This window comes from Sardina pilchardus, chromosome 21 (genome assembly GCF_963854185.1).
Source record: "Sardina pilchardus chromosome 21, fSarPil1.1, whole genome shotgun sequence".
NCBI lineage: Eukaryota > Metazoa > Chordata > Actinopteri > Clupeiformes > Clupeidae > Sardina > Sardina pilchardus.
Window position 1 is genome coordinate 23618037 of NC_085014.1, and position 130875 is coordinate 23748911.

Here is a 130875-nt window from a genome sequence, read left to right on the forward strand (position 1 = left end):
TTATAATGAAGCATTGACAATCTTGCACCAGTGCCAGCTAGTTCATACAACTTACTGGATGATATCAAAAGCTCTGATCCATCGTTCTGAACTGAAAAGCCAAGATGTGGACTTGACAGAGAATAGAAATCTCATCTATTCATATCAGCAAGATCTATAAATCAAAAGAAAACGAAAAATGTCATAGACCACTACATTAATCCATACCAAATAAAACATAAAACTGAATAGGTTTTGATGCCCAAACCCGCCATTGTGAGTCCACTTAGCTTTGGATAGAAGCATCTGCTAATAACCAGTCAACATTAACTTTTAACTTTAATTGTAGCAATGTAATGTAGTTTATCTGAGCATTAGAGCAATATATTACACAAAACTGAAAAAAAAATCACTCTTCCACAAATCACCTCTCAACATGGGAGCACACATGGCATTCTGTGCCATTTTCTCCCCGACATAAATCATTTGTAATAATCACTGGCAGCGCGAGGAAATCTGTCGGCCATGTTCATTCTGACACGCATCTGCGCTGATGATTGGCTGTACAAACACACACACACACACACACACACATCCCAGAATAATAACCTCGCACGCGGTCTGCTGCGGTGGTGACGGCTGGCAGCTGCATTCCTCACTCGGCCGGCGTCAGGGCCAGTAAGAGCGATGGCCTGTCAGCCTTCTATCTGAGCCCGCAGTGCAGGACTATTAGTGGGACTGAAGGGCCGCGTCCCAGAAAGACATAAATAATGGTCCAAATGGAGCGGCAACATCCTTACATCCTCAAAGACACATTCGCCGCACCAGCAGCCAAAAAGGGGGGGACGAAATAAATATATAAATTGGGCATGTTCGAAGGAAAAGATGACACACGCAAAAACACACACTCTTCTAGTCTGCTGCAGAAAAAAAAGGATCCTTGACACACACACAAAAACAGCGGTGTTGTATGTTTCTGTGAGCATTAGATTTTATGATGAATGAGATCTCACTTGGATATGCTAACGTAGTCTCAGGTCAGGAAACGGTTTGCACGAGACAGTTACACTCTAACAAAATCACTGTGGGGGGAAAAAAGGTTACGGTAAAAGATCGATAGCGTTTGAAACATGGCAAAGGTCAATTTGTTAACAGCAAAAGCGAGAGTTAACGTGTGTCTTGGTAATTCCTTATCCTTCACACACAGGCAGACTGCGGCCGGATATCTGTTTCTGCCTGGGATGTCCTCCCTCATCACCCAGCCAAGTCTCCCTCTGTGTGTCTCACACACACACACACACACACGCTCACACACAGACACGTACACTCACGCCTCAAAGCAAATTTGTCAGCCTCCGTCTGTCTGAGCACCACACGGATTCACCCAGCACTTTGAAACAGTTGGAGAACCTTGTCAGCGGATGAGAGGGAGAGAGAGCAAAGCGACCTTGTCCTTGACGACCAAGAGAGAGAGAGAGAAAAAAAGACATAACTGATTAGGTGTTCAGCCGAAGCTTAATGCTCAGGCCAAAAAATCCCCCTGCAAATCACGGTTGAGATCAGCCGCCGCCTCCGTCCCTTTCATGTTCGCAGGGCCCAGACATGGGGGAAGAGGGGGGTGTGGGGGTCCTTGAAATATCCATGTTCTGTCCGGGGTTATGCTAGTGAACAGGCTAGCTGTCACTTCAGTCTGTCCATCAAACACACACACATGTACACACATAAATGCTAACGCACTCATGTAACGACTGATATCCACATCATACCCACTGACACATGCACACCACACACACATACACAATACTAACACATACCCACACAAAACACCCAACTCCAACCAAACCCTCACACACATAAACACACAATACACTTGCAGGCTCAGGCACACACACACACACACACACACACACACACACACACACACACACTCTCTCACACACACACACACACACAGGTGCAAGCCCACGATGCCCTCAATCCGAGTTGCGAGTGACATTTCACAATGAATGATCTTTGGGGTGGGGGACGGATGGAATTTCATTTGAGCAATGAAATTACCCAGCAAGGTTAAAGGAAGAAAAACAAACCCAATCAGGCCATTGATTTTCAGACAAAAAGCTGCCTGGTGGTGATCCATTGAGGGCCATAACCAGAGCTCATAAATAAAGGGGCTTACACAGTGGCGAGGGCCCGGCGCCGCGATGCTCTTCCACTAACGGCGAGCGGCTAACAGCAATTCTTCTGCTGTCTTCAACCCCATTAGCTAATATCTTTTCATGTGTTGAATGGGCTGCTCTCACGAGTGCACTCATTACCAGGTTAACTTAAAGCTTCTGCGGCCTGCTAAATCACACGTGTGGCAGAGTTGGATATTTTTTCCCAGTTATTTTTTTCCCCCCTCTGCGCACTCTAATTGGTCATTGAGAGTGACATGGGGGCTGGTAATGCCGTGGTTTCAGTGCTGGTATCGGATGCTGATAACCGTAATGGGGTTGTGACAGCTGATTAAAAAAGGTGAATTGGAGTGTTTCTGGTGACTCAGGTACTTCTGAGTGCAGTCCTTTCTCTCTCTCTCTCTCTCTTTCTGTCTCTCTCGCTTGCTCACTCTCTCTCTTTCCCTCGACTGCTTGAGTCATCATTCTCTCTCCCAAGGCCTGGGCCTACCGGTGCAGCGTACGCAGTCAGACGCTACCTACATTAGCGTTAAACTTCCAAAACACGATCACAAGCTTTCTCGTAAGACATCCACTTCAGCGCCGCTGCCACTACACATCGCGGCACCCGCAATCAAAAGAGACAGACGTACAAAAGACGCTTGAGCACCGCCAACGTCTGATGCCGCCACCAGCGTGCTTGACTGAGCCAGTGAGCGAGCAGTGGGTGCAGAGTTTCAGGTGAGACGGAGGGAAAACGCAGGCACCCATGTTTTTTTTTTGTTTTGTTTTTTTCGGGGAAGACTCTGCATGAGAGGCACATCTCCAGGTGAGAATAGCACATCCCTACAGCCCATTGGCAATAATGTGCCAAAATGGAAATTAGCCTACTTGAATTAAACACGACTGAAGACATCACAATGTGGCACATAGAATTGTGTTTAAAAAAAAAACAAAGAAAAACTCCTGAGTCTTGTTTCAAAGCCATCCTTTTATGTCAGTCAAGACACAGCACATGACAAATCTATGACTACCTGGAGTTAAAATGCTTCTTTTGTCCAAAGCCCGCAAGATTTCCCTGAATAGCTTCTCCTCCCCACCCCAACCACCCTTCTGAGTTCACCATGCAACACGCACAGCATGCAAACGAGGGGAAGAGCGAAAAGTTACCTCAGAAAATTTCCGCGCCCCCCGAGCGAGACGCTCCTGAGAAGAATTGGAAGGTTTTCTCGGGGGCCGCTCGAATCCTGTAAAGCGTTTCACCGAAAGAAATTTCACGCGTCTGCTTCGCAGCCCTGCTGATAATTCTGTTTGAAAAAGCCCCCAGAACGCTGCTGCTAAACAATGCCTTCAGATGAAGAGACGCAGAACATCGCCCCTCGCTGAGCCTGTTAACCACACCAGCACCGCCATCGCCATCCTTCTCACACACTCCCACCACAACCTCTGCAAAGAGCCACGTTTCACATTTCAAAAAACCCAGAGCTACTCCAAAATCTCAAACGAACAAGGCAACAAAAAAAGAAAAAAATCCATTTCCACTTTAAATTTTCAAAAGATTGTTATTTTCCCAGTGGGGGACCTCAAACCACAACTTGCCTGTGTGTGCGCTTGCATTCAAAACAGAACAGTAAGCTTCACTTGCAACCACACCAACAGTAAGGGGTGGTTAATGTAATAACACAGTAGTAGAACGCTAATAAGGTAGTAACAAAGCAAAGGCACCATGGCTCTGACTAGCCGCCGGTCTCTACACTTGCTAGTCGCAGGAGCTTAAAGCCAGGTGGATTCTTAACGACTACAAACTGCTTGGCTGCCTGTGCGCAGGCACTTTTAAAACCTAATGTGAGGGAAAATGAGATTGATCACCAAAAACCATCCCCCCTGCAAGACGAAGTGGCATCTGGCTTTTGGCTCATTGGCTTAACTCATCTCTGGAGATGGGGAGGCTAGCAAGGGGGAGAGGCGCTCCGCTAATGAAGACTGCCTCAGCAGAGCCTTCTCACCAGGAGCGAGAGCAACCATCCCCTCCCTCCCTTCCCACACCCCCCAACAACCCCCCTCCCGACCGAACAGCGGGATGCGAGGATGGGGAGGCAGAGGGTCGACCTCTGGTCAAAGCCCAGATATAGGGAGGCTCCGGGGCAGGTCATTCAATTACAGAGCTGATCTCTCCCTGGAGGCTGGCCCTGGCTAGCCTGCTGCTTCCCATCCGAGGATGTAGGGAGGCGTTTATAAGGGGGGGAAAGTAATAACAAAAGGGAAAGCCTCTAGGAAAAAAAGCAGTAAATGAAGACCACGGCCTCATTCGAGTCTTTTTCTAGCACTTCTGTTTTTGTTTAGTTTTTTTTTGGGATGTGATGGTGGTGGGAGGGGGGGTTGGGCCGAGCGTATTCTCTCTCAGTTTCTCTTTGAACCTCGGAGCCTCTGTGCGGAGCTCTCCTCGTCTCACTCTCCCCGGCCTCAATAACCACCGCACAACAACAACCAAAAAAAAAAAAAAAGAAACAGCAGAATGGGACGACGCTCCCCAGGGCGCGCTCTATCTTTCTTCCTCTCTCTCCCTCTCATTTCCTCCATTTCTTCTTCTCTCCACAGCCCTCCTCCTCTCCTCTTCTTTCAAATAATCATCCCACAGTGCTTATCTCGTCCATTTTACACAGTCGCAGGCACCGCGCCCCCTGTCATGTGTTATCAGCCGACCGGGGGCAGACGTATATGTTAGCGTGCGTTAGTGAGCTAGCGCATTTATGCACAGAGCCATCAGTCCAGACGTTCCGGCAAGGCCCCAAAGTAGAGCCCCCCCTCTCTCTCTCTCTCTCTCCCTCACTCTCTCTCTCTCTCTATCTCTCTTTCTCTATCTTTCTCTCACTCTTCCTCTCTCCATCTCTCTTCCTCCTCTCCACTGAGGGAGGTGAGTAATACAGCAGGCTGGCAGCCCAGGAGGCCTCACTTAGTATGCTGCCCACATCTCACGGCAAACCAGCTTGGGTGTTTAGAGTCTGGACTCAGTGCATGCAGCGTGCATGTGTGTGTGTGTGTGTGTGTGTGTGTGTGTGTGAGTGGAGTTTGTGTGTGAATGCGAAAGCATTTAATTCTGTTCATGTGTGTGTGTGTGTGTGTGTGTGTGTGTGTGTATATAATGACTGTGAGTGAGTTGTGTGCATGTGGGCATTTGACAGAGATGATGGTGACAATCGCACCACAGCTTTGCTTTAATGCACTGCACGTGCCTGGATTTGCCTCATCTACCCCCCCCCCTCTCTCTCTCTCTCTCACTCACACTCCCTCCATACCCCCTCTTTCTCCCCCCTTAAGGCAGCAGGGTCCCTCCAGGCAGCCATGACATTCAAACACTTTTAAGGCCCATTACGGTTACCGGTGGTCACTCACCGTACCACCTACAACGCCTCTGTTCTTACACAGATAATGGCGTTGTAAAGCTCCAAACCAGTGAGCGAGAGAGAGAGAAAGAGAAAGAGGCCATTTCTGTGAGCACAGCGCCAGAGTCATGATCTAAGTGGACATCATGAGAAAAACACAGTCCAGCGCTCCAGCCTGCGCCAGCGCCCGAGGGGGCCTCGGCATGTGGCGTGAGGAGCCAAAGTCCGAGGGGTCAGGGAGGTCGCCGCACTTAATTTTGGAACGCGGGCGATTTATCACGGACGAGTGAGCGAATCAGGACAAGAGATGAGGAGGAGGAGAAGATAGAAGGGGATGAGAAGATAGAGGAGGAGGAAGATGGAGGAGGCGGGAGGGGGGAGGGGGGCGATATGGCGGTGAGGATGATGACAAGCCATCAGGCGCGGCACGGGCACTCGGAGGCTTCCACTGATGCCCGCTGATGGGCCGGACAGGGAGCCCATATTGCCTGATGGAGTCGGGGGTCAAGCAGGTCAAGTGTGAGGGCATCGCGGCTGTCGAGCGTATGGCATGGCAGGGGAGTTTCACAACAGCAAGACAGAAGGATGAGAGAGAGGGAAGAAAGAAAGAAAGAAAGAAAGACCGAAAGAAAGACAGAAAATAAAGAAAGGTACAGTAAAAAAGAAAAAAGGAAAGAAAGAAGAGGGTGACAGAAACATGAAAAAATAAAAAGAGAGCGTGGTAGGAGCTGGAGAGAACATGAGATAAGAGCAGGAAGAGAAGATGTGAGGCAGAAGCATAGAGGGCAAAGACAGAGTAAAGAGGGAGAGGCAGAGAATGGATTGGACAAGATGTACAAAGACCACAAAAGGGCTGAACAAATCCCCTCAAAAAAAGACTATCGTCTGAGACTGACATTTAATAAACAAAGACACAGAGATCAGTGTGAAGATTTCATTCTTCTACAAATGTCTGACTGCATTTTCCACTCAAGCAAACACCCATCTACAGGAACCAAACCACATAAAAGCAGTAATTCATGACTGACTGCACCCATCTGAAAAAGAAATTCCACCACATACTGCGAGAAATCTCTCTACGTGATACTATGGCAAATAGTCTCAGAAAATGTAAACGTACAAATCCATGAATGAAGTCAGTCGGTAAGTTATTCAGTCAGTCCGTTATTTAGAGACGTCTAAGTTGAGTGTCATGGCCCAGTGCACCTGGGTTACATATGAAGCTCAAATAGAGTCAAATAAGAGAAAAATCCCAAGCTTCGCTCCAATTGTAGCTCGGTCAAACAAATAAGCACACTAGATTAGTGTTAGCTTTGCGACTGCATTCAAATATCTCATATTTATACCAACAGTGACTCCGAAGCAATTTCATGCTGTCAGTGTAGTCGAAAGCAGTGTTACATTTAGACCTTGCCAATCAAATGAACACAAGCTGTGAACATATTGAGTTAATCGATTCTGAATTGTTCTTAGGACAAATCCTAATTGATTCCAGCATGAGACTCAGAAAAGAAGTGTGGTGCCCCCTCTAAAGATTAAAGCCATTTCTTTGAAGCTTGTTTGCTTTTCTGAACATGTGAAAAAGCCACAAAGGGAATGAATTTAAAATGCAGCGGATACACATGCTGCTACCATTACATGGGAGGGGGGGGGGGGCAACTTGACATTGAAACAATGACAGTCTAGGAAGCTGGCCACACCAAAGATATTGCAATAATTCTCTCAGAGGGGGAAGACTTAAAATGAAATCCTGTTCTGGTGTTTGTCCATTAATCATATCTGACCAAACATTACAGCTTCTGTTGGAGTGTGTATGGTGCGATGTGAACTGATATAGCATCAATAAATCCTGGCCCCATCTAATTGGCTGAAAGGCGTTCTAATCATATTGTTATTGTTATTGTTGCACTGTGGCCACACAGTAGGTCTGTTTGCTTTTGTTTCCCGCATGAGATGGAACGTTAACGGTCCAAGTCGTTACCAAACTATTTGATTGACAAGCTGTTGCTGGCACGGCTATGAAAGCCTACAACTCTGCACCATTTGTCAGTGACAAGTTGTTTTTGCCAAGTCACCAGCACTATACATTGGCCCGTAATGATAACTGTCACTATAACCATGCCACAGCCACCTGAACCATAACAGTGAATTAATTATCATCTTTGTCTGCCTAATTGTACTATATGTGGCAGCAGTGGGCCTGAGAGAGTGGAGGAAGAAAATATATGTAAAGAAAAAAAGGCAAACGCAAGGTGAAAGAACAGGGAAACAAAGACAAGCTAAAAATGACAAATGAACATCCATTATCTCACACTTGTGGAAATCTTGTTTTGGCCATCAAACACATCTTGCACAAAAACAGCTGCCTCATTCCCAGGATGAAAAAAGGTAATGCTGCCACGGAAGAATAAAACTAATTGGCACCGTAATGAGGTATAAATTTACTGCAGCGAGACCCACAGAGACATGGCGAGCACGAAAGAGCAACGCTCTGAGTTAATTACAGAACAATAACGCAGCAAGAAGCGGCTCCTCTTACCTCTTTCTGCTCTGGCCTCTCACTATCCCTGCCAATTAATTCAGCCTTCAGATCAGTGGGCCCCCAATCACCGCTAACAGGAACTCGCTCTCGCTCTCCCTGTCTCTCTCTCTCTCTCTCTCTCTCACTCTCTCTCTCACTCTCCCCCTCTCTCTCTATCTTTAATGTCACTTTCAGGAGAGAAAATGAACGGCTGTAAATTTGCGGCACATTCCCAATCACCATCCCCTCCTCGCGGCAGCATGGGGGCTCGGCTGTATTCATATTTGATGAGCAGCTATAGCTCAAATCAAAGACTAAAGCTACTGAGGCTGGCAATGAGCTTAGATCACAGTAGAACATGGGGAGTGGGGTGGGTGGGTTGAGGAGGGGGCGGGGGGGGGGGTCTGGGATAGACAGGAGAGTTAATCAAATTGAAGGTAAAAAAAAAAGAGGCTGTTGTGTGATAAGAGAAAGAGAAGAGGGAGAAAATGACAGAAGGATAGATAAGAGAAAAGCGGCCGTGAAGAGGAGAAGAGGAGAGGATGAGGGGATGAGAGGGCTAAAACCAGGCAGAAAGAGGTAGTTGAGGAAGATAGCGAAGCGCACGAGAGTGGCTGGTGGCCACCGCCGCCACCACCACGCCCTCCATCCCGCCAGCCCCCTGCTTCATTCACGTATCCGTGAAATGTCAGCCTTTTCAGCGGCAGCCGAAAATTGAGCAGCAAACTCGTCTTGACCTCAGGCTAGAGGGAGCGAGCGACTCGGAGAGAGAGAGAGGGTTGGGAGAGCGAGAAAGAGGGAGGGAGCGAGAGAACGGAGGAAAAAAAGCCCTGTCATTTCCACACTGCAGAGAGCAAACTAATCTGTGAGGCTTGGCTGAGGTGGGGGTGGATAGGGTGTGGGTGTGTGTGTGTGTGTGTGTGTGTGTGTGGTGGCAGGGGGGTGCGGAGGCAGCAGCTGCCACAGATGAGCAGCTCCTCCTTATTATTTAAAAAAAAAAAGGAAACGTCTCCAACATTTATTTCCGAACGTTAATTTCACTGCGCTATCGGGCCCTGTTTCAGGGGTGAAGGATGAAGGCAGCGCGGGAACAAATTGCTTTCATGTTCGGGAGCGCCTTTCCCACCGGACACCGCTGGAGCGGGGAGCGGCATCCGCTCTAATTAAATTCCCCTGTCGTATTTAAAATGATAAGATGTAATTAGAACATTTTAGTTCCATTTATATATATAAAAAAGACGCACCACTCTTGGGTTTCTCCTTCCCTCCACTCCACCATCCCCCCAAGTTTTGCCATTCTGCTCTTTCCAGAGTTGTGTGTTTTTTTGGTGCAGTGTTTGGGGTGTGGCGCAACGGTGGAGAAAGTTCCGCATGCAATTAGCTAGAATTTGGTGAGTTGCTATAGAGATGACCGTCCTCTTTATTTGGCTGTTGGAAGAACAGGACGAGCGCGCGCACGTGACGAACACCTACCAGTACACCTGCTGTGGGTATTATATGCCATTCATGCAGCACACGGACTGGAGGGAGCACTCGCTCACACATACCTGCACACACACACTAACATTCCACAACACCTACACCTCAGCATCCATCCATCCATCCATCACTTGTCCTGTTGCAGGTTTTCAGAAAATGTATCTTCACAACACCCTCTCTCTCTCTCTCTCTCTCTCTCTCTCTCTCTCTCTCTCTCACACACACACACACACACTCACACACACACACCTGTCACTCTACCACACACACTTTCTGCAGATGGCTGCCCCTATCTCTGCGAAAGCAGCCTGCTTCTCCATCACCTGTGGTGTGAAGTGAGAGAAGAGGGGGAAAAAAAGACAAAAAAAAAATATCTAGAACACAGCCATCCACCTCTCACTTTCTCCCTGCTGCCACACTTCCCCTGTCCTTCATCATGCACTACCCAGCGCTGCAACCCTCCCGCCCTCCTGGCGGCGCGGCCTGGAAGACGTGTGACTCCGCAGGGGGAAACGCTTCTCCAGTCACCTTCAGCCTTACCGCACCGCCCTGACTCTCCAGAGAGAGAGGGAGAGAGAGAGAGAGAGAGAAGGAGATAGAGGGAGGGAAAGAGAGAGAGGGAGGGAAAGAGAGACAGAGAGGGGGGAAAGAGAGAGAGAGAGAGAGAGAGAGAGAGAAAGAGGAGAGTGTGTCAGATGAGATCAATAGAAGTCCCAGACATTAAGGGGCCTCTCCTTTCATTCTCTCTGAATGGTGAGCCGTCCCACCTTTAAAACGCCCACCTTCCACTCCCCCCACGCCACCCCACCCCCCTCTTTCACCTTCAGCCGGGGCAAAAAGGGAGGAAACCATTAGAGACGGCTTCCTTTCTTTTCATTTCTCCCCAGGTTCTGTTCTTTCAGCTCTTTTTTCCCTCTCTCTCTCTCTCTCTCTCTTTCTCTGACTTCCTTCATTTATTCCTTGTCCCACTTGCGAGATGAGAAAGCAGCTGGTGGCTGTCTGGGTTTTTGTGAGCAAAGCAAGAAGGTGAAGGCTCGGGTAAAATGGCCAGGTGAGCTCAGGATATGTCCTATAGTGAAAGGATTATAATCTGAATGGCAGAAGTACGACGAGCTCCTCACATAGACCCGTTTTGCCTTATTTAAATTCACAGTGTCATCCAGAGAGAGAGGGTGGGCAGGTCAGTAAATAAGGAAGTCGGCAGGCAATTAAGCGAACATATAAACAGACCGTCTCAACAAGGACAAACAAAATTGCAAAGGCCTAACGGGTACCTTGGAAACAGGTGGGTGTGTGGGAAAAATGAAAAAAATTAAATTAAATAAAATTGTGCCTGGACACATTTTTTTCAGCTGTCGCTTCCTTACGAAGTAGGATTCATTAGCCAGCACCAGCTCATGAGTTTGTTTTTCAGTGGGCAGAGTAAAGTTATGAAAGTGGGGGAGGTGTGTGTGTGTGTGTGAGAGTTTGTGTGTGTGTGTGTGTGTGTGTGTGCGCGCGCGTGTGAGTGTGTGTCTGAAGTAGATACAGAGGGAAGAGTGGGAATGAAAGGTTGTATTATGAGATAGCCATGCTGCCTAATGGCTCTAGAAATGCCTGCTAATAGATGGCATCTCAATAAAGCCGTTTGCCTGGAGTCTAATGAGCACTCTGTGGGGGGCTGGGTGGGGGGTGGTGCGGGCTGTCTCCATTTGGTTGACATCTGTGTGTGTTTGCTTTGAGTTTCCACGACGCAGGATGGTGAAAAGACACACACACACGGACACAGAGAAATCTGCAATCAGCGCCTGTCATAAATCAGACACAGTGTAGAGTGATAACGAGACACAGGGCTAGGTGAGTGGAATGCAAAATAACACTGGCCAGGGAATGAAGGTAATTACTAAATCCAATTACATGTGTGTGTGTGTGTGTGTGTGTGTGTGTGTGTGTGTGTGTGTGTGTGTATGTGTGAAGTCCAAATGAGTTGGAGAAATGTGCGTGTGTGTGTGTATGTTTGTGTGTGTGTTTGTGTGTGTGTGTGTGTGTGTTTATGTGACAGCATGTCCTTTCACACACAAGCTCTTTACAAGAACATTGCCTCTACACTAACAGTCTGTTATGTGTGGGCGAGGCAATACAGTTCCCAACAACAGAATCCCTCCCTCTCCTGCTAGACTGTTATGTGCACACACACACACACACACACACACACACACACACACACACACACACACACACACACACCTTCACTCCCCATCACACTGCCAAGACCGTGGGCTGTAATATATGCCACCCGGCCATTCAATGATTCTCCTCCACTCGTACTGCTGAGCAGGCCAAATTGTCCCACATTGTTCCCAGCTTAAACAGGCCACAGGGTCTTAAGTCAAACCGGCAAGACAGATTGTTCTGCCGGTATTGTAATCGCTTCACTTCGTTATTTTTCACAGCAGAAAACGAGAGCTTTTCCAATTAGGGGTGCCCGTGTCGCACCGGGCAAGGTGACAGGAGCCGCAAAGTTTTGGGTCGTTTCGCAGCGAGACTGGCCACAACAGGTGGACCACTAATGAGAGAGAGCGCCGTTTGGAAGATACGGATACCAACACTCTTAAGCTGAGCCACGCCATCAGAGTTTCTTACATTTCAGCAGAACTTCTACTCGGGGGCCGAAAGAATATAAAGCAAGCCAGGTAGGTGAGCAGTAGGAGAGTGTCCATACAGTAGGATACTCCAACATCACACCCCTGTGCAGCAGTACACTAAAGATCAGGATCAGCATTAAAGTTCAATATGTTCTCATTGAGTTACGGCAATCGCATTTTTGCCACCTACTTCAAAATCTTGCAACAACTACTGAGCGAATCCATACTCCGGATACAGAATACTTACTCAGGAAAAGGATGTGTCCTCGGGTGATAAAAATCCTGGCTGGCTGGCTGGCTGGCTGAGAGTTCAAGACATGCTCAATCCATCCCTGTAATGACTTATGATATGATTTACACCATTCCTGTAACCTCTTACATCAGCGACTCCCAACAACTATGCAATGTATTCATATGTAGCAGGCATTGAGGTCTGGAGAGAGGGGATGGATTCTCATGTGCTTACTGTGGACCTGGAATCATCCACCTCCAAAAATGGGTCTGCTGTTCCGGAGAACACTATGAGAGCAGATGTAGGTGAGGATGAGACGTTGGGGCGAAGCATTGGGTGAATATGGAGGGGGAGGTTGTATTCGTGACGGAGCAGATAGGTACAAGAGGTGAGGTAGCCGTGGGGTGGGGTGGTGGGGTGGATGAGGGGCGGGGGGGTGGTGTCAGGTCTAATTAGCAAGCAGTGCTGGAGGATCATTACTCAGCCGGCGGGAGATGAAGGTCTGCGCCGGGAGCGGCGGCTTCACCTTAAAGAGATTTACACCCGCGCCGCGTTCCCCCTCCAGCACAGCGACAGGCCCTTTGATAAGGGCAAGCCTCCCCCTGTGCCAGTCTCACGCACACACACACAATAGCATACAATAACACACTAACTAACACATACACTCTCTCTTTCTCGCTCTCACACACACACAGATATGTGTCTACACAAAGGCACAACCACACACACACACACACATGCATTCTAAAAAGAAGCCAAACCTCCAATTATCAGTTCCTATGCATCATCTGGGAAAGCCGGGCCTCAGCGTCAAGTTTTCCTTCTTCCTAAAATGAACAAAAGCCCTGTACAGTCTGTGCTCTCTCTCCCTCCCTCTCTCTCTCACCAAGCATACAAACCCTCCAGTTGACCACCTTTTCTCACATCACCAAAGACAACCACAACCTTCTCCACCCAATCCCACCAACGCATTACACACTCACAACCTCACACACACACAACCTCACACACACACGCACACACACACACACACACACACTAAACAAGATCCTCCTATTCCTGGAGGAGGGCCGATCGAAGCATCCTTCCAGTTAGCCATCGGGGTGGCTGACCTGCTTCCACCACAAGGCCCTCCAGCATCCGCTCAGCATTGACAGCTCTCAGTCAATAACACCGCCACCCCCACCCCACCCCCCTGCACTTGATAACTCGCAACTACCATCCAGCAATTAAAGACCCACCCACACTCTTCCCTGGCTTTTTCCTCGCCACATAATCATTCACGGGTCCTCTTTTTTCATTAAAATGGGGTCGTGGCCGAAAATTCGATGGCGTCGGCGGCGGCAAAAGCTGTGGTCTCTTACTGCATTAGGAGAGTCACGTTAGACAACTCGCCGCAAAAAAAAAAATCAATGCTTGCTCTTATTACATCTCCCCACTTTGTCATGCGGTACAGTTGTCTGTTTTAAGCCGCAACGCCATAATGAGTTAGTCCCTACAGCCGCTTGATTCCTCCTCTTCTTCTTCTTCTGCAGGTTATTATCAGGGAAGATGGGATATTGAGCCCCGATGTTTAATGTATGAAGGCCAAATCTCTGTTTTGACTCGAGCATTAATATCCCAGCTTAGTGTGACAAGACTAAAGACAGCTGAGTGATGTGAACATTGAAAAACGGTGCTTGTTGATGGCTGCTGCTGATGATGACTGCTGCTGCTTGTTTTTACATCTGTGTTTGGACTCTAAATAAGAAGCAAAGCCAACACATGCGAGCACACACACACACACACACACACACACACACTGGTCAGGTCAAGTGCAGGATGAAAATCCTGGTGCATAATTAGTGAGTAATGTGTTGGACGTGGGAGACAGGTGGGCTGAGCGCTGAGTGCAGCGAGGCTGCTGGAGATTTGTGGATCACACAGCTGGGCTGAAGTTTCATATGGAGTGATATGGATGTCTAAACAATCTCATTGCAGACATCTCGATGGAAAACAACAGGCCTTGTCTATAATTAGCTCGTTATAAATTAATTCAACCTCTAGAAACACATGGTATTGTTATTGTCATTGCCACATTATGAAAGACAAACAAAATTGTCTACTACCCATCAAATGAAGAAGTGTCCTTAAATGCTCCATAGACTCCTATGCGAGGCAAGGGTCTGCCTGGGGGGTGGAGGGATGATCACTTGTTCAGTCCCTCCTATGGAGATCCTATGGATATTATTTAAAACTGGAGAGAGAGAGGAAGTGCCCTCCACCCTATTCATCCCAATGGCCAATGCTAGGCTAGCAACTCTATGCAACTTTAACTAATTAGGTGGCATCTTACAGATGTAGACAACGTAGCGTACGGCGGTATGTTGTCGATACAGATTAGTGGATCAGATGGTAATTTCCTGCAGGGAGGATCAGTCGATCCATAATCCAGATGACAATTTGAGGCCATTGGAAATGTGGCATCTAATTGGCTTGTTTGTGAACATGGTGCCAGAAGTGAGCACATGTCGGACGTCAATTTTAAAGGTGGCGGCAGCCAGCTGGGACGCTAACTAGCTGAAGTTATTCCCTCCATCCGTCTGCTGCTGAGACCAAGGCAGGATGGGAAACGTAGTCCTCAGCCTGCTAAAGGGCTCTTCATCAGCCACCACTTCCTGACCCATCTGCTGTGCTGATGTCCAGCTCAGCCTCTGTGATCTACAGTGCCTATAGAAAGTCATCATACCCTTTTGAAATAGTTACTTTTTTTGTCTTACAGCCTGAAATCAAAACCCATTTGTAAAATTTTTTTTTCCAGTCTTATTAACAAATTTAGCTGTACAACATCAAAATAATGAAAAAAAAGTAAACAGTTCTGAAAATTAATAAAAAATGAAAAACTAGAATAACAGGGTTGGAAAAGTCATCATACCCCTGACTTAATACTTTGCAAAGCTTCCTTTTGCTTTCATTACAGCCATCAATCTGTTTGGATATGTCTCTATTATAGCTTTGCACACCTAGATAGGGGAATATTTGCCCAATTTTCCGTACAGAAATGTTAAAATTTAGTCAAATTCTGTAGGGAATGGCGATGGACTGCTCTCTTCAAGTCAATCCACATATTTTCTATAGTATTTAAGTCAGGGCTCTGACTTTGCCACTCAAGGATATTCACCATCCTATCCTTAAGCCACTGCTTTGTTCTTTTGGCAGTATGTTTAGGATTATTGTCGTGTTGGAAGGCGAATGACCTCCCCATCCTCAGCTGTCTAGGAGAGGGACGCAGGTTTTCCTTAAGAATGTGGGTGTACTTGGCAGCATCCATTTTCCCTTCTATCCTGACCAATTGCCCAGTTCCCGCTGAAAAGAAACATCCCCACAACATAATGTTGCCCCCACCATGCTTCACACTAGGTATGGTGTGTTTTGGGTGGTGTACTGTGTTGGTTTTCGCCAAACATTGCGCTTGGAGTTCAGTGCAAAAACACATCTGGAATATTCTGCTACCATGTGGAAAAAGCTTATATGGTCAGATGAGACTAAGATCGAACTTTTTGGAGACTAAGATTGACGTTTTTGGACTGAGCTCCAGGCGCTAACCAAACACAGTATACACACCCAAACACACCCAAAACACACCATACCTACTTTGAAGCATGGTGGGGGCAACATTATGTTTTGGGGATGTTTCTCTTCAGCGGGGACTGGGCAATTGGTCAGGATAGAAGGGAAAATGGATGCTGCCAAGTACACCAAAATTCTTGAGGAAAACCTGCGTCCCTCTCCTAAACAGCTGAGGATGGGGAGGTCATTCGCCTTCCAACACGACAAAAATCCTAAACATACTGCCAAAAGAACAAAGCAGTGGCTTAAGGATAGGATGGTGAATATCCTTGAGTGGCAAAGTCAGAGCCCTGACTTAAATACTATAGAAAATATGTGGATTGACTTGAAGAGAGCAGTCCATCGCCATTCCCTACAGAATTTGACAAAATTTTAACATTTCTGCACGGAAAATTGGGCAAATATTCCCCTATCTAGGTGTGCAAAGCTATAATAGAGACATATCCAAACAGATTGATGGCTGTAATGAAAGCAAAAGGAAGCTTTACAAAGTATTAAGTCAGGGGTATGATGACTTTTCCAACCCTGTTATTCTAGTTTTTCATTTTTTATTAATTTTCAGAACTGTTGACTTTTTTTTCATTATTTTGATGTTGTACAGCTACATTTGTAAATAAAACTGGAAAATATTTTTTTAAAAATGGGTTTTGATTTCAGGCTGTAAGACAAAAAAAAGTAACTATTTCAAAAGGGTATGATAACTTTCTATAGGCACTGTATTTCCCCCCCCCAACCCTGTCCCCCAGTTCTCTGGCCCAAGCCCAGAGCTTGTTTAATAATTCATGCTGCTCACACTCTCTGTAGAGGTGCACGGGCGTCCCCTTAGCAGGCCATCCCCTCGCCCCCTCTCTCGGCCTGGTGGGGCTTCGCGTGCTGGAGAGCTCTGCCACGCACTCACTGGGTCCCCTCGGCCCACACCTGCTCTGCCTCGCCCGGGAGCCCATGGTGACGCGGCTGGCAATGGCATGGCATGCCAGAACACACACACACACACACGCACACACACGGCCGCACACACACGCACACACACGCACGACACACGCATGACACACACACACACGACACACACACACACGACACACACACACACGACACACACACACACACACACACACGACACACACACACACACGACACACACACACACACACACACACACACACACGACACACACACACACACGACACACACACACACACGACACACACACACACACGCGCTGCCCTGAGCATGGTCAGGTCTTTAAGCCTGGCAAGACATGGCCTCGCCTCGCCCCTCAAAGCTCCTCCATTTAAAAAGCGAGGTCTGGTCCACTTTAGGTCCACGGGCCCTGGGAGGCAAAGCCCTGCCAAATCTCTGTGTCCCGTATTAGCAGCATGAAAGGCTGTGGATACGGCCTGACAGCCCGAATTTGGGTGAGAACTTTTGATGTTCCAGAAAAAAACGGGAGCGCACACAGGCAGGCACGATCTGAGCCGAAAGAAAACAGAGGCGAGAGAGGGGGAGAAAAAAAGGGGGGGGGGGGGGGGGGGTGGTTGAGAAGAAGAAAGAGAGACAAAGCTGCACGCTCGAAGACCCAAAACCATGCCTGAAGGAGGAAAGCAACGCTACTCCAGCCGTATTGAGGTCATCATCTCTCTCTCTCTCTCTCTCTCTCTTTCTCTCTCTCTGGTTGCACCTCTTGCCTCCTATTATGGCACAGACGTCTGCTCTGATGATTGCGTCGTCAAGTCTTGACGGAGAGGCAAGCCGAGATCGTATCGGAGGCTCGTCATTTCAGCGGGTTCCATTTGCATTTTAAATGTGACGCAAGGCATCCTTCATTCAGACGAGCGGGGGAGAAGAAAAAAACACACTATGCATAACATGAGGTCTCGTTTGAAAAGCACAAAAGCTACGCACGCTAATGATGCCGGATGGCAACGAGAGGAAACGCTGAGGCCGTCTTAAATCCAATCCGAGGTCGCTGCCGAAGCCAAATATTTTTTTTTCCCCCCCTACATCCCGCCGATCGTTCCAACCTCACACAACCCATCACACCTGTCAGGTGAGGGCCCCTCTGGGAACTGATCAAGGGAGCGCCGGTGCAGCCGCTCACTGTACAGTAAACACTGAATGTGCTCTCCATGTTTGCCTGGTGGCGGGATAATGAATCCAGCGCATACTAAACACTCGTTTAGCATCTCCAACAACTGCATGTAATTTCAATTAATAATGATGATGAACAGCCATTAACAAAGCAGCATGGCGAAATGAATCATCACCGTCTTGATCGAAAAAGAGACCCATTTTGTTGGTGGCTAGAGGAGCTGTGGGGCAACCAAACACACACACAAACACACACACACACACACACACACACACACTAATCCAGTCTGCAGGAGTTTAGAGGCCGAGAGCTGTGAAGGATTCTCATTTGCCAGCTATTTTATGCCAGCGCGGCTCCTGCTCTCCTGTCAGAGCCCTGAGATGGGTAGTGCTAACCTGGGGATAGGTTTAGGCTGCAATTCTCTCGCTAACACCCTGTTTAATTCAATCCCTCTTCCTTATTATCCATTAAATTTGACATTGAATAGAAATGTGCCTTTGGCTCAAATAGGCTTGCCGGGTGTTTTGCAAGAAAGACACATGCAGATACACCTTGGGGGACCATATAGTATTATACAACCAAAATAAAAAAGGAAACATTTGTCAAACAAATAAATAGTGCCCTCCCTGTGAGAAAAAAAATGGAATGCTATTTATTTCCATGGAAATGGGGACATTAAACCTTGAAGAGATAACAAGAGAGAATTACTCAGGAAAGGTTAGACAAGATTGGATAGACAGAGCGATGTGGACATTTCTGAGACTCGCCAGAAGCAGCCAAGGACATTTCCCTCAAAACAGGCTCCAAAATAGTGCACACACGATAGAAGGTAATCCACGGCAATAATTCAGAGTCCTGAGTGAGGATTCCACATAAGAATCATCTCTGAGAGATATCGGAGATGCCACTTGCACTTAGTTGACATTTTTTTTCCGCAAGCAGCACTAGGGAATTTTCCACAACTCTGCTTCCTTGGCACCCGCATGAGTCAGTGTATTTGTTTGGTATTTGGTATTTTCGACTGGCGGGATCGAGCGAGTGCTCGGGGAGAGGCAGAGCGGAGGTCTTACGAGATGAGATTTAAATCCGCCATGAGGTTTGTGCCAGGTTCGCATTCATTCTTTTATTTCTCTCTCCTCCTTCTCTCCGCCTCTCTCTTTTCTTAACGTGACTCACCGCTTTTCTTCACCCAGACGTAGAAACTCGGAGGAGCAGTGCTCTAAAAATAAAAAGGCAGGGTGAGAAATGATTAGCATTTCCTCGCAGACCTTACAGTAGCACAGCTTGGCACCCTGTAACCCGACCAACGCATCTCACTGTATTTGGTGCTTTTTGAACAACAGGAAGGGGGGGGGGGGAAGTCGGAGAATGAGAACAGATGTTAATCCAGAAGGTTCCGCCACAGCTTATCTCAGGTCATCTACGGGTCTCTGGGACACTGAGGAGCTCAGCTGTACAGGGGAGAGGTGAGGACAGAGAGTGTATAGCGGTTCCCATGACCACGCTGCATCTCACATGCCTCTTCTGCACATGTGGAGGACAAGCTTGATTGCCTGTAAGTGTTCTAGAAAGGTCAATGTCATTCCTCCCTAAAAAAAAGATGTGCAAAGGTGAGAAGGAGAAGGTCAAGACTGAGAGATAATAACATGGCTGAACTACCCAGATGAGATTCAGTGGGTGGCTTCTGGCAACCAGGATACACTGCTGTGCTGCTGCTGCACTGTTTGGCAAAGAATATTGACAATTTAGCAAATAAAAAATCCAACAAGAAAGTGAGTCAGAAATAGAGCGAGGGGAGATATAAGAACCTAATTTATCTCCTCTCGTGAGTAGGAACACTCCTCCTGCCTCGCAGGCCAGCACGAATAATGATCACCCTGGACAGAGCAAGTTCCCACTGTTTCCATAGGAACAATCACTAACAACAAACCTACCGCCACTATTCTCAAGTCAAGGCAACCTGACGAGATAGACATCATCATCAAACAAGCCTCAAAGGTAGAAGATGAAGAGACACTTTTGAGAGGGTTAGAGAGAGAGAGAGAGAGATAAACAGACTAAAGGAAGAAGAGGGGGGTAAGAAAATAAGCTTAGGAATTACAGCACTTCCTCTGCCACCTTCCTCATCAGCCCTCATCAGTCAGTCAAGACAAAAGACAAAGATCAGCTCACGCTTCAGACGCACAGAAGATCCGCGCAATTATGAATGGTGAGGAGTCAAAAGGAGAACGAGCAGGTCTCCGCTTCAATAACTCTCAAGGGCCGCGCGTTATAAATGGGCCGCATTAGAGTTAAATTGCTGTTTGAAAAAAGGGCTAGACTACAGAAAAAGCGATTAATATGCGGGCCTCCGTTTTAATAAGAAAGGAATTATGAGTGTAATGATAAAAAATCAAGACAGTACCCCCGGAGACCGGGAGGCAATGGATCTGACGGATGCTGGAATACAGGGTAATCACCTACCCTTCTCAATTACGACAGAACATCTACATGCTGTTCTCCATCCCCCCGAAGATTTCAGTGCATGCTGGCCAGCCCACCGTTAACAACTGACAAAACAGTTATATATATATACATCTTTCTCAGGGTCTCTGGCAGCTCAGTCATAATTAAAGGAGAAATATGCAGTATCGAGAGCGCTCAACAGGTTCAATACGTCCTAATTAAAACGGCCTCCATCCACTCTACACTCTTCTTCCTTCACAAGCGACAGAGAGAGAGTGTGTGAGTGTGAGAGAGAAAGGGGGATGGAGAAAGCGAGAGAGCAATGTATATCCTTCTGCCCATGTGAATAAACGCCATCCATCCATCGTGCGTACGGCGACACCAATCCAAACGGAGCATCTCTCCTCTTAATGAATCCCCCCACCACCACCACCACCACCACCACCTTTCCCCCCCCTCCAATACACCGCATTCCGGCAGCCTGACAAACAGCATGGCAAGCGCAGGCACTAATGGAGCAAGCACTCGCACGTCCCCAAATAAAAGCAGACAGAATTCATTACCGCGCCGGCGGAGTGACCTTTTCAGTTTGATAAATCATAAAGAGCCAGTCGGAGCGGGGGCCCAAGCGCCGCTAGGCCCCGCCGGATGTGTGGGGAAGGCCGGGGCCCTGTGATAAACGATCTCTTTCCCCAGGTCTGGAGCGGTTATCGACCAGGCCAGCACACCGGCACACACAAATACACACGCACACAGAGATACGCTCGCACTCTCTCTCTCTCTCTCTCTCTCACACACACACACACACACACACACACACACACACACACACACACTCACTCACACATGCATGCAGACAACCTAACACACAAAGACATGCTCTCTCTCTCTCGCACACACACACACACACACACACACACACACACACACACACTCTCTCTCTCTCACACACACACTGAATCCAAGCCTGAGAGAGTCCTCCTGTCCATCTTCTCTCCTCCCTGCATATGGCCAGTGGCGAGGGTCCGCTGTTGCTGCTGCTGCTGCTCGAATGTCAGCCGCCACTGACAAAGGCGCAACACTGAGAGACAGCCCTTACCCTGCCATTTAGACATAGAGCCCCTCCAATTGCTACACATCAACCTGAAACCTGTCATACTCATTTGTGCTTTCTCTCTCTCCCTCCTTCTCTCTCTCCTTCTAACTTTATCTCTTTCTCTCTCTCCCCTTCATTCTACCTCATTCATTCTGACTATAAATCTCCTTTGGGGAAGCATTAAAAAAAGAGCTCCCGAAAAGCTCTTCCCTTTTTTTTTCTTGGGGAAAGCAGAAAATGGGCTTTTTTTCTCCCCCTCCACTCCCCCATCGCCCGCCATCCGCCGTCACCACCACCACCACCATTGTTCAGAGGCTGAGTGGCCTGTTGCAGTTAATTTGATCCAGTCAGCCTCTGAATGGAATATTTCAATCACCACCCAAGTAGAACACTGAACTAATGACATACACCACCAACGGGTGGGGAGGAGAGCTTCTTCACTCCACGCAGGCTAATGGATGTTTAAAAATAAACAACAAACCGAGCTACAAAAACCTGGGTTCCTTTAGAAGGCGAGGACCGACACATGCCATGCTATTCACACCGTGCCGCCAAAAATGTCAGCTGGGGAGCCGCAGATGAATAAATCACAACGCGTAATATCTCAATCCGAGCCTGTGATTCGAAGATGGCGAATGTATCACTTTGTCACATCACGCCAGTCAATGAGCTTTAATCATTTGTCTGACAGATGGGCTTTTGAAGACATTTCCCGTAGTCTTGTCTGACATCCAAAAAGCACACTCCACAAGCCTGATCTTCCCATCAGACACATACACACATGTGTACACAAAAAACTTTCAACTTTCAAGAATGCACAGAATTTGTAACCCTGTTTACACAAAGGGACATTGTCAAATTGCCATAAAAATACCCCTCTCTGCCTTCACAAATCAAAATGAAATTGAAGAGAGTGACACAGGAATGAAAAGCAATTACCCTCCATGGGCACCTCTAGTCATCCACCTCAGAGCCTTATGGAATTGCCAGGGCTTTTACAAGAACAGAACATGAACCAGTATGCACACAGGCACACACATACTACGAAGAGCTGGGGGTGGCTTACTTCATAGAGATATAAAGTGGAAAGGTTGTTAGGACAGAGAAGCAAATCAGAACCAGCTCTAAGCAAGAGAAATGCCAATCAACTACAGAATACTCAGCAAGGTAATATATGTGTGTGTGTGTGTGTGTCTGTGTGTCTGTGTATTTAACAGAGATAGAGAGCAAGGGAGAGAGTCTGTACACCTAACGCTACGATGCATTAGCGCAAAACACAACACGAATAGGAAGAGACTTAATTTATTAAATATCACTCATTCCTCACCACAAAACGCACTCAAATAATTTAGCTTTGTTTAATCTTTAATTTGCACCAATCACACTGTTTAAATATTCATCTGTGTTTGCAGACTAATAGGTTGCTGGCGATGCTTCCTGTGAAAGCCATTAGCGAGGCTAAGGCTGGGGCGTCTCCTGCTAAATCCAGAGGCCATTAAGACAAATTAAAAGCAGGCCACTGCGGCAGCCAGCTCCCGTACCCTCGACTCTCTGCAACCCCAATACCGCAAGTGGAGTGACCGAAACCAGTCAAATCAAGGCCCTCGCATTTCCACAGAGGCAAAGCCGCGCTCCACTTGAAGTTCTCTCTGAACTCCAGTTCCCACATAAACTGCATTTAGCATCTGTGGCCTAATCTGTTATGATAGAATTAGGGGATTCGCTTTACTGTGTTTCTGCCTATTACTGACTAATTATTACAATCTGGAGAGAGGGCCAGAGAGACCCTTAGCCTGTGTTAGTGCGAGTGCCAAAAATGAGAAAAAAAAATTGAAACTATTTCTGTGATGCTTTTAGTCTGCATTCTGCATTAGATGTTAGGGGATAATTTCAGTCTGAATGGACACGGTTTTGTGGAAAAAGTGGTGGTGGAGGACGTATTCGCTGGAGAGAGCAGAGGGAGAACGAGGCTAAATAAATATATTTACCCGGCGAGCCGAAGCATTACTCAACCCCCACCGTGTTTGAAAGGCTGACAAAACGCCAGACGAGAAAGGCGCATACGTCAACACGCTCCAGGGTGGCAGGAGAGGGGGGGGGGTGGGAGCACGCCGGTGGCTTACCGCAACTCAAGAGTGCTGCTGTCGCCTGACAGACAAAAGAGCGAACGCCTGCCCTGCTCCGCCACGCACGTCAGTGGGAAGGGGCAGATGGGATATCTCACTCAGAGCACAACAACTCCACAAAATAACACTCGGGCAACAAAAAAAAACAAACATTCAGGGCAATCGGGGAGAAGGCTGTGTTTGCATCATGGTTTCCCTGCCAGATACAAAGAATACATTGAATTACTGCCCTAGTGCTATTCTCATACAGTATGTCAGGGTTGGCCAACAACACCACAGGCGAGTGAAGAAACTTCTATATTTATTGTATGCATAAGAAGCTCCAAAATGTACTCCAAACAGGGGGAGCCAAAGCCCGATGGTGGTGTCAGTGCTCCATACCACAACTGGATCTCGTGCCCAGAGGGGCTCAGGTTCGATTCCAGCCTGCGGCCATTTCCTCAGCCCACTCCCCATCTTCCTCCTACTCATTTCCTGTCTGATCTTCATTATCCCGTCAACAAAGCCTAAACAACAACAAGAACAACAACAAAAAAGCACCAGGAAATTCTCAGCTGCTCCTCTTTTCTTCCTGTCACTCTTTCAAATTATCCATCCATCCTTCTCTTACTTGCTCTCTTTCCATTTCCCCCTTATCTATTACCATCTCCCAGCCTGTCTCTCTGGCTCACCCTGTTTACCTCTGTGCCTCCTCTTCCATCTCCTGTGGTCGGGGGGGGCAGCAGAGCGCTGTCTCCGCCAGCCTCCCTCCATCTCTCCCTCCCTCTCTCTCTCTCTCTCTCCAGCTCCTTTGCAACGAGGCAGCCTCTGGCCAGCCTCCGTAAATAAGCCACATAAACGTGTCACCGCAGACAACTGGCACACACAGCAGCACCATTCAGAGCTAACGGGGGGTGGAGTGAACATGGAGGAGGTGGTGGAGGTGGTGGCAGTGGTGGTGAGTAAGGGGGCAGGGGGACGTCGGTTAGCAGATTTTAAATGATGGCCCCCGTGGTCGCCGCAGACCCAGGTCACCAGCCCCACAGGCGTGTGGATTTATAGAGTTAGCAAATTGCTTTTCTATCCCCATTCCTTCCCCCTCTTTCTTTCTTTCGCCCTCTTTCTGACTCCATCCATCCTCCCCGTATCACACACTGGGAGGCGGTGACAGACAGGGTTAAAGGGCGGCGGACAGGATTGTTTTATGCATTCACTTGTTCCTCTCTGCAGCCTGAGTGAAGGCTTTACACACATCAAGGCCGGAGAGACAGAGGCATGAAGGGAAAAAGAGAGACAGTCGGATGCTCAACGCATGCTCCGCCACCTCTGCGTGGCGAGCAGTGGCCACTGTGTACATCCATCCTTCTGATGCGCCTCTATCCACTCCAGAGGACACAGTCGAGGAGTGGCGCGAGACACTCCTGTTGACTGCCTGCCCGCCGTCAGCCACTGTGACTGTGATGACTGAAGACATGGCTCTGTCTCACATCTCCTGAGGGGGAAACTTCAGTCTGTTTTGACATGACATCTTCTTTTCTTTTTTTTTTTCCCTCTTCTGACTTCTTCCAGAGTATCCACTCCCTCTCCACTGAAAGGCAGGGAGGCAGAAGAAAAATCGTTAAGGTGAAGGGCTCATTTCTGCTACGTTCGTAGCGCGTGTGTTCCGTCACTGCAGCGGTGCGGCTGCGCGTGTGCATTCACACCTGGAATCTCTCTAATGCAGGGGCCGCTGCTCTGCCGCTAACCAACTTTCAATGAATCTTCCACAGGACCACTTCCGACACGCTTGACGCTTGCGTGAAAAACAGGCAGGCGTCACTTCTATTTTCTAGATGACTCACGGTTGCAGCACGGTTTGAGCGGCGCGTCTCATGACAGCAGTGTGAAAGCTCTAACCTGTTCACATGAATGAAATGAAATTGAAAAATAACACTGGACATGTAACACTGCCGAGACACACACACCATGTATCTGGTAAATATGGGGTAAGGGTCACACTGGAGTTGGAGTGCGAAGATCAGGCGGGTGGACAAACTTTTTTGCAGGCTGACTCATGACATTAAGAGCCGCACAGGTGTCTGGAACATTCCGGCACAGTGGGTCGTCTACCTGTTCGTCTGATGGTGAGTAAAATTAGTAAAAGTGCCTGACAAGATTGGATTCCAGCAGAGTAAGCAGGAAGCCAAGAGAATATGTAATGGGCTCCGGAGTGCTTTCAGCCTGCTGGCGAACGCCCACCTCTAGGCACTCATTCAAGAACCTTACCTGAGCAATATCACACAGGAAATGACATTTTCAAAGATTAGGCTACAACACGGGCACTGGGAAAGTAACAAAAATGTAGCCACCTCCTACAGACACATAAACAAACCACCCACACACTCACACAAAAGACACACCACACAGATCTTTCATACAGCTATAATGAATAATACAGATCTTAAACTACAGCTTAGAGTCAGTTTGAGAGACGGGAAACAGAAGTGTGCACAGCAAGAGCTGAGCTCCATTTCTGGGCCACTGAAGCTCCCTGTTCGACATTTCACACGCTCTCAGTCCTGTCAAAACAGGCAAGCTCTCCAAATAACAAAAAAGGCTGCCATTTATCATTAGACGACATTGACAGTGTGGCTCCTTTCTCTCTTAGCTGAGGGCTTTTACAGTAATGAGATTAAGTGGTTGTAAAATATTCATAGAGCATATCTGAGCTGTCTCGGCTAGCTGAGAGTGAGTGAAGGACTTGTGTGGGTATGCTGAAACTACGAGTCTGAGTGACAACTGCACACACCCTCTTGATGCCTAGCCACATGTGACATGACGGATACGAACAGCTAAAAGAATCTCATGCTATGTTAAATGTACAAACACTAATAGAACAAAATAATGTGTTTCATATTTTAAGACACAGTACTTGATGCAACAGTCTTTACACAGAATCACCAGGACCTGAACTCAATCCCCACTTATAAGAAAACTGAACATCATACCCAGTTCCCAGGCCATGGACCCACTTTTCCATCGGTCATGAAATTCCCTTTTCCAGACAGATCTGAGCTCACCGGCTGCTGGAGCTGAGGCGCCACCAGCACCGAGAGGCTGTCGAGGGCTTTAACGAAGATCAAAGGATGTGTCGCACAATGGAGTTTTTAAAGAACCTTCAAACCTGTATTTAAAGGCATTTTCAGTTTATAGACGAGAAAAATCCTTAGGTGAATGTATCACCGTTTCAAAAGAATTTGCGGTGTGTCAACTTGTGTTTCTTAATCTCATTTTACCCCCTGCGCCTGCACGTGAGGTGCTGTGTGGACGGAGGTGCCAATACATGCCAAGGGATGATGGAAGAAAACTCTCAAAATCTAACCAAGTATTGTAGTCCTATGAGTGGGCCAATTCGCACTTTAGCTGAACTTGGAATTGTGTCTCTGCCCATTTCTAAATAAATAGCCTATATCGCTGTTGACAGTCTACCCGAAAAAGCTTGCGTTAGCAGCAAAGACCGTCTTTACGACGCATCCGAAAATTATAGCTTGCTGGACAGCTCCGGAGCAAAACCCTGTGACAAAAAAAATCTGGGGAAAAGCCAGTAGTCATATTTCCATGTCATACCTCTCAGGAGTGCATGCAGGAATCAGTGGCGAATGAAGTGGTGAGTCCTGAATTTACGCCAAAACATAGCCTACTCCTCTGGTTTCATTAGGCTAAATGTAAACGTGTTCGGCCACAACAGCCTGGTTTAAGCAATTGCGTTTAGTATCGCGCGGCATTCTGTGGTAAAATTAAGCATGAAGACCAAACCGGTGAACTGCCATCAACGGTCATGTATGTAGGCTACCTCATTTTAAGAATGTACCAAATTGCTCTCAAGTATAATTAGAAACAACATATGACGTGACAAAATCATGACATAGTTTTCATCAAACATCACGACCACTTGACACTTTTACCACAAAGTCTTACCTTGTTCTTCTCAGACGGAGTATCTCTCCTTTGTAAAACCTCGAAGTGCCATGGAAAATAACTGCTCGCACGACTGAAATAATCTCGAACGAGGAAGGCAAATAAGCGGAAAGTGAGGGGAGACTTGCTCGTTGACGAACATTTCAAACAGCGGCACACTTCTATTCAGGTCTCCAGAGCGCTGCTACGTCGGAGGGTCTCTCACATCAACGTTGACATCAGAAAGGTTTAAGGTGGATCTTCGTGCCATAAGAGATGTTCTTCGGTGGGATGTTCTTAATATTCTTCGTCGGCAATGTACAACGGGCAGAGCCCATCTTTGTTAATAGAAAAATCCTTTGCAATTGCGCAGTTACCTTTAACGACGATTCAATGCCCGGCGTTTCTGTAGTTTAGGAGATATGTGCCAATCATTTGCTGCGTAAACTTAAGGACTCGCCACTGCGTGCCCATCCAGGGCTTGAAGAATATGCCGGTTGCACCCTAGATAGCTTACTACCAGGCACGGCCATCTCATTTAGACACACATTTAAATAATCTAGATTTACATTTAAACTTCATATGTGACACACTGTTTTAATTAGTACACATATTTTGTAATTATATTAGATGACAGCTCTAGGGCTTTGAGAACACGTCGCAAGCTACTGTAAGCATTTGTTAACATACATCTAAAAAATAAAGAAGAAAAAAGCACCCACCCCTTGGTGGCTAGTAGTACAGACGAAATAACTCAAGCAAGAAAAATAAACCAAATGTGCGTGCGAGGGAAGTGGATGTGCAAACCCCACAGATCATCCCTCGTGCACCTGAGTCGTTCTGTTATCTGTTACATTTTTGCACACCGGCAGCACCTTTTCAAGATGGTGTGTTCCTATGAGCCAAGTAATAGTCCAGATGGATCTGTCAATTAGGGTAAAATGCTGTTTTCCAGATGGTTGAGTCAGTGAGTGCAATAGATATTGATGTTTTTCCCCAAAATTGAATTTCAGCACATACATTTTTCAGTAGAACACAAATCCACAATTCACTGAAAGGTTGCAGGGACCCAAGAGGCAAAAGAAAGGAACACACAAAAAAACTTTTTGTTATGGAAAAGAAAGTTTATTGTTATGATGCATACTAACTTGTACAAAAAGCCTTGCATTAATGTTCTTAATTTATGCAAAAAGTTGTGAAGTAGACAAAGTTTGGGCACAAACATGAGTATGACATGACATGAGTAAAGCAGTGGTGAAAAATAATTACACAAACAAAATGCAATATACAAAGCTATTTACATAGACATCTCCTTAAAGAGTCTTTTTATGTCAATGGCATCCCAAAGACACTTGAAATAAATTATGTACAGTTTCATAAAGACCGGTAATGCGTTTTATGCGGGTTGTCGTTCATTCATTCATTTTTTTTAACAAAGGAAGTTTAAAAATATATATAAGTTGAGAGTTGTAAGGTGAGGCAAGGCAACTCTTAAGACACCGCCGTCGATGATGACGCCACCGCTGTCGGCTGGCTGGGCTGCGAGGGTTGGCTGAGAGTCTGGCCGCTGCTCGGCCGCCCATCGCTGTGCCGGGCCGTCGTTGGGTTGATGTTGACCTTAATGAAGTCCCTCAGGCCGTCGAAACCCTGCGTGAAGAGGAACTCCACATACCACTCCCAGTACTTCCCAGCCTGGAGCGAAGGAGAGGGAAGAGAGGCGAGAGACGCGAAATCAGCACTGGTGACTCTGGGACACCTTCGGGGGAATGCTGCAGATTTGAGTGCGAGAAAAGCGCTTCACATATAACGTTTTTAACGAACGCTAGCGGTAATTGAAGAGGGTTACCTTGATGGAGTTCAGGTCCACGTCGGCGCGCTCCGGCCAACACTGATGAAGAGAACATATAAATATTCATCCACTGTCTCCCTCCTACCAGGCTCTCTCTCTCTCTCTCTCTCTCTCGCTCTCTCTCTCACTCACTCACACTCTCTATCTCTCTCTCTACCCCTTCTTCTAAATCTCAGTTGAACACTGCTGGATGTTGCAGCAGCAGGACCAAAAAAAGGTGCCTGTATTATTAAACATGACGAAAAAACTGCAGGGCTCATACGGCGGCATGAATAATAAAATGTGATTCTGTATTAATGGAGCCTTCTATGAAAGATACATGAATACCGCATTCATCTCCATGTCCGGCCTTAAACTTATTAACCAAACGGGCCTCCACCGTGTCTCCTCGGGCACAGAGCACCTCCGGAGATCAAAGCCCCAACTGGGCCACAGCACGACTGAGCGGACTCTGCCGTGAAGAGGCTCCCAGACAGCTGCCATGTTTGACGGCGAGGCGAAGCGAGACTTGACATGTTTACCCTTTCATCTTAACTTCGTCACAGACCATGATTACGATATGCAGCACAAACAGAACTCCCGTGATAAAATACACAGGCACACTGTTAACAAGTTAGTACTCATGTACTACCATGTGGCGTTGTGTGTATAGTTGTGACTTCTACCGGTGCAGTACTCTTTATGAGGACAATATTACAAACAATATACTGTACACAAACATTATGTACAATCCAATACAATAACAAGCAATATATACTGTGCATGTATGTGGTGTTATCCTTTCTGACCTGTTGGTGGAAGTCTATGGCGTAGTTGAGGAAAGCTGGATGGTGGATGAGATCAAAGCTGTTTGAGTGGTCACCCACTTTGGTTCGCTCCAGCAGCGCTTCGCTGACCTGGATGCCCGACCTCGGGCCGAAGCTCTTAGAGTTCCACAGGTGGGCCACCATGGCAACAAGGTAGGAATTGAACTCCTGGTAGACACTCCGGTTGATGTGAATGGACAGCTGCGGAACATGGGGAAAGGGGTCTCTTATACATGAATGCATAAACGAGTAGAGCTCCTCATTCCTCATTGAAATACATGCAAATCTGTACATGTAGTAGGACACGGGCCATAAAACCAAAAAAAAGTGACACTCCTGCCCTTAATCCCTGCTATTACAGCAAGCAGAGCAGATGTAAAACACAGCACATAATTCATGGACAGCAGGGCCCTGGACTCAATGGGTGGCCGGCATAGTGCCTGATAGAGCAGAGCCTCCCCCATGTCAGAATTCTTTATGGGAGTGCGCCTTCATCTAAGTGAGAAAAGTAAGGGACTATAGCAGACGCCCGAGGGGCTTTCATTATGGATTCCTAATGCACAGCTGGGGGGTTCTTTTACAAGTGCATCCTTTAGTGAATTATGCAGCAGCTAAACTTTTTGAAATCACAAAAATAAAAATGAAGGGGAAAGGGGAGATAACCTCTGATTTCTGGGTGAAAAGCTCTTGGATTATACCTCTTTTTGCTTCTTTTGTTGCTCCTTGGCAGATGTCAGATTTTGCCTATACCTGCAAAAACATAAAAAAAAAAAAATGAACATTCAAAAATTGATAACCTTAAAACAACTTTTAATATCTGGTTAGTATAGCTGCTATTCTCAGAAATGTTGTCAGTATACTGTAGTGGATGACGACTGGCATTAGTTTCTGTAACTAAAGTGAGTATAACACAGCAAGCAAGACATTTAAAGAAAATGTCCTCAGGCTTTTTATTAAATAAGGACAGAATAGAAGCATGGCACAACAGTCTCTGCATTTGCTCGCGTTAAGCACACTGTAATAATTAAGGTCTGCACTGTGCACACTATGGCTTAAATGGCAACCGAAGAGCAAAACAATTTGTGCCATTCAGGTCGCTGCTAATGGGCCTTTTAGCAGGGAATATACAATAATTAGTTATGCTTAGTATTCAGTGATACCCTGCCACTTGTAACCCCCATTTCGATCGAGGCAGATTAAAATCATTTTTTGCTTTTCAACTTTGCGATAATGCCGGAGACACAATTTCTCGGCTGGCTTCCGGTGTCAAGTCAAATTAGTGGGACGAGCTAATGAGCCTGCAAATGAGTGTGCGCCATGCTCGGACTCGACGTGCCTGACGGACTACTTCCGCCGCGACCGTGAACCCCGGGGGCAGCGCGTCGGCCCACCAATTTTGTGCGCCCGACTAGTTTGCCTAGAATCCCCCCCGGTACAGCAGTGAGAGTGAGGCGGACGCACTCAGGGGTTATCCGACTCTTGCGCACGCGAGAGAAGCAAACGAGAGAAGCAAAACTGAAACTGGAACAGGTGCACAGTTAAACCATGCATACTACTGCAACAGAAAAGGATCGAGTGGGGTGTCTGTGCCTGTCTGCTGTGTGAGTGTGAGTGTGAGTGTGAGTGTGTGTGTGTGTGTGTGTGTGTGATGTCCGATGTCCGATCGCTACCTGAACATGATGTACCCAAGCCGATCAACGGAGACGGGGTCAGTGGCCAGGAGTGCTGGGTAGAAGACGCCAGGGGGCAACATGACAAACAGGGGCAAGCTGTACTTAAGGAACATGTCGGACACCTGCAGTGAACACAGTCAACGCGTCAGTGACAACAGAGAGGAAATGGGGTGGACTTACAGAGACATGCAGTCACGCACACACGGACACATATAGTGGCGCAGTGGTAGGCATCGCCGCTTTGAATGCAGTCAGTCAGGGTTCAATTCTTGAAAGTCTTTGTTCGCATATTACGATAGAATAAATGCTCTGCTAAATACTCTTGACATACTGTACATGTACAAACATTAAATACAAACTAAATATAAATACACTAAAACAACAACTCCATAGTCTATCTATATAATTAAATATTCCACCTCAAAGTATAGCCAAGATAACTCAACACTTACATCAGAAAGGAATAGATCATTAATCATATCTAAATAGAGGATATCATTGGAGAGTACCGAAGGCTGGCAGTAAGGAGGTGAAATGAGAGAGGTGGGGGTGTGTGGGCGTTACCGTCTCGTAGAAGCCCAGGGCGTGGTGGAGCAGCAGGGTGTGTCCCCGCTCCAGCTGCAGGCCCACCGAGGTCAGGCGGCCCACAAACTGCACCAGCTTCAGCACAGAGTCCAGGAACCCCGACAGACTCAGGCTCCTGGGAGAGGAAGGGAGAGATGGACACGTATGGATATGGATATGGACACACACGGACACACAGACACAGATTTAGGTCGGTCCTACTGAATACCGATTTACACTAAATCGGGAATCGTGCGGTGTAACTTTCTGTACAGAAGGTTAGTGCATCTGGGTAAGACTAGTGCAACATCACTTTTGGCGCTGTTTCAGGTTTTTTTTTTTTTTTTTTTTTTTTTAAATGTCTGAAAGGCCAAACAAACCGATAAGGAGATCTACAGACAAAAGAGACACATTAACACAAATTTGCCATGCCATTACTCATGTGTTAAACAATGCAGACGTGTGTGCTTCTCAGGTTGTTGATATTGCATGACAACATCTCTACAGTGCAGAGTAGGTCAATGCTATCTAGTTTAAAAACAGTGGACAGAAATAACGATGGTGGGTGAGACACATTAACTACAGAATAAACATTTTATTATATTACATGTGCAGGCTATAGTTTAGGCAACAGGTACTGTTGTTGTGTGTATCCACCAAGTGTGTTTGTGCACAGAGAAGCACGTGCAGACTATAGTTAGCCTCTTTCAGGTGATGAGCATAATTGTAGCCTAGCAGTCTTATTCAGCTCTCTGTCTCAGTTTCAGCTGTTCAAGGGGGAGAAAGAACCGCATCATATCAATAGATGGCAGTCTGCTTTGGCAGTGGTGCTTTGGTTTGGCAGGCCTGGGCGAAATTACAGCCTTTTTTGCCATGCCTTAATTGTTCCCCCTGCACGTGAGTAACACCTGGTGAAAATAAGACAGAACACCGCATTCTGTTAAGCAACGCATTAAGAAGGCATATTGTAAAATATAACGTTTTGTTGGGCCAAACTTGGTAGCTCCACCTATCACTTTAATCACCAACTTGTGATAATCGTGGTTGAGAAAACTGGAGCAGCTGCAGTGCAAAACACACTGTACAAGCAAGTTATAACATAAACTGTTGATGTTTCAACACATTACAACTATGGCAATATCAAATAGAGGTCATCAATAAAGTTCATTTAAAACATTTTCCGTTAAGTGCACAGAGTCGGCGTTCGATTTGAGACGACACTTTTCTTAGTTTAAATGTATGCACTCCACGAGTAAGCACACAGTGCACACAGGACAGTGCATTAGCGTGTAGGCTACTGATGAAGTATGCCATTTGTCATTCCAATTAAACTATTCTGATTAAAGATTTCATGCCATCTGTTTACATTCTATTCAGATCAGGTGCTCTCAAGCGCTTTAGAATTTTTGATCGAAAGAGTCGTTGTTGCGTACTTTTCCTTGAGAAGGCACAGCAGTGCAATCCGATTGACCGTATTCATGGCTGTTCAATAGGATTAGTAACGTAATACACCACCTCTTTCCCAATTAAAAATCTGATTGGATTGGCAGTTTCATTCCAATCAGGGTTTATATGCGTAATTTCGATTCCGATTGAGCCGTTATTCCGGTAATCGGAATAGAGGTGTCCATGTAAACCCACCTATCAACTTTGAACCTCCTAACTTAAACATACGCACACTCTCCCACATCCGAGACCTGGTGTTTTCAATACCACACAACCACACAATGCATGCTCACACAGCCACCAAACCCTTGTATGGCTTCAGCCAAGCAGTTCTGCAGCTCATAGCCTATTTCCCCTCTAAGCTTCGGCTTGCCCTCTGATCCACGCATCTTCCTCAAATGCCATGGATGCAGGTCACACAAGATATCAAACCTAAAGCACTGGTGTGCATGTGTGTCTGTGTGTGTGTGTGTGTGTGTGTGTGTGTGTGTGTGTGTGTGTGTGTGTGTGTGTGTGTGTGTGTGTGTACTGTACGTACACATATCTACAGCTTTGAGAACTGTACCCAATAACATGGGGTTAACCGGGGGGAAAAACACTGTCACCAAAACAACTCTGCGGCTGAAAACAAAGTGGCCCTGTGGGGCGGAGGTGTAAATCATCCGCTGCATCAGCCCTGCTGTATCACTACTGCTGCCTTGAACCCGTGGGCTCCGGCTGGTAAACACGACGCCAGAGAGACAGGGGCGGAGAGAGAGAGAGAGAGGGGCAGGCATTTGTGAAGACGGCCGTGGCGGCACACGCGCTGAACTGCTGACCCGGGCCCGTCACGCCTTTCAGCAGAGATATTCATTTCTCCACAAGGAAATCGAAAAGAGAGAAAACAATGGAGAGGGGAGGGGGGCGGGGGGTGGGGAGGGCAGATAGGGGGACAGAGTGAGGATGGGAGGGGGCACGGGGAGAGGGGACACAGAGAGAGAGAGGAACGGAATGAGAGTGAGAGCGTGAGAGTGAGCAAGAGAGGGAAGAACAGAATGAGAACAAGGGAGAGACAGAGAGAGAAATGGAATGAGAGTGAAGAGGGAAAGAGGGGAATGGAATGTGAACGAGAGAGAGAGAGAATAGTGACTTACATGGTGCTGCGGTTGTTGAGACTGATATCCAGCCCCTCCTCCTGGGCACAGACGGAATGCCAGGTCAGCCACTTCCGCAGCATGCTGGTCAGACACTCAATGACACTGCACTGCAAGTGGGAGACAGAAACAAGACAAATGGGAGAGAAAGAAGATGGAGTGACAGAGAGGGCGAGAGAGAGAGAAAGAGCGAGAGGGTGTAGTGGGGATGGATGAGAAGATATTTTGCGCCAAAATAAATGTGTAGATAACAGCAAACAACAGCGTACAGAGAGGGGGGCAAAAGTTCCTCAGACTGTGTTATGACTGGACTCCAGCTAAGAGGTCCTTAATAGGGCCGGCACTATGCAGAAGTGCTCTGCATGAGAATGAATGGCGGGGCTGGGCCAGCCAAGGTTACTGACAGTGTGGAAGGAGGAGAACTGGAGTGGAGAGGGTGAAGAGAAGGAGAGAGAGAGAGACAGATTAAAGAATGGAGGTCGAAAAATGAACTCACCTTGAAGAACACGGAGGAGGTAAAGTACAGCTGCATCAAAGGCTCGAAGAGAGCGTCCTTAATGTCTGCAAAGAAATGTTTAAAAAATGTTAACAAATAACTAACCACAGGCAGGCAGGCGGTAAGGAGGAGGGGAGTGAGTGTGCATGTATGGGGGTGTGTGGGTATGCTTGCGTGTCAACATGGCATGTGATGGGGCGGTTGCACAACATCTGCTTCATTCCAGCTTTAGCTGGGGACCAGGACCACAGATAAACCATGTTTTTGCACAAAGACAATTGTGCATAAAGACATATGCACTAGCACATGTACACAAACATGTTAACACACACACACACAGAGAGAGAGAGAGAGAGAGCACTCACAGGAGCTGGGCACCAGTGGAATGTCGCTGAGCAGCTCCAGTATCTGCGGCCGGTGAAGGAAGCCATCCCACACTTGCAGGAACTTGAAGAGGAAGCCCTCAGTGCTGGAGAAGCCCTCCTGTCAGGACACACACACACACACACACACACACACACACACACACACAAGCATGGATGAGCGGCAGCCTGCCTAACTGCCTAATCAGTTATTCACTAATGTGGCCGCGGATGACGTGCAGGGTGATTCAGACTGACAGGGCTGGTCCACGGGGAGGAGGGGGTCTCAGGTGAGGAGACACAGAGATAAACCCACAGAGTGAGAGAGAGAGAGAGAGAGAGAGAGAGAGGGAGGGAGAGTGAGAGAGAGGGGGGGAGAGAGAGCGAGAGAAGAGCCAAGAGTACTGCCAAGCACACTTTTTCTAGGGCACTTGGCTTGCACAACAACTTCTTGTAAAGAGAGAGAGAAGGCCAAAAGTGCGCTACGGGTCAGCCTCTCTCCGCTGGGGCCATGGCTTCGAGGTAGGTGTTCATGTCGCTGAGATTTGGGGGGAGGCTGTCAGGGGACGTGGCTGTCAGACGTGTGAGACGTGGGGACAAGAGGGGGGGGGGGGGGGTCACTGACCTGGAGGAAGTGTTGTGTGGAGACGAGCATGCTGAGGAAGTGAGAGGCTTCTGCCATGCTCTCCGGGCTACCGTCCGCAGGACCAAACAGGAACTCTGGATCACAAACACAAAAGTATGGAAACGTGCAGATGACTAAAACACGCTAAAAAAAAAAACACTGGCTTTGACGGTCATGAAACTGGTTCCTAAATACAGTAGAGTACAGAGTACAGTAGTACAAAAGGTGACTTTGGACAAGAATTTCTTCAAGGCATTTTCAGCAAGTGTTCTACACTCAATAGACCTGAAACTCAATTAAAAAGTGATTTAAGGGAGCTGGCCACTGGCTACAGTTTTTTAGTGAACTGCTCCCCCTTTCCTTTATAATAGAGCTTTTCCTCTTGAGGCCCGGTCACCTGCTTCTGCCCCTTTTGCTGTTGCCAACGGAACAAAAGCAGGAGAAAAGGAGGAATGTGCCTTACTCTGTTTCATATGGAAAATATTTTGGGAAACTTAAATGGATGTTGACTAATTGACAATCAAATTTAATGATATTATTCATACCGAGCCTTTGGATAAACAGTGTAAGGCCTATAGAGTCAACAGTTCTGTTACTGTTGTACATTGTAGACACTGATACTGAAATACAGCGGACCAGTCTTACTTTGTCGTCTCAAGCACTGGCCCAGGGCGTTCAGGCCAGCATTACAATGGAAGTATTTCACTTTGCTTTATTTTAAAGATGACAGCAATTCAATCTGATTTTTTAAAGCCACACACTTAAAATGAATGAGAGCTCTTAAGGCTGGTGTGAATTACATGGTGCCTTGCTGGAAGCAAATGTTAGCATCATATTCATTCATTATGATGCCAACATTATAAATGCTACACACTCATTATACACATACATATTATTAATGTACAGTAATATAGTTTATTTATTAATGAACGTATATGTGTGTGTGTATATAAAATCATAAGTAATTCTAGTCGTGTCATGTTTCTAATATTTCCTTTTTGTGGCCAGTCCCAACAAGGCTGCAAAGCAGACCTCCATAAAGTGAGTGAGTTAAGAGGCAGTACCTTCGTGCAGCGCGTGGCCCAGCCAGAAGTTGAGGCGGAGGAAGGCCGACTCGTCCTGCACACAGTCCAGGTAGTGCAGCGCCAGCGCCGAGCTGAGCAGGGAGCCCATCTGAGCTGGCAGCTGCAATCCCAAACAAACAAACAAACAAACAAACAAACAAACAAACAAAGCCAAAGTAAACAAACGAGTCGCAACAGAATTAGAAACCTCGAACGAGCCAATCAGAGAGCCGGGAGAGTGTATGGGGAAAAAAAAAGGTGAGAAAAGTCAGTCCGCTGAGAGAAAGCGTGGGGTTTTACGGGTTAGGCTTGGTGGGGGACCGCTGGTGACTGCAGAGCTCTGGGCTCCGAGGCGGCCCGCAGCACGACAGCTCCTCTTTTGCTCATTACACCGAGAAAAAGAGTGGAACTAAAGTGCTCGGTGAGCGCCACGCCGCCCAGAACCAACCCGGAGAGACAGCTCCGCCGGGGAGACGAGCCCGGCGCTCAGCCAAAGTGAACAACAGTGGCGCGCGTACATGATCTCACATTCCACCACAACCCACTGAGCATTGTGTTACACCCATTTATTCAGCACTACGCCATCACAATTCATCATCCTGATGACCACCACACACACACACACACACACACAAACAGACACACACACACACACACACACACACACACACACACACACACACACACACACACACACACACACACACACACACACACACACACACACACACACACACACACACACACACACACACACACACACACACGCATGATTTGCATCATTTTTTTTCTGGCGACTCTCTAACCGTTCGCCAGCCCTAAACAGGCTCTCACTGCTCAAACAGCTGCCCGACAATATGGGTGACGTGTGTTGGGAAATATAAATAAATAATTGTGTGCGGGCGGCAGATTGTCATTGGACATGGGCGAGCCTGCTCATAATTAAGGAGCAAATGCATCAGTCATTACCACAGGAGCAGCGACTGGGGAACGGAAAGGGATGCGGAGTGTGACGGCTAAGAGTGCCTGTGCACGTGCGCTTGTGTGTGTGTGTGTGTGTGGGATGGGGGAAGTGGTGGCGGGGATGAGAATCAATGATCCTTTTGCTGGGGCAGTGTGACGGATTTGTTTTCTGCGCCGTGATTGAGTGCTGTGTGCTTGACTGCTCTGCGTCGCCTCTCCCCCAGTGAGGGCCGCCTACAGCCGCGCCACACACACACAGGCTCGGGTATGAGTGTGCCGTGTGTGTGTTTGCTGAGTGTGTGTGAGTGTGTGTGTGTGTGTGTGTGTGTGTGTGTGTGTGTGTGTGTGTGCGCGCGCATGTGTGTGTGTGTGTGTGTTGTTGTTGTTGGGAGGGGGGTGGGCTGATGCAGAGGCTTGTGACGCGCACTGCCTGAGCCCCGGCTCCAAGGCTGGACTGAAGGAGGGCCGAGGCTGCGGCAGCTGAGGTGGTGGGGAGGGTTTATGTGGCGTGAAGCGGAAAGCGTCCCGCAGCCTTTTAAAAAGACATTCGTCAGCTGCCGCTGCCCGGGTCAGCTAAGCGGGTGCCGGGGTCACTGTTCGAACGAGGCCCTCTGATCGTCGTTTGCGTTGTTTCATTTTCCCAAGACGTGTCACGCGCTTGTTCTAATCACATTTCTAATTAGTCTACTCAGTGATGCATCGCCACGCGGCATAATTGATGTGAGGCCGGATATTAGCTGCCGCTGATGTACTGCGGCTAAATACACGCATCAATTTTACATGAACAAAGTGACGAGATGGGAGTCTCTCGCAGAATCTTTTTTTAGCCACTGGTATGCTCAAAAGTGTCAAACGCACACACGGCACACAAATGGTCCCAGCCGTGGAACAGTGATGCAGCTCCACCTTGTGTTAATGAGGAGGTATTACAACGACATAGAGGCATCAAGTCATGAAGTCATCAATATAATATATGTGTGAGTGTGTGTGAGTGTGTGTGTGTGTGTGTGTGTGTGTGTGTGCGTTTACCTCAATACTGTTCAGGTTATCTAGCAGCTCGTTGAATGAGCTCAGCTGCTGCAGGCACACCCCTCTCCTGCTGTTGGCACCCGAGATCTCCATTGATGGGGTCAAGGCTGGCACCTCCAGGTGATGGAATTTCTGCGCAAGAAACATTGAGTGAGTGAATGAGTATGTGAGTGTGTGTGTGTGTCTGTGTGTGTCTGTGTGTGTGTGTGTGTGTGTGTGTACACACATAAAAGAGGTGAAGGGGAGAGATGAAGAAGGAAATGAAGGCGTCAGCAAGTCTCATTCCCCTCCATCTCTCGCGCCTGGTCCCCTGGATCTTTCCCTTCAGCTTCCCTTCACAGGTCAGAGCCCATCAGCAGCAGGCACTTGGAATTTACACCGCATTCAAGAGACATTAGATGAGCCGCTGAGTTGCAAAACGACTCACTGCGGCTTTTATCAAAATTGCGCTCGAGCTCAACGCCACGCTTGACTGGGCCCGAAAATGACTCGCGCCCGGCCAAAAAAAGTTATCGTCGAAATTACCACAGGACATAAACACGAAAAACTCCTGGCTCATCTTGTTTTTTAAAGCGATATCGCACTTGACTCGTTTATCAAGCGACTTCGGAGGGCCCGTCCACACACTGACGCGAGGAGAAACTTAAAACCCCTGTGGTTACCTGAGACATAGTAGGCAGCGCAGCAGCAGTCTGAATTATTCCATTCCCTTTACTATCTCACACACACACAGGGCTTAAAGCAAGGACATTTTTCTGTGCCTGAAGTTATCTGACATTTTTGAGGACATTTTGTATAATCTGCTTTCAAATCTTAAACGGTCCTGCCCACTTCTGAACACCAGTATCTGAGAACTTTAAGCGCACGCGCACACACACACATACACACATACACACACACACACGCGCGCACACACACACAAGCGCACTCACACACACAGAATATACGACACTTAAGAAGCTGTGAGACTGGAATGAAAGTGCCCGTCATCTCCACATACCCTTTTCCTTGAATTGGACTTCAGCCGCACGCCTAGTCTGAGTTCCATGCTGGGAGCCTCTTTTCCGACGTTCCTCTTCTTCAGCGTAGCGAGCGCAAGCTTCCAAGTGGTGTTGTGGGTTCTGAAGCCAGCCTGCACCAGTACACACAACAGGGGGTCAACAGAATGCACAACTGAGACACATCTTTAATCTTCTGGATAGATCCTGCACATAAACGCTACAACAGTTAAAAAAGATTCTCATTTTCATTAGGAAGAAATTTCGCAAAATCAATGTTTAAGCCGCGGCTAATAGTTGAGAAATGACGATAAGTTGAGGAAATGAATGTATGGCAAAGCCGACAGACCCTCATGCTGGACGGCATGGTGAGAGTGACCATCTCTGGACAGAACACTTTGTAGAGGGCCAGTAGCTGCATAAGGTACGGCTGTTTGCCCTGTTGAGGAAGCAGACAATACAATTCAATTCTCTATCCAGAAAAAATAAAGCGGTTTGCCGAAATAACATAGAAAGAGGCCTGTTTCATTTATGATACACATAGAAACTGTTTTTTATGTCTTACACATATAATGGTTTGTTTGGGAAAAGCGCAAGCATCTCTCCCTTGACATTCTCCCAGGATGCACCTTGTGTGCTAAATTCTTTTATTTATTTATTTTACAAACATTGTTATGTCCCTTTCTTCCTGTGGTTGAAAATAAAAACACATCATTCCACTTTAACAACTACAAAAGTACTGCTAACCTAAAGTGCACCCTGAAAAATCTCTTCATTCAATGCCAAGAGGAAAATCAATAATCATAAAAAAAAAATAAAACACACACACACACACACAATTTAAAAACCAATCTACACCAAAAGGCTGGAATAGATCATTTCAGATTTATTTACCATTCTGGCTTGAATGTCCAACAGCTTTCGAACTCGGAAGGGCTTCACTGAGAGAGACAAAAACAGACGCAGGGTGATAAAGCAGTTAGGGGGTGAGTGGCGACACCATTCAAGAGAAAAGGAATGTATAGATTTGTCATGCTGCGTAGCAAGGCTTGAGTTCACACCAGCTTAATAACACCGACTCTTTACAAAATGCCTCCTATGCTTTGCTGATGACATTAAGTGTGGCTGTAGGCCACAGTGCTTTCAGATCACATCTATCCAGTCTCCAAGAGTATCATGTGGCATGTAGTGGGTGCAACACTAATCTTAACAAGTTAACACCCTGGGAAACCATAAGAGGAAGAAGGGACCAAGACACAATAAATCCATTCCTGGGCCTGAAAGTGCCAACGTGGCTAGGGTAACAAAAAAGCTAAGCAAATTCTCTCTTACCATGTGCTTTTATGGTTAGAAGGTACAACAGGTGGCAGATGAAGGGACACTGTGGGCAGAGGATGGGGAAACAAGAAGCACAATCAAGAACTGCTGTGGACTGAGGAACAAAGCAATTTCCCAAAGGTTTGCTTCAGTGAATCAGACCAGTAAAAGCTATTTGAAATGACTTCCATAGAACACCAGTTCACATGAAATCACTTATGAAAGTCTGTGTGCATTCTAATGAAAAATCCTGTGGCAAATGCTTCATGGAAATGTGAAATCAGAACAAAAAGCTGAAATGTCTAGGTCCGTCACTTTCGCAAAAACATGACAGTTTCTCCTCTGCTCTCTCTTAAGTAATTTCAAATCTCTCAGTGAATAAAATTCAGATTAAATTTAAATACTCAATTTGACAGCCCCAGATATCATACACAGAGATGGCATTTTCGCCATCATCTTACAAGCTAGATTTGATTAGCTCATTATCCAATCTGTATCACCAACTACCTTCCCAAACCTCCCTATTCCCATTAGGCAGCCTTCTCAACCAGAGGTGCATTCAAACTAGCAAAATAGGCAAACGTTTGCAAACAGTTTTCCACTTGCCTCGAGTTCTCCGCAAACATTTGCAATCAATCGCAAACAGTTGAAGGAGGTTGTTATCTGTGTAATCCAGTGGAACTGGACGTGAGAACCACGGAATGTAAATATATTTGCCATTCACCATTGTTTTCCGAATTTGAATGCACCTCAGTTGTGGGCCACACTCATGACTGCCACCGGACTCACCAGATTTTCATCGGTCACAAAGCTGAATATGAAGCCGTAGATGGCCCTTAGGTTGTCCTTACAGTCAATCGTGTCAAACATCGTCAGCACCCAGCGCACGAAAAGCATCTGGAACATGTGAAAACACCAGTCACAACCACCACTAAATTACCTCTTCAAATGCTACATGTTGAGGGTATAAATAAAACCATGCAAAGGAAATGAATTAAAAGTGATCAAAAAATGGAGTCATGCCTGAGAATTACGGTAAATTATTATAAAAATACATATCTCGTCACTATTTGTCAAAAGGTAAAAACATTGCGAGATTACATTATTGATTTACAATCATTCCTCAAACCGTTTTAGGGTGTCCTTTACCTGCATGGATTGGGGCATTTTCTGTGTGCAGAGCCATGAGAACCCTCTGACCACAGCCTCTTGGGGCACTACTGAAGCCGGAACCAGAAACCGCAGCACCCGTGACGATATCGTACTCGCTGCGTAGGGAACATAGTTAGGTCAACTCTGACTGCTGTTGCAGTTATCCATTATCAAGCAATAAACGACATGACCATCTGTTAACTTCTTTGTGTTTCAAGTCAGCTGTACTCTCCATTCTGTCCAACGGCTACAAGCACAATGTTTGGGATTGGGAACAGTTCAGTCTTCTCAAACAGCATTGGCTCATACCAAGTATAAAAACATTTTAACACACCTCTAATCAAATTTAAAGCAGCACTCAACATGATTGGCTCTCGGGATCTCCCAACAGTTGAGAAGCGCAATAATAGGCTAAATAAACTAAATATGCGTCTCTTGCATATAACTCCGATATAATACAGAGTAATGCACCGAAGCTAAACAAACTACATATGCGCCTTTTGCAACAAAGTATGAACAAATTGTTATGTTATGGTCAAAAAACTGTTACGGGTGCCTTTAATTTTGTGTTTCCACTCATGTCCTTCAGAGACCCTTGTCTACCTTGCTTAAATAGTTACATCCACTTATCAAAAACAACAACAACAACAGGACTATTCCCTTTTAACGACACATAAGAGTAGGGAATAGCGAAGGTGTAAGAAGAGTAATTGACATACAACAGAAAATACTTACTCAAGCGCCGGCTCATGGCGAACTCCAGCATGATGGAGACTGCATCTGGAGGAAGCCCCTGAGCCAGGGCTATCCTCTCCACCCGTTCTAAGTGCTCTGTCAATTCATCGTTCCCCATTACAGGCGTGCCCGCTTTAACTGAGACCAAAATCAGACAACAATCACGCTATTAGCAAACACCAGCAGTATTTCTATTCCACAACAATAAGCATATCAGGCAATCTCATGGTGGATAAGTGATTGCAAAAACCTATGTACTGTAACCTGCCCTACAGCAACTGTAGATAAGACAACTGACAGTATTAAGTTGACAATATTTGTGTTACAGCTGAATAATTTCCAGCACATTCATTTCTTAATACAAGATTTTATCAAATTGCAACTTTGGGCCCCTGTGATATACTGAAGAACCAGAGATCCTGTCTCCTTTCCTTCACTCAGACCCAATACCAATTAGGAACACTGTCTTGACTCACTGTTATCAGTGTTAGGATGTTAATAACATCTCCTAATGTGACCCATCGTACATTACAAAAGGTTACCTCCGAGACTGCAAAATACTGAGGAAGATCCATTGTACTACTCTGCCTAGTCTGTCTAAATAAGACAACTCTGAAGAGCTCTATATTCTCTAGGCTCTAGTACAACAGAAATCATGACCAGGGTTGGCTCGGATATTGCGTATTGGGCATCAAATCATGTGCCATGCATGTAAACACATCAAAGGTGCTGTGTTGAGACAGACATGACACTGAGACGTCACGCTAGACAGATGGGCAATGTTGACGTTAGCCCATAGACTAGGCCCATACTCTCGAATACACTGAATTTTATTTTCAAAATAGTGCATTTATGTACTGTACTATGTATAATACAAACATTACCGCAAACGACACTGAAGTTTTTACGATTTTGGTCAGTCTCATACGGGCCCCTGAGAGTTTGCTAACCTGTTTGTTAGCCCGTTAGCTACCGCTAGGTAACTTTACCGTTGATTTAGCCAAGCTTTGTTTACTAAACAAGTTGACGTGTTTGCACCCAGTCGTGTTGTTCAGAAGGCAACTCTTAAATAGCTCAGCAGCAATAACACCAGTCTCCCCGGATGTGAAAAACAAATGTGATACAAACATAAATGTGAAACATTACCTTGGGCGAAGTACTTAAACGCCACCAAAAGGGGGGCCTCCGCCTCACTTTTCCTCTTCGCATTTTCTGCTATACGCAAACTTCTGTTGTTAGAACTACACGTTGACTCATGTTCATCTGAACAATTTGTCGCTTCACCTAACTCAGACAGACTAGATGACTTCGTCATTGTTGATCAAATAAAAAGGTACACATTCAGTTGTTCTTGCTACATTTTCCCATTCTCGACCGAATGAATTCAAACAAATATCAAACCCTTCCCGCGACCGTTTGCGCAGGCGCACTATGGCTCCTAATGGTCACGTGGTTATGTGACGTCAGCTTCGTTAGATCAGAATATTTTGAAGGCAGGGTAGGCTCATTCACCTTTACGTTACAATCAAATATGACTTCATCAGTTAAACCCGAAATACTTATTGAATATGGGCTACAGAAATGTAGCAATTTTGCCAAAATGGCTTTATTGACAATTTGATGCTTCTGTGCATCTCTGCCCTCCCTCCACCAGGGGATGCAAAAGTCTAGCCCTACTATCTGAGGCAGGTAGGCGTATCAGGAGCCACAGACTTTGGTATCTATCAGGACTTACTTACCTGACTTTAAATGAAGCAGAACTAATTTTGGTGGGATAAGTCTTTATTAGGTGCTCATTTCCAAATGGCAATTGTTTTACTGAATGTGGTACAGCAAAGGCATAATATTCTTTACGTATCTTCCAGCATGATATGTTATATGCTGACCTTTTTCAAAAAATAAACATTTTGGGAGATAAATTCGGGGATGAAAAGGGTTCTTAGCTCAACTGAACATACGTTAACATTTTTCAACTTAACATATTCCATTTAAAAACAAATTATTGGCATGGGTTCCTCCTCTTCATGAGTCTGCGGAATGAGAAGGCATTGTTTCTTCATGCATACAAAATAGTATCTCTTACGGAGAGGAATTTTTTAAACACAACATAAAAAAGGAACAAAAAACATGGGACTAAAATCACTACAACTGTACAACAACAATATGATAAATTCAACAAATTTAATCAACTTTAATGATTCAACAACTAAATTAAATAAATAGCCTACTTAAACCTTGGGGAATTAACTAAACTAAAAGAAAACACAGTTTATTATATTATCAGATCATTTACTTATAAAAGCATCAAGTGTAGTCTTTACTGCAAAATTAGTCCTTTCTGCATAACAATACAGTCATACTAATTCTTCAACAGCAGGAGTTATTTCAATTGCATGGCTGTTATGCATCATGACCTTTGATGAGAATCATGACCTTTGATGTGGAACCAAACAACAAACAGAAAACATAGAAAACGAAGATTGAAGATAGATTGATGGTTGCAACGCGTGTCTTCCTTCCCTTCACAGAGCTACATCATATCAAACAGTTGCCACGAGGGTGATTATCAGAGACAACACAGAGGCTATGAGCAGTGTCACTACTGCCTCTTTGATGACCATGGTTGAACAGAACATAAGAGAGCTGATGAGTGTGATAACCGGTCAAGCAGGTTGGCCAGGACGGGGCTTTGGTGAATGGAGATCACTCTGTGGCGACTGTCTTTTGTTTGGACACCAATCTCTTTCATCCAGCATAATAATGTCCTCTCTCTGGCCCCAGCTCGTCTACCGGCCAAGCTAGGGGAGAGAGGCAGGACTAGGAGAGCTTGACTTTGTTCTTTTCCTGGGCGCCAACCTGCGCTTCCCGGCTCTCCTCCCGCTCTGGCCGCTCGTCGCTCTGGCGGGCGATAAGCAGGCGACACGTGAGCAGGATGCCGAACACCAGGGCGTGGGCATAGCGTTTGAGGGGATCCCCCACCAGCTGGTGGAAGAACAGTACAGCCAGCATGACCAGCAGGAGCAGGAAGTTGGCCACGTCCTTGGGTTTCCCTGGAACCAGGGTGAGGACCACACCACAGCTCACTTCCAAGGTGCCGATGATCTTACGCAAAAGCACCGAGCTTACACCAATCTTTTTCAATCCTGGCAAGGCCTTGGCATAACTCTTGTAGGCCCTTTTCTGCAAATCAAACATTGAAAGAGTTAACAATCAGTCAAAACAAGTAAGAACAAGAAGTAATCTATAATGACATATATGCCTACTAGAGTTTGGCTGGAGCCTTTTCTCCAATACTAAGGCTTTCCATTCTTGTCACTTTAAGAAAGTAGGCCTACTGCAAAAATCTAAACAGGCTACAGTAGCGCCATAATTAGGCATGTCTGGTGGGGAGTTGAAACTGGGGGATGGGGCAGCCCTGTCGTTCAAACCAGCCTTTTCAATTTAGTTTAAAACCTTGCAGGTCAGGGAAAACTCATGAGACTTTCACAATTTATGGGCCCAAATAGGCATAGCCTACTCATGCTAATGCAAGAACATGGAGCTCAGATTGTTTCAGTGCTGGATCAAACCAGTCAAATTACATGTGTCAAATACCCCACCAGCTACGAAAAGCTAATACATACCTAAGCTGAAGGAAGCATGGCATGCACATATTACCGGTCTAGCTCAACAGCCGACAGTTCAACATCAGCACCAACCGGCGCACATAGAATTTGCTCGAAAGCGCCGCCATTACCGAAGTAAGAAATTGTTAAAATAGCTAAAGAAATGTAACAATCCTGTCTTTTCCATGCTAATGTGGTAACATGACCACATGTGAAAATCCATTTGAAACGAAATACAAGAAAAATACAATGTATCCCTATTGCATGACCAATGGCTGACAGCACTATTAGCTTTATTGCGTGTGATTGATCAGAGTTTCATTAAATATTAAGGTCGGTAACCCACGCCTCTATGCAGAATCTGAAAACTAATCATTTAGGCGTGTATTTGTATTTTCTAAACGAATTTCACGTTGTGCTACGGGCTATGCAGAAAAGAGCATCACATGGCAATAATGCTCTGGATGAGCGCATGTGAACAATTATGCTATGGGAATAAAAAACGAATGAATGAAAAACAATTGTGTGTGAAGAAAAACGGAAAATAGCTACAAGTATTACCGCAGATGTACAGTAAATCTACCGACAATATTGCTGTGACCCAGGTGCCCCAGATGCCCTCGATGTGGCTATCGCAGGATGCAGCGCGACGACCACTTACCATTTCATTGTACGCATCTTTGCTCAGTCTTGGCGTGAGTTTAATAGTGCCCATGAAAACGAAAAATAGACCCAGTGCAAATGAGAGTGCAACAATGGTTATTGTCCTTGGTGAGGCCATCTTCGGTTAATTTCCCTGCAGAGTCCTACGATCAGAAAATAGGCTATCCGCTGCTGTGTTCGCCTACTGTAACATTAGGTTACCCACAGTGGCCTGTGCAGGAGATACATGTAGGGGGATGGGCTCGCAGCGAATCAAAAATGGCGACGTGCCACTTTATTACAGGGTCCAAGTGTCCTTTGTTTTGAATGCCAGAATCAAGTTAATTGTCAACACAAACACAGGGAATATCGTGCGGACTATTATTCAAGACGTTTTTCTTATTTAAAGTGATTGGCTGCTTATGGTCTATGGATGTTATTTCTGCCATTTATTATGACAAAAGAAACCTAACAGACTATCCCATTGTTTACATGTCACCAGGTCATTCTCAGTGACCTAAATGTTGCCACATGCGATTCACTATCGTATGGGTGAAAATAAATAGATACATATCTAACCAAAACAAATGAGTAATTATTCAGTAACAACAGCATCAGTATACAAAGTTTCATGTTGAAAGAGTGTCACATGAAATTCCAGTTAGAAGTATTTGCAACAAAAAACAAGATGGCAGAAAATATTTAGTTTGTCTTATTTAATTGGGAAAATATGTGATGTCTAGTCAGATATAACATCAGAACTCCACACATCCATCCCTGAAAATCCAGACATGACAAATCCATGTCCTGCAACCGTCACAGTACGTGAAAAAAATAGGCAGCATTCTTCACCTGACAACTAAAACAATGTCAACATCAGATATTTGAAAAATACTTTTTACAAGAGGAATGATTTTAAAAAAAGCAAGAAAGAAATTTGCACCAGCATGAAGAACAGAGTGAAACATAAATATCAGAACTTATCATGAAATAAGCCTATATACTGAAATGCCACTAGATACTTTAAATCATATACAGCAACAACATCATATTGTTTGGTCTTACAAGTACATGTATAACATTTGAAATACATTATACTGACACACTCAAAGCACAACACCAGTCCTTAGAGTTAGCTTCCTTTTTTCAGCGTTGAACTACATTTTCTTTGGTCGCAGGTAGAACATCAGTTGACTGTAAGAATGAATGCAGACATCCTAGGAGACATTTACATGAGATGGACTTATTCAGGGTGAGGTCGCTCCTCGTCACTGGAATGCGCCGTTTCTGATGCCTCTGGGAACAAGTCTCAGATAGGCCTCGTGTCCTCACAAGTAGGTTTGGCTGGCGCTCCTCGGAGAAGCGGCTACTCGAGGATAAGTCACCAAGGAGGATCCAGGGCAAGCTCATAAACCCCTGGACAGCTGTGCGGAGGCCAGCTTACGGGGTCATCACATGGCCGAGGCTCCTGCTAGAGCGGCCGAGTCGTCACCGCTCCAGGCCCTGGTCCTGCTCCCTCTCCCGCTCCCGCTCCCTCTCCTGCTCCTGCTCCCGTTCCTGCTCCTGTCGTTCTTTTAGAGCCAAAATTGCTTTTCTGTAAAGATCTATCCGGAAACAGGGAAAATTGGACACGTTTGGTTTCACAGGTTCTACAGCATGCACATGGGCTGCCCCCATCTGGTCAAGGAGGGAACTGCATCTCTTGGTCTCCTCTTGCTCCATCTCATGACTGTGCAGTGTGTGTGCTTTTTTTCACACTAAGGTGAGACTCAATTTAGGCTCACATTGGCCAATAAAAGTACCTTATCGATGATAGAGGCATCCTGCTGGACCAGACTTTGGGTGCCCACTACTTCTACCACAGTTGGCACAGTTCACAGGACCACGGCTACAACACGTGTACTTACCGAAAGTGGCGGAGAGGTCCACGGGCTGAGTGTATGCTGCTGGCACTTCTGTGTTGATCTTGTTTTTCCGTTTCACCTTGATTGTCTTCACTTTCTTTTTCCTCTCCCCCTTCCCTCCTGCAATGCATGTCACCAGACAAGACATGATGGTGTGCTTTGTAGTCAGTAGGTGACTTACACAAGGAATGCAAGGAGCCACAAAATATGTAGACTTTTACAGTAAGATGGAAGGTAACCATAGTGGTAATGATTCTGTAAAGACACTGTCAGCAACGCTTCACTGTATACCTTTGGAGGGTTTGAAGTCATCGGTGTCGAGTGATTCAGGCAGATCCAAGGTCTCCTCTTTCACTTTTACTTTTCGCTTTTTGCTTCGTTTCCCTGGCAACAGGGCGCTGCTGGCTTTCTCCTTCTCGCTGTTGTGCTCCTGTTCGGCCTCGGCAGCCTCACCTTCATCAACCTCCTCTTCACCGTTCTCATTTTCCTTACTGTTCTTGGAATTCTCCTTCTTTATCTTGCCCTTTCCCTTCTTTTTCTTGAGCTTCTTTTTCAGGGAGTTCTCCTAGAAGATTTCAAAATAAATTGAGTTCAGAAGTTTAATCAGTTTTAGTGTAGGGGCCTAATTAGAGTTGTTTCTGAGCTCTTCAGCTCCATTGATGACTGCCCTCCATGACGAACCACAAAACAATAAACAAGGGTGTCATGGAGAGTGAAGGGTAAGGAAGAAATCATTTATTTACCCTATTCAGAATATCTCGGATAGGCTGCAGTGAGCTGCTTCCTTTTGATTTCTTGGTCTTTTCTTTGCGCAAGTCACTTTTGCTTCCAGGAAGCCTGAACAAGAATGTCAAAAACAAACCAGTATTGTTAAATTAGTTTTATGGTAAGAGAACTAGGTCGACATCTCTTTACTGAACACAAGGTGGCAGTTTTGAGCCATAGGCTACTGCAGAGAAGCGAGGCCCTCACCTCTGTTCTTTGGTCTTGCGGCGTCCTTTCTCTCTTTTCTTTTCTCTCTCGTCCTGCCCGTAGGGTTTCCGTTTGTCGCGTATGATGCGGGCACAGAGCTCGGAGTAGTCGAGGCACACGGCCCGCAGTAGCCAGCGCAAACCTCTTAGCGTCTTCCTGTCTGACCATCTCCTCAGGTCCAGTAAGGCTGAGCACGACTCCTGTGAGACAACACAGAAGGGACGGGGTGGCCCTTCACATCAGTTCACTGTCCAGACTTCGGTATAGTATTTGTACATACTATGCAGACATAACAGGCATAAAAGTAATGCACGATATAAGCTAATCAGTCACCAGTTGTACAACATAAGTATCACGTCCAGATCTCCATGTTTGAGTCAGTGTTGAAGCTGATGCTCAACAGTGGCACTGAGGTCAAAAACAGCTGATACACTGTTTCTACTCCACTGACAGGTGAAGATGGATTGTTGTGGTTAGGGTGTATAGAAACATCGCTTTGGACAAAAGCGTCTGCAAAATACAATGACCATAACCATAACCATAACCTTAGAAGTAGGTTTTTTTACTCACAATGTGACACAAAGACCGGCTTTTGTTGACAAGCTGCTCCAAAGAGAGAATTTCAATCAGCTCACTCCCAAGCATGGAATTCACTTTGTCTTGCTTGTTGGCTAACCTGAAGATTGGTACATGGACAAAAACAATACTATGAGAGACAGGAGTGAACAAGGTCTGTGTCTGTCTGTTAGGAGTCTGTGTCTGTCTGTACCTACAACGCAACATATACATCCAGTTGTATTGTAAATACTGCATACATTTACCTTTACAACAGAGGTATGATGAAGATGCATCATGTCACACACAACTTACATTTTCACTGCTTAACTGGATTATACTATTTACTATACAGACTGGGCTATATACAGTGCAGACATGCAGGTGCATTTGTATATGTCTTGTGTGAGTTGGCTTACACCAGGAAAGGTTTCCCAGCCACCCTGGGCTGCCTCAGGATATCCACCATCTCCTCCTTGACCTCCTTGATCCGGGCCCGGTCACTGGAGTCCACCACGAAAATGAAGCCGTGGGCCTCTCCGTAGTGCGCCGTCCAGGCCTCCCGCTCCTCTGGAGCTCCTCCCATGTCCAGCAGGGTCACCATGAAGTTCTCCACGCGCAGCTCCGTGCGCACGCACCCCTGAGTGGGACCCACCTCCCCCGGGGGCACTGCAGCATGGGAACAGCCATCAGGCAAGCGCAAAAGCCAGCACAGCGCAGAAACAAGACCAGCTGCCACATCATTTATAAACAGGGGCATTTCAAGACATTAGATACTCAATATTTAAACTGATGGTTAAAACTGAACTGATTGGTTACTGCCTACTAGATTGTCTATGCTAAAATATGCCCCTATTCTAAGTAATACGCTTTTAACATGGTAAAGACATCTACTGTACACTGTCATTTAAATATGAATAATATGAAAACTAAACACTAAAAGAAGACTTGAAGTCAATAATTCATTACCTCCCAACATTCCTCTGATTGAGGAGGTTTTCCCTGCATTGTCAAGACCAACCACGAGCACTGTGGCTTTCCTGTTAAAAGAAAATAAAAACAGTGGGCTTATAATATCAGTGTGCCTACCGGCAGCATTGAGAGGCTGCTCGTAAACTCTCAAGGGAATCCTGTGTTCAAGACCGTCATAGTATTAATGAGTCATGGGGATTACTACCATCTAATCCTTCTAATAATAACAAATGGTGACTACACACTCAAGGTATTGCCGCCCTGTGAGGTAATATCCAGCATATGGTGGTCCTGATTATGTTCCCCAGCCAGCACAGAGGATGATTATGTAAACAGGATGAGAGGAATATGACGGTAAAATGAGCAGCTACAAACGGATGAGTACCTCAAGGGTTGCTGGAATTTGGAGACCCAGGTGCAGCAGTTGCCAATCAGGTTGAACATGTTGAGCTGCGGGGAGCAGAGGGGCAACCATCTTCTCCTCAGATCATACCTAAAACAGCACAAACACACAGCATCTCCTCAGATCATACCTACAACCCCACAAACACACAGCGTCTCCTCAGATCATACCTACAACCCCACAAACACACAGCGTCTCCTCAGATCATACCTACAACCCCACAAACACACAGCGTCTCCTCAGATCATACCTACAACAGCACAAACACACAGAGTCTCTCAGGAGGGCTGCATGCCAACTCTGGTCACAGGAGCCAGTATACATTGCTACTAATGGCCAACTAAGCTCATGTTGTCAAGCGTCTAAAAGAGGAGGTGGTGGAGGATTATCATGTTGGAGAATGTTTTCACAAACAAGCAGGTTAAAATACAGATTCTTCTTCTGCATACACTAAACATTTTGAATAGTGCTAAAATAATATTTCGTATATAGATACATAGGTAGGAATAAAATCACATGGCATGAGGAATGTAAACACAGCACATGGCGACACAACATAGCACCAAAGAGAATAATTCTATCAATGATATATTCATTCGATACTCTTTGATAGCACATGGTGAGGGTATCATTATGTTGAGATGTCTTTAACTCAATTCACATCTTACATTAAAATACATTACTAATACTAATTTAAAACAACATCTGAATTTGTCAAGAAAACTTCAAAACATCCCTCAAAACATTTTCCACTCAGAACTGTAAGGAACCACAAGTGCCACTTATCTCCATCTATTCCATCTAAATGTTCTACAGTACATACAGCACCCACTTGAACACATCCCAACCCACACCAACAACAGTCTCTTCTCTTACCGGTAGAAATCATACAGCCTGGGCTCCATAACTCGCAAATGTTCTTCCAACCTAGTACAACCGACAGATACATATCCTGGCATTTTCTATCACCCATCCACGCTTCAGACAGCCTTTTTTCTAAGAGAGTATCCCCTCTACCTTCTGAATCATAGCATCATTTGGGTCACTTGGCACAGCCTCCAGATACGTGTGGTTATAGGATAATGGTGTCTATACCTGTACCACGTGTCACGTTAACAGGTGTGTTTGGGTATGACGGGAGGCTATAGGCTGCGGAGATCACTCAGTCCGTCCCAGCCTTCTGTTCCCAGCATCTGTTTGGAGGTAAGCTCCTCTAGGCTGGTCTGAGAACATTAAAGCATCTCTTTTCCCCCGACCTGAACACAGAATGACCCATTTTGAACTGTTGTCCATGTTCTCAGGCGTGCAGTAATGCAATTACATTTACTCACTGCATGTGTGAGCTTTGGAGTGTCGCCTCCTCGCCATATTTGGGACAGACATAATAATCATACAATTCTCCTTAGTTAGTAAAACCTAGGTTATTTTGTTTACTGTAGATTTATTGAACATTCAAACAAGCATTTTGGGAGTTCTTTGCAGTATAGAGAAACTGCATGTAGCTCGCATAAGGGAGTTGCATGTAAACACAGTAAAGCCTGTGTTAAGCCTCTAGGAAAAACTGCTCGGCAGGTACAGCATGTCTGTGCATCTACGTTTGCAATCAAACAGTGCACCTCTGCATGGATGCATAATTACGATAGTAATTTGAAGTAATATGAAGTAATCTCAGAAGTACTTACAGTAATATGTCTGTGTCCATGTGGCTGTTTGTTTTCTCCACTGTGACATTGTGCCCCTCCAGTAAAGAAAACTCCTCAGGCTCCAATTATGGCAGTAATCCCCTGGTCACCCCATGTGGGAGGTGCCAGGCATGACATGTCAATCACAGCCCCTCAGCCAATCGTGTGATCTGTCTATTTATTCTGGCCACTGCTAGTGATCACCTGGGTGAGATTTATTTCCTGCCGCAGGTTAGCTGACTTGTGACATCGGGTGAGTCACCTGGGCGAGTAGGGCGAGTAGGTGTGGACCTCTGATCAGAAGGTCTGATGGCGATGTGACGAAAAGCCAGCACGACACATGACAACACGCCTCGTCGGTTGCTAGCTAGAGTTGCTAAGAAAGGCAAGAGATTACTCTGCAAGGGAACAGTGGGTTCCAACAACTTCTACATGCAATGTTCTTTATGGTTCTCACACACACACCAGACTGCATGCACTGGGGTGCGTGTGAAGCACATAAAGAACATTGCATGTAGAAAATGTGACCACATTTTGTCATTTGCACATGAGTTTTCAATATTGGTTTAAGGTCACTAAGATAACAAGCTGAATATGAATCTCATGAATTATTCCATGAATGTATAAACTACATAGAAGAAAGGAGGTAATCTTAGTGCAAAATCAGTAGAAGGGCAAATTATTCAGAAATGTATGATGTCTCAATATTTGTATTAAGTTGACAAGTAACATTGGCTAACTGTTTAGAATACCATATTAAAAGTAAAGGCCTGAAAGCAGTAGAAACTAAATTCAACATAATGAACATACCTGTGAATACTGACACAAGTTAGAAAACCTGTCATCAATGATGCAAAATTGCATACCCCAATTGCACAAAGATAATAGGTAATAAAAAGAACTGTGGAACTTTGCCAGGTTTGGACTGGTGGGCTGTGCCTATCCACATGTCTATATTCTTGGGTCAGTTGAAACTATGATAAATGTGTTCTGATCATGGGGTCCAGCATGTTTGGCACAAACCGGCCTGAGGAACCACAGTAATTGGTTCTAAGAGTGTAACGTGGATGTGAGAGTGTGCGTGGTGATATGGGGCTGCATGAGTGAGAAAGTGTTTGATGTTTACCAGAGGCAGCATTAATGCCTGTGGATCACAGCAGAGGTGTACAAGTCTGGCTTCAGCAAGTAAAGGTCCTGCCATGGATTGGTTCTAACTGTGATTACAAGTGATTTCACTAATTAGCTGATCTACCTGACTTAAGACTTGTGCTCGTTAGAATCAGCCAAATAAGTGAATGGTTGGAACTAAAAGGTGGCAGGACTTTAACTTTCTGAAGCCGGACTTTTGCACCTCTGCTGTGGATATACCAAAATCCTGGATGACGATATAGCTCCCAGTCTCTAGTGAAGGAGGAATACATCAGCATGATGGTCAGCCAAAACATACTGTGAAATCAATAGAATTTCTAAAGAAGAAAAATGTGAAAATTATCACCTGGCTTGGCTTGACTTGAATCCAGTTGAACACATTTGGCACTCTAAAGCAACCCTTTCAGACAAAGAGCCAAAGGCACAAAAACATTGGTATCCTCCATACTGAGTCTTGTCATAATAATATAGGCAGTGAAAGGAAATATTGAATAAATAATGTGTTTATCTCAGTAATGGAAGGTGTGCTGACTGGGTTATGTAGTTGTAGCCTATAGTTAGAATAGCTTGGGTACTTTGAAAGGGAACACAAAAATGTAACCCTTTCTAGCCTAAATGATTCCCTGGAGCTGTTCCATAGGATGGATTCAGAATGTGTACATGACTGATTTATTTTACAATTTTGGAACCAATTCACATTTAAGTGATATTGCACAGGGGTGTACCCACTTTAATATATTGCAAACTGCATTGTGTTTTAATGCAATAATGCTGTAATGACTAGTTCCATGATTCCTAATGTTACTATTCACCAGGCTTGTGCAAAATTCAGAATTGAATTGAGAATGACTCCTAAATTCCAATTAAATTCTTGAGTTTGAATTGAATTTGAATTGAGGACAAAAACAGGATGCAGAATTACAATTCGAATTTGAATTAAGGGAAGTAGAATTGAAATTCAATGAAATTCAAATCAATTCATATACATAATATAAGGGTACGCTGCAAATTATTTGATTCTTATCAAGATAAAGAAATAGATTAGAAGTGTTAGATCATTTATATTGTTTGAAGCGTGAATTTCTTACTTTGCGTAAGTGTTCAACTTTACACTATCTTAAATCAAGCACATCTTTTTTTTTGTCTCAAATAGGCATGCAATCTTAAAATGAGGTAAATACTGTTAAAATGAGATCTTTTACATCTCTCCCTCAAATTCTCATCAAAATAAAGCTTGTTTTAAGATTAAGTGACAAGAAAATTTGACTTAATTTAAGATGACATTTAAGATTTAAGATATCATCTTAAAACAGCAGTTTATACTTATAACAACTTATGTAACAACTTTAAATATACGTAATCTTGACTTGTCAGAAGCTTTGGTACTGTGTAGGTTACAGCATTAGTACCTTGTACTCGTCTATCTACCCACGGGGACCCGGTTCGAATCTCACCTGCAGGCATATCTGAATCTCTCCCCAACTCTTACACTCACCTACCTGCTTCCTGTCTATCTTCATTGTCCTATCTGAATAAAGGCAAAAAGTCCAGAAAATATTCTTCCAAAAAAAAAAAGGAATATAATCTGAGGCTGTTTAAATGTAAGTAACCTCATTTTACAACCAGCATTTTATGCTTATATTAAGTATATTTTACTTATGTTGGGGATGTAAAAAATATTTATACTGTAAGTAATCTTAAAAAAAGCAATTTCAGCTTATAATAAGTTCCCAAATACCTCTGTAGACATGCTTATTGCTAGATTTTTTTTAATTCACAAAATCTTGTCAAGTGAAATTATCTTGCTGCATGGACAGAAAATGTCACTTGTTTTGAGTACCTTTTACCTCAGATTTAGTATTTTTATCTTGTTTTTAGACACCCTTTTTTGCAGTGTTTAACAATTAAGTTTCACAAAATGACAGATATGATCTCAACAAACACACAATTTATAATTGAAAACAGTAATCAATTACATTTCCAATGTAATTTTCCCTGAACTGAATGTATGTGAGATTCAACACATTCTTCCTGTTATGTGACATGTGAATTTGTTTTGAATTGCCATGAATTGAATTCCACTTCCTGTCATTCCAATTCCAATTCCAATTCAACTTCCTGTGGGGTGGGGCCAATTCAATTCAAATTCCAACTCATGAATTGAATGGAGGCAAATTCTAAAATTCGGAATTGTGCACAAGTCTGCTATTCACATAAAATTATGATGGCACAATTTTACAATGATAATGTATGCGGCTGTATCCTGTGCTTGCCACTAGAGGGCTGTAAATCCTGCCTTCTTGTGAGGTCATTTTCATTTGGCAAATGATAGACAGTGGATGGGTCATGAGTTTGCTAGCAAATGACCCAACTGGCATTTGTGGGAACTGGCATCCTGCCCAATGGGTCCTTAGGCTGTAAACAGAAAGTAGCCCCTGTCTAAATGTTTATAGCAACAACATACCCGGAAACAGGCCCTCTGCAGCCTCCATATCAAATCATATTAATGCGGTTCCAGTGCTTGTAACTACTCTGCAGGGTGTGATGTCAGCAAATTACCCCCAAGAGTCTATTCCTTTCCTCCTTTCTTTGTCTCTGCCTTTTTCGTCTCTCTGGTTTCATCCCATTAAGTCATTAGAGAAAGATCCAATCAGAGAGTTCTTTTATCTGCTGACTACACTCAGACGGGCCAATCGTCCAGTTGGACTGGACACCACACACATGGCCAGACAGGGATCAGTAACTGGACACCCACTCTTCACTACACTACACTACACACACACACACACACACACACACACACACACACACACACACAGAGACACACACAGACACGCACACATCTGGACACTCAATCTTCACAACACTACACTACTACTACACTACACTACACTACACACACACACACACACACACACACACACACACACACACACATGTCCCTATCTGCTGTTGTATTTTCACTGGCTCTGATCTGATATCAATATAAGCCTATTATTATAATATAAGACAGTCAAACGTTGAATAATACCACATTCCACTTTCTTGCTGTAGTTTGTTTTCTCACATTTCTTCTTCACATTCTGTGTTAAATAAGTGTGGTACTGTGTACCTTTCAAACAAATCACCACAGACACTTCTGTTCATAGCAAATATTGTTCTTTGTGTCCACTTGGCGTGTGTTTTTCTCCAGCGTGTCCTGTTACGGCATACTTTAACCAGATTAAGTCTCAGCCTGCGGGCTGAGCCCATGCCTCCAGGTGGACTGAAGAGCCATCAGTCAGACAGGCTGCCTACGCCGACTCGACTGAGAGAGGTGGAGCTCTTGAGAGACTGGTAGTTTCAGTATGAGTGCACCACCATGAGTGCAGTCTTGATCTCTGTTGGCTTCCTTGAAAGGGAAGTACCTCTCGGTTGTCATGCTGGCAAACCAGCCCACATGACAACATTCTGTTGACATAAAGCAAACAAGAGCCACTCGCCTTGGCCCACCTAAGCTGAACTCTGAAACCATAAATATGAAACTACACTCACTCACTCACTCTGAACTGAGGTGGCGTTGAGGAGAGAAAAGGGGAAACACGAGTGGCCACAATGATTTGCGGCCATTCATTGAAGGCTTCTTGCTGGTCATGTGTTTCACCGTCTCTATTCTACGAGAATGAGAAAACATAGAGTGAACGGAAATACAAGTGGATCATAATAGAATATCTCTGTGTTTATGGACATGAAGTAAATTTGATTTGTTTTGGATAAATAAATACAGATCTATAATGACTGAGATTCACCGCCTTCCTCCTGTAAAAAAATGCCCACTTTAGCTATGTGACAATGCCAGTCCTGAACAGGTCATGCAAAACACTGGGGAGAATAAAAGCTCCTATTTGTATTGGATTAGAATAACAACCACATTCAAACAGAACTAACACAGAACTGAACAGGTGGTGGCCCTAATCTTCCTCCCCATATTCCTCCTGAACCAGTTCATGTTTGCTTTTTCACAGTTGTGCAAACACACAACACTCGATATCTTGAATCAATATAAAAATGGCCGTTTTACATTCTCCCTGGGGAATTTACAGGTCTTGCACGCCCAAGTCTCCTCACTTCTTGAAGAGGAAACAGTGAGTGCAGAGCTAGGGGTAATCAAATGCTAAGTGCTACTCCCAGTGCAATACAAAGGGTTTGGTGGGAGTCAACAGAGAAGCCCTGGATCTCTCTGGCTGACTCACAGTCCAGCCTGACATTGAACCAGAGCCAAGCACAGCAGACGACCTAAAAAGGAATCTGAGGAAGGCAGACCCATCTTTGTGTACAGAGTCGACGTCCTGGGTGAAAACATGGGCCTATAGAAAGTATGTGCTTGAACAATACTTCAGCTTCCTGAAACTGCATATCAAGTAACATTGAGTCAGTGATCCCACTGCAAGGTTTCCTATGAAAACAAATGGGGACGCAAGAAACTGATCATCTCCATAAAGTGGTGTAACAACTGAATTGTCATTTGTAAAGAGGTTTGGGAAGGAGCGGTGGACAACAACACCTATACATTTATGTTCCAGTGTCACTGTCCTGTGTACTTGTATGCCTTAGGAATTTATTAAAAAAAAAAAAAAAAAGTATTCAGAAAAGTCATGGAATTTATTAGAGGCTCAGCCAAAGTAAATTGAGCCATAATAGGTTAGATAAATGTGCCTCTTTGAGCATAGTTTCCAACGTTATATTTATCCATTGGGTGTTTCAAAAAAATGCCTAAATATGGGTAAGGCATTTCAATTCTAAGGCCCTTGACAGTTCTTGATCAAATAAAATAAAAATTGTATAAAATAAGAATATCTCAGTGGGCCTAAACATGATTTTAGGCTTATTAACACAAAGCATTCTCCATCTCCAAATATGATTTATTTTATTTCATTTTTTAGGAAGGGGAATTGTAACAGCTTTTAAGTTTAGTCTTATTTCCCCGCCAGGTCGCTTTAAACAGAGTTTTCAATGAAACCCCTCCTCTGAATAGCATGGCATAAAAATAGATGCAGTGTCTTCTCTGGCACAGCTGTGCGGTGTAGCCTAACCTTCATTGGTTGAATTCACAGGACTCTAGGACCCAACGGATACAGTAAGGCTACAAGCGATCGGTTCGACTTGTCAGTGCATGCAGTGTGTGGAATCGTGGACACACCTGGTTTTGAAGTTTGCCTTACAATTCGCGCCTTGAACGATTCCCTTTTGGACCCTATCAAGAACTTGGTGGAAATGAGTCTTAAAAGCTTACATGGTTTCGTTTTGTGGTCATGTCGAACGCTGTAGACGGACGGCTAACAAGTCGCAATCTTTCACCGGTGCCTGAGCGTACAAGTGAACGCTGCAACTTTTCTGTCATTTTGGAAAGGGCCGACGATGTTTCTGTAGGCTAGTCGGCAACTTCATGTTTGTGTTTACATGCACGATTCATCGAAATTTACGTGGTGGGAAGTGGTTTCATATGATCGTTTAGGTGACGTCATCTTAAAATAAGCGAATGAACAATACCGTATTCTTTTTTGACGCCCCAGCAAGGAATTAATTAAGTTGGCTAACCCACAATGAAAGATACTATGTATCAACCAAACAGTTCAGCCACGGGATCAATCTTTATTTCTAATGTTTCTGAGTGACTTTTTTCAGAAGACCACATTTTGCAACAAAGTATTTAGGGATAGAACGCACCTCTTCATTTCTAGCCTACTCTCGTATTTTTCCACATGATTGAAGAAACAATATCTGACACTGTTTGAAACAGTGGAAACTTTTGAATGACTTCGTCATCCAGCCACATATCGGGAACTCCGTACAGTAGGCTAATGGAGAGGAAAGACACAGTGGCTGACAATGAAATCGTGGAGGTCCAGCCGCAGCAGCACCCCCACCCGGCACTCAAGCCCGAAAACGGAGACGTCGTCTTGGTCATCAACCACAGCCAGGTCCATCCACCCATCAGCGTGATACTTGCCACAGTGCTTTGGTGCGCTGAGATAGTTTGCGCGTCTGTACTCTGCAAGCGATACCATACCACCGACGATGATATCTGGATGGGCTTGACCATCGCCTTCATGCTGGTACCGGCGGTGCTGATTCAGCTGACGCTGACGTTCATTCACAGGGATTTGGGCATGGACAGGCCCCTGGTCCTGTTCATGCACATGCTGATGTTGGGGCCATTGATAAGGTAATTTAGGCACCATGGCACGGGCTTTAATATGGTCTGATACTATTAAAACTATTCTTAAACCACCAGCGAGCTTTATGAATATGAGGCTGCATGTTTCACATGCATGGAGCCTTGCTAACCACAGAGGGTGGAGACCGTTGTCCAAGCCCAGGTCCAATTGCACATTTTAGACAGCATATCTTTGAAGCAGTGTGGATTTTGGGAACTTCAGCATAACCTGATTTTAATATCTCCTTTCGGTTTTCTTTTTCCATTGCAGTCCTTACATGTTTTTGCACCACAACTGTACTCTGGCTTGTCTTGAATAGGCCTTTAGCCTTTAGGGTATGTGGACTAAGGTGCTTGTAAAATGCGCTCAGACTTGTCCCATCTACACAGTGACTCGATTTTCAGGTGGCACTTTCAGGGTGGAGTCAAAAGTTGTAGCCTAGTGCTTACAAGGAGGACCTTGGCTTAACAAGTAGTTGTTTTTAAGTGCATGTATTCAAACAGTCCTAGGGGCACTGGAACCACAGACCTGTTTTGAACTGCTGAGGCTCATACAGTTACATCATCATACAGTTACATGAAGTGTTACTATTTCCTGTAAAGTTCAGCATTCAGGACAAATGCTTCAAGAATCTACAGGTGGAGACTGACCGAAACTCCCCAATACAGAACAGATACAGGCCTCTTATCACACACATGGTGTATCAGGCCTCTGGGTGTAACGTGTTAGTTGCGCTGTATATGAATTTGGCATCATACTGTGAAGCATGTGAATACCTCCCTGCTGCCAGCTCCTCCCACAGTAGTAGTTTCCAGTAGGGATTTGAATACTGCAATCCCAGCTCTCACTGTACGCTGTAATTTTTTCCATTTAAGGCACAGCTGGTTCTGCACTCACCCCCTCAGTAGGATTCCTCATGGCCAGTTCACAGTGTACAGATGTGATCACAGCAGTAGAACAACCAATAAGGGGTACCAGAGAACAGACAAAATCAAATGTAGTGTATTTTATTGTAAAGCAGATTATAGACATTAATGTATCTCATATCCATGTTTTGCAAGTGATGAGGGTCAGTTATATCCATTAGCCTCTGTGTATGTCTATTGCTATGTCTTATAAAGACTTTCCATACGCCTGGAACTATTCATAATGATTTTTCCACCTCTTCCCCATCAGACCACTTACAGTAGGTAGGCAGAAGGTTGCCTTTTGCAGTTCGTAATTCATTGGTGGAACGACGGTGGAAATGATGAGTGGATCCATTACTCTAAGAGGTCCACTGAAGCCCGGCGTTCAGGCAGTCCACTCACTGCGCGTCCACTGTTTGATTAAATCTGCTGAGTAGTCGGAGACTGCCATTAGAGGTCAGGTTTTTAAGAGCATCCAGTGCATTTTGCTTGCACAGATAAAGTACTCTTCTGGCTCGCTACACCCTTCCTCTCCCGGTTCACAGAGCTGTCAAGCGTCGGGGTGAACAGGGAGCCACTGTGAGCCACTGTGAGTCAGTGTGAGCTGGAGTTAAACAGATGGGTCTGTAATTATGTCCACCCACCAGTCAGGAGGCCAAGAGGGACGCCATTCGCTGTACTCCTCTTTAGAAGGAAGCTGCATATCATAACCCAGGCAGAGCTTCCTGTCTCAACCCTGCTGTCAATCTAGGCCTGTAGGGTTGTGGTGGTGACACTGTTGACAAACTATTAGTTTGGTGTTGGCCGCGATAAACATGCAGTGTGTTTTTGCGCCTCCTCATATCAGACAGAAGTGGTTAGAGTGTGCTCATGAAAAAGCAATTACAGAAATGCTCCAGTTTTACATATTAGTTTTAGAGAGACAATGACAGTCTTGTCTTGTCTCCATGTTTTTGTTTTTTTTTGTCAGCTATGATTTGTAACGCCTGTCCAATCCAGTCTGTGTGTCCACAAATGCCAGTCCAGTCCAGTTGAGTGTTTACAGCATGAGAGAGAGCCAGGCCCGGGTCTATATGCTCACAGAGGACTGACACAGCTGTCTGAGATGCTGAGAGCAGGGACCTCCGTAACCATTATTCTGCCCTTCCGCAAACAAAGCATCGGCTCAGAGACGTGCGGCCATCTCAAGATAACCGCTCCTCCGTGCCACAGAGCTGCCTCTGTTGCTGCCACTTCCCACCCGTTACCCGGGTAACGCCAAGGTCCAAGGTTTCGCAAGTGACCATGTATGCTTGCTTGCTCAGCTGCTCATGTTATTTAATTGGCGAAAGGGTTTAGTGTTTTTAGTCTGTAGTTAAGAGTTTTTATCTGAGGTGAATTTTCACACATGTATTGTCAAGCATAGTAACAGGTCAGATTGAAATTCTCCCTCATAGGCCTTATCTCATGTGCCTTGGTTGTGGAATTTGCATTGTTTTGTTTTTCAACATGAGTCAGAGTATATTGAAATGGTCAGTGAAGAACAATCTATATAGGCTACGCTGCTGTTGAAGTTAATACTATAAGTTTGAGACTTGTAAAGTGGATGTAGCTTTTCTGTGTATTTCCCATTCGTTATACACTACTGACAAAATGTCAAGGATGTTCGGTCTTCGGGTGAAATTTCAGGATTAACCTAAAATCCACTATAATCTTTACAGGTCAATTTATGTGGCCTTCTCTAAACCTTTGAATGCACATGTCCAACCGGTACTTTCTGTACTGAAACATTAAATTTCACCCAAAAGCCAGATATCCCTAACTTTTTGTGGTGTATGGTGTATTAGTGTATGGCTGATGTAGATACGATTCATTATACGTTATGTGTGAATTATATCATTATGATCTAGATATCTCAATCTTACTTAATGTTTATGGTGAAATTCACTTCGACATGCCTTGCATACCTTCCAGTGTGGTTTGGATTTGATGCTAAAGTGCACCTGTGGGTGGTTAGTGTGTGTAGGCCTGTGTCTGGCACATACTGTAGGATTGATGTTTTCCAGCAGCACACATTACAGATCACTGCTGTCTCAACTCTTCCTTTCTCTGCCCTGTATTCAAAGATTTCCAGCACATACAGACATGGGCTTAGCTCATTAGATCAAGTTCAAGCATATCAGTTGAAAGGTTGCATACTTTATATCATTTGTAAGAGATAAGTTAATAGGCGTTGTAAAAGATTTTCCAGTTGTAAACACCAGAATCAGAAATCTGGGCTAATTGCGGATACATTTTGGTGAATGTCTTCGAAAGTAAAGAATGTTGAAAAATGACTCACAGTGGATCATCTGACCTGTACAGAGCTGAGTGACTGTATTGTTTGTTGCAATGTCAGCATAGTATGTTGAAGAAGGTTGTTTCACAACAGTTGTCGCCACCAGGAACTTCAGTGTGGCGGTAACAGTTTCACATATGGGATGACTGTTTTGTGTTGTTATGTTTTGGCTGTAGTACAAACCAAATTGTAGAAAAATGAAGTATTGTCTGTCTTCTTCTTTGGTCCGAATGCATTCCCTTTACACCTCTGCAGAAGCATTGTGCACGAATATGAACATCTCACTGACGTCTGTTTTGTGTTTGTTGGGCTGTGTCGTGTTGTGTTGTACTGTAAAATCAGAGCTGTACAGTCTGGTTAATGTGTCACTGCACATGATCAGCCTCTTAAATCTGTATCAGCCAGACGTATAGCCATAAAACTCAACAACTCTACAATCTGATCTCACAAAGTAATAAGGAACTTCTGAAGAAGGAACCAAGGTTTGTGTCATCTGTGTACCAGCACAAATACACACCCTTTGAACCACTTTCTCCCATGAGGTTTCCTGCTGACTTCAGAGACAGTGTTCTTGCTCCATGGCTTTGAGGTCAGGCAGTAGCAGTTAGCCACAAACGCAGCAGGGATTTTTTGTAAGCAAATCTGTTGAGCTTGCTTTGGCATCATCCAAGCTCCAGCTCTTTCCTTCCTTGTTTCGGTTGTATTATACAGCCTTGAGGCAATCATGCTGACACTGACTCAATATACCTGTTTTTGTCATTGCCTATTGGCTAGCTGCAGTCATTGTGTGAGGTTCTTCCCTCTGGAAGAACAGGAAGCATGACTGGCAGGGGGTGGCTTGATTGCCTCTTTCAGTACATCAAATTAGTCTGCTCGGAAAAGATATATTTGGAGCAGAGCAAATGACATCCTACAGTATAATGCTAATGTATTTCAGTCACAGTAATGCTGTTATCGGTGGTCGTGTGGATGAGCTTATAACAGAACTGGGATATGCTGTCAGCTCGTGGCACTGCGGAAAGAAGCTGTGCTAGAGAGAGAGAGCGAGAGAGGGGGAGAGAGAGAGAGAGAGGTTGTTGAACACACCCTTGTCTAGTGTTTCAGTGTGAGTAAGAGGAGAGGCCTGAGAAATGCTGGTATTCATTGCATGCAGATGCCCTCTTGTGGATTAAAATGACACCACGCGTACTTGGGGGACTGACACACTGTGCAGCAGGTTATTTGTTTTGATTGTCATGTTGTAAATCTCACGAAAGATAAAAGAACCCTCTAGTACTGGTCTAGTCGTATCAAGGTCTAAATCAAACAGTTGAACTAACAGAGTTTCTATTTGAATGGCGCAATAAAGCCTACCGTACAAGGGCAGACTTTGACAAGAATCTTTGGAAAAGATTCTTGAAAGATTGTAGTCTTTTAGCTAATGCCCCTCATTCAAGCTTTCCTCAAAAGACTACAATCTTTCAAGAATCTTTCCCAAATCTTGTCAAAGTCTGTCAGTGTTAGATAGGCTTAAGGGGTCCATTAACAACAACCAGTAGCTGACCTCCTTCCCTTTGTGTCCCGGTGTCCGACAGGTGCATCGAGGCGGTGGTGACGTACTGCCGGGCGGGGAGGCAGGAGGAGCCGTACGTGACCATCAGCCGCAAGATGAAGCTGAAGAAGGGCAAGGGGCTGCCCATGGAGTGGGAGATCGGGCACTCGGAGCGCCGGCTGGCCGTCCACCGCAACGCCTTCAAGCGCACGGCCATCATCCAGGCCTTCCTGGGCTCCACGCCACAGCTCACCCTGCAGCTCTACGCCACCATCCAGGAGAAATACGTCTTCCTCTATCCCAGGCGTATGTATCTATGCAGTAGGGCAAGAGATGTTGGGAACAGCACAGCAGGGGGATTAGGAAGGGGCTTTTACTGATGTCTTCCTCTATCCCAGGCGTATGTAATATCTATGCAGTATAGGCAATAGAATGTCTGGATCATGACGGCACAGGGAATTAGGAAGGGACTTTTACTGATGCTGTGTTCACATAGCTCGGTATAGGAAAAGTACTCACAGTTGCATTTATTTTAGGCATGTTGATGTATTACAAATAGGAGCAGTTGCTACAGTAGTTTTTTTTGGAGATCTTTGTCTTTTCTCTTTTGAGTCTCTGTTGACTTATCAAGGTGTGTTTTTACTTTACATTTAGCCTTTTCATCTTTAGTATTCTCTATGTACTGTACCTTCAAAACCCATACAATTATTGTCTGTATTGTAACCTCAGTTCAGACAAGCAAGGTAGACTTAGCTTGCAAACAAAACAAAATGAACCTGTTCACCTTTTGTGTTATTATACACAACAGCTCAGGTGGACATGCTAAATAGAGCGAGTGATGTAACTGTATGTGAGCACAATACAGTATGTGAGTCTGGTAGCGCCAGTATATTTACACAGCATTGTTCTGAATAAACATCTCAATCAATGGACCTACTTCCCACTAGTAGGTCCACAGCTCACGTCTAGGTGGTGATGATCTGACCCACTCTCTTCTCTCCCCTCCTCTCCTCCCCAGTGGTTCTGATGATCATCACGCTCATCTCCATCACCTACGGAGCCCTGGTGTGCAGCGTGCTGGCCATCAACATCAAGTACGACGAGTACAAGGTGCGCGTGCGCGCCCCGGCCTACCTGTGCATGGTGCTGTGGCGCGGGCTGGAGATCGCCACGCGCGTGGTCTCCCTGGTGCTCTTCTGCACGGCGCTCAACGTCTGGATCGTCCCCGTGGGCCTGGCCAACCTGCTCTTCTTCTTCTTCCTGCCCTGGGTGGAGTTCTGGGCGCGGCGGGGCTCGCTGCCCGAGAACGTGGAGAAGGACCTGAGCAAGGTGGGCACGGTGGTGGTGCTGAGCATGGTGACGCTGCTGTACGCCTGCATCAACGTCTTCTGCTGGTCGGCGGTGCAGCTCAACCTGGCCGACCACGACCTGATCGAGAAGAAGCCGCGCTGGAACCGCGTGGCGCTCTACTACGCGGCGCGCTTCGCCGAGAACGTGCTGCTGACGGTGCTCTGGTACCTGTACAAGTCGGACTTCTACGAGTACGTGTGCGCGCCGCTGCTGGTGGTGCAGCTGGTGGTGTGCTACGGCCTGGCCGTCTTCTTCATGCTCCTCTTCTACCAGTTCTGCCACCCGTGCCGACGCCTCTTCCACCACAACGTGGAGGACTTCCTGCGCTGCTTCTGCTGCCGGCGGAGCGAGCCCCGGGCGGAGGACGAGGAGGGGCAGCGGCGGGAACCCTCCTCGGCGAAGGACGACGAGGAGGCCTCTCCACAACCTCTGCTAGTTAAGGACGAGGAGGAGGCCTCTCCACAACCTCTGCTAGTTAAGGACGAGGAGGAGGCCTCTCCACAACCTCTGCTAGAACCTCCTAAGGAATATCCACCAGAGCTAACGGTACAGCTGCCGCCAGAGGAGGAACCTCCAGCTAATGCTCACACTGATCAGATGGGAGATCGGGAAACGGACATAGTCGACGACCTTGTTGACTCAGCCGATCATAACTCAGTGACGGTTGAGACTTGACTGAGGCCATACACTGTATTAGTAGTACACAACACTGAATCTGAGTTACTGTACATGCCATGGTATTTGTGTCGAGGACAATCACCGCTGACTGTTAGTTGAGGTTGTTGGCGATGGTGCAATGCTGCCACCTGCTGGAGTCTTAGAAAGATAGCAATTTGACCTCAGGGAAGGGAGGGGGAGGAAGCCAGACTGATATGGAATTATCTCTCTGGTAGATGATATTATGTAAATACACTTTTACTGAGCTGATCTGTTGTGTCTATATGTCTAACATGGCTTCGTAAACAGCTTGTATTGTTGAGCCGAGCCTGAGTTTGTTTCCGCATTGTTCACATCTGGACGGTGTGTTGGGAGTCAGTTCAGATGGTTGATCCTCATAGTCCAGTGACGGTGGACCACAGGAAATACAGGAATGTTCCAGAGCTGGAGATGCACAAAGGCTCCCTTCACGAACGCTGCATGTGTCGGATACGTCAGTCCAGGTGTGTGGGACAAGAGCCAAGAGTGGCCTTTTCTGGAGGGAATAACCTGGTAATCTGGGGCATCCCCCCCGAGACTACTCCCCTCTCACGCTAATACCAGTGGATAATGCTCCAGTCTCTGAAGCTGGCCTTAGCACCTTGTGTCTGAATGCACTTTGAAGTTCAAATTAACACTGCCAATGATTGTTTCCTTACAGTTCAACACTGAAATTTGTTGTGTGCTTGAGACAATATATGAGAGGGAAAAATATATGTTGGAATGCATGGGACCTACACGTTTACGTTGCCATATTGCCATATTTAATTTGATATTGTGTTATCAGTGGCTTGAAACTGAATAAATATGCAACAGTAGTTTTTTTTTGTATTTGTATATAGGCTATATGTGTGACAATTGCTGATGATCCAACTTATTGGTATTGTATGTGTATATACTTGTAATGATTCACACTGAGCTGATTTTTATTTGGAAGTGCCTTGAAACTGCTTCATGATGTCCTTATGAATGAATGAACAAATAAATAAATAAATTGTTGTTTAACAATGGGCTATTTATTTTAACAAAGTAAAGTAATACAATATTGTGATGACCACATTTCAGTTAAAGGTTTTCTGATGTGATGGGATCATGAGACCCAAATCTCGGTGACATGCAAGGGAGATAGAGGTGGAATTATGATGTAAAACTGTTTCATAATTTACGTGAGGATGATCAGGGGACAAAAGGGTCGTTTAAATGTCACTGGTAAAATGACTTTCATTGTCTATTGTGCTAAGATATGAGAAGAATGGCACGTTTGCACTTGAAAGAACCTTCCTGCATTTCGCAACGCTATTTTCTCCCTATCTGTCTTCCTCGTTCGTTTCGGATCAATCTCTGAACTGACCTGAGGGGTGGAGTCTGGGCAGGACGGCGACAGGTAGCCTATATAAATGCAATGCACCTGTAACCACTAGTCTAAACGCAAACATGGGGAACTGGATTGTTAATCACGGGTTCACTGCCTTCTTATTGGTAAAGATGTAGTCTTTGTTTTGTCGTTTTTCATGAGGGGTTCCATTTATAAACCAATCAAGACCTATTTTTGCTTTATTGTTGTGAGAAAATAAATGTTTTCTATCATTTTTAAATGTCCTAATTATCTTGGTGTTTTCTGCAGTTTATATGGATGGGCATCAACATATTTCTGTTCGTCTGGTTCTATTTCTTTTACGATCTGGGAGATCAGTTCATCTACACAAGACATCTTTTGGGGGTGAGCTGCTTCATCATTAATGATATTGTTTAGAGCTGGAAAATACAATGTTTTGTTAAGTAAAAGGTGAATGAATATATGGCATTTGATTTAAAAGTCTTAGCTATAGCTACTGTCCGGGACGGTTGAATGAGCGGATAGCCTATAAAAATGGCAGACTCGGATATGTTTTTGACATTGATGAACATGTGTTATTTAGCCGTCAGATGTTGTGGCAGATGTCAGATGCTGTAACAAAACATAGTGGTGTAACTTGACGTGGTGTGAGTTTACACACATATGGGTGTAGAGATGGAAAATGATCAGACAATGATTTGAATCGGGGCTGTTGGCGAGCGTGAGTGTATCATTGGTGTGTGCTGCGATTTCAGTCTGCGCTGGCATGGGCTCGTGCTCCTGCTGCTGTGCTCAACTTCAACTGCATGCTCATCCTGCTGCCCGTCTGCCGCAACCTGCTCTCGCTCATACGAGGGACTTTCATGGTGAGTGACTAATTGGTCAAGTGATGAGTGATAGATTGATGGATTGATGGTGTGTGTGTGTGTGTGTGTGTGTGTGTGTGTGTGTGTGTGTGTGTGTTACCTGCTGGCCTACTGTATATCTGAGAAAAGCATTTGTGACAATTGCTCTCCTCTTGCTCTCCTCTTGCACTCGCTGTCTTAGTGCTGTGGGCGAACCATGAGGAAACAGATTGATCATAATCTCAGTTTCCACAAACTCGCCGCTTACATGATCGGTTTAATGACGGGTAAATATTTCATCTATTTTAAATGTACAATTTGAAGTAATTCCCTAGCCTATATTAAACATGTTGTCACTCTTTAGATAAAACGGTTTCTTATTATAGAGCGCCAAAACATTACACATAGACATGTCATGACGCTTTCATTTAGGCTAAAGAGAGCCCAGTAACAGGGGCAAAGAAAAACTCTCTAGTATTGGAGATAGCCTACAGGAAGAAACCTCGGGCAGGTTCCTGACCCATCTGTCTAGACTAGAGTCAGATACGAGCTAATGAGTTAACACGTCACGTGCAACTCCTTCTGAACGGCTTGACTGAAATTCCAAAGAGCTCCAAAATAAGCCAAATATTTACCAAAGGTGAACTCAAACAAAGGTGATTTTCAGACAGGCCCTTTTCAGGAATAAGGCATGTGTTTGAGGAGGATAAAAAAAAAAACACTTAATTAATTGAGTCATCTGTGTTTTTTTTTTTTCTTTTTTAACCCTTTTGTTGTGTACTGACACATTCCTAATATATAGGCTATTAAGAAAGGTTCTTCCTTGTAATGGGTAACTCAGCCAACTCTGCACTATTCAGTCCTAAATCCACTGATAAACATAACTGTAACTCTGCCATTAGAACCACACCACAAAAGCTGAAAGGCATTGCTGTAAGATATGATAAACACTCATGTAACAGCCATTTGTATTTTGTTTGTAGCGGTGCACACTGTTGCACATTTGCTGAATATTGAATGGTACAATGACAGCATCCGGGGGGATTATGATGCTCTGAGCGACGCACTGTCCCGTCTGGAGGACGAGGGCAACACCACCTACCTGAATCCTATTCGATCAAACAACACTGTAAGTTTGGACAAATCAACTTAGTTTCATGCATTATGATTGGCCAGTTCAGTTCAGTGAACTGGTTCAGTGGTTCAGTGGTTCAGCAATTGATCAATACCATGTGCTCTGCTCTGCTCTGCCCTGCCCTCCCCCCACCGCTTCAGACTCCCACTCATTTTGCGTTCACCTCACTGGCTGGGATCACGGGGGTGATCATCACGCTCTCGCTCATTCTCATCATCACCTCCTCCATGGAGGTCATCCGCCGCAGCTACTTTGAGGTCTTCTGGTACACGCACCACCTGTTTGTGGTCTTCTTCATTGGGCTGGTCATCCATGGAGCAGGGTAAGGGTCCAGTCTGTTTTGCTACATAACTGGTAACTGTAGGAAAGTGAAAATGAAAATGTCAGACACATGTTTGTTTGTTTGTTTGTTTGTTTGTTTATATGAAGAATACTGGACATTGAGGTCAAGGTTGATTGAGCTTAGTACATTTGTCCATCCAAATCCCCTTCTTCTCAACTAGAGATACAACTGGTAGTACATCATCAGGCATTTACTTGAGTTTATTTTGACCTGGCTCGTGAAGCATTTCAAACCCTGTTTGATGTGGGTAAGAGGACAAAAAGGAGCAAAAAGGGATGAATATGTCCAAAATAAGTTTGGGAGAGGACAACAAAGGCATAAAGCATTTCTTTAAAATGTTACTGTATGATATAGCATACCAATGACTTATTACTATCAGATGAGAACAAGTGTTTCTGTCTTTTCTGCATGGAGCTGTTTTCAAACAGCTAGCTAAAAGAGACTAAAGCCCATGCTGATGACGACGATGTCAGGGGAGTTAGAATTATAGCTAATGTTGGCAAACCATTAGCCTTTATCTTGGCAACATAAAAAAATATCCATTATTGAAAGTGTTGAGGCTGGAGTATAAAATAAATATAAATCTACTTTCATAAATAAATTATTATGTTCTTCATTTTCTGCAATGTAGCACTTGCCCATTAATGAGGCAAGCTGTCAAAAGTGCACACTCACTTAAGTTAATTGCATTGATACACAACACATAATACAATGACTTCCAAAAATATGTACTGTATTAGCAGGCATAGCTGGTATACCTGCTTTAATCATCGCCTTGCTTCCTCCTCCAGACGGATTGTGCGGAGTCAGCAGACCACAGACCCCCCACATAACACAAGCTTTTGTTTTAGTCGACCTGAGCAATGGGGCACAATTCCTGAGTGCCCGATACCTCAGTTTGCTGGAGGATTTCCACAGGTGAGGCCCAAGACAAGCATGGTCAGAAGTTCAGTTAGGGCCTCGTGTAGACGCTACGTATATAAATGACAGTGTTGTATACAGTACAGCACAATTACCATCCGTCCATAAACAACCAGGTGCTTTTTTCATCTTGTCTAACTGTTTTAACTCATCTCCTACACAGACTTGGATGTGGGTGATTGGGCCCATGTTCCTTTACCTGTGCGAGCGCTTGCTGCGCTTTATTCGCTACATGCAGAAGGTCGAATACAGAAAGGTGAGTGTGTCCTGGAGAGACCCTTACATTTGATTCATTTAGCATCAAAAACGTCTACAGTATGTCTTTTAAAAAGCACAGACACAGGTAGGGTGTTTTCTTTGAGAATCAACCTCTTGACCTTGGTGTTCTGGATAACTTTCTCTTTACATGCACAAGTTATGCATGGTCAGTATCGGTGTCATGAATATGTTAGCATGGTTTACCTGCGTGTTGACGTTATCAGTATGTTTCCTTATCTCTCTCTCTCTCTCTCAGATTGTGATGCGGCCCTCCAAAGTGCTGGAGCTGCAGCTGACGAAGAAAGGCTTCAAGATGGACGTCGGCCAGTACATCTTCCTCAACTGCCCGTCCATCTCGCAGCTGGAGTGGCACCCGTTCACCATGACCTCGGCGCCCGAGGAGGACTTCTTCAGCGTGCACATCCGCTCCGCCGGGGACTGGACGGACAAACTCATCAGCATGGTGCAGGAGCTGCCCGAGGGAGCTCAGGGGCCAAAGTGAGTTTTGTCTCCGATAGGAAACAAACACCTGTCTGGATGTCATTAGGATTCCATATAGATAGATAGATAGATATACTTTGTTAATCCCCAAGGGGAAATTACAGTATAGGATCATGTTTATATGCAGAAACGAAAACATTGTGCCTATCAACAAATGATCTTTCACATGTTCCAGAAGATCTATATTATGGTAAATGTAGACTGCAGTACTTATCATAATGCCTGATTTTTTGGTATAGTCTTTTTTTTTTTACAACCAGGCATCAAATCTGGCAGTGCACCAAGCATAGTGCCATATTTATGCTTCTTGTGGATAGCAAGAAGAATCTAACTATAATACAATACAATACAATACAATGCAATTGACAGGGGGCTTTGAGTCTGTACCAAACATGTATCATCTCCCTCACAGAATGGGTGTGGATGGCCCTTTTGGCACTGCCAGTGAGGACGTGTTTGACTACGAGGTGGCCATGCTGGTTGGGGCCGGGATTGGGGTGACCCCGTTTGCCTCCATCATGAAATCCATCTGGTACAAGTTCAAAGAATCCAACCCCAAGCTGCGCACACGGAAGGTATGTGACTTTGAGCTGGCTGGTGAAAAGGGTCACGGAGTGCTCACAAGCATGTTGTCCAACTGGTGTTTGTGCCAGACACTGCAGCAACGCAAGGTCTTTCTGTTTTGTTTCTTAATGTGTCTGGAATGGTGCTCAGTATTCCATGACATGTTAGGGTGGGTGGCAGACCGTGTTTATAAATAGCCTTTTTGGTGTCTTCTTCCTGGCTGCAGATTTACTTCTACTGGCTGTGCAGGGAGACGCACGCCTTCGAGTGGTTCGCCGACCTCCTGCAGGTGCTGGAGTCGGAGATGGAGGAGAGAGGCATGGCGGACTTCCTCACTTACAAGCTCTTCCTGACAGGCTGGGACAAAAGCCATGTATGTACACATGTACAGTACACACGCTGTTGCTATGCTTTCACACATGTGCTGGCTATGAGACATTTGCACTTGAAACTTCCTGTTCTGGCTGTTTTGAAAAAAAATTGGCAACTTGTCAAAAATGATGTGGTTTATTGCCTTATTGTCACTCGTGGTTTGGCGAGTATCAACAGTTGATGTGCTTAATTTAAACTAGTGTTGCAGTGCTTAATTGCACTGTGTGGTTATACTGATTGATTCACAAAAGGTTTCACATCCGTGCATCATTCCAATGTATTTATAGGCAACGCATGCAATGGTTCATTTTGATGAGGACACAGATATCGTCACCGGACTGAAGCAGAAGACCCACTATGGCAGGCCAAATTGGGACAAAGAATTTGAGCAAGTTCGCAAAGAGAACCCCACGTACGTTTTTCTATACTTTACTCCGTTCTTTCCTGTTGAGCGACCGCATATCTGTAGATCTGAACAAGAGGCCACACTGAATAACGTAATTTCCTGCGTCCTTTCCCTCTCTGCAGTTCCACGGTCGGCCAGTTCCTCTGTGGCCCTGCCGTCTTGGCCAAGGTCTTGGAGAAGAAATGCGTCAAGTACTCAGACGTAGACCCCCGGAAAACAAGGTTTTACTTCAACAAGGAGAACTTCTGAGTGACACTGTGCTGGAAAGATGGACGATGTTTTATAATGTTGTTACTGATGAGCCTGCAGTTCAACTCGCTATTACCAGAGTGATTCTTTAAGGATGGGGGTGGGGTGGGGGGGGCTAGACCCTGTTAATTCTAGTGGTAGTGGCCTACCTATAAGGACAAGACATTCATTTGACAGGTTACACTGTGTGCTGTGCACACAAAGACATCCATTATTGTTTCTAATAAATACTTGATACTTCTGGGTTTGCACTGATGCTACTAGGTTGGAGATTTGTACCCTTATTTGATTGCTGGGTGGCGTTTGTAAACGTGCAACTCGTGTTTTATGCAACACCACACTGTTTCCAGGTAGAGGTCCACGTGGCCAGTGCCAGTAAAGGAAATCTTTTTTTTTTTAAAAAAAGGTTCCGGTTAGCTCAAAGCGCAGGGATCCTTGATCTGTGTAGGACTTCATCTTTCACAGACAAGGAAATGTGGCGTCATGGAAACTACTGTACATCTACACCGTTTTAAAAGTTCTGTTACAGGAATTTCCTCTTGTATAGATGTCTATCAGACTGCTTTTGAGATACTGTCGTCTCATGACTCATCTTTTGAGGCTCTTTATTTAGGTCTGAAAGACAAATACATGTTCAACAAAATACCGTCTCTTGTCATTTCTTGGGGCAAATAACAAAATACAAGACAATGAGGGTGATTTTCTCTTTTTATTGACAAAATGTTTTCCAGATAGCCAAGAACAGTTTCCAGTAACAAAACAATTTTTAATTTGCAAACAGCACGTTTTGGAAGTCTGTCCTTGTACATTACAGCTTAGATGTGAACTCGGATGTTCCTCTTCACAGTCGGAAAACTTAATCTCTTCACACTCCCATCTAAAACCATAAGACTAATATACAAAAAAAACAAACAAACACTACAATAGTACGCCGATGAGAATGTTTATGGAGCCAATCCCAGGAAGTTCACAGGAAGGTCGCCCTGGCTGTTACAAAATGGATTCAACTGCATGACACTCCTGAAATCAAAGACCAAAAATGGACAGTACATTAGGATTACACGACAACTCCTCAAGCTCATAGTCAGAATATCATGACGACAGTACAAACAGGTTTACACAGTGCATGCAAACAATGGTGCGTATAATAACCGAGGCGGAGTGTCACAGATTAGCTGATGACTGAGCCTGCAATTTCACTATTAAAAGGATGGAGTGGTGCAATTCAGAATGCGGTGGATCTGGTCCGACTGCTTCCATCTGCTTTGTGCGTCTCTGTGCACGGGCCTGCATGGGTATTGTTCTTGACTTGCCCTTTTCCAAAGAAAAGGGGGGAGCGCACACGCACAGGTCAGCAGTGGGTGGGAATGTGCATTCACCTCCAGGGCCTTGGGCCTTGAGCAAGCTAGGGATTCCATGGTGTGTGTGTGTGTGTGTGTGTGTGTGTGTACCTTAGGGTGCTCCAGCAGTCTTCTGAATCTGTTCTTTCAGGATGAGGATGCTTTGCCTCTGCTCTGGCGGCAGCATGGCAATCTGTTCTGGGGTCAGCTGCAAAACCTGCATGATCAGGGCGGCCTGGAGAGAACACACACACACACACACACACACACACACACACACACACACACACACACACACACACACACACACACAGAGAGAGAAAGAGAAAGTTATCATACCAGCACTGGGAGAGGCTGTTGTAAAACCTTTTGTGAGTGTCTGTCACACCTCATTAGCAAGTAATAATTGTCTACCGTTTTTCAATTCAGTAAAGGGCAATTCATACAGACATCTAAAGTGACAACTGAGCTATGAAACAGTATTGTCAAAATCACTGTGTCCCAACAAAACTACAATGATTAAAAATGCTGTATGAAAATCTCTCAACATCAATCTTCAAGCACCATCAGCACTGGACAGTTATATAAGTGGAAATTCATAATCAAGCCATTATAGGCTGGGGGAACCTCACTGAGAGCAAAAGAAACACTGGCTGCAGCTCCAGTGACAGTGCAACACAAAGACAGTTACAGAAAAGAAATGCATAGAACAATAAACAAGCAATAACAACATGAAAGAGATTAAAGGATTAAACGAGCAGAAGCAGTGAAATGGTTGCAGAATAAACTTTAAACTGTAAAGGGAGTCGTCCTTGGGGAGAGTGGTAGCGTAGCATTAGCGCTGGCATCCCGTACCACACGCAGGTTTTTTTAAAAAAAAGAAAAGTGAGAATGCAGTTGCACTGGCGCCCCTACCATGAACAGACTCAGTGCCCACGCAGAGGTTCCAGTCTGGCCCCGAGGCCATCTCCCAAACCCTCTCCACATCATCATCTACCTCAAATCCCCGTCATCTCCCCACTATCTGGTCAAGTATAGGCCAGAAATGGGGTGGGCTTCATACCATCACGGGACCCCCTTTCAGACATGCACTGACTGGACTCCAGACCGGATGATCTGGAGGTCATACGGGCAGGCCGTATGTGTGAACGCAAATGTCTGAATTACTTGACTCAGAAATCACCCCGGTTTGACACTAGCGGCCCCATAGTGTCCAGAGTTCACAGGGCTGAGCACAAAAGGTTAAAGGTTAAAACCCAGGTAAAGTGAGGTGGAGTGATGACGTTCCGCGCAAAGCTGATGGTGTCCGTTGAACTGTTTTTATAAGGTTATAAACTAAGATCATAATCCCATTCACAGACTGGCACTATTTTGCAAAGATGAGAAGTTCCCGTGAACATCTATTGTACTGTTCTCTTTTGTGCGTTATGCACATCCACTATGTGAATACAGTTCTATCTACCTAAGATAGCAATCATTGCACTGCCATTTAACCGTAGGCTATGGCCAGATTGTCGTGATGGCCTTTATGTAGACAGGACTTTGGCTACCACTTCAATGAGAATGATAATGTAGGTGCCATGTTAAAAAGAAAAGATGGTCAAGGGGGGGCTTGTGGCACAACTGGTTATAGCGCCAGTTCTCTCTCTCTCGCTTCAAGTCACTCTCTTGACCATCCTGACAGATTGAAGAAAAGATGGTCCTAAAAGGGCAACTTTCGATTCCCAGGACAGTCTTACTGCCGGTGCATCTTGGAGCAAGAAAGATGCTGCCCTTTTAAGGGAAAACAAAATACTTGTTTTCAGACCTGCCTACCGTAATTTCCTGTGTATTAGCTGGATTGTGGGAAAAAAACACAGGACAGTATTCTATGCAAGTTAAAAAATACCATATTAACTGCCACCATGTATTAAAGATGAAGAAATTTAGCAAAAATCAATGTATAAACTGCGGCTAATAGTTGGGAAATGACAGTATTTATCACCATCATTATTGAGCCTATATTGTGTGCCATACCCTGACCATATATTTTGAGTCAACTCTGGGTCCTTCCCTCAGTTTAAACATCCAGAGTATTTACTCCAGACATGAACAAGTCCCACCCGGGTAATGTCTGCGCCCGAGGGTCGTGTTTGAAAACTCCAGTTAGTTTGAGATCCAGACCTTTTTACTCGGGTATTGCCGAGGTCATGTCTAAAAACATCTAGAGGAGGTACTTTCTTTGAAACTGACAAAACAACTACGTTTAAAATCTTTGTTGTGCTTGCTGGATTTCCAAAATGATTCCGAAAGGGATTAATGTGCAACATTTTACAACTTTCACAAGTTCAACTGCACCAGTTAAGTGGTTTGCAGTTGCATTGATGTCAAATCTTGTCAGTCACCTATTTTGACATAAAAAGTGACAAGTACATGACTTGCACTGTAGGCAGAGGTGGACATCCCGGGTTGAGAAAGCAAAAGTCCTGCAGAGTGTCTGATCCAACCATTTAGTAAACTCAAGCTCATCCTAATTAGCAGCCAGGTAGATCAAATAATTAGTGATATCACCAGTTTTAAGTGCACAGGTAGAAAGAATATATGGCAGGACTTTTACTCTCTGGACCCGGGGTGTCCGCCTCTGACTGTAGGGGTACACAATGCAATTAAATTAAATTAATTTAAAAAAATGAATAAATAAAAAAATGAACTGTTATCGCTAGACTAAATCTTAACGAAAGAAATTATCAAATGCTATCAAGAGAATGGTTTTGTGGATTATACTCCTGATGATGTTGATAATCACCACCCTGTTATGAAGACGTTATCAAACACGCTCCTCTGAGATGCGATCAGCTATTCCAGAGGGGTACAGCCATTGCCATCCCGCCTGGTGTTGAACAGCAAATTGTTTGCAAAGCTGATCAAAGCACTAATATAACGCATATCTTGTCCAGCCAGATGGTCCCGTTTCTCAACATACTTTGCTGATAGCATCTCTGTTGGTTGGCAGCCATGCCAGTCAAGTTCATCTAAGGCAAAACAGTCACCATTGTCAGCCATGATAACTGCTCAGGTCATCACGTTTAACCGGTAACCGTTGGTAACAGCTAAGGCTACTCTCTACTACACAACCATAAGAGTCAGGGTCTGATCTACCATTGACTATTTTACAATATCATTCTCTTCAGTTAGATCAGATGACTTCATCCACCTTATTCAGGCCTAATTTTACATCACTGCTGATGGAGTTACTGAAAATGACCCAGAAGGGAAAAGTTCAACAGAACAAAGAAACCCTTACAGTGCATTGTTTTTGTAAGGGCTATTAAAGGAAACATAAAACCAAATAGGGTGAATCATGTTTTTCTTTTGGATGAGTCAGACCTTACTAGGAAAGAGCTTGCCTTTTGAACACAGTTCTGGCTCAGTGAAGGAGAAACAGATATTGTGGCTCAAGCTGATTCATAAACAATCCTAGCCAATCAATCAACCGAATGGAAGACTATATCCTTCTAAAGACCCATTTAGACGGCGTCCTCCATACCTTCTCCTGGTCCTGAGACGAGACTTGGCTTTGGCCAGGACTGAATCCGCCGGATTGAGGAACTCCAGACATGCCAGGGCCCTATTGAAACAAGAACACACACACACAATTTATTTGGCATCTGACATCCTAATGCTGCTAATAGCTCGTGAGTCTATCCAGACCAGCTGTGTTGTACCGGTCTGCTGGGAGGGGGTGCAGTGGCCTGCATAGAGTGAGGCACCTGTCCAGGCATCCCGCTGGACATGGGGACCCTCTGTCCAGCCACGGGGCCCCGTGCGTCCACCGCCCTCGGGTCTCGGCCGCCTGGCATCGGTGCTGAAGGAGAGGAAAGAGAATTGTCCCATCAATTATCGCTACAATGCTGTAACTACTTCCTGTAATGAGACTACTGTAACAATAAATCTAGCAAGATTGCTTCCTGAAATTGAATAGAGGTGACTCAATAACAAATGCCAGTTAACCCTATGAGCCCTAAGCTGTTTTAAGGGCATTTTCACTACCTCTAGTTAGAAGCATTTATCCTGGTCACTGTAAGTGCCATTCCCACATGCTACATATTGGTTTTTTTCAGCAGTCTAGGCTACCCAGATCTGCCACAATATCATGTATAAATACTTGCATTGATTTGATTTAGATTTTTAAATAATACAAATTTCAAAAGCATACTATACAAATTCCTACATTTCGACGTGTATCTCACCACAGCAAGCTTACAGCTCGACATGACTTTCATGGTTGTGTAGACCTGACTGTCCTGAAAATGGCAATATAAGAACCATGGTAGAGGTATACTTTGGGACTGAGTAATTTACAGAAATATGTGGTGTGTGCCTTCCAGAAATAAATGGCCATTTTTATTTAGTGATGAGAAATGACTTTTTGACACTTTTTGCACTCCATATTTGTGACACTAGCTGATCTGACCTGACTTGTTTGCGTGTTAGCGCACATGACGTGCACAGATGATGATTCTCTACAATCTTTTTTACTGCATTGCAATTAACAAAGTAAAGGCAAAAAAGTGCTTATTTGTCAAACAAATTTGGATGCAATATGAGTCTTGAATTGGATACCATACATGAGTTTGCTAGGATCTCAAAATCGTATTATGAACGTGACTTGCCATAGAGAAACACATGATAACGTTGCATTATGAACATAGGCTATTATGCCACACAAAAACATGGGGTAAGTGGAGCTAAATGAAGTTATTATTTTGCTGTCAATTCGTCTGTTTCATGGCCTAGAAGGTTGTATTTGGTATCTGTGGATAGCTCTAGCTCTCCTCTTTCATCTGACATGCGTGCCATATCTTTCTGATGGTGGTTTCATGAGTAAATCAAACGAGAGTAATGGTAGCCGAAGCTATATGACATTATGATTCGTTTGTCACTTCATCTGTTTTTATAACACTAAAGACGCTGTCTTTGGCATCAATGGAAAGCTCTGTTTCTCCTGATATGTGTGTCGTGTCTGTGCGATGCCGGGTGCGTGAGTAATTCAAGCGAGAGTGCTGGATGCCTGGGTGAACGCAGAGCAATATAGACTGTAAATATGATATACTTTGATTTAACTTCATGTTTTTATTTTATTTTCATACTTGATCGTACAGACAAGTGTCTAGTCTCGTTGGAAAGCCCCGGTTCTGCTCTTTTGTGCAGTATTCGTCTCATCTCGCTGTGACAAATAATCGCGGAGCAATGTAACAGAGAAGAATGGGTGTGTTTTTTGACGCACTTTGCGTCCGTCGGGCTCATAGGGTTAAGCTCTGTGTTTAAACATATAATACAATGGCTTACAGCAGGAATGTAACTCCTTGTGCAATATTTCTTAATGAAACACTATGACAAGTCATGACAATGCTGCTTTTTATGTGCTGTGTGTATGTTTGTTTAAGAGTGATCAATCGCAGCAAACTAGGTTGTTCATGAAAAATGCATTTTCATGCTGGGATATAAAATAAGACTGTCGCTGATAATAAATGTCTTCATGCTCCAGAGTCTGATAAAACAAAAAACTAAATGTACCATCAAAATCTAATCTCAATATGTTTATGATTAAGATTAGCAGATCACTCCCAAACTAGAGTAAGGTTGAGGCTGTAGTGTAAACTGACTGGGGCATTGAATGACTAAGAAACTGCAGGCCAAGTAAATAACAAAAACATCTCGTCAGGATTTCACTTTGCTTGGCAAGATTTGACCAATGTCTTATAACCCTAAATGAAACCGTCACTAAACTCAAATGTTTCCTAATATTTAAGACATGACTTACTCTAAATATCTAAATCTTTAATATGGGAGCAGTTTGAAGATGTTCTTCACCATTTCCATATTTAGTGTTTTATATTCGCATGACGCTCTTCAGCCATATCGGTCACAGTATGATCATAATACACTACTCACAAACAGTTAGGGATATCAGGCTTTTGGGTGGAAACGTAATGTTTGGACACGTGGATTCAAAAGTTTAGAGAAGGTCACCTAAAAGTTCACCTGTAAAGGTTATAGTGGATTTTAGGTTCATCCTGAAATTTCATCTGAAAGCCGAATATCCCTGACTTTTTTCGAGTAGTGGACGTTATCGCGAGTTCGATCATTTCACCATACAGAGGATCTATTATCCAGCACCTCATCAGTGTCTCTGAAGCAACACAGTCAAGCTCAACATTCAGTGCATCGTCAGACGCACACAAACCACTACTGATCACAACTCTTGAGCAGCCTCGATGGGCCACCCCTTCCGCGTGATCGTCGTAAGCGTTACCTCTAGCCTCCATGGGTGGGCCTCTCTGGTCCATCATTGGTCCTCTGGGTTCTCCCATCATGCCCCTGGGCTCGTTCATAGGCGGGCCCCTCATGTCGTGCGGCCCGCGCATGTCCGGAGGTCCCATGTGCATGGGCGGGCCCTGGTGCGGCGGCGGCCCCATGAAGCCACGGCTGCGTCGACACACACACACACACACACACATCACACACGAACTCCAGAGTCACTGCACACAAGGGACTGGACCTCCCACCTATATTGAAACTACGATGTCCAACTCACATTCTGACCGTGTTTCTCAGTCATTCAGTCCAGTTGGATTGCTAATTTTTACATAGGGTGGGATTTACAGAGGATGGTGGAGTAGCACTGGCTTTGTTGACGTGTATGTGTATACTGAGGGACAGTCATGTTAAAAGATGACATGGAATGGAAATTGTCGTTGTTGAAGAAGGAGAATTCGGTGCAAGGCCACAAAGCGACCATGAACAGGAAACACAGTTGTCTCCGCTATCATATATGCACAGTAAATCTCGAGACTTCTGACTACTAAAAAAAACTTGCTTATCTCAAGAAATGTGGACTGCAACGCAAATACAGACTGTGACACAAACCATCCTTCAGATCACTGCCGAATTCCACACGTTACGTCATCTCTTCAAGTTGGAGATTCGGGAAGAGGCTGCTGGAGTCTGAAAGTCTGAAAGTATGGGCTGCACTCCATGAAAACAAAACCACGTGGTTGTATTTGTTCATTGAAGAAGTATCTAATTATTCTTTGATGACCATGAGTGGGGCTAGATATCTGCTAAGAGCCATTTCATTTTCTAGCCTAATAATAATGTTATAAATGGGCTTGGAAAATAGCATCTGAGCATGTTTTTCAGAGCTCGAAGTTGCACACCTTCTATGTTAACATCAGAGAACAAGGTAAAGTACTCGATTCATCCATGCTATGTCATCTTTAAATTTCACATAGATCTCCGTTCCTCGAGGTCACAGTGTACTGTAGGTACGGGGGAAAAAACGCTTGAGTTTTTGCAGGCAACAGCTAGGGCAGCCAGGCAGCTACAGTGGGGGCATCTTTAAAAGCATGCCCCCGAGTGCAACACTGTAGCTGCCTGGCTACTCTAGCAGCAACTCAAGCTGGGGAGCACCCACTGTTTTAGGTTACTGTGTACCAACAGTACACGGCAACTGCAAGGAAGATGAGAAATATGCAGAGAAATATGTGAAAAATGACCGGAGTTCTCCTTTAAGTAATCAAGGTGAAACTCAGATATCAAATCTTTTTGATCAGGATTCCACCCCTATAACATCAGGGACTTGTAACCATTGATTTTGGCACAGACAGAGAGAAACTTAGACAGACAGAGAAAAAAAAAAAGAAAAAAGGACCCCCTCTTTCCATTAATTAATTGAAATATTCACATAGCTATGCCTCGGAGACTCTGGATGTGATGCGTGTGCGTGATGGTTGCGGAATGTCAAGATATTCATTTCAGCGCCAAAACGCTCACAGGCGAGCGCATACACCCAGTCTCAGGTGTCGCTGCAAGCCGCTCACGCTAGCCAACGAGAACCCGAGACCCTCCGCGGCCGCCACGCACACGCAGCGCATCCAGAGTGGCCGGGGCGCGTCACGCTACACCTACCTGGGCTCCACCACATCCCCCGTGACATTGAGCAGCGTCCCCCCTCGGGGATCGTTGGGTCCGTCACCCAGCAGGCCCCTGGGGGGAACGCCGGTGGGGCCAGGAGGAGGGACACCACCCCGCATGGGTGCCCGAGGATCGGCCATGGGCACTGCACAGGAGAGAAGAGAGAGGCCTTTCATTAGCGGCTCAATAAAATAAAATAAAAGAATAAATAAACAAATAAACACAAGTTGATGGTGGAAAAGGGCACACACAGGTTTTTTTTCTTCCCCTGCATAGAGAGTTGCGAGGCAGCCACCTCGATCAAATTTTGCGCCGTCTCTGAACCCAAACAAATGTCTAATACTTGTTCTTATGAAAAGCATAATGGCGCTGTATCGCAAGCAGTGTGTTCGAAATTGGCAAAGAGTGTGAGAACGAACGTACTGGATTTCCTTCTTTTGACTCTGCAGAATGAGTCCTGCGCCAAGCAGCTTTAGCAGCTCTTCACACAGGTGTGAGTATCATCACCGTTCCACCCAAGCACACTCGACACATGGAAGGTGCTGGTGGAGGTGAGAATCTGAGCGCCCGTGAGGATCATTTTCACCTACTGTAGATAAAACCCTGATGCATCACTCACCTTGATACACTACTCACAGAAAGTCAGGGATATTCGACTTTTCGGTGAAATTTGATGGCCTTTGTTTCAATAAATTGTTTGAGATGAGGAAATCACCATTGCATGCTTCTACTTAAATGTCCTGCTTTCATGATGTCATACCACTGTAGCTTGAACTTTTAAAATTTTTCATAAATTTCACCCACATTGTTCACCTTTTTGTGAGTAGTGTATATGTTGACCACGTGTGATGCAGAAAACATTCAGTGCAAGAACCCTTTCGCATCTAATGTAGCTATTTGCACGGCCTTATGACGGTGCCATGTGCCATCAGTTGCGGCGTGCAGATTTATGAGAATTCCATCTCAACATTCTCTTCATTGTAAAGGCCAACTATAAAAACACACACATGCTCGTTTGGAGAAGTTTGTTCACCGCTCCATACAACCATGAAACAACAAAACAAAAGGCAAAATATGTGACTGGTAATAACATGAATCCAGTGATTGAAGTTATAAGGATAAACATGTTCCCAAACTACAGACGTTGATACTACAGATGTTAAAGGGGAACCAGTTGACACAAGTAGAACACAGCAAATCACGGCACAGGACACCACACAGCATGACACAGCACGACAAAACAACAAAATCATCATTACAGAAGAAAATAGATTAAGGAGACCAATCAAAAAAAACTTGATTGTTTGATGAGACTACATTAGAAGCCTTTTGCTTTATGACTGTAGCTGACACTTGAAGAATGACAGCTCTGAATAATCTCTCATCATACACACAATGCACCCAGGTATTGGCCCGTGTGTGGGAACACAATAGCCACCTAAGCGGAAACAAAAGATTGACATGACAAATCGTTTCTGTAGCAGCACGTTCTTCGCCTGGCCCGCCTGGATTTCCCAGCGGAATCCACAGTCGAGCCCTCCGCGGCTGCTCACATAACTGGTTCTTAGGCGCACGACTGATACCGCTCAAGTGTGAGAATTCAGTTCTTGAAGCCTGTAACTTGGTAGCGTCAAGAAAGGGTGACCCAAATCAAGATTTACAAAAAAAAAAAAAAGACGGTCCAAGACACCAGTCTAACCAGTTGTCCTGAAAGAGGATATCTCGGTAGATTATCAAGATTGAATACTGAATGAGAACTTCCCACAATATTTCCAAGAACACAATGGAAATAGACAGGTGCGATAACAATGCTACGAGACGCACTGTTATGGAACTGTCAATCATCCCCAAGTCATCAATCGGACTCATTTATTCATCAAGAAGGACTCTGGCCTTTTTGGGTAGAGCTGTGCAGGGGGCCATTGACCGCACATATGCATGTCTGAGAAGAGTAGGTGTCCTGCCTGCCTGCCTGCCTGCGTGCGTCTGTGTTTACGTTTTGATTGGCGGTGGGGACGGGGCCCTGTTGTGTCAGTGATACCTTGGGGCCGCTCTCCGGCAGCCTGGCCGGCTGCTCCCACGGGGGAGTCCTGAAGGCTTCCTGGGCCAGCATTAAAACAGAGAGACAGAGAGAGACAGAGACAGAGAGAGACAGAGAGCTCAGAGGGTGCATTGGCGCCGTCCGACCAGAGAGCAGGGGGGGGGTGGAGGGGGAGGGAGGACTGAGAGTCCGGGGCTAATGGAAAGAGAGCAAGAAAGCGAGAGAGAGGCAGAGACAGAAAGAGAGAGAGAAAGAGAGAGACAGAGATACAGAGAGAGAGAAAGAGAGAAAAAGAGAGACAGAGAAACAGAGAGAAAAAGAGAGAGAGGCAGAGACAGAAAGAGGCAGAGACAGAGAGAGAAAGAAAGAAAGAAAGAAAGAAAGAGAGAGAGAGAGAGAGAGAGAGAGAGAGAGAGAGAGACACTGAGTGAGAGTGAGAGACAGAATGAGGGCGAGCGAGCGAGCGGCCATCATGTTGAGGGCAACTGAGGCGCTCGTCAGTCTGAAGGGCAGGGTCATGTGAGACGGACCAGAAGTACAGCTATGAGGGGACAACGAGCAAGGGACACTGGGGGAAACGCTGCCCTTGGTGGCCGCGCAGGAGGAAGTAATGACGACTGGGGCAAACAGGGAAGGGTGAACATAAAGCACATGCTGCCCTCTAGAGGCCTGAAACATGCCAACCACAAACACATGGGACATGGCAGGAGGGAGGAGAACAGCACAGGAACAGCAGAGATGAAGCACAAGGACATGAGGCTGAATCTGTGCACGGGGAAAACACATCATACAGCACAAACAGAACAACAGGACACAGCTTACGCCTTGTGATCAGGCTGATGAGATCAAGCTCACAACAGGACTCACTGCTCTCCTGTCGTGTGTGTGTGTGTGTGTGTGTGTGTGTGTGTGTGTGTGTGTGTGTGTGTGTGTGTGTGGGTGTGTGTGTGGGTGTGTGTGTGGGTGTGGGTGTGTGGGTGATGTGCAGTACAAGCTGTGGTGTTATGTGATGGTGGACATGTGCGAGAGATGGAAACAAATCAGTACCTTGTCCCCTGTCCATTGGCATAGGGCCACCCTGGGGCATACCCATCTGCGGTTGCATCCCTCCTGTGGAGACAGAGCATCCCCGGTTATGCTAGTGTACATTTTCCTCTTTAGGCGCAGCAGGGAAATGAGGTGTTCATAATATAGGGGCTATAACAGGAAGCTATGTGGTGTGATGGCAACATATCATTGCGTGGATGTACAGCATTCATCTTAGACGATCAATAGCTATTAACGACAGACTTAACCCCTATTCAGACAGGGCTAGCTTTGGAGAGGGAGGTGGTTATCAAAATTTACCACAGGATACCTGCAGGATATCTCTGATATTTATGGCCTATTCACATGGGATAAGATAAATGACAGACTGCTGTTTTGGATGTATCAGCACAGAGCGTTTGATGTGTTTAGTATTTTTTGGCAAACATAATTAAGAGCTGCAAGCACCAGAAAAACTCCATGCTACAGACATTACATTAGCCCAGAGTAAAACTCAATCTGTCCGAGTAGGGCTCAGGTCTGAGCAGCTGTGGGGTGAGTTTACCTGCTGGCCCCACTGGGCCTTGCCCTGGCATGGGTCCTGGCACACCTCCCATCTGGGGAGGCTGCATCATCTGAGGGGCTCCGTTCACGTGCATCCCGGGCTGCAATAGCACACAGAGAGAGAACAGCGACTTAAAGGTACACTATGCAGTTTCAGGTGTTTTTTGCCGACTTTGGCGCTCCCTGTAAAGTCGCGATAAATGTATACTTTACTTTACTTTGCCATTATAAATAGCCTACTTCTCATGGCTTGTTCCCCCTGTACACAATGACAATGCTTTTGTTGTGGAGGCAAAGGACTAACAACAGGCAAAACTATCCTAAGAGCTATATCTGCTGCTGACAAGGTAATGTTTCACAATTCTCGCAAGATGTCTTCAGGTGAGCAATTCTTGAAGTTGCATTGCTGGTTCTCTCTGTAGCGACCCGCTACGGCTATGCTCTATGGCTATGATAGGAAAACGATTCCCCTATTACACGTTTGTTCACCATCAAATTAGCTTTGCAAAGGTTATATTAAGGAGAAAATCTTGCATAGTGCACCTTTAAAGAAGCGGTATGCTCCTCCATGCACATTTGCACATGGTGAAGACTTGCAGAAGAGGAGGTAGAGGAGGGAAGAGTGGTAACGTAGTGGATAAGGAGCTGGGCTAGTGTGCAGTAGCCTGAAAAGTTGTGGGTTCATTTCCTGGCTTCCACTTATGTGCCCTTGAGCAAGGCAAGTTGCTCCGAGGACAATGTAGTCCTTTGCAAATAGAATTGCCATAAGTAAGTCACTTTGGATGCAAAGTGTCTGCTAAACGAATAAATGTAAGAGAGGGAAGAGTATGGTAAGTGTGTGTGTGTGTGTGAGATTGTCAGAGGCGTTAGGAGAAAAGGTATTCTTGGAAGAGTAGGATCTTCAAAAGTTTTTTGAAGACGGAGAGGGACACCCGTGCTCTGTTGGGACTTTGCAGATCATTCAATCATCTGGGGACCATGGATGAAAAAAAGCGTTGCAGGAAGGCATGAGATAACCATAGTCTGCCCTAGGAGTTGAGTGGCATGTTGGGTTAAGTACGGTCTGATTGTAATATATTGAATAGTGCAAAGCGACATGACCAGGCCACAGAGACAAAATTATCCCATTTCTCAATGAATTGCCTTTTCTACACAGCATCTACATTTTAACCAATTTGTTACCATCAATGCATTACTCGCTGACTAAGTTACAATGTAGCTTTACATTAAGTGAAGCGACCATTTGGAGGAGATGAAAATTAGATGTACAAAATGCCTCGTCAGTGGCAGGAGTCATTATTCCTTGTTTGTGCTCATCAAGAAATATAGGACCTCGGAATCATGAGAACGCTGCCCATTCTATCTAATGGAACTTCCTGCAGCATTCCGAGGAGGAGTGTGATAGGAACTTTAAATCACAGGGTATCAACGAGCACTAAAGCAAAGCTATGGAGGTTGTCTTGGAGTAGAGTGTGTGTGGGGGGGGGGGGGGACTCACCATGGGCTGAGGCTGGGAAACAGGGACGTTGGGCAGGGGCAATGGCTGGCTGGTGGCAGGGGCCGCCGCAGCCTGACTGCTGGGAATCAGGGGCTGTACGGGGGCCTGGCGATGCAGCATTTTCTGTCCAGTGAAGAGAGCAAATGGGTTAATGAGCCATCAGCGTTTACCCGATCATCGGACCTGACATATTGTCATATTCTCTGAAGTAACACAATATTAAAACTTACTTGACCCAAAGAGTTAGGACTGAATTAGTGTGGTCAAATTAAGATATCTTTGTGAAATGTGTAACACATCCGTAACATATGCACACACACACACACACACACACACACACACACACACACACACACACACACACACACACACACACACACACACACACACACACACAAACACACACACAAACACACACACAATCACACTTCCACACGTCTGAGTTCTGAGCTCTTTGACACACTTGAATCCATATAAACATAGATCATCATACCAAGGCAATCTCTGGGTCGACGATCCTCATGACCACCTGAGCCTGGAGCAAGGCGTAGGCCAGCTGAGGGTTCTGCAGCAGCATGTTCCGGGCCTCCTGCGGGCTGTTTTGCACGCACAGCTATACCGGCCGCAGGTGGAAAAGGAAAATAATCAGAACAATTTCTTCTAACACAAGGATCTTAATGGCCAAGCTGTGAACCAACACCACAAACAGGGTTAGATAACACATGCCAGGCCTGAAGACAGAAATGCTAAACTCTTAATCTAAAACTATTTGGCTCCAAAAACGTAAAGTATTATGGGATAGAGGACACAAATCAGGACATTTCCAAAGTAACAGCACATGCTATTAGCTGACACAGGGAAAGAAGAAACTGGTAAATGGCGATATGCTTCACAAGGAAGTAGTAATGAATGTGTCATTACACCGGACAATAGCTGCTTTCAGACACGTCCTCAGCAGTGTACGTGGGGCTTTGTCAAATGGAGGTCATTCAGACATATGCCAACATGCTGACATTGTGTGGTCATATGAGTGAACGACACGGACGTACATGAACAGAATCTCTGCATGTTCTTCGCTTCATTCAGACACAAGCTCATTTACATAATGTCAGTCAGAAATACTGGGAGGGGAGTAGTGTAATATCTGGCTAAATTCAGAATTCCAAATAGCCAGTTATTCAGATATACAGCCCAACCACTTGACATCCGCAAAACATGCAGACTTACACCTAGGTCTGAAAGCAGCTAATGTTAGGTCTTTCTGCTCAATATAACCATGTCTTGTCTGATACGCGTTCTATGGCATGATTCAACAAGTGTTCAGATGATCCCTATCTGTGTAAGAAAAGTCAGCCTATTTTGTTTGCATTCTTGCAATAGAGAGGTGAGGGCCTCCTCGACACACCTTCATCTGCTTCATCAGCTCAAACATCTGCTCCGGGGGCAGGCTGGCCACTGCACGACTGATGGACTCTGGGGCCTCCTCTGTGCTGCAGCCGTCGCCGTACGGGGACTCGATGATGGGAGCGCCAGTTCCCAAACCTGCGGTAGACGACACCCAACGACTGAACCTCAAAGGCACAAGCGACTTACTACTCAAAAAAACCCATGTTGGGGTTGCTACTTCAGAAATGTGAATTACAACTATTTCAGAATAATTGATAACGTAAGATACAATTAATAAATACATAGTATTAAAACTTTGTAAGCTGTGGCAAATAAAGATGCAAACCCTTGGTTGTTCAGACTGGACTCAGAACTTTTAACAATACTTGTAAAATTCTCCTTACTGTCCGGTAGTGACTAGCTACCAAGACAATATCCAATGATCCAGGACAAGGAATTGTCAATCATTTCTCATTACCAAAGGGCTTTGTTTGAAGGGGCTTAAGGGGAGAGACCAGAGCTGATTGGTTATTGAGGGTCAAAACAGACAGAATCACAGTCTATAGGTTTAAACACCAAAACAATAACAACATCAAAGACATCATACCGTACCTACACTTGTTTTGAGGTATTTGTTATGTCAATAATTGGTGGACGGCCGTGGTAGACAAAAAAAAAAAGGCGAAAATGACAAACACACATAGAAACTCACTCATACTTTTAAGCTCCTCTTTGTTCTTTTCACTGGCAGCATTATCGACTCGCAGGGCTCTACCACTGAACTCTCTCCCATTCAGGTTCCGCATGGCACTGAGAGCAGTCTCTTGGTCCTGATACTCACAGAAGCCATATCCCTTCGGCTTGCCAGTCTCTCTGTCGTACACTAACCTACCAACATAAAAACGAACTTCATGTGTAAGTCTGACTTGTACTTGTTGCAATGTAGGACTGCATTGCTGCAGCCAGAGAACAGTGACGTAAAATAGTATCTGTTTAGTCCAACAGTAATTTTCACACAAACAGCAGCATTTGATCCTTACCTGAAGCTCACCACCAGTCCCACTTCTGAAAAGATATCCTTCAGTTGTTCTTCTGTGGCCTCATAGGGTATGTTTCCCACTAACAAATCGCAAAGGGATTAGGAAGTCAAGATAGGAGCAGCTTTGATGAGACATCTCTGAGCTGAAACACCTAACCAATGCCATGACTCTGTTCAGAAAGAAGAGTCTAGTGATTGTAATCTCACCTAGAATGTAAAGATCTAACTGTGCGGCTAAAGTCTCGTAACTTTAGCATCACACTCCCATTAGACGAGTCTGCTAAAACGAAACATATTGATACCGTTGACTTTGTCAACAAATGCCAATTTCGCACAGAATGCTGCTAGTTGACGCATTTAATAAGCAGCTATAGTATATTTGATTATAAGTACCATTATACTCAAGTCGAGTAAGTTAGTGTACCGAGTTAGACCAAATAAATATTAGCGTCCTAGCTAGCTAGCAAGACTCTAACAAGAGCGGAACCTTATCTATTTTCCAAATAATAACTTCCAAATAATAGCCTGGAGTGACGATGCCGAATAGGTTCGCATTACAATAATACATACCAAAAACTGAACGCAACGAACGGTCTACTGCAGGATCTCTCGCTGCAGCAGCTGCAGCGGCAGCGGCTAAATTCGCCATGATGAGCAGAAGTAACTTGTCGTTTGAAACGGAAACACTACTTGTTTGAGTGTAACAACATCCGGGTATTCTAATCTGAGCAAATTAAAGGTTCAGAAGGCGATGAATATCTGCCCAGCAGCCAATGCCACCACCACCACTTTATCGGGTCAAGGGCAGTTGGTAAATGTTGGAACGAATTACAAGTTAACCTATTAAACATGAAACTCAGCTCATTTAAAATATGTTCATGATCGTACTGTTGGCTAACATTTCAATTCATGTCGTTTTGGATAAAAGCACAGTCTATGGATAAAAACGTCTGCTCATACCTCTCCACATGGTTTTGCCTTGGTTTTTATCTTTGTCTAACAATGGATTTGGAGAATGGAAGGCTAATGGATTCATGCATCAATGCAGGGAAAGCTACACATTCTGAGCACATTTATTTGAGCAAGGTCTTTTCTCTAAAGGAATTCAAGGCTTCGAGAAGAACAGTGGTCCACTAATGTGCCGTATGCAGAAGTCCGCACCGAGGTTGGAACATCAGTCACCCATGAACAAATAAAACTTGATATAGAAAATATTTCAATCAGACAGCAGATGGCGCCCCATAACAAGGGGATATCGAACAACCGGCTCTGCTCTCTGTTATGTTGGAGTCGGATTTTCGCTTTGAAATCGCTGGCTGTCACTCCCTTACATTTTTTCTGTAGATGGTACAGGGGAAGTTTATGTGACAAATATGTTGTAGGCCTACATGAAAATAGTTATTATTGCTTCCCATGGATGGGTAGCCATATGGCTTTTCAATATGAAGGCTCATAGTGAATTGTTGACAAATGTATATTCTGGTATAGGCCTACTCCACTAATTTTCCCTCTGTGGTTGGTTGCCCTGTCGACTGGTTTGTGAAAATCACCAAAGTTGTGACAAGAAAGCTAGAAGAAAAACCCATGGTTCCACTGGGGCTCGAACCCAGGACCTTCTGCGTGTAAAGCAGACGTGATAACCGCTACACTATGGAACCTTGTGGTCATGCAATGGAAGAATAATAGTATAAATATTTAGTAGTAGAGATTATTGTAATTTACAAATATGTTTATTTTGGTTAGTTAGCGCCATGCCTCGGACATAAAGTAATCAACAAATATAATGTGACGTTGATGGTGATTTCTAAGCCCTCCATACAACATTTTCGACAGCTGCGTAAACAACCGTTAGCCTTGGCTGCAATCTTCAGGTTAACATTGCGTTGTCGATGTTGTGCAGTTAACTGTTTTGTCAAGGCAGACTAGGCTATATAATGACATAGATCGTCGTATTCCCAAAACGCGCTTTGCACGTGTTGAAGCATAATGTGATATAATCTGTAGCATGCCAAGAGTTTTATAGTCTACGACGAATGCAATCACATTACAACCATATCGATGGGCTACACCACTATGGGCTACACCACAGCGTCTGCAGCTAGAAACATTGTGCAGCCTATGGGTGGCATGGAATGTTGACATACAATGTACCGAAGAAATGTGGCACATTCTGATGAGAACAATAAATGTAGCAGAATGTAGCACGCAACTGCATTTGTCATTTCAACGCTGTTTTCAATGTAGCAAGCGCGGCAGAGGACAAGTACCTGAATGAAATTAACTAGGTGAGTTGTTGAAGAGCTTGGCGGGTATATGTTGGGAAGTCAACAGCGCTAGTCTCAAATCAGCGGACTACAGATCGAGGTGTGCACGTGCTGATAACAGTGCACATTATAAAAAAAAATGTGAATAGTGGAGAGATAGCCTTGTCTCACTTTAGCCGTGTTTCTGTGGCCTTATGGACAATGGGTTCTTGGTGCAATAAATGAACATAGGTTGTTAGACCACGCAGTTGTTCTGAACAGAAAAAAAAATCCATAGCCTGCACGTAGCACTATTCAAACAATCTGGAGGTATGTCATGTCAGCCAATATCTTATAGTTTAAATTGAATTATATGCTTTCAGGGGAGGGCCCTAAGCACTCAGATCAGTTATTTAATATTCCAGTCCTGTTTGAATTTAGGAAGAGATGCTCTTGCAAAGATGCTCATTAAACCATCCTTCCATGTGGTGTCACAACATTTATCAGGTAGACTTATTCATAAATTGAAGATCGTGTGTAGGCTAAAGTGGGATGGCTTAGCCTTTAGAGGACCCGCACCTCTTCAGTATGCACGTGAATAGGCCTTCATGGGTTGCAAAGCTTTCCATTTTTAATTTGGCACAAAACAAAGGCATTTCCAAAACAAAAGAGGAAGTGGTAAAACAAAGAGACTTTGAGTCACACTCACATTACAAAGACTGACGGTTACTAGAGCCAAAATAGACACAAATCGATCATGTTACATGATCGTGGCAGAGACTGTAGCTGTAGCCTAGTTCATAGGGCAAGAGTTCCAGCCTGACGACAAGCAGACTTGTAGGCCTACGTGCTAAACAGGGGACACAATCCAGAATGCACTGAAAACGTTGTCATGCACGCATTCATTCTTATGCACCGCCCGGGTTGCATCAGTGTCTGCAGCCCAACTGTTTCAACAATGGGGATTTTAAATGATGTTGTAATGGAAATAACAACAGTGAAATGTTGATCGCATAATGGTTTTCCATTTAAGTTATCAGAACACAATCTATAGCAAGTTTATGATGAACATTGATGAACAAATATTTGCTGCTGTTAACAGGAACGTTTTTATTTGCTCCTCTGTTATTTTAGGCATATGGACAATGGATAGTGCTGATAATTTAGGCTAAGATGCTGGACGCTGAAAAAGATGGTCTTTAAAATGCCTCGTCCATATGGACATGTAATTGGCATAGATTGTTGACACGTTATAGTTTTGAATTACTTCAGTTGTTTTGATGACTGATATTTAAGGGTTTTGTTTTGTGTGATTTCCATTAACAATTTACCCTACACCGAAGCCTGCTTGTGTTCGGACGGCCTCAACCTGCATTTATTCACCTGTAGCCGGGAGTTATCCGGCTTTAGGACCCAGGGTCCGCGATTTTCCTCTCCAGCTGCTGCGGTCTGAAAACTGGCGAAGAGGGAAGATCGAGAGGAGAAACCCAAATTTCATACCGGATTAAATACACTTGAAAACCACACTCTTGCCTGTGCCGAAAGTCACAACTTCGAACTCCCCATCTTGTATTGGTGATTCAAGCTCACTTGGAAATCCAAAGGGAATCCATTTGGGGCGTAAGGTAAGGCGGCGCAATACCATGCGATTACTAATAACAAAGGCGCTACTGGCGAGCGAGGGGGCATTAAAGGGGGCATTGCACAACGCCATGGAGGGCGACTGTCAACTCTCTAAACTTTATACTTTCATACGAGTGTCCTAAACTTCACAGGCTGTTACAGAAATGTGACTTGTTAGGTATAGACGCATTGAAATAGGGGTTACACAATATCCAACAACTATTGAGGGCAGTTCTACTCGAATTTCAGGGTTCCCTAAACGTGTGTCGGAGGTGAACTATATTATTGAGAATTTTAAGACCCAGACGAGAGAAGTAAATACAGCACTGACTGGGAATGAGCTGACTGTGCTTGTTGACTACCGCATGTGACCGTTGATTATTTTCAACGCGTCTGCATCAGACATCGTTGCATCCCACATTCAACCTGTCATCTATAGGTAGGGTACTGGAGAGTAGAATAACGGCAAGGGTTTGGGTGGCTGATCTGCTAGGCTGGGTTAAATACTAACGTGGTCTAATTTGCAATTTCCTTTGCAATTTAAGCTGGCGAATAGTTTTTCTAGACAATTACGAGTTTTCTTAGTGCGTAAATGCAATTCTAACATTGGGTTGGACCAAACGGATTGTGTTGCCTAGATGTGGCTTTCTGGTCGCTTTAGTTTATATAGGCTATTTGGACGTTCTAGGCTGAAACACAGATAAGGCCTTGGTCCATATTATATAGTGTGCTGTACAACTCGGGCTCAGACGCTGGACTTTGTAATGTTCTTATGTATCAGGTTCGTAAGATTAGGCTATATTAAAAAATAGTTTGCTTCAGTCTGCATAACTGAAGTAGCGCCAGCTATTGACTTAAACAAAACGTTCGACAAGTAGCGGGGAGTAGGCTATCCTCGATAATTGGGGAAGCTTCGCGTAGTCGGTCACTGCCGGGATCGCATGCCTCGGTTTGCCTGCCATTTAGCGGTCTCGGGTAAATCTAGTTCCTGCTAACGTTGTGCACGTGAGGTCTGCGGACCAACAAACAGGCGACGGTGCGTTCTCACCTTCAGTTTGAGTCGTAACGTTTGGCCATTTCATTTCGGTGGTTTATGAAAAGACTTGGCAACATTTATGAGGCATGCCAGCCATGCTATCGTTGACAGACAGTCATGAAGTGGATAGTGTATAGTCTAAATAGCCTATTTGTTTAGCCTTTCGTGTCTGTCAAAGGCATCACCAACCTGCCAAGGAGATGAGCTGTACTACTTTACGCTTTCGCTTTATCCAAGTAATTGCATACAAAATCGGTTGTGCACTTAAAAGATCATTCGGATAAATAGGTCATCGTTTGGCAGAATTGTTCATTTTGTCAAAATTATTTCTGCCCTCCAATGTAAGATTTAAAAGTCGAAAAGTTATGTTGTATCTGCCTGTTTGGTATATACCGTTTGTTAGTGACTCTTGCATTCTCAGCTAAATTGGCCTAGGCCTCTTGACCTCCCGCGTCTTCGTCATGTTCTTTCTTGGTGTAAACAGGGTGTCAAGGTGTGTGAAAACTGCCCCTGTGCAGGGAATCTGGTTGCCTTCCCTCCTCAACTCCACTATTCTATCCCGTTTGACCTTGCACATAGGCTGACTGATACTATTTTGTCTGGAATAGAAGGCTTTGCAAAATACAAAAAAGAAAGAAATTAAAATGTATAAGGTTCATTTATAATTTCACAGCTACCTGTAGGCCTACACGGAGCACACGTCCCAATGGGAAAACCTGTGTGCCGTCCTGTTTGTGGTGTTCATTGCTGCGGACTTGTTGTAGACTTTTACCATGTTTGACGACCACATCGGGACTATTCACCACGTAGGCTGATAGGTAGAATGATCTTGGCGCCAGGTGCACACCTATAGGCCTATATCACACACACACACACACACACACACACACACACACACACACACACACACACACACAACGGAAGAAGTCTTTCCACTAATCACAGAAATAGCAACGTTATGTCAAAGTATCATAAATGGACTGTATAAGATGTTTGTACCCATGAAAAGTTGCTTTGCCTTTGGTTTGGACCAGAGCTAACTATGAAGGGGTTGTCCTTGACTTTCCTAGCTTTGTGAGAATTTATGTAGACCTTGGTAACCTTTTGATATGGAGTAGTCTATACACATATACATGCTCTTGGAGACATTAAATCACGAGTTTATGGACAGATGGTTCACTGTTGGGGTGTATGTGTGGTTCAGTGGTTAAAGATCTGATGGTGTGAAAGTAAAAGTGAGGTAGATGTGATACAAACCACTGCCCTGAGGCACGCAGGACCTACAGAGGAGAGAAGAAATGGATTAAGGGAGTGAAGGGCCATTGTTAAGAGAATATGGGGAGGCGACGAGGGGGTTGAATTGTAAACATGAGTTTACAATTCAATTCAAGTTATTATTATTATTATTATTAATAATAATAATAATCATGTAATGGTCAGAAAGTGGTTTCACAATCTATCTCACATATTCTCCTCAAACAGTGGATTTGGACTAAGACTTTTGGCTCATTACAGATTTTCTCATGAAGACCAAAGAAAAAAAAAGACTTCTAAACTCAATTTTGCTGTATAATATACTCACAAACACTGGCTGTCACTCAGGATGTGCACTGGAATTCCCCCTTGACAGTGCTAGTTTAGTTGTCTCTAAGTAGGATCTAGGACTAGGTTTTAAGTGTGATATCTGCTGATATAGGCCTACTGTAGTGCACTGTAATTGACAACATTTTAATTAAGGCCGATTTGCTGCTTGAAGACCCGTTCCTCAACCCTTATTGTAGACCATGTGTGATACTGCATCAGTGTCTTAAATCTGGAATATTGAGTTCTTGTGGGAGAACCTGAGGTATTGAACGTCATCCAGCATTTATGCTAAATGACAGGCCCTGGAAGTGCTTCTAACAGGTCCTTCCATCTCCTGACAAGAACTGTCTTTTGCTTAATTGATCCATCGCTCCATCAATCTGATTAAACAGTTATTGCATACTGTGGTTGTATTCACACAGAAAAAAGTAGCATATTTCTTTCACTCGTTATTGATAGATTGTTCTTCTGAGATCTGAACAGATCTTGAAATGAGATTATGTTTCCAAAAGGATGCTTTGAGAATTACACTTGGGATATTGTTAGAAAGTTACAGTTAAGACCAAATGGGCTCCATTTTCATAATATGGTAACCAAGACAATCTCACATGAACATGGAGGAATGGATGCCAACAGCATTAATCAGTTTAAATAGGTGACAAAAAGTCAGTGATGCAATAGGAAATTCAGAAAGAGTAAATAATGTATGTCTTCATACAAGTCAAACATAGTCTCTTTTTGTGCCGGTTCACATTGGCACTGAGACTTCGACACGAGACTTGAGACTTTGGCATCTGTGACTGAATCTGAATCTAAATATCTCCCTTTGGCACACCTTTACTGTGAACCAGCGTGCTTGACAATCACATTCATAAGCAATACATAATAAATGTAGATAAATGCCACTATAATATAAATTAAATAGTGATGTCACATATAGGCTATGAAGTTGAAATGGATGGACTGCTTCGCTGTTGGTAGCAATGGCAGTGTCAAATCAAAAAGATGCCACTGAAAAGATATAACTCTGAGAAACTTACTATGCAGATAGGACGATTAACAGATATACTAATGATATGAATGCGCATGACCCTTAACCAGCATGGCCTAGAAGCTTATAGCTGCTGTGGTTTGTCTGTATGATTTAAAGGTATGGTATGTTCAACAGCTCTACATTATAAATGTCAAATGACATGCGCTATTATCCAGAGTCACCATAAGAAGAGTTTACTGCTTACACGTGTGTCCAATGAGAGCCTCGAATTATTCATTTGCGTGTTCTTCAAACAATCATGATAATTCCCGCTAAGACATTCGTTTGAGAATTTGCAGTGGGGGTTGCCATGGCTTAATGAATTGGCTGAAGTTTAACAGGCGGTTGCGAGGAATGGTTAGGCCTATTGAAACTTCTCGTCTACTCTTGGGTCATAGGTCCATGCTTGTGAATGAGGTCACGTTAAAAGTCACACAGAAGCCACAATACTACAATAAAGGCATCACTAAACCCCAAAGGGAAAGCAACATGTAGTCAGTTGATGGTGTCAGTGAACACCAGGAGGATTGCTGTAGGGATATTGTCTTAACACTCACAGAGTCCTCGCCTCCGCATGTGGTTAATTACGTTGCAGTGTTTGGACACACCACATCTACCTCCCTAAACTCTTTTAATGTGTGTATGTGTGTATGTGTTTCAGGTTGACCCCGTGGAGAGGTTCACCATACGTTGCGCTTCGCCTATACGTAAAATAGAAGTGTTTGGATAGGCTACTTTGCTGTCTGTGTATCTTAAACTCACGAGGCAATTCGTTAAAATGGGATGGTCTTTCAAATACTATGTGTAATTTCACTTTGCTACTTAGCTAAGCTTTCTCAGTTTAGCGCACCGTTGCGATCCCCTTTCCCCTTGAGCGGCTGGACTGTAGCATTGCATGCTGGTACCTGCAGTCCCTACTCCTCCCTTCTTATAGTTGCCAGAGCTAGGGCGTGTGTGGCGGAATACTACAAATCCCATTTTGAAAATCCTCCATCTGCCCCTCTCTCCCACCAGACCAGAGACAGATACGGTACGGACTGTCTTGACGAAACCCCCCTGGACTTTCAGAACCGAAAACCGACGAGATTAGTGGACTGCAACGGCCAAGATCCAGAAACGCGAAATTCGCACATCTCCTGATATATGCTTATCATCTGTACGCAGGACGAGTGGGTTGGTGGTTGTTTCTGCAATTTGACATCGTTATCTGGCTCGCTAATTACCTTTTGGAATTATTCAGTGTTGTAGACGAAAGAAATAGCTTCTGGTCTCTGTCGTCTGGGTTTTATTATTTTTCTATACAGAGGCACCATGATGTGGGCCGTTTAGAGACTGTCTTACACATTTTTCGTGTCTCACAGTCGGAGACGGCTTGTCTTAACATTGCCCAGCAATGTGTAATGCAGACCGATAGTCGCTTCGGGGAGACTTCGCTGCGCAGGGATCTGAAATTTGTTCGTGTTATTTCAAACATCTAGGCTAAGTAAGGTTGTATGTTGTTCTCCCTGTGTCGCACGCGTTACAGTTGCTAGTTAATAATAAGTTGAGTGCTGCATTGTTGTTAAACATTCTGTTAGTTTTCTAACACTTCATGAGGGAATGAGCACGAGAGGCAGGCAAAGTGCGATGTTTCCTCATGCGGGCGATGTCAACCTCTTGATATTGTCTGACATTCACTCGTCTTTTCCCTACGAGCTTATTATCAGCAAAAGACGTCATAAAAACTGACCGGCCTCGTGTTGTTATTGACGGATTGAAAAGATGGTTATTGGAGTTTGGAATGTTTGCTCAGGGCTATTTAGCGCTGCGTTGATGTTGGCCGACGTTTTGGGGGGAACGTGTCGTGTAGTTTGGCTCATTGTGGTCTTGCGAGTGTGCATCTACGATGTGTTCGATTTGGCAGAGGAAATGCTGTTTGGCAGTCGTCTAGTTGAGATATCTTTAGTGAAACGCAGGAGAACCTATGCATCACACCTTTCCAGTAGATGTGATCACTGCCGAAACAGTGATTATTTACACCACGTTTGACTGACTGAACATTTCGTTTCACCTGAGAACTGGCGTGCCCTCGTATTGTGTGATACGATTGTTCGCCAGCCCGAACGAGCGAGTGGGCTGGTCGGAGTTTGAGCAAAAACATGGTCACGAAAAAGACCATTTATAATCACCCTATTGGCCTACCCTCACGTCGGAATAATTCTTCCTAATATAGACCACTCGTCTGTCGTCGACCGTGACTATGTTTTCTGCATCATCTATCGCAGACTTGTCACTCGGATGCGTCTCCTTTGTGCATATGGGCTTCAGGCTGCGCTGCTGACTGACCGGGAGGGATCGAGCAGCTCCCGTCTAGAGGAAAGCACTTGGGTTTTCTGTATACTCTGGACATGGATAGGTCTTACTTCGGTAGCGTTAACCTCTAGCCAATACTTTCGTATAGAGAAACGAGGACGCTGGTGTAGATAGGTTAGGAACGTATTGACCAATATGATTATAGGATAATCCATTTGATTACCCGAAAAAAGACATTATACATTTCTCAGTGGATCAACTTAACTACCGTACCCGAAGTAGCTGAAGCTGCCGTGCGGTATTAGTTGCATTCTATGGGTTATGCATTAGGTAACCTACACGTCTAATGGTATTCTGCCTAGTTATCACACCGGTCAGTTTGATGAGTATAGTTGCTTTTCCCTCGGCACAGTACATCACGGGAAGACATAATTATGCAGAGGGAATACACGCATACATTCTCTCTCTCTGTCTCTGTCTCTCTCTCTCTCTCACACACACACACACACACACACACACACACTCACACTCTCTCTCACTTCTACACATACCACTTGTGCGGGAGAATGTACATTTTGGGGGCTCTGGGAAAACGTTGCCAAAATTGCCAACTATGGTGTTTCCCTATCAAGAGAGGACGCACGGGCTCTCGCGAACTAATTGCTAGGGCTGGTCATCGTCAGATGCATGTTCCCGCAAAGCCTTTGGGGCACAGATCGCACGCTCTCTTGTATAGTGAATGTTTTTTATTATCGTTCTGCTCGACGATCTTGGTATTTCGTGGTAAATATTGAGATCCTTTTCTAGGCCATTCTGCTTCATATTCTCATATTCCAGTCATCACTCCAGTTATGCTATATGAGCGTGAAACATCACAGCAGTGTGAACTAAATAGTATGTTAGCCCACCTTTATAAACAACCGTGCCTAATTGGCCCTGCAATTAACCCCCCCAAAAGGCGGGGTCTTCCGTGGATGATTTGAGCGGGCTGTAGCGCTTGCTCTCTATCCTGCTCTCTCGCTCGCTCGCTCGCTCGCTCTCGGTCTCTGATTGCCACAATAAAGATGGGTTTTGCTGTTGGTGCTTTGTCAAGAATGTTGTTGCCTGTAGTGGTATCGAAGCAACTACCAAAGTGCTCTTCCTGTATCCCTTCCCTAAAGCTTCTCTGCTCTTAAGTAATCTTCTGCAGTTCGGTAGTTCTGTGAATGAGGCTGTGGCCACTCCTTCCCTCTACATGTGTAGGATGAGCAAGGTCACTGACTGATCACAGATGTAAACCCACCTCCACCCACCTTCCTCCAGTGTTGGCTGTCAGAGGCATGGTCAGGGTCAGACGGCAGAGGCAAAGGGAGAGCACACAAGCAGGGGAGGAACAGAGATTCTTGTCTGGAGTCAAGCTTGAAATTATGTACTGGGACAAGGCTTCTGCCTTGGCTCTGGTTGGGTTGCAGAGGGCTTCACAGGCTTTTTGGTTGACAATTAGTTGTGTTTAAGAGCAACAGATTTTTTTTTAAGAAAAAAAGCAACATGGCTCACCTTATGTTGAAATGAAGCAGTGGCGAAGTCTCTTGTAAGAGAACCGTCACATATGACTTTCTGTTAGGTTGTGGTTGCTTAATCTTTTCTGCTGATTTTTAAAAATCCCTTTTAGTGGTGTTTCAAGTATGTTATGTATAGCCTACAGTAGGCTATATGTGAGGGATATTAAAATGTATTGTAGAAAGATGCTATCTTTGCCTTGGTTCTGCTTCTCTCTAAAGCATATTTCGCACGCAGTCTGTCCATTCCTGTCCTGAAGTGCAACATTTAGGAAATTGTGACATTTATTGTAAGGAACCATCTCTCACTCACAGGAAGTTTGGTAGTCATTGCTGTGAAGCATTGCTTGTTACACTTGGTAGAAATGGAATCCTGCAATGCTTCTGCAATTCAGTAATGCCCCTTCATATTTTTTTGTCAGTATTTTAGCAAACATTCTGTGTAAAGATCCAAGTCTTAAAATGGAAGTGAAAATTGTGGAGAAATTGTGTTTCAGCTATGTGACAGCCATAACAGTGTGTTATCAAAACATAAACAACATATCTTAAGCTCTGGGGTTGTTCCTCACTTTCATGTAGAACTTAATGCTTCTCTGACTTATGTAGGCCTACTTTCTTCACTGGGCAGTAGGCTACTCTTCTCCCTTGGGCATATGGTCAGCCACCCCTATTCATACCCTTGAAGAAAATGTGCAATTTAGTGAATGAAGGAACTAAAGAATGTCAAAAGAAATAGGTCCTTTGGCTAGAAACATTTTTGTTTTGTGTTTGTCCGTACCTCACAACAACATTCTCAGAGTTAATTAATGACATCTTTGAACATGTATATGTATATGATCTAGTCGACAATAGAACACAATGCACTGTGGATGTTTGCCATCCCAATAAAGCAAGAACGATCCAATTATAAACATCTTCCTGCTTTTATGTACTGTCCAGGCTTGTCTCTACTACTTTCAATGTCTCAATGATAATTTTTTTCGGCTGTAGTCTTTGATTTTTCAGCATTATAAATGTATTGTTCAGGATCATTAATGTATTTATCAGGATTATTAATTTATTTTTCAGTGCCTGGCTCTACACGAAGAAGACCTTTCACTTCAGTTTGCACTTGAAGTCTGACCACCCTTGAGGAATGCAGTGTTAAAAGAACGCATATGCAGGTACGTTTATTCACTGGCACACATTTAGCAAGAAGGGTTGTTTTTATCTTCTATTACAAGACCACAGGACCAATTTCCTAAATATATGATTTGTATTAAATTAGTTTTAAATTATCACTGTGCTGTGTAATGGGAAGGATTATTGCTGTAGCATGCTTGGGGCCTTGTAAAAATAGCACTAACTAACATATTATCCATGGGGAAAAAGCAGTAGTTCATCCCGCAGCTCTGTTTATGTCTACAGGTGGATCCCTCTCCAATGAATATAGGGGATGGAGGTACAGTGAGCCGAGAGAGCGGAGCTCCATCCAGAGCATCCGGGACCATGGTGGGCAACCCCCCGCAGACACTTCCCCCTGAGCTCCGAGGAGACGTGCCGCACAGCCAGCAGGGAAAGCTGAGGACCGCCCCCGACTGCAAGACACCGGACGCGTGTTCGGAGGCCACTCACTCCAACTACTGCTCTGACGCCCTTCCCCCGTCCCAGAAGGGCCATCATACTCCGGTTCCGGGCTCCCCGGCCATGAATTCCACTTTACACGAGAGGGCGGAGTGCCACAAGGCCAAGGCCGACGGCAACGCTGGGGTCTACCCTGCTCTCCCGTGGACTGGCGGGAAAAAGGCTGCCGTGGAAGGCCCTGTGAATGCAAGTCATGGGGGAATGGGCTTGAACAAGAATAAGAACTGTGCTCCAGCCCCCTCGGTCATTAGCCTCCCCCCAGGCTTCCAGTGTTCCACGCTGTTCCTCTCCTCCACCAACTTCACCTCCCCACTCTGTAAGATCACCCTGCCTCCGGGCACCGGGCAGATCGCTGCACTGAGAAAGGCCACGGCCAGCCAGTTCCAGAAGGTACCTGAGGGTGCCCAGCAAGCCCCTCAGAGCACCCAGAGCCCAGGCGTGGCTCCTCTGCTGCACACGTACCCATACCACTTCCAAGCGGGGCGAGGCCCTGCGTCCGAAAAGAGACCCTCGACAAAGCTCCGATGCGACGCGTCCAGCAGCAAAAACTCTAAGCTGGGGACAGAGCAAAAGACTCCCGCCGCCTCTGCCGTGTCCCCCAGCATCACCGTCCCAATTCAGCCCCAGCCGCCCTCTTCTGCACCCCCAACGCGCTTCACTATCTCCCCCTCGGCTGCCATCTGTTGCAGCCCTGCACTGGCCAATGTTACCACTCCAAGTAAGTTACTGAACCTCATGGACAAAGGTCCTGCCTACCGCAGTGCTGATAAGACACCATTAGCGTATTTGAAACTGAAGTCTCCATCCACCACAGAGGAGCACGCTGTCGGGTGCTCCGTCGAGGAGAGGGATGTACCTCTGGATCTGTCCTCCAAGTCCAAACGACAGAAGAGCCACGCCAGTGAACTCCAGAGCAACGCTGCACCTGCCACCGAGCATCGCCCAATCGAGGGTAATCAAAAGAATGTCCCAAATACCCTGAAAAGGACCCAGGCCACTGGTTTTGGTTCAGCTCCATATTCCATTTTGCCGGACACCCAGAGAAATGGCTCTAATCCAAAGCCCCCTTCATCCAAGCTGTTCAACCATCAAACACTTGAGCCAGCAACGTCCTGGTCCAAACATTCAACCATCAACACCATACCCGGGACCTATGTTGGTGTTGCTAGTCCAATTCTAGCTTCAACTCTACGCAGCAAAGACGGTAAAGGGGCAGCTTTTGTGGAAGACCTCCAAAGTTTTGCTAAGCAGGAGACCATCTCCATTGTGGACCAAGGGGAGCAACTTTCTTCTCTTGGGAAGGAGCCGCCATTTGCGGCGAAAAGCTCCCAGCACAGCAAAAGCGTTAAACTCCCAAACAGCACTAGCTCCGTTGGAGCACAGGCGTATCCCTCCAAGGACACTCTCCCCTCGGGTCTGTCACCTCCGGCCAACTCGCACCTCCATCGGAAGGGTGCCAGCGGCAAGGCCCCAATCTCGTACCCTCCCGCTGGCATCAAGCCGCTGTGGGAAAAACCTGCTGTGCTCCCTCAGGGGACCTCGGTCCAGCGAAAGGCCGTCCAGGGAAGTCCCAAAACCAAGGCGGCAGCTGGCTGTGAGGGAACCGTGTTCCACCCTCCTCCCAAGCTGGAGGACGAGAAGTGGGGGAAAAATAATAAGTCTCCTCTGTCGAACTTGGAGTCCATAGTCAAGCAGAAGGCCCTGGAGACCACAGCTCTCACTGGTGAGACGTACTGTGGGCTGTCCTCTGTTGGATCCCGGAGAACAGAGATAACAAGCCCTCTCACAGGGTGCCAGAACTCTCCGCTGCAGCCGCCAGCCACTGTTGGAATCCCACCTTTCCGACCAGTAGAGAGGAGGGACTCGAAGCCCGAGAGAACCTCCTTTACAGGGGAGCTAATGCAAACCAGCAAACGCCCAGAGAAACTGCTAGCTGCAGGGCAGAGAGAGAACAGTACGGACAAGCGCGGGAAGTCGGAGGAGAGCAAGGCGAGCAAGGAAAGCGAAGCACCCAGCAAAAAATCCTGGTCGAGCCAATTGTCTAGTGGCGACAGCCAGGGCAGCAGGGAGGAGATGGAGAAAGATGTAGCTGAGAAAAGAACAGGAGAGATTGAGAAAGATGAGAAGTCAGCAGCCCAGAAGGAGCCCTCATCACAAATAAAGGTGGAGGGCATGGCACTGTCCATGCTCCAGGGTCAACCCGCTGCGGAGACAAAGGTGGAGAGGAGAACTAACGGCACCAAAGAAGCCTCCGCTTTCAGTGACAGAGGCACTGTGGGCAAACAGAGGAAGGCCAGTCCGAAAAAGGCAGGGAAGGAGAAAGCAACACCAGAGAGGCCGAAGAAAACCCCTACTAAGAGACCACTGGACAAGGACAGCCCTAATGCAAAGCAAGGGAATATCCTCAAGAAGGTGAGTTCTTGTGGTGCTTGTTACATGTTTCTGCAAGCGTTGTAAACTTGGATGAGTTTTTGCATGTCTTTTCAAGTACAGCTGGATGACTGTAACTACCTGTGTTTGTCATTTTGGTGTTTTCTTAGATAAATTGGATGACTTCAGATAATTGCAATGACTTCAGTTTAAGTTTCTTTTGACTATTGAAAATAGTATTTAAATATTGTTTATTTTAGTTGTTATTTAATCATGTGTATATGTGTACAACATATAAAATGATTCGTGAATGTACATAACAGGGGTATGTATGGCTATGTTTAAATTATTTTATTACCATCGTAACAACATATAAGATGATTTGTAAATGTACATAACAGGGGCATGTATGGCTATGTTTAAATTGATTTATTACCATCGTTGTATAAGAGTTTATTTTGATATAATCATAATACTCAGTGAATTTGGCATGAGAAAGACGCTAAAAGTCTGCAGAAAATTGAAATGTTTTTGAATTTAAAATGTAGGCAGCATTGTGGTTGGCAGTCAAAATAAACGAATGTGTTGAAAGTTGATATATATATACAATACTCTTTGCAAATCTTTGCTTTCTTTTGACACTTTTTCTGTTCTGTACACATGAGAAAAGGAGTAGATTGTTGTTTGAGTGGATTCAGTGAATGTCTAGATCTCCTCATTAAAAGTGTAGGCATAGGTGTGCATCCACCTGCTGTAGCCTCTCTTTGCGTGCTTGTGTTGCTGCCACAGAGGAAGGTGCCGCCCGCAGTACCAGACCAGGGCCAGGAGAAGGAGGCGTCCACCCCACAGCCAGAGGAGGGAGCGAAGCGGCGGAAGGGGAAGACGGCTGACCCTACCTTGGCACCAGAGACCCCTGGACCAGCTTCCAGCAAAGCAGGTAACTCAGTTAGTCACTCTGAGACTTGCTCAGTCATGGCTTACTCACCATATAGCCTGTCTAAATAAACATGGCCTAGAAAGAGGACAGGAGTCCAGAAATCTAGAAGAGCTGGGATTCGACAGCATTTTTATCCACACCCACACATTCTAGGTTTTTACATTTAATTATTTTGTTTCATCCAAAATGATGTCCAAATGAGGTAGCTACTGAAGCTCTGTACTAGGGTGGAATGATTTAGGGAAAATATCTAATTGTGATTTTTTCTGACTTAATAAGGCAAATGTGATTGTGATTTGATTTGCGATATAAATGTTTTGAAACTTAAGCTTCAGTTCAGTATTTACGATATAATACTTTCCTTGAGTATTCTAATCTGCTTTGTCTACTCACTACTTCTGCTAGCCTTAAGTTTGCTGCACATTGGTCATACTGTGGTGCCTATGGTGCTTTGTCAAGTTGCTACATGCTCGTTTTGTGTTGCCTCAGGAGGTAGCAACTGCTTGACTGTAGGATCTTGCATAGTCACCTTGTTTGCTTGTTTGTACATCACGCCTGGTAAACCCAAAAATACTCACAAATAAACATTCTCAAGCTGACAATTAAACGCAGCCTTTGTGATTTGGAAAGTACTTAACACCAATACAGAAGTGGCTTTGGCATAATAGACAGATTTTCAGAGGTTCCTTGTAAAGGATTCAGCAGAGGAAGCTTTTCCGCAACCATACACAACCAAAGAAAGGTGTCACAGTTGAGACTTCACGGCTCTACCTTGATGTGTGGATCTGAACAATGAAATATTAGTGAAGCCTGTTTGTAGGAATAACCAGAGAGGCATTTGGTCAGAGCTCCTGTGGTGTTTTTGTCCTACAGGTGCTGAGAGCACCCCTGCTACCGGTCCCAGGGGCCCCACAGATAATCAGGCATCCCACAACAGCCCCAGCCGGCCGGGTAAGGAGGCGCCCACCTCCCTCGACACCCCCAGCTCCAGGCCGAGGAGGGGCAGACGCCGCTCGGAGGAGATGCTACAAAGCGACTGGAGCTTTGCCGCCGCGTCTCCTCCCCCTCCTCCTCCCCCTCCACCACCCGCGGAACCCCCCACCGCCACACCTCCGCCCCAGGCGAGCACTCCCGTGGTCCCCGTGCGCAGACCCCGGGGCAGGCCGCGGCTCAACCCGTTGCCGGAGGATGCCGAGCTGGGGAAGGCGAGGCCGCCGCCGCCGCCGCCACCGCCCCCCGAGGCCGAGACGCCCGCCATGAAGAAACGACGGAGATGCAGGAATAGGAAGTACCAGAACGGGGAGTACATCACGGACAAGCACAAGGCCACGGATGGCGAGAGGGAAGAGCGGTACACCTCAACCAGACAGAGCGCTCGAGTGGGAACAGGTAGGCGCCGTTTCCTCAGTCGCCTCAATAATTTAAATGAAGTTTGAAATGGATTTCGGGGCAGTGATTAGGCATTACTGTGGATTAATTATACGGCATATTTGAAAAACTTAAGAGTTGGATCCATCTGGAAATAAATGAAAGTGCTCTCGGCATGAAATGTCAGGTGCGGCAAAGGTTACCTATTGGGTTGTGGCAATGGGACTATAAAAGCACCGAAGAATAAGTATCTATGGAAAGGAAACATGTTTATATCCATCATTTTGTCAGTATTCATCAGTTAGATATTGACCCCTACAGATGCAGTGTCTTGTGTGCGCCTTGAGTTTTTCTGCCTCGTTCGATGTGACATTCATTTTTTTCCTGAGGGGAAACATTGTATCTCTGTTTACTCCTGAGCCCTGTGGGCGGTGTCGCTTGTTACCTGTGGTGACTGGTGTTCTGTGTGCGGTCACAGATGCGAGGACTGGCATGTACCCACGCCTCAGTGCCACACTGACCCGCCGATCACCGAGCCCAGACCTCAGTCCCCGGAGACCTCTGTTCACGCGCTCCGGGTCCATCCGCCGCCAGGACGGCCAGAGCCCCGCGGACTCCCCCGACAAGCCGGCGGGCAAGAGGAAGTTCAAGAGCAAGCATTTAATCACGGACTCCGAAGACCAGAAGAAGGTGAGAACTTGGTGTAGGCAGTTAATCGTTATCCCCCAATTTCAGCCAGTTAGCGTCTCAATCCTGTGTGTGTGTGGGGTGAGCCGGTGGTTGACACAGTTGGTCCTGTGCTGCCCCCCTGTGGCGTAAATGGTCACTGCAAGACAGGATTCGTTGATCTTGCCCTCTTCCACAAGAGGCAGGCCGCTTGCGTGCCGACCCTCTTTTTATGATGACGCATGTTCTGCTCGCGCTCATGCACATTCCTTTGTTATTCTTTCATTTTTTCATCCCTAAACCCCCCCTCCTCCCCTCTCTCTCTTTCTTAGCTGAAGACCAAACGCGGAAGCCTGGGCAAGGACGAGGAGAGCCCTGTGGCCAAGAAGCCAGGGGGCCCTTTGGCCTCTCCCAAGGGGCTGCCCTCGCCGGTGCCCGTCAGGAAAGGCACCTCGGGGAGGGGAGGAGTGGCTCCTGAGTCGCCCCCAGGTCGCCCCGTTCCCCCCGAAGTCCGACGGCTGATTGTCAATAAAAACGCCGGGGAGACTTTGCTTCAAAGGGCTGCCCGCCTGGGGTACCAGGTACGTCTCTGCCAGCTCGCCCGCCGCTCTCTGCATATTTCATACGGCCACAGTCTTCCCCCCCACCATCCCGTTAAGATCGTGAAACGGTCGTCACCTTTTCATTGCGTGCAGCACTTTCAGGAGCCGTGTTCTCTTGCTCTTTGCTGCAGGACGTGGTTCTGTACTGCCTGGAGAAAGACGCACAAGAGGTCAATCGGCGTGACAACGCGGGCTACACGGCGCTCCACGAGGCGTGTGCCCGCGGCTGGACGCACATCGTGCAGCTGCTCCTGGAGCACGGGGCCGACGTCAACTGCAGCGCACAGGACGGCACACGGTGAGGAGTAGGGACGCAGGAGACCCTCGTACCGGACAGTGGTCATCCTGACCCGTCTGTGTGACCCTGACTATGTTGTGCTGGATAGTAAAAACGTAACTGGGTTTGTTCCGCATTTTTGATTGACACGAGTTCTGTATACAGTCGAAGCTCTGTGAAATCAGGTTTGTGTTGTTTTTTCCTGTAGTCATCGTGACCCAGTTTCTTACGGTTCTGCTGCATAGCCGTGGTGGCAGGTTGTTGAAATTCATGTATTTCAACCAAGTATGCAGTAGAAACAACAGAGGATTTCGGATGTGTTGAAAGTGTATTTCCTGTCAGTAAACCCAAGCTGAAGGACATGCGTGTGTGTGTGTGTGTGTTTCTTTGTAGGCCGATTCATGATGCGGTGGCGGCCGATAACCTCCCTGCTGCGTGGATTCTGCTCCACCACGGGGCTGACCCCACCCTGGCCACCTACTCTGGGCAGACTGTGGTCAAGCTGGCCCAGAGCCCAACGATGAAGAGCTTTCTCAAAGGTGCCAGGATTCAACATGTTGCTTGACTCTGATGTTATGTCATGAAAGTCTGTCACTTTTGTTCAAAGAACACTTGACAGTAAAAAGTAAATTCACTCGACACCCATACAAAATCCAGGAAGTGCAATTTAGCATATGTTATTTCACTTCACTGTATTTGAAAACAGAGAAGCATTATGATACTTTTTTACAATAATGTATGTGTTTTGCAGTGCTGCTTTGTAGATTTGCTTTGTACAAGGCAGCGTTGCCCAGGTTCTATTCAAGTGTTGTGTTCTAAGTTATTCATCGTGTTGAAAATGTTCACTTACCTTTTTAACATTAACATACTTAATGTACTTTATCAAGGTATATCTGTAAATACTGTAGCAATGTGTTTTTTGCTCTCTTCTGGAATTGCCTTGTGAAGTTTTTGAGATGGGGCTTTGTAGCTGCTTTGAGGTCGTTAACCTTGAGTTTGCTCCCTCCGCAGAGTATTTCACTGACTTGGAGGGCCGCGCAGACCAGGACCCCGGCCTTCCGTGGGAGTTCTACAGCAGCGCGGTGTTCGGTGAGAGTCCTACCGCTCTTATTATTTCATTCCACCTCGGGGATGACACCTATCCGCTTAATCCCTGTCACTGCACAGGCTGTCACGAGATTAAACCGCCGACATTTTCATTATGTGTCATTTGATATAATACCGTGACATTTCCTGTGTCTCCATCCGTTAGCATTGACCACGTTTCCTCATGGAAGGAATAGTCTATTAAAATAGGACCTTCATGCACACATGAAGGGTATATTTCAAATGATCATGCTTTCTGTCCAGATTGGATTTCTCTGAACCCTTTTCAGTGAATTGGTTGAACTGGATGTGAACCATCCACTAGGGGGAGTGTTAGGCACATTGAAAACCTGAGGTGTGATTTGCCCGGAACCCACCGGGTGATGATGTGGTCTCCCTCTCATCTTGCCTTGCCAGAAACGGACGGGGACCCGTGCTGGGACTTCCTGCTGTCCGGGCCTGATGAGGACGACGGTGGGTCGGAGTCCGGCCGAGACAAGGATTCGGACGCTGACTGCTTGCTGTTTGAGTTCTCCTCTGAGCCACTCTTGCCCTGTTACCATGTACAAGTAGCACTGACACAAGGGTGAGTCCCCCAGCTCATTGTTAGTTAAGCTGTTTGTATGGACTTTAAGGATCAGTTTCACTGGTAAATATAAATATAAACACTAAAATAATTTAGTAACATGAGAACACTTACTGAGATCTCCAACATCAATTGAGAGACTTCAGAGGTTTTCAGTAATGAAAAGTACTACTTTATATGCGGTCTCCAAAATAACAAGTTATACTTGCGCAAAAGTATACTGATATGTTGTGTGTGGATGAACTTTGACCTCTCCAGGTTCTGCAACTGGTTCCTGTTATCCGACGTCCTGAAGCGGCTGAAGATGTCGGCTCGGATCTTCCGGGCACGCTACCCGCACTTGGAGGTGGCAAGCATCCCCAAGGTGGAGCTGAAGAAGCAGGTGTCCATCAGCCAGACCAACTCACCGCCCACGGAGCTGCACGCGGACGAGGAAGACGAGGAGAGGGAGGAGGAGAAGGAGGAGGAGCAGGAGGAGGAAGAGGAGGAAGGGGATGAGACGGGCATGCTGGTGGATCTTGTGCGCTGCGTGCCTGAGCTACAAGGACTGTTAGGCTCCTCCATCCAGCTCCTCCGAGCAGATGACGAGGACGATGAGGAGGAGGAGGACGAGGATGAAAAGAAGAAGAAGAAGAAAAAGGAGAGGGAGAGAGCAGAGGAAGAGCGTGAGAGGAGGAAGAGGAGGAGTGACAGCACCAGACTGTGTAGCCGGTAGCTGTACCTCTCACCCCCCCCCCCCCCCCCCTCCCCCGTGCCCCAGCTGAACCCAAACCTGAACGGAATCTAAACCTTTAACCCAAACCCTGCCAGAGCTCGACCTCACTCCCCAGGCTTCTCCAGAGAGCACTAGATCAAAACGAACCTGTGACAGAAGTGCCGTCCGTTATTGTGACCTTGGGAAAAGACGAGTTTATCCCACGTCGGGTCAGGGTGTGTGTGTGTGCGTGTGTGTGTGTGTGTGTGTGTGTGCGTGTGTGTGTGTGTAGGGAGGGGGTGGGTGGGTTATACTATGGCAACCAGTTTCCTGTTAACCAGTACCAGCACTTTCTACGTTTCAGCTTCTCCAGAGGAGACCTTGTTTGTTTTTGGTTTGTTTTGGTTTTTTCACAGGCTCGCTGTTGACCTTTGACCTCTGTATTGAAAAACTGCAGAGGTCAGAGGTCACTGGGCAGTGATGTCACTTCTTACGGCAATGCCACTGAGGAACTGATGATGGGGGAGGAATGGGTGGTGTTGGGGAGCAACTTTCAGGTTACCTCCTGTGGGTGATTTTTTCATGCCCTGACAATTGAAACACCGACCTGCGGTTTTATGATAATCCATAGGTGTACTTGTAAATATAAACTGTATGTATATCTTGCCAGCAGGGTGAACATATGGTCGTAATGTATGCTTGATATTTGTTTTGTGGGGGTTGTTTTTGTTTTCAGACGACAGTGGGGTTTTTCTTTCCTCCAGGGAGATAATCCAAGGCTTTTTTTTTTGTTGTGATTTTTTTTTCCTTCTTTAATTGGTGAACTCTTGTGTGCAGCTAAGAAGCTTACTTTCAGCTCACTGTGGCAAGAGGGCCACTGAGCCAGATGGCTGACGGTAAACCTGTGTGAACTCAGTATTCAGCCAGGAAGACCCTGGGAGAGAGAGAAGACAGCCACGCACCACCTCATCTGAAATCAAAATGGCCTCCTCCAGCACCCCCCACCCCCCCACCCCTCCCTACCCTCAGCTCTTACTGAGTTGACTGGAATGAAGAAAGTATTGTGGCGCTTTGTACCCGACTGCCGTGCTTCTAAATTTGGTCCTGTACAACTTTTTTTTTTAAAGCGATTCTGCAGGCTTGTGTTGATTTGAGGAGAAAATGATGGAGCTATCCGACCTCACCTTGATGCCCAACAATAAGCACTTTGTGTCTTAAACATCTACGAGGGCTGATTTAAGAGATGACAAAGGAAGTACTGGCTCTTCGGCTTTCACTAATGCAGTAATTTCGAAATCGATGACAATAGGACAGTAGGATGCCATTTTCTTTTTATTACTAGAGATGAAGTGGGACATTGGACAGTTAAGATGAGACTTCTGTCTCCACTTCCCTGTGTCATGGCCTGAGTCATACAACACTAATTTTTAGTTGACGCTGAGCGTGGTCTTTTATTTCCTCCTCTCCTCATTTTGTTTGCCGTGCATATACGTGAGAATCGGTATTTGATGCCATTTCATGCCATTACGCCAGTCCTACAAAAAATCTGGTGGAACAAATGAATATGAAGGTTTATGAGCTTGAATAACTGTAGATTCCAGGACCTGGGGTGATTGTCATCCTTTAATTTTGATCTTATTAACCTTATGAAATGGGCTTGTGGTTGGTGATATTTGTGAGTTTGTTTGGTTCCCCCAGACCCTCGCCCCCCCCCAGTCAAAAATAAAACAAAACAAAAAAATCCAGTCAAGACTGAAACCTGCACTTTGCTCCACTGCAACACTATCAAGAGGGTCGGAAAACAACAGCTACACCTCTCCGGTCTCCCCTACCAACCCAACCCCCTCCAGTTGGCGAACAGGCTCCAGAAAAATGGAGTGTGTGTGTGTGTAATATTGTTTGTCTTCTTTACACTGTTAAATTGTCATTTGTGCTTAATTTAATAGTCATTAATATATTTGACCTTTTGTGTATTTGAAAAATGATATATGAAAAAATGGCTTTGTATGGTTGGTGCTTTATTTGAAATGTACAAATGATCCTTTTGCCCAGAGATTGGTTTTTGTTCCCCTCTCATTGCAGACAGTATTTTAACAGGCGAAGGTACAGTTTTATTGTACTGGTGCTAAGCTAGATTTTGTGTTGACAATCAATGATGTTTTGTTTGAAATTTAAAGAAAAAAAACAATAAATGATATTTAAATGAAGAAACCTGAAACAATGAGACTAAGAAATAGTTTCATTATACATGGAATATGGAATTAAACGGAACATATATTTTGACAGTGCATAAAACAGATGGCCAAAGAACCCTAGCTGCACATCCTTGAGAAAGAGGTTCCCTCTATGCTTTGGATGATAGGGGATGTTTCGGTGGTCACGGAGGCAAAGGCGGTCTCTACCAGCGCTTGCATCAGGCCTACTTCTCCGTAGCCGTCCGTTTACTTGAGGTCTTCCGACTTTGGTCAGGTGTTGCGAGAGTCACCAGAAGGGTCGAAACAAAAGCTGGACATGTGAAGTATGAACGTTTGCTTACACGTGCCTTTAGTTAGGTATGAACCACGCTGGTTTTATCATGAAATTCGTTTTTAATTGGGGGACATTGGATAAATAGGCAAGCCTAGCCTACTACAAAGACGTAGACGTAGGCCGATATAGGCTACTTTTTAAACTCAGGGTAGTGACTGCGGTCCAATCTGACAGCTACTACAACACCCATTTTGATGAAGGCCTAATGCCCGCCAAAATTGCCTTGTGACTGTTATCACGTTCACATGCAGACTTGGTCAAGATTTGTATCGGGGCCGCCTGTGGACATCCTTCGGAAAATTGAACAGGATCAAATAAAGGGTTTGATCTTGAATTATTCAGAGGCACCCCAGGCCAGCATTTTCAGTCACCTGCTACACTCGCGCCGATGCCCCGAATAGGAAATGATAGAATAGAGTTCATGTTTAATTGCCTATAGCCTTGGTCCGTGTAACGCTTATCAGTTCAATTTTCTATCCAAAACTTAAAAATCGGAAATTGGGAAATGTATTTCAATGTCCTAATATTGTAGAAAATTGAACTGATAAGCGTTACACGGACCATCCTTACTAAAAGTGACAGCAATTTTCTGTGGCGAAGTCACATTTTCTAAAATGCCAAACCTGCGCTGTTGAAGGAATTTCCTGCAGTTCATGTGCAGAATAGAAATGGACACGACGAGTGCAACTGGTCTAGCCTAGCCTACTACTGCACTTGACTGCTGAAATGCAGTAGACCTATTGTGGAACCGGATTGTGCTGCAGAAAGTCCCATAACTGCAGGTTTTGTAAGTGTAGAAATTACCTGAAAAAGAATAACACTTGCCAGAGTCCAGTAGGCCTAAGTCTCATAGGTTTAGCAGAACTGCATCTGGTCGAATTGTCAGAGAAACGTGTAGGACCAAACCCATTCGTTTAATATAGGAAGTAGGCTATGGTATTTTACTTTTTTTCCCCAGTTCTTTATATGGAGAAGTTTGCACAGAAATGTATACAACTAAACCAATAATTGGCATAAGGCCAATGCACGCGTCTAATATTAGAGCAGGAACGCCAAGCCAGACACCGCATGGAGGCGCTAGTGATTCACTTTTGTGTCTGCTGAAGTTGGGTGGTTAATTAAATTGAAACAGAATTGTCGTCTTTCTCTTCTAGGCGGGTCAAATTTGTAACGACTCTTTTTACAGCACCATGTTGTATTTCACAGTGAATATGAACCAGCCTACATCCAAGGAATATCACATTTCAGGGCCCAGCGCGTGCTTAACATAGGCAACTTGGCAGTATTTGCGGATGGCAATTTGTGAAATGTAGAAACAATTGCCTGAAAATATTGTCGAACTTTTTCCTAAAATGACCAATTTTTAAACGGAGTGGTAGCCTTCAGATCACCAGTTACAGTGAGGGTGGCTACAGTGTTGGTACCCACCTACTGTGTCAAAAAATGTGGCCCGAGGGCACGACATTTCTCACATTCTTGAAACTGTAGGCCCACATTCTCAAAAGGAAGGCATTTTGATTGAGTGTACATCAGGCCCCATCTCTATGTAATGTTAAATTTATCCTTAACATCCCTGTGTAATGATAAATTGGCAATACATTAAAACTCTTGACTACTGAGAAGGCTACCCAATCTTTTTGAGGAATTTGCTTCATGACACTATGATACTAACAGGTAGATTAAGATCTCAGCCACCAGGAGTCCGTTATAACTGGAGGACAATAGGGAGATTGATTGTGTATTTGGATATCCTAGAGGCATGGAGCCCAGAGCCAACTTCAGTTTTCTCACTTGAAGGACAGCTTAGTTTGAGTAGAGTCTTGAATTTAAAGTTTTCATTTTTTGCACAGTTAAATGAAATGTTTAGAGCTAATATATTTAAATGTAACAGTGGAATGAATGTAGGCTAAATGAGATCATGCTTTGAAGCGACAGCTGTTAAGGACATTACCTAATTTATATCCAGTTACCTGTAATCCCTCATAGATTATGGCAGTTCCTTACAACACAGCAATGCGTTAATGGCAGTTGCATAGAATTCCATGCTTATTGGCTGATAGCATGTAATGCCTGACTGCACGGCAAAGAAAAGTAAACATATTCTGGAGAAGACCAGTTATCAGTTTTCATTTGTCCTTGTGTGTGATAAGAAGGGAATCCGTGCAGTTAAACAGCTGGGCTCAGTACAGACATCTGTGACCGTGAGTCACCGCACAGTACTGCACACACACCCCTTAGCCCACGTACGCATTCCCATGCCATAATCCTTCACTGACATACTGACATAGCATAGACCCCCTGATTGGTTTCAGGCCTGCTGCTGCTCAGGCGTTCGCACTCCAGGATTGGTTCACACAGCAGTGCAAAGTATATATATGTAAATCTGTAGGGTAACTACAGTTCGTGCAGTCGTCTCGGAGAGGAGTGGTCTCTGCTGGAAGCTGTGATATCTGACTCAGATTGAAACTATGCTGAACGTCAATGTCAGTTTGTGTCAACGTTATAGAGAGGCGTTTTGGGGGCGATTTTTAAGGTGGCTGATCTCACTGTCTTGTTTTGAAAGAAAGTGTTTGAAGTGTAGAAAACCACCCTCAGTATACAGATTTGACATGGAACAAAGTGTTAAAAGCCATGGTTAACTTGCTGAGAAGAGGAAAAAACATTTTTAGTGCCTTTCCTGTTGGTCGTTAGTAGGAACTTCTAAAAGAACAACCCAGTGATCTCATACACGGATTCAAATTTCACAGCCACTCCTTCAGCGAGCCCCTGTAAGTCTGCTCAGCTGATTGGTTCTCTGCAGTAGGGCAGTGGGTTCTTATTGGTTTAAAACTGGGACAGGTCTCTACAAGATCCACTGGTATTTTGTAATGGCAGCACCTAGAGAAGAACCACATGAGCATTCATCTGCAAAGTGTTCCTTGCTATATTGTATTGAGTAGGTCTACTGGATACACGTGGCATCCATTTTGTGTGTTTATGTATAAAGAAATGGACATTGACTAGTGATTGCTGTAAAACTAAGCATTTATAAGTATGAACTGATTTAATAATAAATGCCTCCATAAGACTATATTTATGGATGAAGTTAAAGTTTTCAGCATATAAAAAGAAATTCACTGACAGTTTGACCCAGAGGCACTTTTGACTGCACATAACCTGTGATCAGGCACACTGAGCTAAAACTGAACATGGTGACTTAATTAAGTCCCTTCCAGCTCAGTGTTAATTACCTTGCCATAAGTTGCAGTGCTCTTACAGCACAGAGGGTCATCTCAGTTTAACTGGATAACACTGACGGGAAGCTCTTTGCACTCGTTTGACGGACTGAAAAGGGCATTGTTGGTCTGAAAAGAGGTAAACTATCATTAGCCTCGAGGAATACAGATTTACTGATAGGTCCATTATAATGCCACCACTTTGTTCAACACCAGTGAAACAACCTGTTTACTTGTGCAGTCCAAAGGAAACCTAACACCTCAAGGGCCACAGGGAATACAGATATGGTTTGAGATGTGCTTGAATGGCCCAGACACCAAATCAAATATCAAAATTCATTCCTTACATTTGTGTATAAAGTATTGATATTTCTCAGTGTAGTGGTTACAAAACACGTGCACATGCATTTATGTTTTGAAAAGCTATGTCTGTGAAAAACAGCTCTCCCGCTTGAACAAAGCTGAGCCGTTAGGCGCTGTTGTGGTTACCAGCTACTGAACTGCTGCCTCTCACACTCAGCTTGTGAAAAAGACACTCCTTTATTTCATGTTTGCACTTCAATTGCCCAGTAGCAGAATGCCAAATCATATATACCCTATTGTGAAACTCACTCTTGCCTGTTTTTGGAAAGTTCAGTGGGTTTTATCGCGGGGACTGATTATGTAACTTGAAAAAAAAAAAAAAAAAAAAAAAAACACACAAAAGGGGAGGGGGCAGAGTGAGTGAGTCTCTGCTGCTTAGAAACTTCCTTTACAAAACTTCCTTTTCAGCCATTTCTCATTCAAGCTGCGTGCAGTTGCTTGCTTTGGCCCACTGCAGAAAGCATCTCAATGTAGCTCAGACAGACATTGAAAATGTAGTTTAACATTGCTGTAGAACAACGCAATGTGATTGCAGTCACATTCTCCTGCCCTGTGTGGATATTAATAAGGGAAACATTTTCACCTGTCACAAACTCTGAGTCAGTAAATCCATACATTCTCTTGACAACCCATATGGAAAAGATATAGAAAAAACTTATATGCCAGCAATGTGTTACTCTTGACAAGGGGCCCCTTTCTCGTTTTTAAAAACCTGATAGATTTTTATATGACAGTGAAACCATTATAAGATCCTTGCTAAATCTGTGTAACCTGAAACATATAAACATTGTAACCTGTAATATGACGTTGTATGAGGAAAACGAGAAAGGGGCCACTTTCAAGAATCACTTTCTTGAATCATACAAGTTTTGTATATAAAACACATTGCTGGCATATACGTTTTTTGTATATCTTTTCCATGTGGGAAGTGAAACCTGCCTGACCTAGTGCTACCTCTGCACTGGTGTAGCCCCAGGCACGACTCAATTTCACTCAAAGGGGCTGTAAAGGGAGCGCTTTTGTCAACCGTTATGTCACTGAGGTGAATGCCTGTGAGTGCGAGACTGAATGCAAACGAGAGGTTAACCTGTGTGCAAATGCTAGATTATGTGACACTATTTCTGTCCTGTTGGCCCTGTCCAGAACAACGATCCCTGGACACTAAATTTAGCCGCTATTAAGAGCTTCTGCCAGTCACGTATTGCCACACATCGGCCGTCTGCCTCTCGGACTAAATCATGCCTGCTGGCCGGTCAGCAAGTGTTGATAGCGCGATCCACACGTGGACAGGCGTTTCTCTACAGTCTAGACAGTGATGATCATGGTCCAATTAGAGTTCATAGTTCATTAGATTCAACCTTTTTCTTATTGCCCTGCTCGTAAGGAAGAGTGTGACTGGTCAAAGTTATGACCTCGGCCTTATCAGGGTTATTATTGCTTTAGCAACAGTCAATATAAAGTGGGCAAAGGAGAGACAATAAGAGGAAGATGGACAGACACGCAAATAGAAAGAGAGACAGATGGAAAAAAATAAAAAAAATAAAGGTATAGACAACACAGGAAAGGGACTTAGCATTACTTCACCATGTTGCACAACAGAGAGAGGCAACACAAACCACACAATTATTGCATGTAGGCCTACATTATTTCCACATAACCAGATGCTCAGTCAGATTCAACTTGTGCTACAGAGGCCGTGAAGATTAAAATCAGATGTGAATGATATATTGTTTACAATCCTTAAACACATTTTTTTTTTTGTGAAACTCACTAAACGGACGTAAGACATGACATTTGACGTATACCTGACGCTGATTCCCCTGTCTAAACTACAAACAGACCCACTTCTGTGGGGGCAACACTGCAGGAGCCTTGGGCCTGGGGCTGTGCGTGCTGTGAAGTTGCAAACCTGAGAAGTTAGTCGCCACTGTTGTGTTCCTCTACATTTGATAAATTGCATTGATTTAAACCTGATTAAACCTGATTAAACCCGATTAGACCGCCAAGGAGGCAAGCACTGACCTATGGACATTGTTTCCTCTTATCATGTAAGTTATAACAAAACACTTGTGCACAATCAGTAATTTTTTTATTTTTATTTACCCCATATTCTATTAAATGGCACACAGACAGGAGTATTGATTGCAGGTCAAAGAGATAACATTGCTGATCAATAGGGACTACTGGCCTTAGCAAGCGGGGGAATATATCTGTTCAGGCGAAAGAACAGTAGGTGGAACCATGGAGACGACTTGTATCAGGCAGTAAACAGCCCCGGCTGGTCTCCACGCCCATCTGTCTGGTTACATAACCTCGTCTGCTCGGAACATTCTTAGGGTATAGAGTTTTTTGTGTGTGTGTTGTGCGGGCATGCTGGTCATAGCCCTCCCTTACTGAGGAAGTTGTGTGTATGCATGGCTGTGTTAGTTTGTGTGTGTGTGTGTGTGTGTGTGTGTGTGTGTGTGAGACTGTGTGCATGTCTGACGATATGGCTGTATAAAACGTGCTGTGTACTTTTGCTCCCCCTTAGTTCTTGTTCAAGGGACTTTCTGCACGTATTTGACTTGCTTCCTCATAAGCTCTTGGAGGCTTGATACGGAAGGGCGTGTGTGGGTTTTTTTTGGGGGGGGGGGGGGGGGGGGGGGGGGGGGCGCATGCATGCACCCAGTCAGAATAGGTTTGTCTGTGTGCAAGCCATGCAGTATCAGAATAGCGGGTGTTTTCCAACATCTTCGCCCTGACATAGTGCAAAGAGTAAAGCACATGGAAAAACTCCACTCAACAGATCAAGTGCTGTGGAGGTTCTGGTTGTAGCCCAAGGGGCTGCTGTTTCCTCCAGAAGTTGGAGGGAGGGGGCGGGGGTGTCACAGCCCAGGCCTTCATGCAGAAAGCTGCTCGGTGGTATAGCCATCTGCACAATTGAGGAACACCATGTTCCAGCCATCACAGCTGAGGAGGACAGACAAAAGATTTATCCAATGACTGAGGGGGTGAGCGTTACCGCTGCCCTCCAAAACTGTGTTTTTGTTTTTGACCACTGGGAAATAAACCTTAAAAAATGTATTCCTTGTGCTATCTAGACTAGAGCATGCTGGTTTTGTCTTTTATCATAGTGAGCACAAGTTCAACAACATCACTCTAGTTAAATAGTAACCCCAATCCAGTATTGAGGAAGCTGCTTTAAAAGTAAAGCTAAACAAACTGCCAATTTTCTGAAATTTGGCAAGGTTAGCTAACAAAAAGTGGTTCAGACTACTCTGCAAAAACAAGATCAAATTCACAATATACTGTATGTGATGTAAAATGTGATTGGTCAGTGATCATATCTAAACCAAAAAATAAGATTAATTCTGTACATCTTTCTTGATTTGTTTGAGGGTGTTGCATTAGAAATTGTATTCACTCTTGGCTTGCATAACTCATAATCGTAAAATCATACGTTTGGTCGGTGGAGATTGTCAGTGACGTGCTTGCCGAAGAATGGCCATGAATCATCCTCGGGCTAAGATTGGGCAAGTTTATGCATTAATACATTATTGCCTGAGCACTGATCAATGGGCACCTTTTTTGTATACACAAAGGTTAAGCGTGTGGTGGTGGATGACCAATGACCAATACGTTGTCAGCAGGGCATACAGTACGTTCACAGTAAAGCAAAAAGATGGAGGGGCTGGTCAAGGGGAGTTCAATTACAGTACAGAAATATGATGCCAAACTGTTTGTAGTGGTTGTAACAAACAAATAAGGCAAAAAGTAATTTAGATACTTCACATGAAGTTCAAGCAAGTGCATTTCACTAGTCCCCAACACGGCACAGGGCGCTTATCTTTCCTCTACAAAAAAGCGCTCGGATGATTAGTTCAGGGGGAAGTATTGAGATCAAGGACAATATTTATACCAACAATTTACCAGCACGGCCTCACGTCTCCCATAAAAATCTCTGTGGGAAAAAAAATGGTGATAGCAATAAAATGATACAGCTTTATAGATATTGCGTGTCAACTAACACCACCCTTCCAACTCACCAACCCCGTTACAGCTGGCATATCAGTGCAGTTTCAAGTGAAGCTGAACTGATTCTGCTGAAGATCCATGACACCTTACCCCCCCCCCCGTCAAACCCGCACCCCACCACACCCAACCTCCACTCCCTCCCCCCTTCCAGAGCAGGGGAGCTGTGGCGAGCGAGTGGCCTTCACATGTGTCTCCTGCTGGAGATGCTGCACGGTAGCAAGCTGCTGCTGCTGCATTCTGACCCTGATTATTCCACACAAGGCAGCCCTTTGTGAGACATGGTGTGAGCAGAGGCATCAAACCAGCTGATGTTGTGTAATAGGGTGGCCTCTTCAAGCGTCACTAACCACAGTCAGGCACTGGCCATTACAGTAGGAGCACAAGCCTAACGTCTGTAAGGCCCAACAAACATGTTTAGATCTTTGGAGTGCGCTGAGGAGATGCGAGTTGTTTACAATGTCGGTGATGACGTTGGAAAGAATCATTTTGTCTTACGATCAGCACATACATGTACTTTACATGTCTCTAAATTAAATCAAAATAAATTAAGAAGGCCCATTTTAAATGAAGCTGATTATAACAAATCATGACTAAAACTTCATAAAACATTAACAAAAATGTGAATATAAAATGCCAAATCTTTGCTGGTTAAACGTTTGCTTTTATGAATTTGATATGGCCCAACTCTATTTATTGCAACAAAGTTAAAAATATACATGTTAAAATGAAATGACAGCAAAGTCACAATATATCTGTGTCTGGCTGATGCCCGAGCGTGCTGTATATTTCAGATGGCCTAATTGCACAAGAGAAACTTGGCCTCTGTGGGGTCATATCTGACCGCACACCCCATAGATCTTCTTGTCTGATGGTGAACTCAACTGTAGACGGTCATAATTCCTACCATGCCAGATACCAGGTTTATGGCGGTTGGGCAACCCCTACCAGTAAATGTCGACATGGCAAGTGGGCATGACAAGGGCAGCTGGGTGAGATACGCTTGCAGTCTGGAGAGCGGTGCCAGGTCTCGTCATGCTGATCACGCACTGTGTGTGTGCTCACCCGCGTGGGCAGACTACTGTACCAAAACTGTGCAAGTCCTGGCATATTCACTAATGCCACTGTTAAATTCACCTCCCGCGATGTACGTCACAGAGTCTCCTGTTTATGTGATGTTCACAACATAATTAGAGTGCTCGTCAGTCTACTGATAGAGGTCTTAGAGGAAGTTTACTCCCTTCCACTGATGTTCAATTAAGGTTTGGTTCAGAAGCATTAAACTTGTTTCACTTACAAATCTTTTCCCCTCCGTCTGAACCCTTAACTCAGCTCGCCGTATGACCCTGACTCGGTCATGCATCTGCCTTTTGCAACTTCGTTTTCACACCACCGTGGGAGCCAAGTTGGATGTCCTTCAAGGAGACCGGAGTCCGTGTCGTGTGGCAAACTGGACAGTGCCCCTGGCTCCACACACACACGTCTGGAAGATTCACAGCGGGTCACTCAACGTGCACAACGTGACTCACATCTTGCATGTCCCTTGGTAGAACTCTCCATGTTCTGGATCATCTCACCGCCTCGTTTATTCTACAGAAGACACACAAGCACGACATGCATAACAAAATATGATGAATGCAAACCCTAATCTCCACTTAAATTTAATTTGGGGGATTTGCGTTAGATTTAGAGTGGGTTTACATCTCCCACTCCCCTTCTTCTCCGTAAGCCTGTGTGTGCACAACAGATGCCCTGGTGAATCCCAGTTTTATTTATTTCATTTGTGTCCATTCAGATAGGCTTCTAGTGGCCAACTGGCCCAGTTAGCGCACGGATGAGGGTGACCTAGTTCACTTGAGTGGGCAGCCGAGGGTCTGACTATAGCATTCTGCCTTTGATTGCACTCATTCAACGCTTCCATTGAGTCACGGGTAACACTGCCCATCATGATGCCTGGATGTATATGACTTTATATATATAGGTTACATTAAGGCTCAGTTATGATGGCTGACTTTTGTCCTATCGGTTGACTTAAGAAATGACCTCCGTTTCTTTCTCAGTCATATAGATATCCATGGCCCTCTCTGTTGGCAATCATAGTGCAACGCACTGGAGTGCTAAAAAAACATGCTCATTTCCAATTGGCTACTGATTCTGGGACTGTTGCCGTGGAAAATGTATACAGAAATAAAGAGATCATTACAAGCTTTGTGTATCTGAGGGACAATACACATTTGTGGGACACCATGAGGTAACAAACACTTGTTAACGGTCCAAGCTAAAGCCTTTTCTACATAGTAACAAGATTAATCAACTGCAGTCACAGGACAGAGCAGCACATTCTCTGCAAGCACAAGACAGAATGGCAACAGCCATGCAATGATCAGCAGCATAAGATTAGTTCAAATGTAAATGGCCTTCGATACAAATGTTGTGGTCTGCAGTATGACTGAAGTAACAGACCTTTTGACTCCAGACCAGCAAATGTTCTGGCTCTCTCAAGCACCTCACTGACCAAAGCAGTCAGCTTAAAAGTAAAGACACCCTGGTCTTTAACACCATATGAGGGTGTCCTTATTGGATGAACCAATAAGACCCAATCAAGATTTAGGTTGTTAACAAACTGCAACGCACTTAAGAGTTTACCCATTGCACATGAAATTATGTAACGTGCCAAGAGTCACAGGCAATCCAGCCACATTCTAATCAAATCTACAGTTCACACTACATTCTACAAAAGCAACACAGGAAACCCACAAATGTGGAGGGAAAGAATCCAGAGTCAGGTGTGTTTTAATGCTTTATTCAATAGTTGTACTGCATTACAGTTCAATATAAAATTCTTTTGAAATATTTTCGGACAAAGACATAGAAATTAGTGGTTTTACAATACCATGACATATGGAGAGCGTATCTGCGTAAAGTGATACATCAAGTCACATGTAAAATCTTACACAGCTGAACAGAGTTGGGATACAAGAAACCAAGGCACGCTGTATGACATCAGGAGTGTATCAGAGTAACAAGGGGCCAAAGAGAAAAAAACACTTAAGGGGCCAAAAGGACAAGCCAATAGAAAGGAGGTACAGAATTGCCAGCATTCAATGTCTCCTATAGTCATAACGGTCTGGACCTGGATGTGGGTCCATAACCCCAATCGTCCCCAAATCCCCCTCTCTCCCACCACCTCCCCCCCAAGAGTGGCATATGCATACACTCAAAACACAAAGACTGGGTCAACATGTAGAATCCTGAGTGCACAATACAGGGTGCTGGAAATGCAGCAAGTTGATGCAGGCCCCTGTTGATGGCACAGACTATCGAGGTTAATAGTCTAATTAAATCAACTTAAAAAGTTACATGGGGCTCTCCTGATCTTACATCACAGCACCTTTATCTTATTTCTGAGTCGCGTGGCCATTACAGAGCAAGCTACATGGGCAGAGGTTAGATTCAAGAATGGTTTACCATTTAAAACACTGTTGGCAGTGTGTGGCTGGGTGGGAGCACATTACTGAACCACAGATCAAGCTGTAGCAGAAAAGAAAAGGAAGTCACAAGTTAGTCATTTCGATGAGCCGTGGCCTATCAAAATGGTAGCACAGGAATCTAGACACCCTGTAGCTGTGCTGAGGTTACAGCCCATTCCGCTCCCCTTTCAAAAATGTGCTCCTAGGAGCAGTGTTCCAACATGTAACTCCCATGTCTATCTCATGAGGCTTCCACCCCCGATCTCCCTCTTGTAACGATTCGTGAGGTGGTCAGCCTGCACTGTGAGCTTGGACAAGACTCCAAACAGTCCCCTTAGATGGAAGTGAAACTCGCCCTCAAGATCGGAGTCATCCTCGGGCGGCACGCCGCTCTTCTCCTGGTGCTCCTCCTGCTTGACTGCCATTTCCAGGAAGCTGGCACCGCTGCTCATCTCTCGTTTCAGCAAGCCCCACTCCATATCATTTTTGATAGACTTGAGCAGAAGATAGTGTTCGTACATGTCCCTTTGTTTACTCGGTATAGCCGGTTCGTTATTGTTGTGATTAACGGGCTCTTTACTCTCCTGCTCCTCCAACGGTACGTCCCTAAGCAGGCTTGGCACCATGATGGTCTCGTCCATGTTGTTGGCTGCAGCCATGAAACGGTTCATCACGTTGAGGAGGGAGTGCTTGTTGCAGGGGTCGCTGCTGATTTGCATCATGGTGAACGGAGACTTCGGGTACAAGGTGTCCTGATTAAGATGGAGACTTGAGTGTAGAGCTGGAAATTGAATCCAATTGATAAAGCCTGTGTTAGAAAATAAAAATAAATTTCAATTGTATGAACAAATATACAAATTCATAGCACAAGACAATGCGCTTCCTTTTTAGATTGAAGCATGCAAAGGCTGTTCTACCTTCTAGAATTAGACACTAGAAAACACATTTAACCTAATCTATGAAATCACAGACCTAGAGGCTAAAACTGTGTCGCAGGGGCATTAAGAGCTTATCCAACTCTTATAGGAACGAATACAACAGCCTCAAAGCCCATTACGTTAGGCAACACAGGACACATTCGTTTACATTCGAAAACGTGTAATAAAAAACGTTTTCGGAAAAGCAAATGTGTAGCAAAGCACTTCAGTTGGCACCCCTTAGTTCCGGGAGAAAAAGTAGCTAGCCATGTCAGATAGCACAAAATGTCCTCAATTCATTTGACCTTGCAGCCCAAGGGAAAAGAATGAGTAACACCAAAATAACATGAAACTGTTCCATTGCAATTCTTACCTAGATCAGCTTCTGGTGAGAAACAAATGATGGGTAACTCTTGCGTTTATTCGAGTTGCTCTAGCATTATTTATGGTAACTCCCAACCCTGGAGAAGACAATCAGCTTCCTCACACTCTCACAGCTGAGCAGGGGGTTTTATATGGAGGATGCCGGCAGGACTGACGGCCGCGATAACCAATCAGAGAAGGCCAGAATGGCAGTGTTTCCCTGGAAGACACTAGAGTTGCGCCGAAGATATCGTGGTTCCACTTAACCTCTGATTCAACTGTCTTTTAGTGTTCCATGCAGGTTATGCTATCATTGTAAAAACGTTAACAGCGAAAGCAATTTACCATTTAAATGACCCATCGACTGTGTCTAAAAATAACCATCTTATTCCATTTGCAAACGAAATCATTGGTTTTATTGAGCCGGAGAACCTACATATTGTGCTATAGGCTATATAGCAGAGTGACGCGTGAAGTGCACCAGACACAGGATTTTTTTGTGATTAATATAACAAAATGGGCACAACTTTTTTGGATCAAACATGAGAACGTAGATCACACACCTTTGACTGTGTAGACTGGTTACTCATGAAATGGACGAGTAGTTCTTTGCTGCCCCCTTCCGTATAATCTGCGCAATATATATTTTCACAGACACGAGGTAGGCCTTCCACACCTCTCCTCACCAGACCCAATATACTACTATACGGGTGTAGGCCTACTATCTAGCGTATTCCAAATTATCATGCACATTTGATTTAAGTGTCATAAAACTCATGGATGGTATTGTCACTTTAGATCACTGAATCAATCTCAGATAGCCTACCTATGATAATTAGTTTGCCAGGTAAGCCCAAGGAAAACTAGCCTACTTTAAAAGAATGTTTTATTAAGCATGCCACAGGTTTCAAGCAATATGGGAAAGAAAAGGGATCTCTCTGCTGCACTGCAGAAAAGCATGACACTGTCCACTACCTTAGACAAGGTATGAAATCATTGGATATTTCCTGAAAACGTATGCGTGATCATCGTACTGTGAAAAAAATTGTTGCTGATTCATAGCACATGCAGATTCGTGCAGCCAAAGGCATAATAAGGAAGGTTTCTGCCAGACAAATGCATAGGGTTAAGAGAGTAACTGCTAAAAATGCCATTGCAAAGCAGCAATCAGGTATTTGGTGCCTCTGGAGTCCCGCGAACCTCAAGGTGCAGGATCCTCAAGAAGTCTGCAAGTAGGCCTATGCATAAACCTATTATCAGCCACTTCTAAACAATGCTCACAAGCAGAAACGGTTGCAGTGGCCTCAGAAATGCATGACGACCCATTTTCAAACAGTTTTAGGTGTCATGCAACCCTAGATGGTCTAGATGGATGGAGTAATGGATGGTTGCTAAATGGCCACCATGGCCACCATGTTCCAACAAGGCTGAGATGTCAAGGAGGCGGTGGAGTCATGTTTTGGGCCAGAATCATGGGGAAAGAGCTCGCAGGCCCCTTTAGGGTCCCTGATGGTGTGAAAATTAGAGTAGAGTTTCTGACTGACCACTTACTTCCGTGTTACCAAAAGAAGAACCGTGCCCTCCGTAGCAAAATCTTTTCAAAAAAAATCTTAATGCATGACAAATGCACCATCTCATGCTGCAAAGAATGCCTCTGGGTCATTGGCTGCGCCCCCATGTGGCCCCCATCTTCCCCTGACCTCAACCCAACCCTATTGAGAACCTTTGCAGCATCATCAAGCAAAAGATCTGAGGGTGGGAGGCAGTTCACAGCCAAGCAGCAGCTCTGGGAGGCTATTCTGACCTTCTGGCAGCTCTGGGAGGCTATTCTGCAAAGACGTTAAAGCATAAACTCTCGAAGAATTCACAAGTTCAATGGATGTATGAATTGTGAAAGTGATATCAATGAAGGGGTCCTATGAT

The 130875-nt window shown here is 45.1% G+C and overlaps 8 protein-coding genes and 1 non-coding gene across 13 annotated transcripts; 3 read left to right on the forward strand and 6 right to left on the reverse strand.

The window, feature by feature from the left end:
• Window positions 1-28760: 28760 nt before the first annotated feature.
• On the reverse strand, window positions 28761-45266 carry cenpi (centromere protein I). The gene is made up of 20 exons (XM_062525116.1): window positions 45010-45266; window positions 43864-44001; window positions 43126-43244; window positions 42766-42873; window positions 41992-42040; window positions 41554-41600; window positions 41009-41098; window positions 40662-40793; window positions 39662-39793; window positions 37670-37790; window positions 36606-36700; window positions 35984-36101; window positions 35619-35683; window positions 35123-35232; window positions 32544-32679; window positions 31977-32101; window positions 31005-31056; window positions 30289-30507; window positions 29498-29539; window positions 28761-29343 (listed from the first exon to the last, which is right to left on the reverse strand). Exons 1-20 carry the CDS (start codon window positions 45176-45178, stop codon window positions 29143-29145), a joined length of 2268 nt encoding a protein of 755 aa, XP_062381100.1. The 5' UTR covers window positions 45179-45266; the 3' UTR covers window positions 28761-29142.
• Window positions 45267-45637: 371 nt separating this feature from the next.
• On the reverse strand, window positions 45638-48337 carry tmem35 (transmembrane protein 35). Its single transcript, XM_062524657.1, has 2 exons — window positions 48130-48337; window positions 45638-47043 (listed from the first exon to the last, which is right to left on the reverse strand). The coding sequence occupies exons 1-2, from the start codon at window positions 48247-48249 to the stop codon at window positions 46681-46683; spliced, it is 483 nt and encodes a 160-aa protein (XP_062380641.1). The 5' UTR covers window positions 48250-48337; the 3' UTR covers window positions 45638-46680.
• A 582-nt stretch (window positions 48338-48919) lies between these two features.
• arl13a (ADP-ribosylation factor-like 13A) lies at window positions 48920-54927 on the reverse strand. Of its 2 annotated transcripts, none has more exons than XM_062524827.1 (10): window positions 54803-54927; window positions 52899-53006; window positions 52511-52581; window positions 51961-52210; window positions 51557-51662; window positions 50987-51186; window positions 50758-50851; window positions 50306-50579; window positions 50018-50134; window positions 48920-49714 (listed from the first exon to the last, which is right to left on the reverse strand). In XM_062524827.1, exons 2-10 carry the CDS (start codon window positions 52955-52957, stop codon window positions 49599-49601), a joined length of 1287 nt encoding a protein of 428 aa, XP_062380811.1. In that variant the 5' UTR covers window positions 52958-53006; window positions 54803-54927; the 3' UTR covers window positions 48920-49598. The 2 variants fall into 2 exon arrangements, with proteins under 2 accessions (XP_062380811.1, XP_062380810.1); XM_062524826.1 differs by lacking the exon at window positions 54803-54927 and adding an exon at window positions 54012-54058.
• A 5898-nt stretch (window positions 54928-60825) lies between these two features.
• xkrx (XK related X-linked) lies at window positions 60826-69748 on the forward strand. The gene is made up of 3 exons (XM_062524875.1): window positions 60826-61952; window positions 66744-67006; window positions 67719-69748. Exons 1-3 carry the CDS (start codon window positions 61540-61542, stop codon window positions 68723-68725), a joined length of 1683 nt encoding a protein of 560 aa, XP_062380859.1. The 5' UTR covers window positions 60826-61539; the 3' UTR covers window positions 68726-69748.
• Window positions 69749-70179: 431 nt separating this feature from the next.
• nox1 (NADPH oxidase 1) lies at window positions 70180-76319 on the forward strand. The gene is made up of 13 exons (XM_062525018.1): window positions 70180-70225; window positions 70371-70466; window positions 70838-70948; window positions 71130-71214; window positions 71911-72056; window positions 72203-72384; window positions 73197-73323; window positions 73490-73582; window positions 73841-74082; window positions 74498-74660; window positions 74876-75022; window positions 75309-75433; window positions 75550-76319. The coding sequence occupies exons 1-13, from the start codon at window positions 70181-70183 to the stop codon at window positions 75674-75676; spliced, it is 1689 nt and encodes a 562-aa protein (XP_062381002.1). The 5' UTR covers window position 70180; the 3' UTR covers window positions 75677-76319.
• Window positions 76320-76372: 53 nt separating this feature from the next.
• On the reverse strand, window positions 76373-93243 carry cstf2 (cleavage stimulation factor, 3' pre-RNA, subunit 2). Of its 3 annotated transcripts, none has more exons than XM_062524386.1 (15): window positions 93097-93243; window positions 92528-92606; window positions 92200-92375; window positions 91507-91643; window positions 90595-90714; window positions 90102-90224; window positions 88605-88704; window positions 88061-88123; window positions 87014-87073; window positions 84967-85117; window positions 83312-83484; window positions 80766-80860; window positions 80543-80623; window positions 77128-77251; window positions 76373-76696 (listed from the first exon to the last, which is right to left on the reverse strand). In XM_062524386.1, exons 1-14 carry the CDS (start codon window positions 93173-93175, stop codon window positions 77129-77131), a joined length of 1560 nt encoding a protein of 519 aa, XP_062380370.1. In that variant the 5' UTR covers window positions 93176-93243; the 3' UTR covers window positions 76373-76696; window position 77128. The 3 variants fall into 3 exon arrangements, with proteins under 3 accessions (XP_062380370.1, XP_062380369.1, XP_062380371.1); XM_062524385.1 differs by having other exon boundaries at window positions 80721-80860; XM_062524387.1 differs by lacking the exon at window positions 87014-87073 and having other exon boundaries at window positions 80721-80860.
• Window positions 93244-94111: 868 nt separating this feature from the next.
• Window positions 94112-94184, reverse strand: trnav-uac (transfer RNA valine (anticodon UAC)). Its single transcript has one exon. It is a non-coding gene; the product is annotated as a tRNA-Val (tRNA).
• A 2048-nt stretch (window positions 94185-96232) lies between these two features.
• On the forward strand, window positions 96233-114363 carry bcorl1 (BCL6 corepressor-like 1). Of its 2 annotated transcripts, none has more exons than XM_062525033.1 (12): window positions 96233-96394; window positions 104944-105038; window positions 105283-107910; window positions 108658-108805; window positions 109679-110194; window positions 110652-110863; window positions 111172-111420; window positions 111573-111739; window positions 112112-112257; window positions 112730-112807; window positions 113222-113390; window positions 113649-114363. In XM_062525033.1, the coding sequence occupies exons 2-12, from the start codon at window positions 105033-105035 to the stop codon at window positions 114103-114105; spliced, it is 4776 nt and encodes a 1591-aa protein (XP_062381017.1). In that variant the 5' UTR covers window positions 96233-96394; window positions 104944-105032; the 3' UTR covers window positions 114106-114363. The 2 variants fall into 2 exon arrangements, with proteins under 2 accessions (XP_062381017.1, XP_062381018.1); XM_062525034.1 differs by lacking the exon at window positions 96233-96394 and adding an exon at window positions 101078-101218.
• A 12626-nt stretch (window positions 114364-126989) lies between these two features.
• Window positions 126990-129086, reverse strand: mid1ip1l (MID1 interacting protein 1, like). The gene is made up of 2 exons (XM_062524516.1): window positions 128963-129086; window positions 126990-128480 (listed from the first exon to the last, which is right to left on the reverse strand). Exon 2 carries the CDS (start codon window positions 128392-128394, stop codon window positions 127909-127911), a length of 486 nt encoding a protein of 161 aa, XP_062380500.1. The 5' UTR covers window positions 128395-128480; window positions 128963-129086; the 3' UTR covers window positions 126990-127908.
• Window positions 129087-130875: the final 1789 nt, after the last annotated feature.

Coding starts and splice junctions, on each gene's coding strand:
- bcorl1 (XM_062525033.1), top strand. Junction 107,911..108,657: donor AAGGGAATATCCTCAAGAAG/GTGAGTTCTTGT, acceptor TTGCTGCCACAG/AGGAAGGTGCCGCCCGCAGT. Junction 111,421..111,572: donor CTGCCCGCCTGGGGTACCAG/GTACGTCTCTGC, acceptor TCTTTGCTGCAG/GACGTGGTTCTGTACTGCCT.
- arl13a (XM_062524827.1), bottom strand. CDS start 52,957: ATGTTCAACCTGATTGGCAACTGCTGCACCTGGGTCTCCAAATTCCAG. Junction 50,852..50,986: donor CGCAAGACCAAAGAACAGAG/GTGAGGGCCTCG, acceptor ATTCTTGTTCAG/GCTTCCTGGAAGCAAAAGTG. Junction 50,580..50,757: donor TCCGAGATATTCTGAATAGG/GTAAATAAATGA, acceptor GAAATCTTCTAG/GAGAACTCCCTGAAAAAGAA.
- mid1ip1l (XM_062524516.1), bottom strand. CDS start 128,394: ATGATGCAAATCAGCAGCGACCCCTGCAACAAGCACTCCCTCCTCAAC.
- cstf2 (XM_062524385.1), bottom strand. CDS start 93,175: ATGGCGAATTTAGCCGCTGCCGCTGCAGCTGCTGCAGCGAGAGATCCT. Junction 88,124..88,604: donor AGGCCCAGTGGGGCCAGCAG/GTAAACTCACCC, acceptor CTGTCTCCACAG/GAGGGATGCAACCGCAGATG. Junction 80,624..80,720: donor CACCCCCTCCCAGCAGACCG/GTACAACACAGC, acceptor TTGTTTCAATAG/GGCCCTGGCATGTCTGGAGT.
- tmem35 (XM_062524657.1), bottom strand. CDS start 48,249: ATGGCCTCACCAAGGACAATAACCATTGTTGCACTCTCATTTGCACTG. Junction 47,044..48,129: donor AAGATGCGTACAATGAAATG/GTAAGTGGTCGT, acceptor TTTGATTTGCAG/AAAAGGGCCTACAAGAGTTA.
- cenpi (XM_062525116.1), bottom strand. CDS start 45,178: ATGACGAAGTCATCTAGTCTGTCTGAGTTAGGTGAAGCGACAAATTGT. Junction 37,791..39,661: donor ATAACCTGAACAGTATTGAG/GTAAACGCACAC, acceptor TTGGGATTGCAG/CTGCCAGCTCAGATGGGCTC. Junction 29,540..30,288: donor CCATAGACTTCCACCAACAG/GTCAGAAAGGAT, acceptor TCTCTTCATCAG/TGTTGGCCGGAGCGCGCCGA.
- xkrx (XM_062524875.1), top strand. CDS start 61,540: ATGACTTCGTCATCCAGCCACATATCGGGAACTCCGTACAGTAGGCTA. Junction 61,953..66,743: donor ATGTTGGGGCCATTGATAAG/GTAATTTAGGCA, acceptor GGTGTCCGACAG/GTGCATCGAGGCGGTGGTGA. Junction 67,007..67,718: donor CGTCTTCCTCTATCCCAGGC/GTATGTATCTAT, acceptor TCTCCTCCCCAG/TGGTTCTGATGATCATCACG.
- nox1 (XM_062525018.1), top strand. CDS start 70,181: ATGGGGAACTGGATTGTTAATCACGGGTTCACTGCCTTCTTATTG. Junction 73,324..73,489: donor TTGCTGGAGGATTTCCACAG/GTGAGGCCCAAG, acceptor TCTCCTACACAG/ACTTGGATGTGGGTGATTGG. Junction 75,434..75,549: donor GTTCGCAAAGAGAACCCCAC/GTACGTTTTTCT, acceptor CCCTCTCTGCAG/TTCCACGGTCGGCCAGTTCC.